General features: G+C 40.0%; 10 protein-coding genes and 2 long non-coding RNA genes across 23 annotated transcripts in view; 4 read left to right on the forward strand and 8 right to left on the reverse strand.

Moving 5' to 3' along the window:
• Window positions 1-894: 894 nt before the first annotated feature.
• On the reverse strand, window positions 895-6,683 carry rnf103 (ring finger protein 103). Its single transcript, XM_017474816.2, has 4 exons — window positions 5,896-6,683; window positions 4,685-4,830; window positions 4,308-4,423; window positions 895-4,172 (listed from the first exon to the last, which is right to left on the reverse strand). Exons 1-4 carry the CDS (start codon window positions 6,119-6,121, stop codon window positions 2,684-2,686), a joined length of 1,977 nt encoding a protein of 658 aa, XP_017330305.1. The 5' UTR covers window positions 6,122-6,683; the 3' UTR covers window positions 895-2,683.
• A 1,648-nt stretch (window positions 6,684-8,331) lies between these two features.
• Window positions 8,332-12,495, forward strand: mxd3 (MAX dimerization protein 3). Its single transcript, XM_017474934.3, has 6 exons — window positions 8,332-8,513; window positions 9,237-9,336; window positions 10,186-10,215; window positions 10,305-10,419; window positions 11,816-11,981; window positions 12,309-12,495. Exons 1-6 carry the CDS (start codon window positions 8,444-8,446, stop codon window positions 12,422-12,424), a joined length of 597 nt encoding a protein of 198 aa, XP_017330423.1. The 5' UTR covers window positions 8,332-8,443; the 3' UTR covers window positions 12,425-12,495.
• Window positions 12,496-14,731: 2,236 nt separating this feature from the next.
• Window positions 14,732-18,476, reverse strand: prelid1a (PRELI domain containing 1a). 2 transcript variants are annotated; one of them, XM_017474936.3, is made up of 6 exons: window positions 18,273-18,476; window positions 17,806-17,920; window positions 16,815-17,040; window positions 16,422-16,535; window positions 16,042-16,120; window positions 14,732-15,929 (listed from the first exon to the last, which is right to left on the reverse strand). In XM_017474936.3, the coding sequence occupies exons 2-6, from the start codon at window positions 17,895-17,897 to the stop codon at window positions 15,808-15,810; spliced, it is 633 nt and encodes a 210-aa protein (XP_017330425.1). In that variant the 5' UTR covers window positions 17,898-17,920; window positions 18,273-18,476; the 3' UTR covers window positions 14,732-15,807. The 2 variants fall into 2 exon arrangements, with proteins under 2 accessions (XP_017330425.1, XP_017330424.1); XM_017474935.3 differs by having other exon boundaries at window positions 17,806-17,941; window positions 18,273-18,471.
• A 1,242-nt stretch (window positions 18,477-19,718) lies between these two features.
• LOC108268477 (polyamine-modulated factor 1-binding protein 1) lies at window positions 19,719-24,464 on the reverse strand. Of its 5 annotated transcripts, none has more exons than XM_017473492.3 (11): window positions 23,740-24,464; window positions 22,907-23,014; window positions 22,494-22,661; window positions 22,065-22,124; window positions 21,803-21,922; window positions 21,537-21,686; window positions 21,227-21,346; window positions 20,828-20,875; window positions 20,566-20,685; window positions 20,391-20,450; window positions 19,719-19,973 (listed from the first exon to the last, which is right to left on the reverse strand). In XM_017473492.3, the coding sequence occupies exons 1-11, from the start codon at window positions 23,803-23,805 to the stop codon at window positions 19,854-19,856; spliced, it is 1,140 nt and encodes a 379-aa protein (XP_017328981.1). In that variant the 5' UTR covers window positions 23,806-24,464; the 3' UTR covers window positions 19,719-19,853. The 5 variants fall into 5 exon arrangements, with proteins under 5 accessions (XP_017328981.1, XP_017328982.1, XP_017328978.1 ...); XM_017473493.3 differs by having other exon boundaries at window positions 22,065-22,121; window positions 23,740-24,463; XM_017473489.3 differs by having other exon boundaries at window positions 21,537-21,707; window positions 23,740-24,457.
• A 4,380-nt stretch (window positions 24,465-28,844) lies between these two features.
• On the reverse strand, window positions 28,845-45,121 carry atoh8 (atonal bHLH transcription factor 8). 2 transcript variants are annotated; one of them, XR_006982913.2, is made up of 5 exons: window positions 45,049-45,121; window positions 39,377-40,119; window positions 35,486-35,677; window positions 34,924-35,056; window positions 28,845-29,375 (listed from the first exon to the last, which is right to left on the reverse strand). XR_006982913.2 is itself a non-coding variant. In XM_017474657.3 (3 exons), exons 1-3 carry the CDS (start codon window positions 40,040-40,042, stop codon window positions 29,370-29,372), a joined length of 864 nt encoding a protein of 287 aa, XP_017330146.1. In that variant the 5' UTR covers window positions 40,043-40,229; the 3' UTR covers window positions 28,845-29,369. The 2 variants fall into 2 exon arrangements, 1 of the variants encoding a protein (XP_017330146.1); XM_017474657.3 differs by lacking the exons at window positions 34,924-35,056; window positions 45,049-45,121 and having other exon boundaries at window positions 39,377-40,229.
• A 91-nt stretch (window positions 45,122-45,212) lies between these two features.
• Window positions 45,213-49,904, forward strand: LOC108269096 (uncharacterized). Its single transcript, XR_001813408.3, has 4 exons — window positions 45,213-45,456; window positions 45,976-46,079; window positions 48,537-48,622; window positions 48,867-49,904. It is a non-coding gene; the product is annotated as an uncharacterized LOC108269096 (long non-coding RNA).
• A 316-nt stretch (window positions 49,905-50,220) lies between these two features.
• Window positions 50,221-63,004, reverse strand: st3gal5 (ST3 beta-galactoside alpha-2,3-sialyltransferase 5). 2 transcript variants are annotated; one of them, XM_017474662.3, is made up of 8 exons: window positions 62,760-63,004; window positions 59,705-59,823; window positions 58,021-58,141; window positions 56,678-56,788; window positions 56,216-56,553; window positions 55,659-55,845; window positions 54,409-54,567; window positions 50,221-53,058 (listed from the first exon to the last, which is right to left on the reverse strand). In XM_017474662.3, the coding sequence occupies exons 4-8, from the start codon at window positions 56,714-56,716 to the stop codon at window positions 52,804-52,806; spliced, it is 978 nt and encodes a 325-aa protein (XP_017330151.1). In that variant the 5' UTR covers window positions 56,717-56,788; window positions 58,021-58,141; window positions 59,705-59,823; window positions 62,760-63,004; the 3' UTR covers window positions 50,221-52,803. The 2 variants fall into 2 exon arrangements, with proteins under 2 accessions (XP_017330151.1, XP_017330148.1); XM_017474659.3 differs by lacking the exon at window positions 56,678-56,788 and having other exon boundaries at window positions 62,760-62,914.
• Window positions 63,005-70,782: 7,778 nt separating this feature from the next.
• csnk1a1 (casein kinase 1, alpha 1) lies at window positions 70,783-109,900 on the reverse strand. Of its 4 annotated transcripts, none has more exons than XM_017474067.3 (11): window positions 109,159-109,900; window positions 108,676-108,782; window positions 97,198-97,324; window positions 91,494-91,592; window positions 89,151-89,234; window positions 79,979-80,118; window positions 79,096-79,174; window positions 78,536-78,610; window positions 78,216-78,322; window positions 77,830-77,942; window positions 70,783-72,747 (listed from the first exon to the last, which is right to left on the reverse strand). In XM_017474067.3, the coding sequence occupies exons 1-11, from the start codon at window positions 109,279-109,281 to the stop codon at window positions 72,740-72,742; spliced, it is 1,062 nt and encodes a 353-aa protein (XP_017329556.1). In that variant the 5' UTR covers window positions 109,282-109,900; the 3' UTR covers window positions 70,783-72,739. The 4 variants fall into 4 exon arrangements, with proteins under 4 accessions (XP_017329556.1, XP_017329554.1, XP_017329557.1 ...); XM_017474065.3 differs by having other exon boundaries at window positions 77,794-77,942; window positions 109,159-109,899; XM_017474068.3 differs by lacking the exon at window positions 89,151-89,234 and having other exon boundaries at window positions 77,794-77,942; window positions 109,159-109,896.
• A 3,939-nt stretch (window positions 109,901-113,839) lies between these two features.
• LOC108268827 (cytochrome b-c1 complex subunit 8) lies at window positions 113,840-118,318 on the reverse strand. Its single transcript, XM_017474069.3, has 3 exons — window positions 118,195-118,318; window positions 115,723-115,889; window positions 113,840-114,000 (listed from the first exon to the last, which is right to left on the reverse strand). Exons 2-3 carry the CDS (start codon window positions 115,874-115,876, stop codon window positions 113,906-113,908), a joined length of 249 nt encoding a protein of 82 aa, XP_017329558.1. The 5' UTR covers window positions 115,877-115,889; window positions 118,195-118,318; the 3' UTR covers window positions 113,840-113,905.
• Window positions 118,319-118,793: 475 nt separating this feature from the next.
• On the reverse strand, window positions 118,794-125,324 carry sil1 (SIL1 nucleotide exchange factor). 2 transcript variants are annotated; one of them, XM_017474071.3, is made up of 9 exons: window positions 124,806-125,324; window positions 122,852-122,978; window positions 122,312-122,411; window positions 121,304-121,415; window positions 120,662-120,850; window positions 120,371-120,492; window positions 120,156-120,252; window positions 119,878-120,042; window positions 118,794-119,592 (listed from the first exon to the last, which is right to left on the reverse strand). In XM_017474071.3, exons 1-9 carry the CDS (start codon window positions 124,884-124,886, stop codon window positions 119,281-119,283), a joined length of 1,305 nt encoding a protein of 434 aa, XP_017329560.1. In that variant the 5' UTR covers window positions 124,887-125,324; the 3' UTR covers window positions 118,794-119,280. The 2 variants fall into 2 exon arrangements, with proteins under 2 accessions (XP_017329560.1, XP_017329559.1); XM_017474070.3 differs by having other exon boundaries at window positions 118,794-119,637; window positions 124,806-125,323.
• A 3,680-nt stretch (window positions 125,325-129,004) lies between these two features.
• On the forward strand, window positions 129,005-130,737 carry LOC108268567 (uncharacterized). The gene is made up of 3 exons (XR_001813331.3): window positions 129,005-129,286; window positions 129,465-129,572; window positions 130,067-130,737. It is a non-coding gene; the product is annotated as an uncharacterized LOC108268567 (long non-coding RNA).
• A 3,088-nt stretch (window positions 130,738-133,825) lies between these two features.
• hdac3 (histone deacetylase 3) overlaps window positions 133,826-142,947 on the forward strand; it is a 13,768-nt gene continuing 4,646 nt past the window's right edge. Inside the window, exons 1-13 of the mRNA XM_017474433.3 lie at window positions 133,826-133,981; window positions 134,396-134,478; window positions 134,607-134,749; window positions 134,876-134,957; window positions 135,093-135,149; window positions 136,094-136,149; window positions 136,282-136,415; window positions 136,957-137,037; window positions 137,240-137,313; window positions 137,444-137,508; window positions 138,333-138,422; window positions 140,676-140,734; window positions 142,888-142,947. The exon at window positions 142,888-142,947 is cut by the window's right edge and continues 20 nt beyond it. Of these exons, the coding sequence (XP_017329922.1) occupies window positions 133,927-133,981; window positions 134,396-134,478; window positions 134,607-134,749; window positions 134,876-134,957; window positions 135,093-135,149; window positions 136,094-136,149; window positions 136,282-136,415; window positions 136,957-137,037; window positions 137,240-137,313; window positions 137,444-137,508; window positions 138,333-138,422; window positions 140,676-140,734; window positions 142,888-142,947 (1,039 nt within the window). The 5' untranslated portion in view covers window positions 133,826-133,926. The remainder of the gene's footprint in view (window positions 133,982-134,395; window positions 134,479-134,606; window positions 134,750-134,875; window positions 134,958-135,092; window positions 135,150-136,093; window positions 136,150-136,281; window positions 136,416-136,956; window positions 137,038-137,239; window positions 137,314-137,443; window positions 137,509-138,332; window positions 138,423-140,675; window positions 140,735-142,887) is intronic.

A 142,947-nucleotide genomic window follows, 5' to 3' on the forward strand; every position in this document is an offset into this window, starting at 1 on the left:
ACTAGAGAACCCACCATTTTTAAAATACAGAATATGGCCATCACACCCACACCCTGTGCATATTTAATAATAACCGGTCCCCATTTATAATAACCTCCACTCTTCTGGGAAGGCATTCCACTAGATGTGAGAGCGCGGCTGTGAGGATTTGCCCGTTCAACCTACTTCAAGAGCATTAGTGAGGTCCGGCACTGATGGTGGGCAAGGAGGCCTGGCTTCAGGGTTCAGTGGGTTTGAGGTCAAGGCTCTCGAAGTAGCAAATGGGGTTGACCTGATGTTTTTCATATTGATTATTTTGAGATTATTTAGCTGAAATACTGAAAAACAGTGCAGCCTTTTAAATTTATTACCCCGTATTACACGCAGCATTAAAAATGATCTTGACTTTGACCTAACAAAATGTACTGAAACCGTTACCAATCATAGGTAGTTCGTATAAAACAAAATGGCGCCGTTAGTTAATGCTACTTTCCCCTGTTTATTTATGTTTTTTTTTTACATCCTGTACCAAAAATGCTGTTGTATGACTATTTTGGTACATCATGTTGTTTGGTATAAAAGATGTCGGGTATTTTAGATCCAGTTCATCAATTATTCAGCTAAACATATTGTCTGTATTAAAGGGAGGTCCCCTATTAAGTTAGTGAATATAACTGGAAGTTTTTTTTCTTTTCTTCATAAGACTACTTTCGGGGCTTTAGCTTCTTCAGTACACTGAGAATGTACTGTAGCTTATCTACACATTAACACTGGTCTCAGAACATTTGGTTCCTTCCATAATTACGCAATTCTCTTTCTCTTTAACGTCAACGTACAAGCATATAACGTATGAGAAACTTTATGATTATTTATATCCTCAAAAACAGATTTGAAGTAGGCCATAAGAAGCCGTAAAACTGTGAAAGTCAACTTTAATGGATCGAACAGCACAATAAACCAATGCTCCAATGTCTGTTTTCAAATTCACACAAAACAGCTGGAGTACGTCAGTGGGGTAAGGGCATTAATCATGGTATTACAATGTATATATTCTGTTCTGGAAAAAAAACAAAACGAAACACAAGTCCCATGCTTCGCCGAAAGAAAAATGAATTCGTGATGGAGTAGCGGAATCTAGCAGGAAGGCCAAGTCGGCCATTTTACCTGGTATTCAAGCATGTTTTTCAAGTTTGTTTTCTTCTTTTGTGTGTATTAAATATAAGGTGACTGACTGGTTTCAACGGACTGGTTTGTCAAGCGTCATTGACACGACGCCGTAATTTTACACATTTCAAAAGCAGTGTCGAAAAAATAAACGCCGGTTAAGGTCAAGACATCCTTCTGTCTTAGAAATGCTTGATTGCGTAACATCGGCTCGATATAAGCAAGCTGACCTTTAACGTGGCCAGTGAGTCTTGTAGAAGGGTCGTATTTTCGTGGATGAAAACTGAGCTCGGATAAATCAAAGTAACAGTAAAACGGGTCAGCAGTATTTTGACGGATTTTACTACACAGTTGGACGTAATATCATATTTATTGCGTTTTTGTTTTCAGGATCTATTTTGATAAGACTCTGTTTTTATCCGTATGAAGAGTCAATCTGCGCATGGTCTAAATTTAACCACCTGTAAATGAACAGTTAACTGGAGATCAAACTGAACTATCACCCACATTTCTGTGGGCATGCCCATCCCCGCATAAAACTACTTGTGGACTGAGTTTGCCATTATATAACGTCACCGTAAGGTCCCTCGTATCTTGCTCCTTGCTTAAATTGAACTGCGTATGAAAGCCTGTGCGGGGATTTAATTGTTACGTGGCAATGCCTAAAGTTAGGACCATCTGTTTTCAACACTATGCCAGCTTTGCTTGATGTGACGGTACAATTTTGACTCCATGTCCTCTCAGACCGCTACTCGAAGACGATCGGGAACTAACTAAACAATCACCAACACTCTTACTCTATTAGAACCCCCCCCGAAAAAAACAAAAAAAAAAACAAACCTCCACTATATTAGATACTGGTCAGAACTGTCCACCTGAGAAAGATCTAAGGATGAAATGACTAATAAATCAGCTGAGCTGCCTAGGTTGATTTGTGTAATGTATTACACAAGTTCTGAAACTTAATTTTATATCGTAACCCGTTACATTTAGAAACCGAACACACATCGAACGTACATGGAACTCTGATTGGGATTTTTTTTTTTTTTTGTAACTTTCATCTCATCGCTAAACTTCATAAGAGCTAAGATAGAAACTTGTCTTTTCAACAATTGTGCCATTACTTTCTTTGTTACAAACAAAAGTGCCTCACTTTGCCCATTATAAAACTGTACTTTTCACACGTATTCTCCAAGTATATATTTAAATCATGTTAGCAAGATTTACGTAGCCAGTAGGCTGGTTTTTGGTATCGATTAAGCATTAGTCATGGACTAAAAAAAACAAACAAAAAAAAAAGTTAGTTCAACATTTCTAATTAATATTTAGTCCATGCCTAGGCTTAACATCTTGAAGAAGAAGAAAAAAAGAAAAGAAAAAAGCCATAACACACTAATGTGTATGTAGGTTCATACCACCAAAAATTAAAACAGGACTCATGGATAATAACATGGATCTACAGGCCTACAGACTAACAATGGGCACATCAAGAATTCATAAGTTATGTATGGTGAATCAAATTTCCAATCAGTGGAATATGCTATTCTGGTTCAGGTGGAAAATCTGCATAGGGTTGTCTTGCTGGTCTCTTCTTATAAGATGGCCACCGACACACTGGGCAGCAGTGCTGCCCACCTGCCAGCCAGACCACGATGCACTGCTGGTGAAACACGTGGCCACACGGCAGTCCCATGACAAGGCATTCCGTTTCAAAGTTCTCCAAACAAACTACACATTCTGTGCAATGAAGCATGCCACAGGGCCACTGGGACCAATCGGTGTCCCGTTCCTCTCCGGAAGACCAGGATTCTCGAGACCTCATCCCAGCTGCACTCCTTTCACCGGTATGAGCCCTCTCTGCGCTGTTGTCTTGTTCTTGCTGCTCACGACCTGGTTCCGTGAACGACGGGTGCACCATCTTGTTTGTTGGATTAACTTGGTCCATTCTGACGGTCCCCTCTGACTGTGTGCACCTGAACCTCCAGGTGGGCAGATTTTTGATGTAGTCTATGGGAACAAGTGGGTGAAGCCAGAGGTCAGGGAAGGCCAACCTGTCTAAAATGAAATTAGGATCATCATCCCAGTCTGACTCATTCTGAAAGGAAGCAATGGGATGTACCAAATAGCTGGTGTACCAATCCCAAAGGCTGGACAGCCACTCCAAGTTGTTTGCATTTTGGTCTTCATTGCTACATCTCCTCTTCTTCTCAAAGTAGTCTATGAGGAGCCCATGGGCCAGGTATGTGCTCAGGAAAAGGGCCGGGTGGGAAGAATAGAAGGTCCAATCTGCCCTGACCCAAGAGGCGAGAGCGGTGGTGTCTGCGTAGCGCAGCAGCTTAAGACTGTATTCATAGAAGTTATCCAAATATGGTAGCTGAAGGAATCCAAGAATAGGGAGCCAAGAAATGATGAGTAAAGAATTATAGGTTCCTAGCGTGCTGATCAGAACCACAAAGCGCTTAATCGTGGCTCCTTGTGTTATGAAAAGGTCCATCCAGGCCATCAGGTTGACCATGACCAAGCTTAGAACAAACAGATCATTGACCTCTGGTTGAACAGAGCGTAGGAACGTGTCCATGGCATGCAAAGAAATGTACTCCCCAGTGCTGTTGCCATATCTGTAGATACCCTCTGGTGTTTTGAGAATATACGAGGGCATCTGTCGCACCCCGATTTCCTCCAAGCAAGTGGTGTTGTCCCAGTTGCGAACGTCAACAAAGATGAACTCGATGCGCCCTGTGAATTTGATGCTGAGGGCTGAGAAGAAGGCAGGGGGCTGGAGCAGTTTGGCAAACAAGAACATCTTCACGGGCTGCTTTTCTCTCTGGTACCAGTCCTCCATTAACTGTTGTGAGAAACGGATGGTCTTGATGCGGGACGCGACGTGCGCGGTCATCCATTTGAAGATGTGCTCCGTTTCAATGCGCCTACCGTTATACTCTTTCAGTATGACCTTTCCTTTCGAGGCGTACGTCTGGGGAACTGACATGATCAGAGTGGACTTCATCCAGCCACGTTTATGGCAATATCTGATAGTTTGGGTGGATAAAAAAAGAAAAAAGACGACGACATAAATTAGTGTGAAATGCAAAAACAAATTAACAAGATAATAAATACATTTCTATGCGATTACAACTCAATCAACATGCAGTGCAATTCCTGACCTGGAGTCACTCGAGCAGTTGAAAGTGCCAGTGCGGATGCCAAAGCGAGAAACCTTCTGTACCATTTTCCCCCAGTTGGCTGTGCTCAGTAGTGGATTTCTCTCTTGGGCTATTACCTACGCACAAAAAAAAAAAAAAGACAATCGTTTTTCCGTTTTATATCTTATAAAATCCCATCATCACTATGCATCCAGAATACACAGCTGATTTGTAAGCCATGTGTTACGTTTCATTTGGCGTTTAAATATTTGCATATATTTTAAATGTCGCGTCGTATACTTCTATTTAAACACGTTCAGATCTCAAAAGATGATTAAAAAAAAACAAAAACGGAAATAGATCAAGTAAAACGTGCTAATAAGCAGGATAATATCTACCTGGACCAACCAGATGCCATCCTTCGTGTCTTCCACTAGCTCATAAAAGTGCATCTCCCCACTAAAACTGGTGCTGGAATCTGATCCTGCTTCTTCTTCTTTTTCATTTTTTAAAGCTGAATAGAGCTCCCCTTGCATCAGGTCTCCTTCAAAAACAAACAAACAATATATATATATATGATTAAAGTGGTTTACAATATTAAATTTAGACTGACGTGTTTAAAAAAAACATCATCATCATCATTCTCTGTTTAGTAGGTGTATATTTTGATTTTTAAAAATTTTATATTTAAGTGTTCTTAATCTTTTCCTAATTAAAGGTACACTGAGTATTTTTATTATCTTCAGATTGCTGATTTGAAATTCAAAACTGAAACGAATACGGCTCGGTCCTTCAGCGTTCACTCCTCCCAAAGCCACGCCCCATGCTGATGGCTTAAGGGAGGAGCTTTTTCAATTGACAAGCAATAAATGACGCCTCCTTGCCCAGATCGGTTGGATGTCGGGTTGGTCTGTACTCTTTTTCGGGTGCCAGGAGTGCGCCGGGAACTGGAGTGCATACTCTCGAGTCGATATTTTTCCCAAGAGTTGCCGGGCGTCGAGGAAAGTTTCTGACGTATACTACAAAATGTGTTCCGACATAAAAAAATAAATAAATAAAAATCGCACTTTGATTGCGCTTTTATTTGCTGCAGATGTCTGTCGCTCCAGTCGGTTGCCATTTTAATTCCTTCTGCTTTAAAAATAAATAAATAAACAAACACGTTCAGTATACACCGCGATACAACGCAATATCGTGATACTCGGTACACCATCATATCGGTGTAATAATAACTTCACGTTCTACAAGTACTAGATTTCTTTTGTTGTTGTTTTTGGTATCACTATCAAGGCTAATCCAGACCTGAAGTATTGGATCGGTACTGCATAAATCCATTTTTACATTTATTTCTGATGCGTTCCAAACTTAAACACAGGGCACGACGTGCCTTCAAGGATGATGCCACCGTGATTTCAAATTTCACCTGATTTACTAACAGAATCTTGCGCTGGATGTCAGTATCAGATCAGATCAGATCAGTTCTGCGAATGACCATATATATACACAGCGATCAATTATTGGTACTGTTTAAAAAAATCAGAAGCGTGGGATCGGTATGTCCGTACTCTCCTTCCACTGCTCGATATCTTTAGGGTTAAAACCAGTTTACCAGAGTTTTCAACCAGCTCTCTGACGTCCCTCTTCTCGGCCAGGCCGGAGTACCCCAGTCCTCTCCCCTCTAGGATGGTCTTCAGCTTTTTAAAGCTCAGTGTTACAGGATCCACCAGCTGGGTGGCAAAGATTCCCGTCTCATACCACACAATGGCTTCAAAAAATCGAGCCACGAGAAACAAAACCAAAAAGTAAAGCAGCAGGAAAAACAGTTTTAACCACATTTTACTCAATTTCTAAGAGATTCCGTGGTAGCTATATGTATGTTATGGTAATGACTGCTCTGTCTGACATTGGAGGACAACAGGTAGCCTAATATATGACAGTTATGTCTCTTGTCCTTCTTCAGCTGTTCTGTTCTAGCAAACAATCTCTAGAGCACAGTCTGTTGTATTATTATTATTATTATTATTATTATTACTATTATTATTTTAGTCACTGATCCTCTGAAGATCACTGGAAGATCTTACAGCTGTTACAATGTCCATTATTTCCACTTTTATCATTTGGTAACAGTTAATATTTGCTGCTACACCTAAACCCCAGCGCAGGCCAGTTTGTTGTGGCCCAGCCTGCACAGAACACTGACGGTCGAGTTGCTCATCTGGAGAGGGTTCTTGTTGGCTGCTAAATTAATCCTTAATCCTTAACCAAACGAACAAAGAAGCAATAAACATGAAAACAACACGAAAATAGACCGGTTTTTCTTTTTGGCATTAATTTCTAGCTTCGCTGCAACGATCGCGCTGTTGATCAGCTGGTAGACATAACAAAAAGAACGTCACTTCCGCTTCCGCCTTAGCAACCCCAAAACAAAAGCCAAGAAAACGGCGTTTATTTCCGAAAACCGTACATTTGATTATTATTATTATTATTATATACAGATTATATTCTACGGAAGTATTAAAATATTAATGTTTTGATGTGCACCGTAAACAGCAGAATGCAACAAAAAATTAAACCACACGAGTTTGAAGACAGCATGGTTCAATCTCAAACGTATTACTAGTACACTACTAGTAGTGCTACTACTGCTAACACCACTTTAGTGTGCCTATATAGTGAGCATATAAAATTATGCCATAAGCCAGAATAACGCAATGAGACATATTCCTTCAAAGTAATAATACAAAATAACAAACGTAAAATATCATCAAATAAAACAGTGCCAGAGGACAAGAACAAAATTATAATAAATAAAAGTAAAAGGGTGGCACTTTATACAACATACCTGCTTACAATGTTATAAGCTCTAATTGCCTTTTAACTCGTGCAATTACACAAAACAGAACAATAAAGCTTGAAATCGTTTTTAAAGTAAAAAAAAAAATGTTTTGGAGTCAGACCATTTCATTTTATGAATGTGAAACTTTCCCATTAATATGAACAACTGTATGGCGTATGCCTTATCTTTCTCAACTCCATGACCATTGAAGTGTATAATCATGTCACATGTTTTACTTTGTTATTAATATAAAATGTATCCACTGTTCGCCAATTCACATCTCCAAACACAGAAAGCGAGCTGGAGGAGAAACAATGTTATTGAGTATATTTCTAATGTAGTTATGAGACTATTTTGTATATTTTCTATTTTGTAAAAGATATATTTAAAATGTCAAATTAATATATATATATATATATATATATATATATATATATATATATATATATATATATATATATATATATATATATATATATTTCTCTTGTGATGTATTTCTCAAAAGGAACAATACTTTTGTAATGGATTGCATCCATTACACCAGCAAACTCCTTCCAAACTATTCCCGTCCCAAATTTCTGTTTCTTTTTGAGTTGTTTTACAAGTTTGTCATTATAAATGATACAATGGTTTTGTTTATGGAGTGTGATACTGATAATTTTAATATAATTAAAATTCTTATTTTATTTGGGAAATATCATATGCATAAAGCAAAGTATATGTTAACCGTACCAAATGGTAGACTATTTTCCACTGACTTAATGATTTTTTTTTTTTACAACTCTTTAATGTCAATACAGAACAATCGTAAAGCTGTTATGACATCTTGGCTGTTGAAAATGATACTTTATGTATTAGATGTCTGATAGATTTTTGCAGATGAGATGCAGAATTTTGATTTGACTGTTTTATAGATTCAAGAGTTTTTGTATGACTTCGTATTCTCCTACTGTTATTTCATTAATAAAAACAACAAAACAAACAAACAAACAACCCCCCCCCCCCCCCCAGCTAACTCTAATACTCTAATACTAATACATTTCCATCATTGTTTAAAAGCAGCCTAATTAATATAATATTGTTTTCAAACCAGTAATAAATAAAAAGAGAGATTTGTTTTTTTGTTTTGGAAAAATCCTCTCGGGTTTTTGTCGAGGGAACCGGTTTGAAGCTAACTTCCGGGTTCCTGTACGAAATGACGTCATCTCTGCTGACGCGTTTGACGTGGCACCTGAAGCTGCCAAATTTCCTGCACAAAAACACAGACACATAGCTTCACGGGTGTTGCCGCTTTCGGTGCTATAGCTCAATTAAAATCAGGATGGAAGTAAACACATGCAATATTCAAGTCCTCCTGCAAGCTGCTGAATATTTAGAGAGAAGAGAAAGAGGTACTGTAACATTTACTTATGTTAAGTATAATGTTGTTTCTTTGTGAGAAATCACAGAATGAGAGACCAGCCCCCGCTAAAGACAATCCAGCAGCCGCTAAGACAAAAATAGTGCTGCTTATGTACTGAAACAGATATTTTCCCCACGGACTTTAGAGATTTTATCCTTGTGTTTTGAGTTCCTGTTTGGAAATGCTGTAAAAATGTGTTTATTCGTCAGAAACATTGTGTTGGAGTGCAGCTCTTTTTCAGCTCCTCCATTGTACACAAAGGCGCGCGAACGGCGGTAAATTTGAAAAACTGTCCTCTCTGCCATTAAACATCATCTTAATTATGCAAACATAACTACGAGAAATATTCGTTATTCATTCTCGCCATTGTGCAAAAAAAACGCGTTAGATAATTAAATCGGCGGCGCAATTTTTTTTTTAAATAAATAAAAAAATAACACGAAAACATCAAAAACTTCGCTCGCGCTGATTTACTGCATTTGCTTTTTTACCTGAATGAAAACGTTTTTTTTTTTTTTTGTTAGTCTTAATTTTTTTTTATTTTTTATTTTTTTTATTTGAACTGTTTACCTCAGTCCTTTGCTTAGATATGTAGTTGCTTAGATATGTAGCATTCTAGCTAATTTAACGTTAGTTGTTACTGTGACCAGTTCTGGTCTCTGGGCGTTTACAGAGTCGTTTATTTTTCTGTTTCCTTCTTCTTTTTAAATAGAAGCCGAGCATGGCTACGCTTCAATCCTTCCTTTTTACAGCAAAACGACAGAAAAAAGAAGCAAATCGAAATCTAAAAAGAGTTCAGCGGGGAACAGCAGGTGAGTTTTTTTTTTTTTTTCGCGAGCCCTACCGCGCATGCGCAGACTCTCTGCTCTTGTTTTTCTTACCAGATTATTCATTCAGGGATATCCTGAGAGTTAAAGAAGTTTTAATCTGGGTAAATTTTATGCAGGTGAATAACTTTACAATCTACCAATTACTCGTTGATTGCAGTAAATAGTCAGTGTTAGTAATAATGCATAACTGTCTATCGAAATACAATGATGTTTATTAAGGGAATGGTTCAAATTGTAAGGAATTATACACAGGTTTTCCACAAAGGTCAATTAACCATGTCAGTTCATCTTAGTTGGAGCTATTTATTCTGGTCTTACCAGATGTCAGAACAGAAATGTCAAAGTTAAGTGCTGGTAGATGGAAAATGGTTTCAGGATCACTACTGCTTACATCATAGACACATTGCTTTTTTTGTGTGCGTTTTGATAACTGGTAGTCTATCAGCCTAGGCTGGATTTTTATGCAGGGGAGTGGAAATGGTATGACGAACCACCTCAGTTCCTCTCACTGAACTAAAGTCTAAAAAAATTTTTTTTTAAAAAAATCCCAAAATATAGTGGCAGGGATTTCCTGATTCGCCAAATATACCCAAACTGTTAATTCATATTACAATCGTAATTGGATGTGTATTACTACCCCGAAGGGATGTTCAAGCAGGTGCAGGATGACTTCAGCTTGCAGTATGCGTACTGCTTTTGGAGGTCCTGAACTGTCTGTGTTCACTACAATAGCTTTAGAAAGTTAAAGGGAGGGGGCCCAAAACATATTCTATCAACTACTAGTCTTAATTTTATGTTAGGTTAAAATGGTTTAATGTTTTTCTTTTCCAGGTCAGTTCACAATGAACTGGAAAAGCACAGGTATGATCACATCCGTATTTTAACTCCTATTTCAGCGAGTGTTTTTCGGCTTGTTACACCCAGCTAAAGTTTCCGATTTCTGCGTGCAGACGAGCTCAGTTGCGGCACTGTTTGGAACAGCTGAAAGAGCAGGTCCCGCTGTCCTCGGACTCCACGAGGAACACCACTCTGAACTTGCTGAGGCGGGCACAAATGCACATAAAGGTGAGGAAAACGTCGTTCAAGATTCTTAAACATTTAAAGGTGGGTTACAAACCTTACAGATACGGCTGTCTTTAAATGTGAACTGGGTAAAGAAATTTTAGCTTATTAATGCCGATTACTCTTTTTCTGAGTAGATTTTTCAGAAAGAACGAGCAAGGGAAAAGTGTGTGTAACGGAAAGAACTTGTATAGATGAGGTCTTGCCACCCATGCCTTTTATATACATCGATCAATCGCAACAACACACACACCTGTCTCAAATCACTTAGGTCCCTTTTGTGCCACCAAAACAGCTCTGACCCATAGAGGCACAGACTCCAGAAGACCTCTGAAGGTGTGCTGTGGTATCTGGTACCAAGACGTTAGCAGCAGATCCGTTAAATCCTGTAAGTCGCGAGGTGGGGCCTCCATGGAACGGACTTGTTCGTCCAGAACACACGTAACTGGAGACTGGTCAGAGTGTCCATGCTGACCCATGTCCAGCGTCAAAAGCACCTTCAATGGGCATGTGAGCATCAGAACTGGACGATGGAGCAATGGAAGAAGGCGGCCTGGTCTGATGAATCACGTTTTCTTTTACGTAATGTGGATGGCTGGGTGTATGTATGTCACTTATCTGGGATAGAGATGGCACCAGGATGCATTATGGGAAAAGGGCAAGCTGACAGAAGCGGTGTGATGCTCTGTTTGGATAACGTACCATCTACCTAAACATTATTGCAGACCAAGTAAACCCCTTTATGGCAACAGTATGAGAGGCCCCTTACGGTGGCGTCTTTCAGCAGGATAATGCTCCGTGCCACACTGGAAACATCGTTCAAGAACTGTTCGAGGAACATGACACCTTGAACATGTTCAAGGTGTTGACTCGGCCTCTGATTTCCCAGATCTTGAGCCGATCGAGAGTCTGTGGGACGTTCTGGACAAACAAGTCCGATCCACGGAGGCCCCACCACCATCACAACTTACAGAACTTGAAGGATCTGCTGCTAACGTCTTGGTGCCAGATCCCACTTCTCGATGGCTCAGAGCTGTTTTGGTGGCACAAGGCGAGGCGGACCTACATATTATGCAGGTGGATTAATGTTATGGATGATCAACGTAGTTCTACATGAACTGCAACTAACGCTTAGCATCATCGATTTCTTTCTTCTTCGATTAATCGGATGGTTTAAAAAAAAAAAATCCACAAACTGAGTGTTGCATATATAATGTTGCATACATTAAAACAGCTTTTTGTCCAATTATTTGTATCGATTTAGATGTCGCAGCTCTAACGTAAATGTCGGTAAAATCCTGCATAATCAGGCGGTGTATATATTTTGCAGGATGTGTGTAGTGGCAGACTTGACCACACCTACATTGGAGTCTCATTCTGTTGGTGGTTTTGTTCGCAGAAGCTGCAGGAGCAGAACGAGCGGGCCGAACTGCTGAAGGACCGGCTACGCTGGGAGCAACAGGAGCTGCGGATGCGGCTGCAGCAGCTGCAGGGTGGCACAGAGAGGATGCGCAACGACAGCCTAGGCTCGGCCATGTCCTCCGAAAGATCCGATTCGGACAGAGGTAACCGTCCAGTCGTAAGAAGTCTATAACCACTCCGCATGACATCGAGTTAAGCGGGCACGAGAGTTCGTTCCGACCGCACGATCCGATCGGTGAAAAGCATCCTAGCCGTGCTGTTACGTATAATAACAGCATGATGTCCGCTAAAAAAAAATCTCTGAAAGAAGAATGATCGAGATTGATAGTTAATTGCATATAAACATCGCTGTATTTACACGTCATAACTATTAGAAAGCAATCTATACAATAAATAGCATAGGAGTATTATTATTATTATTGTCTGGAAACATGTAGCATTAAAATGTTGTATCTGATCTGTTATTGCAGAGGATGTGGAGATTGATGTCGAGAGCATGGTGTGGACTTTGGACTCTGACGGTCTGGGCTTAACGCGCACCGGCGCGGATCATAGTTACTCCACTTCTGACCGTGCCTGGTTATGACGACCATAAATCTGCTCTCATTATAAATTGCTGAAACATTCCAAAAACTGTATCACAAGGTCGAAGGCTAAGGGGAGGGGGGGGGAAAGAAATGGGGGGGAGGAGCCTCAAACCAAAAATTTGACGGCTTGCCACAGAAACACACTGCTGCCATTTTATAACCATCAGACTCAGGCTGTTCGCAAGCACGGCTGGATTTTTTTTTTTTTTATGACCTGGTGCTGTAGATACACGGTGATTAACGGAGGTCTGACGTTTTTGTTCTTAAATGTTCTCGTCATCCTTCTTTAAGCTAATCTGACTCTGTCAGGGTCATCCTGCAGTATATACTTTTGCTTGCACTTAGACCTTTTTCACTTATTTAACAAATGTCGCTCTCTAATTTTGATATGTTGCACAAAGCAGCCGCATCAGCACTTAACTTCACATCGTTCATGCGTCGGACGTTCGTTCTCCGGATTGCTTATGGTGAGATTTGCAGATCATGTCCAAATCAGTGTTTTTTTTTTTTTGTTTTGTTTTGTTTTTTAACACAAAAAGCTTTTCTCTTTTGAAAGATCAACATCACTCATGGATGTGTATTCTGTGCAGCAAAGTGATAAAACTGTCTTCTTAAACTAGTTCTGGAGTGGATAATTTCGCTCGCCCGGTTAAATTCAAACCATAATGATCGATAACATTTTAAATTAACATTGGATGATTTCACAGACGGCCGGATATCAAGTCGATGGAGGACTCGATCCGATAATGGCATGGTCCATCTTCTATACCGCTTATCCTTTTCAGGGTCATGGGGAACCTGGAGCCTATCCCAGGAAGCAACGGGCACAAGGCGGGGTACACCCATGGTTACAAACTAAATTTAGTATTGATCAGCTGGGACAGTCTCATTCGCCTTAACGGCAGCTTAATTCATTTCGCAGGGGCATGTTTGGGTCAAGTATTTCATACTGATTTGTACGTGTTTAAGGAAAGCGGTTCATGAAATGAACACGGTATTTGTTTCCTGCACTAGTAGTTCTTGGGTACGCTAATTTTCCTAAAACGATTCCAGAACCATCCGGTGTTATTTTTAGAAGGAAATGTAGTTTAATAGAAAGCATTTCCCCCTTTTTTTTTAAAAAAAAAAAATGTAGTTGCTAGGCTTCACCTGGAAGGTGTCTCGATACGTAGGACTCTTTTTTTTTTTTTTTTGAAATGTCTATGTACAAGAAAACATGTTGAAATATCAGCAATCCTGCTGAACCAGGCATTTATGCAATGAATTAATGTTCAGTTATTCAGTGTAAATATACACAAGCTAAATAGTACACTGTATATGTGATTGTGAACACCAAAAGCCTTATGAATTATTTTTTTTTTTGTATGCATTTGGAACGCCATCACTTTTGTATTTATCTGCCCTCTGTGTATTCGTATGTAGCATTTTCTTACCAATGTAAACCTTTTTTTGTACAAATAAATATTTTATGTATTTAACTTGACTTCACGCCGAGTGTTTGGAAGTTCATTCAGTGTTTAAATTACTAACATGAATGGAGTAGCCTATACCTGCAGACGACGACGGTGCCTCTATTTATGTCCTAAATAAAACTTTGCTTAAAGGAATACTAAAGTGTCATTCACTGCATAAGGATCGGTATGTGGGATATCCACTAAATTGATCGAAAAAATGTAGGATATTGCAGAGGAGTTCATTTTTTACTAATTTAATTCAAAAAGTGGAAATTTCAAGCCTTTTTTTTTTTTGGTCGTTTTAATCCCGATGATTACGGCGCACGGAAATCAAAAATACAGTTCTCAAAATATTAGAATAAAGAACTTATAATAGAAATGTCGAGCTGAAGGCCGCTATCAAAGCAGCCTGGGCTTCCTGAACACCTGAGCAGTGCCACAGGCTGACCGCCCCCATGCCACGCCGCACTGATGCAGTAATTCCTGAAAAAAGGATTAAAACCCCGACCGAGCATCAGCGCATAAATGAACATACTTTATCAGGTCGACATTTCTGTATTTTAAGATAATTGTATTCTTGATTTCCGTGAGCTGTAAGCCGTAATCATCGGGATTAAAACGACAAAAGGCGTGAAATATTTCACTTTACGCGTAATGAATCTAGAATACATGGAAGCTCCACTTTGAATTTTTGACCCATGACGTGACGGTGCCTTGGGGCTCAGCTGAAACTTTCGGACCAAAGTTCGCACCTCTCTGGGAGTTCCATTTGTACCTCTTTCCCGCATGACGCGGTGTCTGTGTGGTCCAAAGATTTTTGCATACATCTTTCGTAAATAAAAGAACAGCTGATGTGTCTAAAAATCACAATTTTATTATGATTATTTTTATTGACAGTAAACGAATGCAGGATGTATGTCAATTAAGAGCTTTGCCGAGTCACGTGAATACTTTTAACATTACATTTCAAGATTTGTTTTCCAGTCAATATTATTTTAAACACTAAGATTCAAGCATATACACAGACATTGCCATCTGCTGCAATCCTATCTTTTGTTGTTGTTTTTTTTTTTAAAGTCGTGCAGCTCATACAGGCAATGACTGCTTGGTAATGTGGACCTCATCAACGCTCATATTACTTCAATTTGAAGCAATGAAATCATATACAGCAAAACAGAAAGGTGTTTTGTTTTTGGGGGGAAATTTTTTAAAAAAAAAATAAAAAATCCCCAAAAAAGAAGAATTAAAAAGGATTTTTTTTTTTTTTAAATACCCTGTAAAATAATAAGGGGAGACATAGTAAGATATAACAAACACGTAGGTACGTATGTTCAGACAGCAGGACAAAACTGATTTATTCCTTAAAAATTGACATTTTATACCGAGCGTCAATATTCCATAAGTAATCCTAATCAAAGTAGTAAGGAATTTGGGTCGGACACATATGACCTAAAACGTTTGCCTTTGGAAATAAATATTACAAGGATCGTGTTTTATATAACGGCGATGTCCTGTCTAATATTCAACTCGGACAGCACGAACGCAAGAACTGACCAGGGTGCTGCGCTGTTATTACTGCAACAGGCACTACAGTTATGATCCGAGCGTCTCCTTCACAGTCCGCATCGCAGGTCCCGAAATCTGTCCGCATACAAACGTGCCTCGGATCCGATTTCATAGGTTTCCTTCTCATACACCCTAATAAAATGGGATTTCTTCAGCCTGCCTGTCTGAACATAGCCATATCGTATGTAAACACAGACTACGTGGGCCACGAAAGGATGATTTTTTTTTTTTAATCCACGACGGAGTCGAATTTACTTTAACGATAAAATACTGAAGGGCTTAAGTGAGGGAATGGGTGCAAGAGTTGAAATCAGGCACAGGCTTAGAAAGATGGTGCCCCCCCCGTCGTCAATGTCTCTTCATCATACATATTGTTTCTTTTGTGCTTGAGAGGCCAGGTCTTTAGCCTTCTCTTTAGCGGCGAGTGCCGTCTCTCGAGCTTTCTCTGTTGCGGTCTCTGCCAGCGTCCTTGTAGGAGTTTCACCTGCACAGCAGGTAAGTGTAGCTTAGCAAAGAAGTGGAACTATGGAATTCAAACCCAAATAATTTAAATAAATAAATCAATCAATCAATCAATCACGACAACGGGGTCTTACCTTGCATTTTCGCCAAGACGTATTCAAATCCTTTCATGGTCTTTACTATACTGCTCTTAAATCGGGCAAGGCCAAATTCCTTTAAAAATAAAGAAATAAAGTGTAGAATGAGGATTTTTCGACAAGCGAAAACATTCACTGTTGCCATTTAAAGCTGGAGGTTAAACGCGGTAATTAAATGACCGGCTAGTCAACAGGCCACGACTGCTCAGTGACTAGGGTTGGCGGTGCTATTTTTAGTGGCTGCTGTTAACGTCGCAATTGCACCTTAGGAGTAATTCACCACTACGTCTGAGTCACTGCCGACTCGGTGTTATTTAAACCTCCATGACGTTTCATCTGGTTAGGTGGAGTCACGAGTCACCCTCTAACTCACTGACCTGAACGGCTCTGGAAAAGCCGTAGAGATTGGACGAGATCCACGCCTCTCTCTTGACCTCTGTAAGGTTGCTGTTGTCAAGGCTGCCCGTGTACACACACCGCTCCTCCACAGACTAATGAAAGACATAATAATAATAATAAAAAGGTATAATGGGCATAAAAGGAATAATAAAGGCAAAACAACGGGTTTAGTAACACTAAAATGTACGATACAAACTTGCTAGACTCAGTACAAGTAAAGTCAGACACGCGTGATGCAAATTTACCAATTCATCATTCGAACCACGAGCAAACCTACAGGAACTGGGTAAAATGCTCATTTCATCACCGAGTCCCTATAATTGTGCAGCAGTGACACCTGCAGCATCAGAAGAAGCATCTAATCGGCTCACCATGAGACGTGCATGGCTGATGTTCCAGGTGAACGTGACCATGGTCCTTTCCTGAGGATCCACTACAGAGTCCTCGATGATGTAGGCCTTGCGTGCCATGTGGCTGGGAAAAAACTTTTCCGCCCAGCGTGGCACTCGGCTGATTTTGGTCAAGAGGCGACGGGAAAGGAGGCGATTATCAGGAGTCACCTCCCGAAAGATGATGTCTTCCGTCAACACGTGATTACTACAGAGAAGAGGAAAGAGAGGAATCCCATTCAACCAGAGCCACTAAACACGACCAGAAATATTCTGATAGTTACCGTTGCGGTGTCCCAATTCACCTACTATCGTTATACATAAAAGAGTATTAGTCGTATTAGATTAGAATCAGTTGGTCCCAAAGTATAGTATGTTAAAACGAGTATCCCAAAAGGCATCCGGGACGGTCTACCATTTCTCGTAGATTTTCGGAAGTGTGGATCCGTGGACGATTTTCAGTTCGGCTAATATCGCCCACAATTCGCATGAGGGAAGAGGAGGAGGAGGAGGAGTAGTTTTGTGAATACAACCCGCAAACATGGCGGACGAGCGTAAAGTCAGAGATGCGTCTGCGGTGCGCGAGTGCAAGAACTTAAAATGTTAAACACTAAGCAAAGCAACGAACGAAGAAAAGCTGAAACGAAAGGAGGAGTGTGTTTACGGTCAAGATGTGCGTAACCAGGCAACGGCGTGTTAGTACGTCCCCATCCTTTTGGTACATACTTTTTCCTTCACCCAAAAAATTTTTTTTTTTTTTTAAAAAAACAACAACAAAAGAAATAAAAGTACATACTTTTAGTGCATCGTACAAGTAGGCGAATTGGGACACAGCACACAATGTTGAATGAGAGTTGCCACAACTGCGACATATTTCTGTTTAAAAGTGAAATGTACATTCCCAACTGGGTTATCATTTAATTTAATGATATTATTATTATTATTAAGTGTTTGTTTTTGTTGTTTTTTTTACCTGTAAGGATTTGGGTATCTTTGCCAGAATGCTTGTGAAACTTGGTCCCATGTGGCTTTAAGAGAGCCTGTGCAGTTGAAATACTTTACCATTGTTCCCAGTAAAGATGCTTTTGCTATAAAATAATAATAACAACCTGTAATGAGAAAAAATAATACATTTTTAAATGAAGTCTAGGAGAACTGAACAACAACTTACTGAATTAACCAGATGGCTTTAAAAATAAATAAATATATATATATTATACATCATGTTAAGCAACATACAAACAATGTTCGACCATTATGATATTTGATTTAATGTTCAGAAAGAAGAAAATAAAAACACCAACTATCTTAGCAATGCTACATGCTCAATGCTAACACGCTTACTGCCTGATGCTAGGCGCTAGCTAACTTTTTTTTTTTTTTGGTCAGGAATCCTAATATTCACTTAAACTACTACACAGAAAACGGTTAAATGTTTACCGCTTATCGGAGAAGATGTTTATCTTGAATACTTTGCCATCTCTTAGCCTCCGACATTTCAGGAAGCAGGAACAGCTCCAGAACACGAGACGTGCTTCACGTCAGGAAGGTCATGGACAGACACACTTCCGCAAAACCGTCCGTTATGTGCACTTGTACCCGACGTAGGACGCCTAGCTAGTGTGCAGACGTATGGCCGCCATAGGCTACGTGCCTTGTGTCACTAGTGGCATTGTTTACATCCGGCAGTACAGTGAGATAGTAGTGTCTAACGTTTGGGGTCTTTCTTTCTTTCTTTCTTTCTTTCTTTCTTTCTTTCTTTCTTAGTCTTACAATAAAAGTCATAGTGTTGGGTTAGTGTTAGTTTGTATTAATAGGTATTTTCTTACCTTTATAGATTGTGTTTGCTACGACATGGAGTATAATACCTTTCTCCAGCTTATTAAAAGGAGCTCCTTTTTTTTTTTCTTTTTTTTTCTTTTTTTTAAATGTTCTTACATGCACTCAAAAATTGTGTTCCCTGAGACTTTAATCGTGGTAGTCTACCAGATGGGTTGGTTTGAGTATTTCACAAACTGAGCTCCTGGGATTTACACACAATTGTGCAAACACAACAAAAATCCTGTGAGCGTAGAATGTCCAAACTGGTCTGAGCTGACAGGAAGTCTATAATGACTCAAATACACACTTTGTACAACCGTGGTGAGCAGGAAAGCAGCTCAGAACGCACAACACCACAATCAAAGCTTGAGGTGGATGGGCTACAATAGCCGAGGACCACATCAGGTTCCTCTCCTGTCAGCCAAGAACAGGAATCAAATTCTCCCAAGGGATCAAAAATGTTTTGTTTTTTTTGTTGTTGTTGTTGTGATTTTGCCGTTTTTTGTTTTAGAAACGCAAATTACAAGGTGATTCCCATCATTTTTTCTCCTCAACATTGAGTGAATCCATCATTTTTTTCCTCTACTTGATATGGGGAGAAAAAAAATATGCCATTAATTAAAATGATTTCAGTTAACTTGTTTGAGGTGTGTTTTAAAGCCAGAACGTTCAGCTATTAAACAAAAATAGTTTTGTGTCATATGTGTGATTTGCTTATTTGCTACAAAGTCAAAAAGCAGAGGGAATATCCTCTAAGTGTGGCCATTCCATCATTTCATTTCATCCTAACCCTAAAGTTGTATTGTACAATTCGGATTTATTGCCCACGAACGCTATACCAGACTGATTGCGGGAACAGGATTCGGATCATCGTTGCTCCGTCCGAGTCTTCTGGATATGAAGGTGGATCACGAACAGTTGTTATGGATCCATGCTTTGAGAATAAACTTTTCCTCAAATCCTGCTTTGTATTGACCAATATCACATGGTATCGTGATACTTCAGCTGGTATAGTATTGGAAGATATGTTTATGGTATCATGGCAACCCTAGTATAAACGGAACATTTCGAAATGTTTCATACAGTCATCTTTTTATTTCATTCAGGTTTCATTTCTTATTTTTTATGTTCATCATGATAAACGATGTGCAGGAATTTTGGTTGGCGATTTTTTCCACTTCTTTGGGCGTCCTGTGTGATTTAAAGCAACGTAGCACAGTCCTCTAGTGAGTACCGCAGAATTCCCAGTTGTTTCATCAGGGCGAACTTCTTATTCTCTATCTCAGCAATGGCATTCAGAGTATTCTCCTGAGCTTCACTCTGGTAGTTCAACAACGAACAGATGGAATATAAACGAATGATTAAAGAATGAACAGATACAAAGTCAGACACAAATACAGATACACATCAAAGGTGCACAATGTTTTTGATCAGTGTTTTGTGGCTTGGAGTAGATTATGAGAGTGTGTCCAGCAATCTTTCTGGAACGTAAGAAACCCAAACACTAAATTCAATTTGATCAAATATTATTAGGTGGCTATTCTTTTCCACTATGAACAAGAGTTCCCTGATTTGGAATCCATATTGTTGTTTAGAAAGACAATTAGTGGGCTTACTCAGTCGTATTAGATAGAAAGCTTGCTAAGAAAGCTCCGCAAGTCATCTGGCTGAGATGGATTATGAGCGCAAGTGATAAACAATGAGGGGAAACCCAATTTTCCCTTAAAATTTTTTTACCTTAATGGCTTCATACTTGGACAGAAGGGTAATGTATTTCTGCTGCTCTGGATCCCGCTCCTAGAAGACAACGATGGGGTTAGCAGAGGTTCAAACTTAAGAGTGCAGGCATTTTTATTTTTTACTTTCGGCCATATGAGTGGAAAAATCTCTTTTTGAGTGTTTTCTGACTTACGTTCAGTATCTCTTCATTAAACCTTTGGCTCTCATGGACTTGTCCCTCCACCGTCTCTACTGACGCTTGCGGTGTTTTCACTTCGTCCTTCAGGTCGGAGTTCTCCTGCTCCGGAGTATCCTGAGTGAATGAGATTGATAAAAGGTTTTATACACCACAAATGACCAACGTTAGAACTTTGATGCAAAGCCATTTTATCAGCGAACAGGAACCGCACAATGAACAATTCATGACGTTTAAAATTAAGAGAAGAAGAGTTTACCTTAGTCTCTTCGGATTGGTACCAAAGGACTTGGGATTTCTGGAGCTCCTAAAACACAAACACTCGCATGAGTATTCACATCTGCAATGGAGCATTATACTTTTGTTTGAAAATGCATAGTTGTAAACAGATGCAAATAGATAACCGATCAAAACCTTACACTGTCAAAGTGTGTATTGTCTCTCTTGAAAGTTTTTAAGGTACAGGTGAACTTTTATGTTATTTTCTCAAAATTTGCCATGTTGTTTGATATTCAAATGAATGTCAAAAGTTTTTTTTAAATGTTCTTCTGTCCTCCAGGAATAAATATATATATATTTTTTTACTTTTGGCCGTGCGATTGTAAAAGTCTCTTTTTATGTGTACCTCTAAATTGTTATTAAAGCTTTTCTCACTTACCTTCAATTTCTTTTCAAGCATGCGGTTAGTGTCACGGAGTTCTTCCTCCAACCTGTCCAGTGAGCAGTGCAGTGTTTTCACTTCGTCCTTCAGGTCGGAGTTGTCTTGCTCCAGAGTATCCTGAGTGAATGAGATTGATCAAAGGTCGTTAGACACGACGAATGACCGACGTTAGTACTTTTTTTTTGCAAAGCCATTGTCATCATTTAAGGCTTTCAGACACACACAATAAGAACTAATCAGCTTTGTGCAGGATTATGGTTCCCCAGATTCAGTTTCTCAGTCCATGAAATTAAAATTCGTTCCTTACCTTCAATAACTTGACACGTGTCTCATGAGTCTCACAGAGTCGTCTCTCCAACTTCTCCTCTGGGCCCTGCAGTGTTTTTAGCTGCTCCATCAGGATGGAGTTCTTGCGCTCCAGCTGAGCGTTGGACTCCAGAGCAATCTTAATTCTCTCCTCAGATTCAGCCAGAGAAGACTTTAAGTTCACCAAAAAATGTCATCAGCTTTATTTACCTGTAAAAAGTCTCTTTTCATGTGTACCTCTAAATTGTTATAGCTTTTCTCACTTACCTTCAATTTCCTTTCATGCATGAGGTGGGTCTCATGGAGTTGTCCCTCCAACGTCTCCACTGACGCTTGCAGTGTTTTCACTTCGTCCTTCAGGTCGGAGTTCTCCTGCTCCAGAGTATCCTGAGTGAATGAGATTGATAAAAGGTTTTATACGCCACAAATGACCAACATTAGAACTTTGATGCAAAGCCATTTTATCAGCTAACAGGAACCGCACAGTTAACAATTCATGACGTTTAAAATTAAGAGAAGATGAGCTTACCCTAGTCTCTTTGTAGTCGTAACAAAGGATTAGGGATTTCTGCAACTTTTGCTCCTGCTCCTCAAACACAAACATGCGAGTGTTCAATGTTCATATCTGCAATGGACCTTTTCACTTTTGTTTGAAAATGCACAGTTGTAAACAGATGCTGTGGCATAATTAAAACTGCAACGTCGGCTTGTATGATTACGATCAGTATATAACCGATCAAAACCTTACACTGTCTGGTCAAAGTGTACATAGTCTCTTTTGGAAGTTTTTAAGGTACCGGTGAACTTTTTATTTTATTTTCTCAATATCTGCCATGTTGTTTGTTAATCAAATGAATGTGAAAAGTTCTTTTTAATGCTCTTCTGTCCTCCAGGAATAAATAAATAAATAAATAAATAAATAAATAAATAAATAGATATTAAAGCGTTTCTCGCTTACCTTCAATTTCTTTTCTTCTATGTGGTCAGTCTTATGGAGTCCCTCCAACTTCTCCACTGACCCTTGCAGTGTTTTTAATTGAGTCTTCATGATGGAGTTTTCATACTCCTGCTGAGCGGTGGACGCTACAACAATCTTAACTATCTTCTTATCTTCAGCCATAAAGGACTGCAAGTTCAACAAAAAAATGATATCAGCTTTATTTACCTGTAAAAGTCTCTTTTTATCCATCCATCCATCCATCTTCTATATCGCTTATCCTTTTCAGGGTCACGGGGAAACCTGGAGCGTATCCCAGGGAGCATCGGGTACAACGCGGGGTACACCCTGGACAGGGTGCCAATCCATCGCAGGGCACGACAGTCTCTTTTTATGTGTATCTCTAAATTGCTATTAAGGCTTTTCTCACTTACCTTCAATTTCTTTTTAAACATGCGGCGAGTCTTGTGGACTTGTCCCTCCAACTTCTCCAAAGAGCCTTGCAGTATTTTTACTTGGTCCTTCAGATTGGAGGTCTCGTCCTCCAGAGTATCCCGAGTGAATGAAATTGATAAAAAGGTTGTTTGTTTTTTTAGACACCACACATTACCCACATTAGTACTTTGTTGCAAAGCCACTATTAGCAATTACAGCTTCAGGACATATACGGTAAGATCTAATAAGCTTCATGCAGGATTATGGTTCAGTTTTGTTCCCTTCCTCTCAGCATATAATCCTCAATTTCCCAACATTACGGGTGTCCATCTGACAGACTCGTCATTTTAATATCCCCCATACATTTTCAACAGGGTTCAAGTCAGTAGATCGGCCAGGCCATGCAAGCTCTTCATTTAAGATGATGACGTTTAATATGAAGCTTTTCTCACTCACCTTGCTTTATCTCTCAGACATTGTATGAACCTCAGAGAGCAGTTTCTCCAGCTACATCACTTTGTGCTCCAGGTATTCAACATAGAACTTCTCGCAGTCCGGTTGAACACCGGACACCTCATCTTTCTCATCCTTATCCTCCAGAGTCATTATGTCATTTTCTATGGATGCTGAGTAGTATTTCGCCTCACACTAGATTACCAGCACAATAAAGCCTGATATTTGGTCTGACCTGGCCACCACATTGTTACCTAAAAGGTCTGGCTAGATCCCTTACTGAAAACCGTTTGTTTAATATATATATATATATGGAGAACTGCATTTAACAGTTCATCGTTACACCAGGACCAAGAAGTACTTATGGAAATAACCCTACCTTTGTGGACAGCTGTGCCTTCAAAGGCTTTCCTACTCGGCTCCTCAACTTCACACTTTTGGACATCGTTAGCTCCAGCTACATTGGCTTCAGCTCCAGAAGCTGCGAAGCTTGTAAAACGCTTGCATTTACAAAAAAGTAAACATTATGTCTTACTCCTTAACAGGTCTGAAACACCTCGTCAATGTCGAGTTCAATGAAACAATGAGCCTCTCTGCCTTCTTATTAATCTTGTAGAAAAGAATTTGCGTTCTGTTTCCAGTGACGTCACAACCACCTCTCCATGGAAACGCCATTCTATAGAATCTCCGTTCTGCGTCTCCCCCTCCCCTCTGCTACAACTTTTATCATATGAAAATGTGATTTAGTTGATTTTCAGTTCATCATTTAATGAAATAATTATCTTATGCATTCGTATAATACGACATACCGACAAAATCTCACCCGTAGTAGTTCAGTCGTCCTACTAGGAGTCTACAACATAAAACAAAGGCAACCTGAGTAAACACACAATACAGTTTTTAAACCTATCACCAATGTGAAAAACGATTTGCCCGCCTTCAACTTAAAATCTGGTTGTGCCACCTTTAGCACCAATAACTGCAACCGAACAATCGATCACTGGAGATTAGTCTGTGGTGGAATAAACGGGTTAATATTTTCAGGGTTATTTTAACCCTTTAAAAATGTCAATTTACCACATTATAAACAAATATGTCAACATGGTATCTCGTTTATTTATACACAAGAAGGTGTTCAGAAATGTATTACTAGAGCTGCTAACGTGGTGTTTATATATATAGACTAGACTTTGAAGTAAACAACTCAAATAAGTCATATTTAACTCAATTTTATTTGTACAGCGCTTTTTACAATGGACATTGTCTCAAAGCTGCTTTACAGAAATATATAAACACGGGATACACATTTTAAATGTGTAAAATTTAAAAAAAAAAAAAAAAAAAAAGTTCACCTCTACCTCCATCTACTGGTTTTAGGTGCAATTGCAAGACATTTTAATGTTGTGTTTGTTTGTCCACCAGATGGCAGTAATCTGCGACTAAACCATGCTGCAGTCTTCATATTATTTGAATGGAGTGCAACACAGAAGTCTGTAATCTTCCCTAAAGTCTGTAACTGTCTGGGGTTTGTGGAGACTTCAAAACATTCTGAGTGTTGGCATAAACGAACAGCCTAGAAGGGTTCATTTGAGCCAAGGAGTTTGGTTGATGCATCGAGGTGGGCGAGTGGGGTGCACTGATTCGACTGTCAGTGAAAATGACCCAGCCATTAACCCAACGGTTGGGTTACACAAAATTACCCGATAACTGGGTAGAGACTCAAAAAATAATCCAATTAAATGACACAAAAGCGTTTGGCCACTCCAAAACTTTAATTTAGCTTTTTTTTGAGTCATTCAGAGGTGGGCTTACTCTTATGCTTTGGATCATTGTCTTGCTGCATAATCCAGATGTGCTTGAGTTTCAACTTCCAGAATAAAAACCAGACATTCTCCTTTAGGATTTTCTGGTAGAGAGCAGATCTCATATTTGCCAGATACTCAGAGAGAAAGTGCTTACTGAAAAGAGAAATGAAGAAAAGTGGTTCAAGTGGTCAAAAAATCTCCAAGGATCACAACTGGAGAACTGCAGGAGTTAGTTGCGTCTTGGGGTCAGGAAGTCTCCAGAACTACAATCCAAAGTCACCTACATCACCACAAGTTGTTTGGACAAACTCGAGCGTCTTCCGTGTGCCAGACACTACTGGAACTTCAAATGGGATCGGGTTCTATGGTCAGATGAAACCAAAACAGAGCTTTTTGGTAATAAACACAGAGGTGGTTTCGGTACACAGAGAGGTAGCCATATGGAAAAGTACCTCATGTCCACGGTTAAATATGGAGATGGATCTTTAATGTTTTGGGGCTGTTTTTCTGCCAGAGGACCTGGATATTTTATAAGGATACATGGCATCATGGACTCTATCAAATATCAACAGATATTAAATGAAAACCTGACTGCCTCTGCCAGAAATCTTCGAATGGGCCGTGGTTGGATCTTCCAGCAGGACAATGATCCAAAACATCATCAAAATCAACACAGAAATGGTTTACTGACCACAAAATCAAGCTCCTGCCATGACCATCCCAGTCCCCTGACCTGAACCCCATAGAAAACCTGTGGGGTGAACAGAAGAGGAGAGTCCACCAGCGTGGACCTCCAAATGTGAAGGATCTGGAGAGATTCTGTACAGAGGAACGGTCTCAGATCCCTCGCCATGTATTCTCCAACCTCATCAGGCGTTATAGGAGAAGACTCAGAGCTGTTATCTTGGCAAAGGGAGTTAGCACAAAGTATTGACTAAAAGGGTCCCAATAATTGTTGCACACCTATATTTAACAAAAAAAATTATATATATATATATATATATATATATATATATATATATATATATATATATATATATATATATATATATATATATATATATATATATAAAATAAAGCTGTGTTATGTTTGCAATTGTTTCATATCCATGAGAGCAGAGTATTTTTGTGATTTTTTTTTAAACAAAAGATCAAAAGGTTAAACAATAAAGACAATTTTTCACAGCCTTCTTTGCTCATATTTACCAAAGGGTGCCAATATTACTGGTGAGTGCTGTATCATATATTAACCATATATTAACCCCTATATTACTGTATTCATCCAAATTTATCCATATGGGATCAGTATATATATTTTTATTAACAATAATTTAATTAACCAAAAAAAAGGGGAGGGGGGGGGGTGAAGAATAGTTTGTTTTTTTTTAAATTATACCTCTTCTTACCATTTGTTCTGATGTTTTCAGCACTGTATGGAATCTAATTTTCAGACTTACCGGAACATTTTATCCATTCTCAAGCTTGATATGCTAATGAGAACCTCCTCACTGGGCATATATAGTGAACTGGAATGTGTTTTCCAGGGCCTATGAGACGGATTTACCTTTGTGCTTACTTTAGAAACCGAGGTAATATGTTTTGGGAAAGGGTTTTTTAGTATGTACACCTGTGTATGTAAATGAAGCTTCAATAAAATGATTCATCTTCTCTTCTCAGTCATCTTCTAGCTGGACAACTGCTCGTGGATTTCTTTTGCATGTCCAATTTCAGAAACGGAAATACTGGATGACAATAACGGGGCCCTTGTGGGCTAAAAAGTTCCACATTTGAGTCATCTGTCCATATAAGATTGTTCCAGAACCCGCCAGGTGCTTCTGGGCAAACCTGAGACGAATATTCATGTTGTTCTCAGTGAGAAATGGTTTTCACCTCACTACTCTGCCATGGATTCAGTTTTTGTCGAGGGTCTTTCTGATAGTAGAGTCATGAACACTGACGTCAACCTGAAGATCTTTGGACATTGCTCTAGGATTCTTTGTAAGTTCCTGGATGATTTTACACCTTGCTCTGGGAGAGATTTCGGCAAGACAACCACTCCTGGGAAGATTTTAAAGTATTCTAAAATGTTCTACATTTGGACAGTAAGGCTCTGTTTGTGGATTGGTAGAGCCCAAGAGCATTAGAAATGTATTTGGCTTTTTTGTTTGTTTGTTTTTGCAGAGGTCTTCAGGATTTGTTTCCCCTATGTAGCATATTGGGCTCGACTTGTGACCTGTATGATGTGAATCCATTGTCTGGGGGGGAAATTAGATTCAGAGTGTGTATGGCTGGCCCGAACCAGGGCTGCTGGTTAAAAATGTGCACAGATTCAGAAATTTTGACCCCAAGACCCGTAAACCCAAAACACCACTATGGAATACTGTAACATCTGAACATTTTAAAAATCACTAACATATTGTATGTGTACACTGACTAACATCTAAGGGAATATTCCTTGCACTGGCTTACCAGACTAGTGAGAAGGGTGAGCATGCATTTATACTGGACTTATAGATTTATTAATCTAGAAAGTGTGGTACCCCAACAGACCTTTCAGTAAGTTTAAGGAAACAGAGGAGTAATAGAAAATACTCTGTAATAGGGGGGGGCGGGGGGGTAGGGGGAGGCCAGTTAGTGCTACTACTCAATAATGAATAGTACATGCCATTTGAGACAAAATATAAAAATACTAAAATAGCATGAACACCCTTCATTGGAACATGGCTTGCTTGAATGTGAAACCCAGTAATGTTTCAAAATTACAAAAGTACAAGCCGTTTTCATAGTTAGAGCGACGGTTCTTATATTCACTTGTAAAATAAATCAATCCGATTAAAATTGCGATTGGGGTCACGAGAGAAACTCACATTTGTGACATCAAGTGATCAAACCACTAGGTTTGGGAACCCCCGGAAGACGCCACGTCAGGATTGACTTCCTTTGAGGTTTTAATGATCAAAATTGAATTCAATTTTTTGAATTTATTCCCGACGTATTAAATGACCAAGGTGAGGAAGGAAAAGTCCATTTAAACGTCTTGCATACCATTAAGAAAATAAAGCTGGCGCATACATCCAAGGTATCGAGGGATAGACGCACCTAAAATCAAAACACGAATCATGTGCAGCTAGGCACCGTGCACAGTTTCAGCATTACATCTACTAAGGACTGGTCTAAACCAGCGGACAACGCATCCAAACCGATCCTCAATAAATAGGATTGAGTCATATTCTACCTAACTGGGGATAATCACAAACAAATATATTTCCCCCGACTGTTTTCTAGCTGAAATTCTGAAAAAAGGCAAAGCCAGCTAGCCTAAGCATGTTGATATGATCAAAGATGGGAGAAAGTGAAAAAGTTGTGTCATTTTTGATGTATGGCGGAGACTTAAACCGTTTCCCAAGGCGATACGTGTGCAGCTACGCAGGAAATGTGCTTCCTTTATACGTGACTTAGAAGAAAATCAATTAACAATGTCAAAAATAAGGACACCAGATTTATCCCCAATATAACACCTTAGAAAAGATATTTATTCAAATTATTCTTTTATATATATATATATATATTCGAGATATCTATACTGATTTCAGGACTGATATAAGGTGAAGTGAGAGACAGCTCAGTACAGAAATGTGCTGAATATTTATTTTCGAGAGGAAGAATTCAATGCGTACTATTTCATATTGATGGAAGCGGTCTTTAATGCGTCATTAAACATTTGTTTATATTAATAATTCATATTATGAATCTGTGCTACCTAACCCATCCATGCAGTTTTACAAGCCTCAAGTTCAAATTCAAGCGTAAATTAAATCCTGCAAGCTAACTGAAATATCTGTAAAACCTGCAACGCGTCATCCGATTGACAAACATCATATGGGCATTTTACAATAATCGTTCATCGTTGCGGTGTAGAATTATAATAATAGTGTGTTCTGTATAATATTTTCGCAGTGTTAAATGTATTATATTGTAATATCTGCAGTTACCGTATTATTGTTATTATTATTATTATTATTATTATTATTATTATATATGTAATAATTCGGTGACGTTTTTTTTCTCCTCACACACTTTAGCCTACTTCGATAGAACATTCCAGGATCTCACACGTCAAGTGTAAGGATGCATCAGTGTAGAATACGCCTCGTCCTGATCGTTCCGTAGTGACGTTCTTCTTTCTTCTAAGCCAGTCTTCATTTTACTCCTATACAAACATATACACACGAGAGTTGCACAAATTCAGCTTTATTTTTGAATGACAGAGTAAATATCAATAAAGATAGTGGTATGAGTTAAGATAACTAATATATAATCATGGGCATAGTAAGGGAGAAACTGCGTAAGAAGAACCACCCCAAGTTTTTAAGCATCCATATGGAGGTCAAATCACGTCACAGGAAAAGACAAACATTTTATTCAATCCAGAGTGGATAAACTCTAATAAATAAATTAATTAATTAATAAATAAACGCTGGGTTGAGCTTTCTGTGTCATTTAATTGGGTTATTTTCTCAGTCTTGGGTAGTTTTGAGTAACCGAACCGCTGACAGGCGAATCAATGCACCCCTCCCCCACCCCAACGCATCAGCCCAGCTCCTTGGGTCAAATCAACTCAGCGAGGACTGTCTGAATTCACCTCACGTGGACGTAGCGGTTTCCACACGGACAGACTGTTAGATATATTTGGACAACCAAGGTTTGTATCGATACGTTTATCCATAAAACCATTACCGTACACTAGTTTACACGACCTCGATTAAATACACCGCTACCTTCTTCAGCTTTGCTTCCTACTTCACTACTTCAGCAATACACTCGGGAACACCTTCGTGTGTCCACGTAAACGGTCAAAGTTTCCTGTTCAACATCTCAAGTGTCCATGGACCGTTTGGGAGCACGTCACAGTTACGTCACTGCAGTTGTACGCGCATGACGGTCACAGAAAATGGTCACGGTAGTAAGTGTATCTATAATGATAACCATGCTTTGGGTTGAAAAACAAATGAACAACCCAACTCGACGGGTTAGTTTAGCACAAAATGTGCTCTGTTCTATATTTACCCAGCCGTTGGGCTAAAAATGACCCAGTTTGGGTTGCTTTTAACCCAGAGTGTAAGGGCATGTGGAGATGGGATGAGTGAATTATGTAAAAAATCAAAAATGTTATACATTACAAGACTATATTAACAACGTATGCAAAAAAAAAAACACAAAAAACAAACAAAACAAAACCCCAAATCATTTAGTTCAGTTAGAACAAGACACACATGTCTTTTTCTTCTTATGAACCCCACCCCAGACTACATGTCTGTCTCTTTCTCTCGCGCTCTCTCTCCCCAACAGATTACATTTTAGTCCTACCCTCCCCCTCTCTCATTTATAGGTGCAGAAAAAATAAAAAAAAATTCAACAGATGGCTTAGGAAGAACTGGGGATCCAGCCAGGGTAACGCACTGGGTAATGTGCCAATTCCTGCAGTGAGTGAATTCTCCGGGTTCCAACTCGCGTGCCTTCACCCTGCCCTCTGCCCTGAATGGCGCCAGCAGGACTTCCCAGCTAGCTTTGCAAACATCTGGTGTCTGGGACTGCCAGCAAGAGGGGGAGGAGCGCCTGGCTATTTTCCTTCTGACTGTGTTTTGCACATTCAACATTTGTACTTAGCACAGCAGTGGTAGCACATCATTTCACGGATGAAGAAGAAAATGCTTCTTTTTTTTTTTTTTTTTGCAGTATAATTTGAAAATACAGACAAATTATAATTAGTAAAATTATAAACCGGTACGCCCTTCAGATCTGCTTCTTCTCAATTCACTCTCGAACAATACAATCGAGAATATATAATTATATATATATTTTTATAAGTAATTTAACTAAGAATATAACTACGGACAAGTGAGGGGGCAGTACCATGAAAACTTGAGAATGCTGCTAAAGTATAAATCATGCAGAAATATGATGAACCTTAGGGGTGGAATGAATTTCCTCTGGCTGTCAGAACAGCTGAGCCACTGAAGACTAAAGACCTAGCACGTCACTAAACACTTACAGAAATGATGTCTATTCTGAAAAGGCATATAATAATAATAATAATAATAATAATAATAATAATAAGGTGAAGTTTATTTACAAACTCGTTAATACACATGGACATTCAAAGTGCTGTGAACTAAACCTGAAACAGGGAAATATAAAAATGCACACAGTGTGAGATGTACAGTGGTGCTTGAAAGTCCGCGAACGTTTGAAAGTTGAATTTTCTACATTCCTGCATAAACATGACCTACGATATCATAAGTCATAAGAGAACACGATTAAACCAATGAGACAAGATTATAATACTCGGTCATTTATTTATTGAGGAAAATGATCCAATATGACATCTGTGAGTGGCAAAAGTATGTGAACCTTTGCTTTCAGTATCTGGTGTGACCCTCTTGTGCAGCAATAACTGTAACTAAATGTTTGGGGTAACTTGTCCAGTTGGCCTTATTGTTACCCACTAATAATATCACTTCCTTTGTACTGAATGATTTTATCATGTTACAATTACCACTCAGTTTGTACTACTTGTTTGTCGTCTTGTTTTTATTTTATTGATGGACTGATCCCTTCATTACCTTGCCCATCTACTGTAATATATAATGTATGGAAAGAAACAATAAAGCAGTAGTTTAACAATACTGCTGTCCTTCCCTACAATCATCCATCATTTATCCTTCAAGGTTACTCCCCTTTACCCCTAGACACCTGAAGGGGAATGTAACACCTCTGTATGAGGTGAGGAGAAGAAAATGGACATATAATCCATTGACAATGATATTTTAAATAATAAATAAATAAATAATCAATCATAAATCATTCAGTGACTAAATGACTTTGTGGTAAGATTTTGGCATGTGCATTTAAAAATCAAACTAACAGATAATGCGTTGAAAATCATCAATATCCATAGTTTATGGCCAATGCGGGCAGGGCAGAAACAGCTGGGACACATCTGGATTAGTGATACTAGTTTTGCAAGTAGTCAAAAAAGCAAAAAAGTACATTTACACTGATCAGGCTTGACATGAACAATTGGGGCAGCTGTGGCTCAGAGCGGGTTGTCCGCTGATCAAACCGGCTGTTTGATGATCCACATGACGGTCCACATGACTCCAAGAAACCCAAGACACAGGGGCAAGACACAGAACCCCAAGTTGCTCTCAATGGCAAGCTAGCACCTTGCATGTGTGTGAGTGTGTGTGTGTGATTGGGTGAATGAGAAGCAGTGTACAACTTTAACAAGGGCTGACAAGACGACTGGGTCAGAGCATCTCCAAAACGGCAGGTCTTGGGAGTGTTCCCAGTATTTGGTGGTTAGTAATTAACAAAAGTGGTCCAAGGAAGGACAACCGGTGAATCTGCAACAGGGTCATGGATGCCCAAGGCTTACTGAGTGAAAGCTAGCCCATTTGGTCCAATCCCACTGAATTGTAGCACAAATTGCTGAAAACGTTCATGCTGGCTATGACAGAAATGTGTCAGAACACACAGTGCATCACAGCTTGTTGAGTACGGGGCTGCATAGCCACAGACCGGTCAGAGTGCCCATGCTGACCCCTGTTTCGCCAAAAGTGCCTACAACGTGCACGTGAGCATCAGCTCTGGACCATGGGGCGGCTGTGGCTCAGGTGGTAGAGCGGGCTGTCCATCAATCGTAGGGTTGGCGGTTCGATTCCCAGCCCATGTGACTCGACATGCCGAAGTATGCTTGGGCAAGACACTGAACCCCAAGTTGCTCCCGATGGCATGTTAGCACCTTGCATTGCAGCTCTGTTACCATTGGTGTGTGAATGGGTGTATGAGACAGAGCGTAAAGCACTTTGGATAAAAGCGCTACATATAAGTGCGCCATGGAGCAATGGAAATAGGTGGCATGGTCTGATGAATCATGTTTTCTTTTACATCATGTGGATGTGAGTCACTTACCTGGGGAAAAGATAGCACCAGGATGCACTATAGGAAGAAGGCAAGCCGGTAGAGGCACTGTGATGCTCTGGGGCAATGTTCTGCTGGGAAACCTTGGGTCTGGGCATTCGTGTGGATGTTACTTTAAACACACGCCTTCCTACCTAACCATTGTTGCAGACAATGTACACCCCTTCATGCCAACAGCATTCCCTAATGGCAGTGACCTATTTCAGCAGAATAATACGCCCTGCTACACTGCAAAAATTGTTCACGAATGGCTGGAGGAACATGACAAAGAGTTCAAGGTGTTGACTTGGCCTCCAAATTCCCCAGATCTCAATCTGATCAAGCATCCATGGGAGGTCCTGGACAAACAAGTCTGATCCATGGAGGCCTCACTCCACAACTTACAGGACTTAAAAGAGCCCTGCCATATCCATGCTTCAACGGTTACTGTTCCAGTAGAAAATCTGTCCTTGCCAGAGACATCATGAGGACAATTATATGACTGTGTTTGACACATGACCAGAATAAACTGGTTTTTAAAGGTGAACGAATGAATGTGCTGAACCTGTCTGGGAAAAGAGACTCATGTATTTACCCAGTTAACAAGGTGGTTCAAAATTGAACTAATTCTCCGAGTATTGAGGTTGGAAAATGGCAGCTGTCAGTAACTGGATCATTGTAAGATTCTCCAACAGAAAAGGCAATGCAAAGTTTTCCTTCAGAAACACAAAGAATGGGACAGAAATCAGTAAATAATGGTATTAGCTTATAACAGCTAAAATATTTTTAGGTGAGGTGATGAGGTGAGTCCATATGTCAGGACCAATGACTGAAAGATCAAGAAAGCTATTCAGTTGTGTACATGGGCATTAGAATTACGTTAATCATATGTTACGGCCTTTGACAGTCACCGGGGTCCAAATGCAACGGATAAAAAAAAACTTAAAACATAAACTGTATTGTGTTTACACTCAGGTCGCCTTTCTTCAGATTTCTGAGGACCTCAGAAAGAGAGTTGTTGATGCTCATGAGACTGGAAAAGGTTACAAAACAATCTTGAAAGAATCTGGACTCCACCAATCCACAGACATATCGTGTACAAATGGAGGAAATTCAAGACCATTGTAACCCACCCCAGGAGTGGTCGACCAACAAAGATCACTCCAAGAGCAAGTAACGTGTAAGATCACAAAGGAACCCAGGGTAACGTCTAAGCAACGAAAGGCCACTCTCACATTGGCTGATCTTAATGTTAATGAGTCTACCATCTAGAGAACACCGAACAACAATAGAGTGCATGGCAGGGCTGCAAGGAGATTGGCACTGCTCTCCAAACAGAACATTACCGCCCATCTGCAGTTTGCTAAAGATCACGTGGACAAGCCAGAAGGCTATTGGAAAACTTTTTGGTTTAAATCAGAAGGGGTATGTTTGGAGAAAGGAAAACACTGCATTCAAGCATAAGAACCTTGTCCCATCTTTGAAACATGCTAGTGGTAGTGTCACGGTTTGGGCCTGTTTTGATGCATCTGGGCCAGGCCGACTTGCCATCAATGATGGAACAGTGAATTCTAAAGGAAAATGTCAGGACATCTATCCGTCCATGATCTGAATCTCAAAAGAGAGTGGGACACGCAGCAAGACAACGACCCTACGCAAACGAGACGTTCTATCAAAGAACGATTAAAGAAGAATAAAGGTGATGTTTTGGAATGGCCACGTCAAAATCCTGACCTTAATCCAATAGAAATGTTGTGGAAAAACCTGAAGCGAGCAGTTCATGTGAGGGAACACACCAACATCCCAGAGTCGAAGCTGTTCTGTACTGATGAATGTGCTAAAATCCCTCCGATCCGATGTGCAGATGATCAACAGTCACCCCAGACGTTTAGTTCCAGTTATTTCTACACCAGGGGGTCACACCAGACACTGAAAGCAAAAGGTTCACATACTTTTCCCACTCACAGATATTTAACAGTGGATAATTTTCCTCAATAAATAAATGACCAAGTAAAATATTTTCTCTCATTTGTTTAATTGGGTTATCCTTATAACTTTCTAAAGACTTTTGTGAGAACCTGATCGGACCTATTTATGCAGAAATGTAGAATTTTCTAAAAGGTTTCACAAACTTTCAAGCACCACTGAAGATAATCGGTCGCTAATGAGCAAGCCAGAGGTGACGGTCTAAATTAAATATAAGCATACGCATGCATTTTTGGGGCAGAACATTTATTTTACGGAAATAGTTTTTGAACTACTCTACTCTATTAGCTTACTTTCATTATAACGATATTTGCCTAAAGAAATATCTAGTTTACATTTGAAAATCTGAAAACCCCCTGCTGCTCTATTTACCTTTCTCTTCTTGGAGCGACCCTCAGCCTGCAGGGTTCTGGTGCACTGCTCAACACACTCCCTGAAGCTCATGTTGCTGTGGTCTGGTGTATAGTCCAGATCTACAAGTTGAGCCAATGACAGGATATAGTTGCAAGCAATTCTTAATATAGCCAGCTTGGAGAGTTTCTGTCCATAGGAGTAGCAAGGCACCTAAAGAAGCAGTGATAAACACATAGTGATACATGTAAATCAAGGAACTACTAAACCATGTTGTCTTGGTCTGCTTTTATAAAACAGTAGCAGATGTTGACGTCAGTCTTCGAACAGGGCTGGCATGTATGGACATGTACAGCAGAGTAGCAGAGCTCTGCTGACAAGTAGAAGGACACAGCTATTTTTCAATGATAGTATTTAAAGGCATTATGAATGTGAGGATTTACAGCCATTTTAAAAATTAAGATCTGAATGTATAATCTGTATGTATAAGCCGACCCCTCTGAAAGTATTGGAACAGCAAGGCCAATTCTTTTGTTTTTGCTGTACCCTGAAGATATTTGGGTTTGAGATCAAAAGACGACGATAGATCGGAATTTCAGCTTTTGTTTTCCGATATTGACCTAGAGACGTGCTAAACAGCTTGGAACGTGGCACCTTTTGTTAGAACCCACCCATTTTACAAGTGATCAAAAATATCGGAACATTCGACCGACAGGTGTTTCTTGTTGCCCAGATGTGCCCTGTGAGATTGATTGTTTAAACAACGAATAGCTCGGAATGTCTACTCTTGGTTCGAGCCCCCGGTTTCGCTTGGGAAGACTGCATTTGTTAAAAATAATGAACCAACAAGAAGACCAAAGCGCTATCTATGGGAGAAAAGCAAGCCATTTTGAAGCTGAGAAAAGACGGAACATTGAGCAGAGCCATCGCTCAAGCATTAGGTATAGCTAATACAACAATGAAGCACCTCCTGAAAAAGAAAGAAAATAACAATCGTCAAACGGGTCAGCCAAGGAAAACGAGGAGTTGTGAAGAAAAAGCCGAAATCTACAGTCGGTGACATCTCCAACAACCTCCACTGGGCATGGGTGACGTTAATACAATCCACTGTTTGAAGACATAGCACAAGATGCAAACCACTCTTCAGCAGTAAGAATCGGAACGCCAGATTGGAATTTGCAAAGAAATACAGAGACGAGCCAGGAAAGTTCTTGAGCCAGGATTAACCACTACCAAAGTGTGAAGAAATAAAGGATCTGGTCACAATCCTAAACATACAAGCTGATCAGTCTAGCACAGTGGCGGTAGCGTTAGGGTCAGGGCTCACTAAATTTACTGATGATGTAACTCACGAAGGTAGCAGCAGAATGAATTGACGTCTACAGAAACATTCCGTCTGCCAACTGACGGAGAAATGCGTCCGATCTAATTGGGAGAAATTTCATCACGCAACAAGACAATGATCCAAAAACACACTGCCAACACAACTAAGGACTTCATCGGGGGAAATTGGTGGAAGGTTTTAGACTGGCCAAGTCAAACACCAGACCTTTAATCTAATCGAGCATGAAGGACGCAACAATTTGGTCACGTCAGTGCACTGTCGGCTTTTTGAACTTATTGCAAGCAAGAGATATGCCACCAAATATTAACTGTCATTTACTTTAAGACCAACTGTTCCAATATTTTTGATGACTTGAAATGGGTTTGTTCAAACAAAAGGTGCCATGTCCTAAACTGTTTAACATATCTAGATGTGAGTATCAGGAAACGAAAGCTTAAATTCCGCTCTATCGTCTCATGTACCTCTTTTGATCTCAAAACCCAAATGACTTTAGTGTATAACCAAAATAAACAAACAAACAAATAAATAAATAATTGGGCTTGCCATTCCAAAACTTTGTGAGGGGACTGTACACGGCAGAGGGAAAGCCTCAGTACTATAGCTTGCTGCTCCTGGCTCACACTTTGCGAATGACCTGTTCGTTCTGCTGGTAATGATGTAGGTGAATGATGACGACCCTTGGCGTCTCTCCTGGCGTCATTTTTGCAGTAAACCTAGAGGTCAAGGCCTAGAAACACAACAAGAAGCTCAGAAAAGAAAGCAGCAGGGTGGGACCCCTCGATACACTTCAGTAAACCCATGATCCTAATTTTATTTTGGTGTCTGCAAGGCTTCAGGTCGGTGACTTTGGCAAGTAGCTTAGCGTCGCTAGCCGTCAGCATAGCACAAGCTGTTTCCAGAACTAGTATGCACTCGTCTTGTAAGCTGGCACTGGATTCCGCCACAGCAATCCTCTGGACGTATTCTGACACCTTGGCTTGAATACAATCTAGCTTTGTTTCGAGTGTTGAGATGGCTTTGAATCCAGCGAATAGGGCTTTTCGGTTTTCCTCGATCAGGTTAGTTGCTATATTGAGTTTACTACTTAATTTCCTTGGTGGGGTCGGTTTGGACATTCAAATCCCTTTTAATTTGTTTGATTGCTTTGGCTGCCATCATTTTGTAATATATAGTATAGTCCATGGACATCATTTTGTCCACTTATGACATAAATGGTCTTTCCTGTGAGTCGTCATTTTATTAAATGCAATATGCCAGGAGTGTACATAGATCTTCTCTTGCTGAACTTGAAAGACACACAACATCTCATCTCAAACGTGTACTGGCTTTTTAACTCAATGGAATCTAGTGGTATTGATCATATCTGGCATGCTTGGGAGAAAGATCTTAGTGCTGCACACATTGATGATGTTGAATCAGTAGATGCAGTTAAATCGATCGGAAGAACATGTGCTTGTAATAGATTGGCTGAAACTCAGTACAAAATACTTCTTAGATGCTACACCAACCCCCACGTCGCCTAGTACAAAGTTTTAGGATGGGGAGGCATGCAAGACAGGCGAGGACCCTGGATTCTTCTTACTCGGCCTACCCTCCAAAACCGGAGTGCTAGTCAAAATCTGCAGGATACACTCTGGAGACTTCTCATCATGGTACCGCTTGAAGTACCATGGAAATGGTTTTGGACCTCAAGTCCACATGGACATTCTCGATGTAGTTACCGGGACTACGGTTGCTGCGATGGACTTAGGACTGCATTCACCACATACAATTTTGCACTCAAGTCTCCTTTAGAACAGACTCCACATAAAAACCATAATGAACTTTCTTTTACGCTCACACTATCCGTCGTTCCCCAGATGAGCACGGGTTCCCTTCTGAGTCCGGTTCCTCTCAAGCTTTCTTCCTCACATCATCTCAGGGGGTTTTCCCCTCACCACCGTCACCACCGTCTCGCTCGATAGGGATAAATTCATCCACTTAAAATCTCCATCCTGTGTTTATGTTTCTATAAAGCTGCTTTCAGACAATGTCCATCGTTAAAAGCGCTAAACAAATAAAATCCAACCGGATCGACTCGAACGGTCGTTTTTTTTTACTTCTTAATTCGACGGATCCACTCTAGACCCCCTCTTCACTCTGGCGCTTGTATATCTTTCGAGTTCTGCGCTTACTGAGACTACCTGCCACAGTTAGTGGAGCATGGCGCCAGGTTCGAACCGACAAGAATTCCAGCGCTGGAGCAACCAATTCAACAAGAGATCATTTCAAAAGTGAAGACGTGTGCTCGTTTAAGCGCGGTCTACGACAAAATCTCACTTCATAATTTGCCTAATTTGTTTCATTTTTTTTTTTTTTTGGTCATCCTGCTTCTGTAGGCCTGTGGATCTGGTGTATGTTACTGTTGATCAATAAGTGAAGAAGAAAGGGGGGGGACAAAAAAACAAAAAAACAAAACAAAACAAAAAAAAAATACAAAATCCTGTCCTGCTAATCTACAATAAACGCTAGAGAGGTGTCTAGTCATGACTTTTATTCAACTAGTAAATAAAAGCAGGGAAGGATACCTGCTTTCGCAGAGCCTCGAACGCTGCACTGATGGTGTGAACCCTGGTCCTCTCTCGAGCATTTGCCAGGAGTCTTCGTGTCTGCTGAATTGCTCTGATCTCCGTGACCACACCAGCAGACTGCTCTTCAGCTGGTTTCCGAACCGACTCGGTGGTTTCAGTACTGTTTTGGAGGTACGAACCCCTAGAGGTCGAGCACACAGACCTTTCAGAGCGTTTGCATAACAGGATACGCGAATGATGATGATGGTGATGATGATGAGGAGGAGGACAGTTTGCTGGAAACGCTTGCTGATGATCGAAGACCGATTCGTGTAGTGATGCTGTGTCGCTTCTGGTTCTCCCCCCAGTCTCTGAAATCGACCACAGTGGCGTTTCTGTTTCATTCCTACTCAGTGACGGCAACGTGTACACTTTCATATCGAGAGCAGTGTTCAAGACGTCCGGTTGCTGGATGTATTCTCCAGCTGGATCAAAACTCTGGAACTTGTTCTCATGGGTTTTTCCATAAACCTGCTCCAGCAGAGGTTCTACCGAGTCGAGGCTTTTCTTCGAGTCATGTGAGCTCTTTTCCTCACGTTTAACAGAATCCCGAAGCTTTCGTTTAAACTTCTTGCATTCATCTGCTGGGTTACTCCGATCCGTGTTTACATGACTGTTCTTCATTTCCGAGGTCTGAGCAGGAATGACAACAAAGTGTCCTGGTGAACTTCCTACAGCTGTTACTGTTTATCCATCCAGTGCTTGCATGAGTAAGAAAGAAAGAAAATGTTAGATTGTAGCAAGACTACGCTGGCTTTTTCTCTTCTTCCCCACAGTGCTTTCCCAGACCCGTCTGAAGTCAAGCAGGCATTGCCAGCATTCTTCATCCGCATTTACATAAAAGCCCCTGCGAGAGAGTGTTACCCCGCCTGCTGGGGGAGACTACCCAAAATAAATAGATGAGGTTTGTGTCTGATGTGGCTCATGGACGGACACACTTATAAAAGACAATATGAGTGTGGTTTGGCAAAACATAACATTCACACACACACACACACAATTTTTTCCCTCTTTCTTCAGCTGAGACATGTTTGGTGTTTGCCTTTTCAGTTTTGTATTGGAGTAAGTGTGCCATTATTTATTTATTTATTTATTTATTGGACAATATCAAACCCCCAACAAAGTTGTCAAATATATTCTAAACTAAAAAATATTTTAGACAGTAGGTCAAATGATTAATTTTTAAACAATTATTTATTTATTTATTTTTTTAAAAAGAGAAGACAAGAAAGTGTTCATATCATATCAGTGTTGAGTCTAGGATTTATAAAGAGCGTTGTTAAAAAAAATAAAATAAAATAAAAAATAATAAAAAAAAAATTTGGAGGCCCAGATAGCAAAGAGACATCGATTCAACATCTATCTATATATATATATATATATATATATATATATATATATATATATATATATATATATATATATATATATATATATATAGAGAGAGAGAGAGAGAGAGAGAGAGAGAGAGAGAGATCTCTCTCAATATCTATCTATCTAATATATATATATATATATATATATATATATATATATATATATATATATATATATATATATATATATATATATATATATATATTTATATATTTATATTAGTTGCATCTATTTATTAGTTGTTTTCAAAGTTTGGGGCGCCAGGGGGCGCCCGTCGGGAATCAACAATTTGGTGTGAAAAATAAATAAATACATGATTTTCTCTTTCTCACTCTCAGACAACCACACACACACACACACACACTTCCTAATGTAATGTAATGTAAAGATGTAATTATTAATAATAAAATAGGGGGATATATTCATAAGTCTGTATTTTTAGTGTGTTTTAAAGACATCTTGCAAAAGGGGGGCCTCGGTAAAATGTTCATGCCATTTGGGGGCCTTGACTTGGAAGAGTTTGGGAATCCCTGGTATAGGTGAGTATCACAGTCAGTGAGTATCATCCTATTTGTGCATGACCTGAACATGAGGTAAAGCAGCAGGTAGGCGAAGTCTGAGGTAAATTTTGGAACCGGTTTAATGATTTAAACTGGCAACTTCAACATGATAAACTCCGGATTTATAACTATTGTTTTCTAAACTTCAAGGTAGTAAGGTTAAAATTTTGAGTGGAAATGAGCCACAAAACTAACTCTGTTAATGTCTTTTTCAAAAGCTCCAGGACACTCGGGCAAGACTATGGCAGTGTATGTCCAGCTAACAATTTTTGGTTCTCAGAACATACATTTTGAAGGTCAAATGGCGGCGATCTGTCCAGGACTGGCCGTCCCAGCAAATTCAGTCCAAGATGTTGTCAAAAGTTATTTCTGCTAAAAGGAGCAATACTAGCTTCTGAGGCCAAGGGTGTGCTTACTTTTTCTACAGATGAATATTACATCTATTGATATTTCTGTTGAATAAATGACTGAAAAAGCTCATTTTCCTTGTGGTTTTGTTAAAGTATATCAGCTTTTTATTAACAGGCACTGTTTCAACGTCGATCAAATATGTCGAAAAAGCCAACAATTTTCATGGGGTGTACTTATTTTTTCACGACTATTGTTTCCATAAACATTCTCATCATCCTGTAATTGTTTCATTCTTAATACATGTGTTTTGTTTGAACGTTACGTAGGCTGGATTCATTCCATATCAAATACAATACTGTGCTAAAGTCTTAGGCACATGCAAGGAAATGCTGTAGAGCAAAGAGGCCTTCAAAATAATGAAATTAAATGTTTCTACATTTAAAAAAAAACAAACAAAAAAACGTATAGAGCAGTAAACAGTAATAAATTAAACAAAGTCAATATTTGGAGTCAAATAAACAAATACAAAGTGGTCTCGTACGTAATATGCTGCTTTCTTCAATGACATGCAAACATTTTTCTGTAACATTTAATTTTGTACTAGAAAACTAATGTTTTGGAATCTAAAATGTTTTTTTAGTACTGACTTGATAATATGGAAGTCATAAAATAAAATAAAAAAAAAATCAATAATAAAAAGTTTGTACTAAAAAAAAAAAAAAAAAAAAAAAAAAATTAGGTTGCCTAAGAGTTTTGCACAGTACTGTAGGCTGTCTTTGCTTACAATAAATGACAAAAATATTACCTTCATCTTTTTACAAGAAAGGACATTAAGGAAGTCGTTGTATTTATAGATAACTATATTGCTACGAAAGTCACACACACTCTCTTCCATGCACAGACAATCAGTTCTTACACTTACAGCCCCACCTAGTGGACTAGTGGACTAATGATAAAACATTTCCTCTGTTTTCTCTGGACACAGAGCCAAACATACATATTTGTATGTTTTTGATGTAACCAAATATACCAAAGCAGTTCTAAAAAAAAATAAAAATAAATATATATATATATATATATATATATATATATATATATATATATATATATATATATATATATATATATATATATATATATATAAATAACTGATCTGATTCATTTCTGAACAAACTAAGGGGAAAAATAAAATAAACTGTATTACAACATGGCAGCAAACTCCATTTTAGGGATTTGTCCAGGGAAATAACAGTATTACTTCGTCTAGCATCTTTACCCATGTTGCTCACAGCACACAATAGCAGCAATGGGGCTCAGAACAAAGGTCATGTATAAAGTTTCATTTCATTATGAAAAAAATGAAAAAAGCATCACAAAGATATAGCCTACATCCTGACCCGTAGGTGTCGCTGTCACGAACCTGACAAGGACCCTCGGGTTACGGTCTCGATGACCCATACCAAGTATAGTTTCAAACGTGTTGCCCAGATATTCCATCACATTATTTATTTATTTATTTTTTTACCAGAATGGTCTGAATATAAAAGTTCTTTCGAGTTTCATGAAAATCAGACGAATGGTCTAGGAGGAGATTGGAAAAAGTAGGTTTTCAACGTCTTCATTTCAAAATGGCAGACAGGAAGTTTGGCCAAGGTCATAATTGGGGTCATTGTTCTCCGCATAACACAAAGACTCCCGATAGAAAGATCAGTCTCATGACAATAGGCAAAAGTAATCAAAAGCTATTAGCATTAACAAAAATTTTGTGATAATTTTTGGCCATAAGGTGGCACGGTCTTGAAACTTTTTGAGAGTCTTAAGGGCATGATGATTCATATCGAATTTTTTTTTAATGATGCACCAAGTTGTTCATAAAATACAGCATTTTACGACTAAATTCTAGATGTCTGACACCCAATATAGGAAATTTTTATGACAAACTGTTCAGAAGTTCTAAGCAAAAATGTGCTTTTTTTCTCCATATCTTGTGAACACTAGGTGGCGCTATTCCATCTTTTCCATCATCTTTCCCAGAGAGCAGAGCACAGGAGGTGTTTTGCCGGTCCACTCATCTTACATAACAGCTCGGCCAGATTTTCATAGTGTCTCATCCCCGTCAGTGCCCCTATAGCATATCGCACAGATGGATAGCATGCCGTGTTTGGTCCCCACTGTTAATTTCAGCGACAGCGTAGCATTTGGTACTAAACGTACAGTCTTAGAACTAATCCCACTCATGTTGCAATTATCTGATGACAAAATTTATGATTACACACTGTAAAGTTCTCCTGTGTAAATACATTCTGATTAAGCACAACAGGTGAGTAACAGACATTTGTCAGGTGATGTGTGTGTGCAGACGCATGGAGAGTAGCCAAATATTTTATTAAAGTACAAGTAAAACTAATTATTGAAATAACAGTAAAAGTAATAACGTTAACTAGATAGATAAAGTTTGGCACGACAAACCTTTTTGACGTTGGCCAGAGCTTGCTTGAGGGTGTTCTGGGTGGTTGCTAGGCGGTTGCTAGGGTGTTCTGGGTGGTTGCTAGACAGCATCCCAATACTTTTGGAGCCAGGGAGCGTCCCAATACTTTTGGGCACCAGGCCAAAATTAGATTTATTTGACAGTTTTGCCTATTGGCTGTACTACTTTACATATAAAAAGGTTCAGACAAAGATTTTTATTTGAGGAGATTTCGAAAAAATTGTCTACACGCCGTCATGTTTGTAAACACACAAAATCTGTAAAAAAAATTATATAGAGCAGTAGTTCTCTATCGTACAGACATGAACTACTGAAAGACCTTTCTAGTAGCCTGTTAAAGACGGTGTGAATTTAATCGCCTCTGTCCTCGTTGGATAATGAGTTCATGAGGCGTAGTTCATGTCCTCACAAAGAAAAACACGAGGGAAAAGATGTTCTAAAAGGTCTGCATTCTACAGTAACGGCAAACGTTGTTAAGGGGTTAAGCTTTTCTTGAAACACGGTAATAGGTGTCTAATTATATAGAAGTGGAAAATAAAAATAAGCAATCAATAAACGAGTGTAAATTTCAGAAAAGCAATAATGAGTCATATATTGGAACTGCAGCAATTTGCTGTGATATTTATACACAGTAAACGTACACTGGTTTGCTGGTGAATCTGCTGCCGGTTCATTGGAATTACTTCACAGTGTATGTTTCTATACTGAAATGGCAACGAGAACTCTCTTAATGTTTTCCACGTGTGCTCACGGTCAGGACTGCCAAGACTCTAGCATAGGCAGAAATCTCCAAATTTAGAAGAAATATGAAAATTGTCAATTGTGCCTTCCATAGCTGGACAAAACAGACCCACCTCCAGCTTGAGTGCTCCTCCCCAGCAGCAGCAGTCTCCAGATCCTCTCCTACTCCCACACTGTTGGTCACTGCCTGGGGTCATAGAGACTCACACATATGGAGCCAATCACAGTCATCTGGAGGATTTCCTTTTTTTACATGCTATTAATGTATGCCTGCCTCTTGCCTCATATAAGGTAAAAGAAAAAGTTTTTGCTTCCCAAGTGATGCATCCTTCAAAAGAGAGGTTTTCTTGGGGGAAACTCCCTCCGCAGAGACAGTAGGGTCCATTTGAAGTAAACAGCTGCTCTTTCACATCTCTCCAGCTAATGTCACACATGTCCAGGCTGTAGCACCTTTCTGCCTAGGCTTTGTGTCGAAGACAGAGCTTTTATAAATTCCCTTCTCCGCCGCGGAACAATCAAAGGTAAGTTTAACTCATACACATCACATCGATATAACTTCTTCTTGTTGTTTTTTTTTTTAACCCAGCATGATTTATAGTGGTAAATTTTTAATTTGACTTTGAGTTTGTTAAGTTTGAATATGTGACCGATTCTTTTCGTTTTTTTTTTTCCTTCCCCCATTACGTGAACCATATCAGGTATGTCAAGCTTAGAAAAATCACTAAAACAAACCAGTAATACGCATAAAGCTGTGATTTAACACCTCGATGTCTGTTCGGTAGGTTATGGATCATTAGATGATCGGTGTATGTTTAAAACCAATTCATACAAGCAAATACATCAAAGCAGGTTACAATATTGCATTGAGCAGACGGTTCTAAATTGAAATAGGATTTATTTATTTATTTATTTATTTTTTAAAGAAATCACGGACAGAAAGACTTCATATGAATAAATAGTACAAATAAAATATTTTGCTTTTATGATGAATGGAAAAAAAAAAAAAAGTTGTATAGGCGTGTATATTCTCTCTCATCCAGTCCAGTTTCAGAAAGCAAGAGAGAGATTGAGGAGGACTAGATGATCAACAATGTCAACTGTCAACTGTGCAAAGCAAAACTTGTTTCTCTCAAAAGATAAAAAGGTACAGTATATCTGGAAACTCTATCACCCATTTGCTTCTTTAAGTGGCTGCTGTCAAACGACAGCGAATCAACGTAGTGACCGCGTCGCTCTTTATATATCAGCGATACAATACGAATTGTCGAATGAACGTGTGTGTGTATATCTGACAGATTAATAGATTAGACAGTGAGGCGGAGGAAGTTCATGAACTGGAAACTATGAAGGAGCGAGAGGAAGCACATTATTTTCCTAGAAGTCTGGGATCCATCAGAGCCAAGTGCTTTCACATGACCCAAAAGCCTCCGTTTTCCCTTACTGTCACTTGCCCCCCTTCTCAAGCCCCTTCAAATCCCTGATCCCAGGGTCACTTTCACATGAACGGAAAAGGGACTGGGGTTTTCATTTGGGATTTGGGATTGCCCAACATCTTTAAATAACACCATCCCAAAATTAAACAAAATGGCTTATGGGTGTTCTCATACTCGAGGATTAAGTTCTGTGTGAGTGTGTGTGTGTGTTTTGGAATGTTTCCACACATCCAGTCACTGCAAATCCTGATTACTTCCATTTAAGGAATGTTTTTATTTAAAAAAAAAATAATAATTAAATAAATAAAAAAAATGGTGTCATTTTGATTTTTAGAGAATGGGTTTCCTCAAAGCACAGGTCTTTTATTTTATGTTTAATGTACACCGATTAAAAAGAAAGAGAGAAGTAACGGATAAACCCTTGAAGTTGTGATTTCAACTGAAAACGAGATGGGTCTTGTTATTAGTATTAATACGTAACAGTGAAATAGAGCTTTCAGAATCCTGAGACCGGGTGTGTATGAAAGGAAACGGGCTTTTTTTTTTTTTTTTTTTTCTCTCTCTCTCTCCTCCCTGGGCCTAAAGACAACTTCACACAGAAAAAAAAAAACACACAGAAAGAGACATCAAGGTACATAAAGTAGTTATTATTGATCTGAAAAATATAAGTGAATAAGATCAGAGACTGGAGCTGTATCATGACAGTCCGTACTGTATTATCCCCTCGGATGTGATAGAGCAGGGAAAGTTTTGTAACTAAAAAAAGCTATCCCACCGCCCTGTACCCCTAGTGTTTCTCGTTGCGATTATTTGAGGAGATGAGGAGAAATGAAAAAATGACCTTAAAAGGCAATGTTTGCATGTACAAGCGCATTTGCTCGACATTATCAGCACAGTGTCTGTGACTATGTAAACACTGTTTCTCCCATGTTGGTGGAGGTGAGCACTTTGTACCAAGCCAAGTCTGAGACTTGAGGAGCAGTAAATCTTATTTACACTCTCTCTCTCTCTCACACACACACACACTCGCTCGCTCTCTCTCACACACACACATCCAATCAAATTCTTTCTATTTACAGAAGGTGTCTATACAACGTCTGCGTGAACGTGTGACATACATATCAGTTCAAATTCGTGCACTACTAGCAAGCAGAAGACATTTTGTCGTCACTTTTGTCGGCACGATCGTATATTATTAAGTAATGGAAAATAATCTAAATTACCACTATGATATTGATGAAGTAAAATACGTGGTAAGGTTTAAGCGGTTATGGAGAATCTTGGTTTTACACGACATTCTTGCGTAAAATATCCCAAGAACACACTCCGTGTCGGAGTGGGAGTTTGAGAACAGGATGTTATGTATATAACAGGGCTTAAGTATAATAAAATAAATAAATAAACGATGTCATGTCGTCATCCAACATCGTCATATATTCATGAAACTCATGTGGTTATGTCGAATAAGACATCACGGACACGGCCAGAGTTTCGGATGGAAAATCAGAACGTTCGCAGCTGCATGAGAGCCAAGGTTTGTTTATGCTTCTGGTCAAGTCAGATATGAAACTTCAGGTGCAAATGTTGTTCAGTAAAATGCCATTATATAATATTTACCCCTTTGGCAACGGTCATGACTTCATTTCTTGGCTTCTCCATCACCTTCGCTCCATTTTGCCTTTTATGTCATACTGCAGCAGACTGTGACTAGAAAAGGGAATGTATGCAGTCAGCACAAGAAGACAGAAGGGGAGGGCCAGCTCCGCTTAGCAGTGACAAACTATCTGCTTCCACAATCACTCGCCATAAGAGGTTGAAAGAGTGTTTATCACAACCACGGCTACATTTTCCATTATCCCGAAATAAGATTCCTTCAGAATTCCTTATATGGGCTCAAGGAGACTCCAGATGAGGTAGCTCGGGCAATCAAAACCTCCTGTGTCTTGGAGAACGCTCAAGAATAGCCCAGGAATTTTTGTGTTTCTTTCTTTCTATTGAGTTTTCTGCTCTTTGGGGAAATATTTCTGCTTTCTAATCTCTATTAAGGGAGACATGTTGCCCATATAATCAAATCTAGAGTATTTACAATGCTTATTTATTTATTTATTTTTTATTTTTTAAATGTCAAGTGATGGCATAAAATCATAACGAGTTCTTCTCAAATGCAGGTATGGCAAATGTTTTCTTGTGGACCAAGTCAAGATGATGGAATAATATGCTGCAACTTGTTCCCATGGTATTCCATATACCAACGGTGAGTCTGGCATGTCAGACTCACTGCTTGTCTTTCACCATCATTCTCTCTCTCTCTCTCTCTCTCTCTCTCTCACACACACACACACACACAAAACTAATAGCTAGAACTAACTAGCGGAACTTTATATTACTTTGGGACTGACTTAAAAGTGGCAAGAAGGTATAGACCAGTGCTATTCAACTACAAATTTGACTATAAACACGACTATAAATAAGACAAATCAATTTATGTTTCGTTTCAGTGGTGCTTCCTGTTACTGCTGGTGAAGGAGCCTCGCTGTTTCAACACAATGCATGCCAAGTGCTGGGAAAGTGAAGACCCTACATATGGTGTCCGCCCCCCCAACCCCCCATGGTCCAGTGAAATACAACTCACAAGTTTACTTTGGTTGTGCATGTGGAGCTGATAAGTATTTAACTTTTATTATGTCACTGCTTTTTAACTGACAAAGCTCAGAGGCCCATCACAGCTTTTAATATCCTACAAGTACACAAAAAAAACAAAACAAACCCAACAAATTCAACGAGCACAGAGAAACTGTGCCCTACAATGTGGGAAGGAGGAAGAATGAGAAATCAAACATATCGCATGTATTCAGCCTGGGTTTACTGTGCACATTCTCAAGGATGAGAGTCAAGTCCTCAGGCCCAAGGTGCAGTGCTGCATCTCTGGTCAATTGGGAGTCTGAGATGAAGCACTGTAGCACGGGAAGAGGGACACTGCTACTGTAAACACACATCGGCATTTGTTATGAACGTTTTATTAGCCAGATTTTAATAATAAAATGTAGGTTAAATACCTGAGCTACGAATCAGTTGGTTGCGATTTCAAATCCCAGCACTGCTGAATGAAAATGAGTCATTTACTGAGTCCGAGTCATTTACACTGAGTCATTTACTGAGTCCGAGTCATTTACACTGCCCATAACTTTAATCTGTTTGGTTCAGTTATTCGCTTGGATAAATGTGAAATGTTTTATAGATAGTATTTACCTGTTTTGTGGTATCCTTTTGTCTGATACAGAGCCTTTCTTCCCTGTCCCCGGGGTCCAGTTTTCCCAGGAATCCCTTGGGAATTTACAAAGGGGATTCCTGGAAATACTGTTCTTGGGGGTGGGGTTAGACATCATGAATGTTAGTTTAATTGAATCATGTGGCTATTATGGGATAAACAATCAATTTACATGCTACTGTAGCAAAGTTCTCTGTATTTTTGTTTTAAATATCTTGCGATCAAAACACTAACAGAATGTAACACTCTTAATAAAATTGTGAGACAACGTCAGAAGCGTCTTACCTGGGCTAAGGAGGAAAAGAACTGGACCGTTGATCAGTGGTGCAAAGTAATCTTTTCACATGATGTCAGTGATGATTTGGGGTGCCGTGTCATCTACTGGTGTTGGTCCACTGTGTTTTCTCAAGTCGAGAGGAGATTCTACCAGGAGATTTTAGAGCACTTCATGCTTCCATCTGCTGACGAGCTTTATGGAGGTGCCGATTTCCTTTTCAGCAGGACTCGGCACCTGCCCACGGCGCCAAAACTTCTAGTAACTGGTTTGTGACCGTGGTATTACTGTGCTCGATCGTCCAGCCGACCCGCCTGACCCGAACCCCATAGAGAATCTACGAGAGACACCAGACCCGACAATACAGACGGGCTGAAGACCGCCATCAAAGCAACCCGGGCTTCCAGAACACCTCAGCAGTGCCACAGGCTGATCGCCTCCATGCCAACCACATTCAATTTCCATTATGGAAACTGCATCCTATGCTTTCACTTTACTTTAAGCCATCGATTATGCACTGATAAAGGTTAGTAATTGTATTATAACTCACAATAAGTGTTTATAAGGCAGCACGACGTAACCGTCAACAACAATATAAAATAGTTCACTAACTGGGCCTAGAAATAATTCTGCTTTACCAATAAGTCATTACAACTATAACATAACATTATAAAAATGCAGCCTGTATTTTTATAAATACATTAATGGAACCATAAGACTGACTAATACTTATAAATTGGTGTATAATGCATTATGAGCATGGGCATTGAAAAAGCAAGTGTATCACTTTTAAGTAATTATAACAATAGTGTAAACTGTTATTATAATGAAGTATAGGTCTTTGTGTGTCGTTATAAGTGTGTTTATGGAGCAGTAATACATGCTTATAAATTATAAACGGGTCAATAGTTCATCATAAGCATGGGCCTCATAGAAAGTGTTACCTTAAATGTTGTAAAATAAATAAATAAATAAACAAACAAACCAATCAGCGTTGTTAGATCTGCAGTGTCATTACATAATTATCTTCTGCTTATCTATCTTTCTATCCATCCATCCGTCCGTCCGTCTAATTTACAGTGTCTTCCACTAATATTGGCACCCTTGGTAAATATGAAAGGCGGCTGTGTCTTTTTTGTTTAACCTTTTGATAGTGTTACTTTTTTTTTTTTTTTTTACAAAAATTCTCTGCTCTCATGGATATCGAACAGTTGCAAACAGGTTTATCAAAAAAAAAAAAAAAATTTATTTGGTAAATGTGTGCGTCATAATTATTGGCACCCTTTTAGTCAACACGTTGAGCTGTTATCTTGACAAAGGGAGGTGGCGCAGAGTCTTCTGCTATAACGCGTGATGAGGATGGAGAATACATGGTAAGGGATCTGAGACCGTTCCTCCATACAGAATTTCTCCAGATCCTTCACATCATAGTTTGATCATAGGGAGTCATAGTTTGAGTGAAAGGATGTATTCATGTTCTACTGAAAATAAACACTTGGGTTATTTAGCGATTTCAGATTCATTGACTTTTTATAATACAAGTACGTTGTAAGCACCGCTAGATTCAAAAACGGCTATTTTCAGGGTTTTCCAGTACTTATATTTCAAAAGGCCAAATTCAACCACTTCAAGTACATTGTACGAACCCGGTGAGTTGAAAACATGCCACACAGTCAGTTTTTACTGGGACTGTAATACGTTTTAATTTAGTCTCCTGAACATAAATAAACTAGCTGCGTATAACGCCATGTCCGCATATGGACCGTCCTCTTTAATAGGAACTCGTGTATATCTGCTCATTTATGCAGTTATTCAATCAGCCCATAACGTGTCAGCAACACAATGCATAAAATCAAGCAATACAGGTCTAGAGCATCGCTTAATGTTCACATCAAACATCAGAACGGGGAAAAGTGCGCTCTGTGACTTTAACCGTGGCATGGTTGTCGGTGCAAGACGGGCTGGTTTGAGTATTTCAGAAACTGCTGATCTCTGCCGAGTTTCACACACACACACAAAACAGTGTCTAGAGTTTACACAGAATGGTGCGTAAAAACAACAACAACAAAAAAACAAAAACACAGTTCTGTGGATTAAAACGCTTGTGGATTGAAACTGGCCAGATTGGTTTGAGCTGCCAGGAAGGACAGAGTAACAGTAATGACTCTTTACAACCGTGGTGAGCAGAAAAGCATCTCCGCATGCACAGAACATTGAACTTTGAAGTGGACTTGCTACAAGAGCAGACACACACATTGGGTTCCATTTCTGTCAGCCAAGAACATGAATCTGAGGCTATCGTTGGCACAGGCTCGTCGAAACTAGACAAATAAAGAGGAAAAAACAAACAAAAAAAAAAAACACAACCACCACCCACCAGGTCTTTTTCCAGTCTTCAACTGTCCAGTTTTGGTACTAAATACTAATACTCAAACCAGCCCATCTGGTACCAGCAAACATGCCACAGTAAAGGTCACAGAGATGACACTTTTTCACCGTTCTGATGTTTGATGTGAACATTCCCTGAAGCTCTTGACCTGTACGTGCATGATTTGATGAATTGTTCTGCTGGCACATAATTGGCTGATTGGATAACTGCATGAATGTGCAGGTGTACAGGTACACATTCCTATTAAAAGTGGATGGTGAGTGTAAAAGTCTGAGTAAAATATGAAAATGAAAGTACATGTACATTATTAAAAATACACAATCATTAAAATACACTGTTCAATTGGTGCAACAGAACATAAGTCAGTAACAGCTGTGAACGAGACAAACAAAATGCTTTTAACGAAGCAAAATAAATAAAATTGCAACATGTATTAATTACAATGAAACTATTATATTTTGTTTTTGGGCTGTCAAGATATCCCAGAATTAGTGCAAAATGGCTTTATGTTGAACAGAAACTGCAATGTACTCCCCCTGTAAGGTCCAGAATGCCGCCAGCAGCAACCAATCTCTGGAGAAACACTGTCTCGTGGTCCACATTGTGCATGGCTTGCTTTAGCATAACAGTCACAGGTAGGTTGTCATAGTAATGCAGTGATGTCTTCTGCCTAAGGTTGTAGCCAAAGCCTGCTAGGCTGACTTCATCACACAAGTAGGTCGCCAGGTTAACAGCAGATACCCCCAAGGTAGGAACATTCTAGACAGTAAACAAGAAAAAATAAGGACCTTATTAGTACACGAAAATCAATTTCCATCATAAACGTAAGAGGAAATCACGAGGTTTTCTGTCTGTCTCCGTTTTCTGCCTGTGACTTGTTACTCTGTTCTTATGATTGGGCAGATTTGACTGGACATTCAAGATACCAGATTTGGCAGTTTTAGTTTTAAAATGTAAAATTTAGATCACAATAAATGCCTGGGCAACACCTTTCGATCTGAAGGTAGGACTAATAATTTATATTACATTTCTTATACTGTAAATGAAATTATATACAACCGATCAGGGATTTCATGTGTTTTATTTAACAGAAATTTGGATTAGACCAAATGAGTATGGAGTTTTAAGTGAAGCTAACCCTCAGGGCCCAGTCGCCGAAGGGAGGGGATCATGCTCTGCTTCAGTTTGTCACAGTATATGTTGGCATTCATGGTTCCCTCAATGAACTGTAGCTCCCCAGTGCCGACAGCACTCATGCAGCCCCAGACCAGGACACTACCTCCACCATGCTTGACTGTAGGCAAGACACACTTGTCTTTGTACTCCTCACCTGGTTGCCGCCACACACGCTTGACACCATCTGAACCAAATAAGTTTATCTTGGTCTCAAGATAAACCTGATGACACTGAGCACGTGCACTCAACTTCTTCGGTCGACCATGGCGAGGCCTGTTCCGAGTGGAACCTGTCCTGTTAAACCTCTGTATGGTCTTCGCCACCGTGCTGCAGCTCAGTGTCAGGGTCTCGGCAATCTTCTTATAGCCTAGGACATCTGTATGTAGAGCAACAATTCTTTTTTTCAGATCCTCAGAGAGTTCTTTGCCATGAGGTGCCATGTTGAACTTCCAGTGACCAGTATGAGGGAGTGTGAGAGCGATGACACCAAATTTAACACAGCTGCTCCCCATTCACACCTGAGACCTTGTAACACTAACAAGTCACATGACACCGGGGAGGGAAAATGGCTAATTGGGCCCAATTTGGACATTTTCACTTAGGGGTGTATTCACTTTTGTTGGCAGCGGTTTAGACATTAATGTCTGTGTGTTGAGTTATTTTGAGGGGACGGCAAATTTACACTGTTACACAAGCTGTACACTCACTACTTTACACTGTAGCACAGTGTCATTTCTTCAGTGTTGTCACATGGAAAGATATCATCAAATATTTACAAAAATTTGAGGGGTGTACTCACTTTTGTGAGATACTGTAGATATAAATATACACACATACATAGACACACACTTATATATATTACCTGAGTATATAAAATTAATATTAATACTTTAGAAGGTGCAATACACCTGACCAAGTAGAGGGGACATTTACCTGATCCCAACCCCAAAGTCGAGCCTTAGGCTTTGGGTAGTGGAGCAGATCCAAGGCTGCCTCCCTGATGATTGCAGGATTTAGTATACGGAACTTTGACGGATCAACTGGAATGCTACCGGGTACCTTCTGCCAGAAAAACAGCTTGTCCCAGAGTGACTGAAACAACAAAAACAAAAACAACCAACCAACATTTTCCAGGGATTCCTCATTACCCATAGCTGCAAACTACACTCTTTACATACAGAATGGTTATTATTTTGCTAGGTAATTTAGTGTAATATTTTGTTTCTATTCATATATTGATATTCATCTCCTGTTAGGTGTGATGTGTTCAGCTGTTGGATTCAGTCATGTAATTCTAGGCGGTACTCACTGAGTGCTGAGACTGTCCTTCTGTTGCGTTCAAGTTAAGCTTATAGATTGGCAAAGTCCCTGAAATGTGTGGTTTTATTTGCTGTAGCTATGGTAACATGCTGCTCAATTTCTAGCCTTGGCACTGGGTGGGAATTTATTTATTTATTTATTTATTTATTTCAATTTGCTCAACTTGGGCTCCAAATTCCCAAGATCTCAATCTGATCGAGCAGCTGTGGAACGTGCCGGACAAACAAGTCTGATCCACGGAGGCCACACCTAGAAATTTACAGGACTGGCACATGGTGCACGAGAAGGTGGACCGACCGATATTAGGCAGGTGGTTTTAATGTTATGGCTGATCGGTGTATATATATGAAATCCTGTTAGAATTGTACTGAAATGGAAATGCCCTAATCCTAATCCATCAGATGATTGCCGATTCCAATTCCTTTCTTTCCCTCATAAACCTAATGCCCCTCCTTTGAACTTCTGGATGGAGAGTACTTTGCATATATATTCTGTTCCACTGTAAAGCCTCATATTGTGTGATATGCATGTACATATGTATCATTTACTTATTTATTGTGTAACAGCTATAGGGCAACACAGACCCTACACTTCAGATGTACAAATTAAGCACTGCCATACTTTAATGGAAAAAATCGACCCTAGCTATTAATAAATGTGGTGAAAAATGAATAAATGGTGATAAATACATGAAAAATGTGGAGGAGCATTTGTTTGGAATCATGTTGTGGCCCTGGACTGTCTTGTGCTGACAAGTGAGGACTGACCAGTAACAGGCCTGACAACGGCGTTATTAGAAAGGCATTTTCATTTCCTTCACAAGAAAAAGTGAAAACATTAACGCAAGATCTCAGACTACTCACTATCGTTGTTCCTGAGAGCATAGCATGAAGCCAGTTGAAATCAACAGCTTTGTAAATCACGGCTACAAACTGAAGCTGAGGGTCCACATCTTCCCATATCTTCGGGCTGCCTTCAGGATAACTCATCCTGATAGTAGTGCGGTTTCCCACATCTCTACTGAAGTCTCTCACTGGGCCACTGTTCAATCTGCAAAAGGGTGAACATATATTAGACATTAGATGTGACAGCACCCAAATGCAAAACCCATATGAAGCACAAGAACCTATATAGGACACTGTGTTTGCGCTGTGTATTCTTGCCTTTTACATTTGAAACCACTTGATTTTTAAGAGATTTGAAGCAAAATCTCATTTGGAATGTACACCATCAGAATCTGAACAGGAAAAGCAAAGAACGTTTCCCGTAAACTCGGCTTTTCCAACCCAGTGCAGCTTAATATTAATATAACGTGCGCTAGAAATGCTGAAACTTTCACTGACGCAAGCAATTAATAACAAGCTTTACAACTGTTATTCAACACCAGACATTATTTGCCAATGAAACTGGTTTGGCTCACCGTAAGATCACATTGAACTGGTTCAGGAGAGACCCCAGCTCCAGACCTTGAAGTATGCCTCCATTGCCAATTACAACACATCGGCGGCAATCACGCCGTCCGGTATTCTCCGACGAGGAAATAGGTATGAGATCCAGGACTTCCTGTAGCTTGTGTTGCAGGTTGTGAAATCCAAACGGTGGTGGATACTCAAATATTTTTTCTGTTATATTGCTGTTTTTTTGTAAGAAGGGCTCAGACACGTGCACAGAACTAGAATACATCCTCTCGATCTTCTTTCTTGCAAAAGACGGTCTGCATTCTTGGGCTAGCACTCTTCTGACAAAAGAATGAACACGCTAAAAAAAACAAAACAAAAGCACACACGTTACTTTAACCTTCCTGGCAGCTAGAACTCTAAAGACGGTTGTAACTCTCGAAATCAGAAGTTAGAAGTAGTGAGTAGTAACTGAAGCTCTTGACCTGTATCTGCCAAATGATTGGCTGATTGGATAACTGCATAAATGAGTATGGACGTCTTCTTCATGTCTACCTACATCAGCTTTACACAGTCCTCTACTACTAACACCTTACCTGCAATTATAAGATTGCATTACTGACAATAAACGTAATCTTTCCATAGCATTGAAAATCCCTTATGGATATATGCAAAATAAACAAACAAACAAATAAAATCATGGTCAAAGTAAACGTGTGCGCCTTGGAACATCACCGCCTTCTTGTTCCACACTGCTTTAAAGTTTTTCTTGGTGTTGAAGTTATACTTAGATTCCCAATATGTGCGAATTCTGAACCTTTAAAGATGAGAGTGAAGGGCAACAATAAGTAATATTTCTTTTTGTCAGGGTTTACGTTAAGGAGGTTGGTGTCCATCCATGATTTTATGATTTTATATTATGAATATATTCAGTTAAGGACTGCATGTTAAAAGATGGCTTCCATGGTAAGTTATTAGACAGGCTGAACGGCTGCACTCTTTTGGGCATGCCTGGCAAGAACCAACTTTCTTTGTCACAACCTGTACCTGTCCAATTTGAGGGGCTGTGATTCTGTTATATGGACTCAATATTGGGACGTTGGAGAAATTGAATGTCATTGGGCTTCTATTTCTACGGGGCCTGTCCCAAACAGCAGTGACCAGTCCTTGCTCACCTATTTTTTTTTTTTCATCATTTATTTCCTGGACTCTGGTCAACAGATTACGTTTATGGCATTTGGCAGACGCCCTTATCCATTATTATTTCATTTATACATCTGAGCAGTTGAGTGTTAAGGGCCTTGCTCAAGGACCCAACAGTGGTGCTTTAGCAGTTCTGGGGTTTGAACTCCTCTCAACCTTCTGATCAGTAGCCAAACGTCCATCACATGTCCTCCATTTCTAATAACTGCATCCTTCAATCAACCAACCAGTGATCATGTGGCTAACTGGTGAGGTTGTTGCTCTGCAGTGAGACTTTGCAGGATAAGAATGGTGGGCGTGAGACAAGGTCTTTACAGCACATGCGTCCTTTCTCATAACCTCATGTTCCTTACACCACATAACCCTAAAGTAGAGATTACAACAACTCTGGTTTGAACCAGTTTTACTCTTCACTTTTACTCATCCCCCTCCTCGTGTATGAGCTGCAGGTAATTTTGCTCCGTTTAGAATACGAAAGGATAGACCCGTTTCTCTGCACATCAAGTGCGACATGCTTGTATACATACAAGTCTTGGCTTAAACTCTGACTTGTAATGTTTATTTTAAAGTCTCTGATTTTGTCATTCAGGCTGTAAGTCACAAATAAAGAAATATGGAACGTTACCTCTCGATGATGGGGATCTACACGCATCATGACAGGTTTTGGGTTAGTAGTGAACATGGGCAGTTTCAGAATGCCGGTGGCAATCAAGCCCATGACCATAAGTGGTACAATACACCTCCTCCTGGATAAAAGAGCACATGAAAGAGGACCTATTAAAATTTTTTGCTGAACAGATCGACCAAGATTACGTTATTACGGATCACTTAAATATACGCAGTATTTTATTAGTATCCTTGTGTTCACATTTGTTTTAATGCTTTGCTGACATATATTTCTTTTCATTTACCACAACATAGCTTTTCACACTCACACAAAAGGTATTGGGACAGCGAGGCCAATCCTATTATATTTGCTACACATTGAAGACATTTGGGTTTGAGATCAAAAGATGAATATGAGACAACAGATCAGAATTTCAGCGTTCATTTCCTCATATTTACATCTAGCTGTGTTAAACAACTTAGAACATGGCACCTTTTGATTTAACCCCACCCATTTTTTTTCCCCAACGGTCCAACACAAAATACTGGAACATGTGACTGACGGGAGTTTCTTGTTGCCCAGGTGTGCCCCGTTAAACTGACTGACTGAAGAATTAATAGCTCTGAATGTCTACTCTTGGTCTCAGCTCGAGGTTTCGACTCTGAAGACGGCATTTGTTGTTAAAAAGGATAAACCAACATGAAGACCAGAGTAGCTGAAATGTTCAGAAGCTAGCATCTAGCTCAAGTCAAGATGTGCCACAGTGATAAACTCTAACCCCAAAAAAGACTGAGTGGTTTAATAAAATCAAAAAGGTGATTCAGCAAAGTATACGTTTAAGGGGAAGCACACTTACAACCAAGTTATTGTATGTTTTTTAAAATTTTTTTCCTTTTTCCCCCCACAAAAAAAAGATTCATGATTGTTTTTCCCACTTTTCGTGTATACTTTGCAATTTCACGTTAAAGGTGGGAAAAGATCTGACACGATTTATCTTAATCACATTCTTTAACTTCGCAAAATCCTACCATCTTAACAGGGGTATGTAAGACTTTATATCCATCCTAGATGTAAATATCAGGAAATTAAAGCTGAAATTCAGATCTATGGGGGCGCACGGTGACTTAGTGGTTAGCACGTTCGCCTCACACCTCCAGGGTTCGATTCCCACCGTGGCCCTGTGTGTGCGGAGTTTGCATGTTCTCCCCATGCTGCGGGGGTTTCCTCCGGGTACTCCGGTTTCCTCCCCCAGTCCAAAGACATGCACAGTAGACTGATCGGCGTGTCTAAAGTGTCCGTAGTGTATGAATGGGTGTGTGAGTGTGTGTGTGATTGTGCCCTGCGATGGATTGGCACCACGTCCAGGGTGTACCCCGCCTTGTCCCCCATGCTCCCTGGGATAGGCTCCAGTTTCCCCGTGACCCTGAAGTGGATAAGCGGTATAGAAGATGGATGGATTCAGATCTATTGTCTCGTACTTGTCTTTTGATCTCAAACAAAATGTCTTCAGTCTATAGCAAAAGAAACATGGTTCCTGTGGGTTGGGGTTTTGCATCCTATACTTATAGCAGATAAACTTTGGTATTATTTCTTATATTCTTTCATTATTCTGTTCTCTCTGCTGCATGCATGCAGTTACAAATTTACCATTCTCCCTACTGGCAGCAAAACAAATAGTCAATTAGGTTTCTCCACTGCTTACCCCGAAGGCAAATGGCATACTGGCATGACTTTCCTTAACCTCACAATGAACAACTGGACCCTTATTTCCTCACTTCTCATGAACTCAGTCAGCTGTTTCCATTCATCAGGTGGTCAGACCTATACAAAAACAAAAATAAAAGTTAGAACAAGACCATTCCAACTCTTTCCAGCGCTAAAAGTTTGAATACATCCTGATGAAGATGCGGGGTTTTCCCAGCAAATACTTTTTCTCTCCATTCAAATAAATGGAAGAAATCAAACTTACAGCAAACTTACAGCTGGCGCGTGCCAGCTCATGCACAAAACACTTGCAGCAGACACGAGAAAAGATGCCGCGAGCGCACCGTAGTTACGTTTGGGTTCATTTTACTTTAAAAATGGCGATGATGTGACTGGTAAACATTGTGTTTTAAAATACAATACAGTAACGAGCATCATGATATAACATTTGAAAAAGGCACATCCGGCAGTCTCTGTAACAGGATATGAAACTACACAACCGACAATAACTTCCGGTTTAGCTGTAACTGGAGCTCAGAAGGCTGAAGGAATAACTGAACGGCTGTGTAAAATGATAACGAATGACGTGTTGTCAGTGTCGTCAAAGGTGCTGGTTTTCAAGAGCTGATCAATGTCATTCAGCCGGACTGCAACATTCCGGCAAGAACAGATCCTGAAAAGGATTACCTTATCATTTAGCTTCTGAACATGTAATATTAATCGATCATAAAATTTTAATTACGGTCGATCATGGGAATTGGTGTAAACTGATATCCCTAATTAGATGCCATATTAACACAGCTCATTCACTGATCGTGTTAGGACTTGTAGGTACTTAATACTGGTGAAGGCCATACATTTCTTTAATATTCAGGGTTTAAGTTTTTAATAAAATTATAAAAAAAAATTTACCCATATTAATTGCCATATGTTATATTTCAATAGCTCACTGATTGAAGTGATAGGAGGAACTGAAGGTACCTAATACTTTATAATCGCAATGGCCAGCTGTTTCTTTTAGTAATCCAGTCTCACCCTGCCTTTTGTCTTCACTCACACTTTCGGTTCTTCTTCTCTTATTATCTAGTAGACTAGACGTCTTGTACTTCCTTATGTCACTCGAACATACGTAATAGATGTTCTGCTTTTATCTGTGCCCTGTTACAATTGACATTTACCAACACACGCACACTAGGCTTTCTGTATCATTATCAGTGTGACTTCTTCACGAGCTCGGACGAAAGGAAATCAGTCAGTGCAAGGTACGAATTCTGGTTCTGTGACTGGGATCGGTCAAAGAACTTAACAGGATGGCTTTCACAAAAATACTCTGCTCTCATGGAGATCAAGCAATATAGTTGTGCAACAATTACTGCCACTCCTGGCACAATGATACTGACAGACCCAGTGAACTTGAATTGCAATCATTTTAAAATTCTACTGTAAAATTAACTGATCTTTGTGGTGAGCATAGAGCAGGTCCACGTGAACAATTCTGACTGTTTACCAATTTGGAATGTGCCTTACCCCCCCCCCTTTTAAATGGATTACAAAGTGCCTAATTTCTCAATTATATTGACAGATCCAATGATTTTGGAGAGTAATTTCTTTCAAGCTTGACAGTAAAATTTGTTGTGTGAGGGATTCATTTTTACTTTGTAATCATTTTGTTCTTGCTCTGTGCATGTTCATCAGAGGATAACGCCTAAGAAGGCCGTGTGATCAGTACACGGAGATCAGTACAGAATGTTTATCTGCTTACAGAGACACAAACATGTTGTTCTGTTCAAGATTCGTCTGCACATCTTCTAAGACCCTAAAACAAAGCCTGTTCGAACTGCCTCAAACCGCTTCTTAACGGGACACAAGTGTGTAATGCTCCCTGTTTCTCATATATAGTAGTGGTTCAGCACGAGCACTTCAGAGCGCTCTCATTATTCCATCCTGCTATATTCTACCCTGTATTGACCATCTTTCTGTAATAAACCTTTTTTTTTTTTTTTACCTTCAGAGGACGAGTCTGCGAGTGTTGTCTAATTTCCAGGACAATTGTCAACATAGAGTAGGTCACTGTGAACGGATCTGATTGTCTACCAATTTGAAATGTCCATCTTAACATGGATTAAATAGTGCCTCTTGGCACAATTATATCGACATATCTTGTGACTGACAAGCAATTACTTTGAAATTCTACACTAAAATGAATTTATCTTTACTGCACATTTATTGAAATTTATTGTGAACATAGCGTCGGTCCCGATGAACTTCCAAGTGTGTTTGTTGGTCTACCAATTTGAAATGTCCCCATTACTTCAACCTTAAGATGAAGTAAAATATTAATATTTTGGGTGACAGACTTCCTCAGAAGTGAACCATCTACACGTTTTAAAAATTTATTTATGGTGAGATTTAACAATAACAACCATATAATTTCTTAAAGCATGTTTTAGTAAATGTATTTGTATTCAGCTTAATGATTTACAACGTGTACTTAAACTCAGAAATGCTGTCCATTCTTGAATTAGTTACTTATTTATTTAAAATAATCATTGTTTATTTGCTGTGTTGGAGCGCGCGCGCACGGCTTCCGGTGCTGTGACCATTAAGTGTGTAAAAAGCAGAAGGGAAGAAGCAGAAGCCACGCCCCTAAAGTGTTTATTTAGTGAGAAGCGGCACTTACCCGCAGTCACGTGACTGCACGTGACTGCATCGACCAGCAAGCAGAGCATAACAAATGGATGCGACCCTGAGGGGTGTGCGCAGACATGTTCCCCTGTGAAAATTTCCCCACAGGAATGACCAAACTATTATCCTAAACATGTCTCAAACAACACGCCGGAATAAACTAGATTAGCCTAGTACATAACACACACAGGATTGTAAATGAGATATTTAACGGGTTGTAGATCAGTCTGACTCCTACACTAAGAATGAACCGGGCCACCCGCCGTTATCTTCACGCACTTAGGAACATTTGGAGAAAAGAAGAAGCAGCAAAAAAAAAAACCCCTCTCTTATACGTCTGTAGATTGTTATTATAAAATATAACCTACTGTATAAGATCTTTACAGAATTCCAGTCTTCTTTCTTTCCTTTCTTTTTTTGGAGATAATGGCAGCTGATAACTAACTAAAGCGAATGCTAATAGATAGTCAAGTCTGAGCCTGTAGCGAGAAACCACGCCCTCCCTCCCGGCTGTGTCTCAAACCGCTGCCTATCTCCTATAAAGTGCACTACATAGGGTGTGGGCCATTTTGTAGTGGCGTCCAAAATTCTGAGAGAACAACTTCATTCCCTACATTCGTTCACTCGTTTATACCCACAATGTACTCTGATTTCGACTGTACATCACCCACACACTCGCCAAGGTACCATTCCCCATAATCCAATGGGGAATAGAACGCAGAGGAAAAATAAACATGGCGGACAGGAATGAATTAAATTACATCTGTATCAAAATATAGGCTTATTTTTATATAAAAGATCTCGTCCACCCCCCCAACAATAAAATACCGGTGAGGGGAGAAAGTGTTTAAAAATTAAATCCCATGCATGTAATATTTGTTTATGAAATTTACTTCAATTGTAAAAGATTCTAGCAATATTACAGTTACAAACCAATAATAATAATAATAATAATAATAATAATAATAATAAGGCAGAACACCTAGTTTGGAGATGTAATAATTGGGGATAAAGTTTCGGATTGAGTTTGGATTGCACAAACTGTCTAATCCGATTGACTTGAAAAATCAAGAAGGTTTAACCCCCCCATATTCACTGGTATTCACTATTACAGACTTCTTTACGTAGTGGGTTTTGTTTTTCCATCTAAAATTAAGGAGGATTTTATCGATTGGCCTCCATGTTTCATTTTTAGAGAGAGAGAGAGACACAGACATACACAGAGACGTGCAGAGAGAGACATACAGAGAGACAGAGAGAGAGACAGAGACACACAGAGAGAGAGAGAAAGACAGACAGAGACACACACACACACACACAGAGAGACAGACAGACAGAGACACACACACACACACACAGAGACAGACAGACAGAGACACACACACACAGAGAGAGAGACAGACAGAGACACACACACACACACACACACACACACACACACACACACACACACACAGAGACAGACAGACGGAGAGAGAGATAGAGGCATAAATCTAGAGATGCCCTCAACATTGAGAGGCAGAATATTGCTTGCTAAGGAGCTAAGTCTCTCTGCAAACACAATCTTCTTTGTGGCTTTCCTTTAACAAGATTAACTTGAGATTTAACTGGAATATTACAAATACAATGTGCTACACAATCTTTAACAACCATAAGTGCACATTTATTTATTTTTAAATGAAGGCCTGAAGCTTTAGAAAGCATTTTTATACGATCGGTTGCTAAATGGATTTGGGAAGCGTCTCTTAAAAATAGGATGGTGTCATTCACTAATTCAGTGGTTTTCAAAGATTGGGCCACCTGGGGGGCCTCAACAATCTGGTGTGCCCATCCCACCCACTAGTATGTTTTCTCTTTCTCACTCTCCGGCCATTTGGGGGCCTTGCCCTGGAAAAGTTTGGGGAACCCCTGCACGAACTGACGAATAATATTTTGCCTATCCGCTACACAGATACCTTGAACACGACTTTCACTTACAGACATCGAAAGCAACTCTAATGAGTCGAAGGACTTATAAAAAAAATCTAAAAAGAGAATGAAGCGGTCCTCATGGATCAATTCTGAATAATCTAATAAATCAATAACTAATCATATTGTTAGCAATATCAATGTCCCCCACCCCCATGACACCGGATTGCGTCTCTTCTATTATGGAACCAAGTACAGATTTTAATATCTTTAAAAAAAAAAAAAAAAAAAAATAATAGAGCTAGTACTTTGTAGTCATCGCTAAGCAAACACATGGGATGCCAGTTGTCAAATCTTTCTTGGGTTTTGGGATTAGATTAATTAGACCTTGGGTCAAGGGTTAGGGGAAGAGATTCATTCTGTATACTTTCTTCAAAGACCTTAAATAAAAAGGGATAGTTTCCCCCCCCCCAAAACTCTGAACCAAAAATCTCAACTTGTGTAGCACATACTTTCCATGTCCATTCTTATATTTTGAAGATTACAGAAGGATTCGTTGACATAATTTTGTATTGAAAGAAACGGCAATAAATAGAACTTTTAATAAGAGCAGATTTTTCATATATGTAAATAAGCGCATGTTTAGTAAGATTCTATCCGCATATCTAAACAGCTTATTTTCAGAAAACTTGGTAATGAAAAAAATATTTGTAATAACGTATATTAATTTATTAGTAAAAAAGTCTCATGATAATACCGTCACAATAATATTTCTCACCTATTCACCTGTAGCGTCTCGCCTCGAGTCCATCCTAGATTCCCATAGCAGGAACAGTTGGTTGGAGTACCTCATCGAGTGGGAAGGGTATGGACCAGAGCTGGCTCCATACCCAAAATTACACAGTTATTTAGATGTACACACCTCGTCAAGTCATTTGTGAAGTATTTGATGTGCCAGAATGGGCACGTTGGATCAGGGAGACAGCTAAAATACAAAAAAGTACTGTGGATTCCCAGGAGCAGGCTTGAAAAGCACTACAGTAGGCTCTTAAACACACTCCTGTTAAAGATAAATCATGTGATATCTTTTCTCAGCTTTAACGAGCAATGGCAGAGTATACAGATAAAGTGAAAAATAATCAGAAACGGTTTTTTATTGGGAGGGGAGAAATAAAACTTTACAATAATATAGTTGCAGAAGTGTGTACACTCCTAAACTAATCGTTGAAGCATGTTCTGATTTTATTACACCACTCGGTCTTTTTGGGTAAAAGTCTAACCTCGTGAGACATCTCGACTTGGCGATATTTTCCCCATTCTTTCATGCAAAAACATTCTAGATCCATCAGATTGTAAAGGGCATCTCCTGGGCACAGCCGCGCTTCAGGTCACCTCACTGAATTTACGTTCGATTCATGTCTGGGCTCTAGGTAGGCCATTCAAAAACTTTCAAGTTTCGGGTTAAGACGTTCCTTTGTATTTGTTTGGGTCACAGTCATACTGAAATGTGAAATTCCTTTTCATCTCCAGCTTACTAGCAGACATCTGAATGGATGGCTGTATTATTGGGGTCACTGCTCTCTTCACCTCTACGGCTTTAGATATGGTCGCCGTTTAGTGATGTCATCACGGGAGGGGGGTAGGCTAGGGCAGGCTGGAAACTCTGGGAGGGAGTTCGGACCTGTAGGCAAAAAACACGGCACGATACACACCAAACAAGACTTCCAACAAAGACGAAGAGAACCTAAGTACACAAATAAGACAAAAATATTACACGTATTTATTTATTGAGATTTATCTACTATTACATATCTGAGACTGGGGGGGACGACAGTGTGTGAACTGCTAGAATTAGCAATCAATTTGAAGGTGACATTAGACTCCAGTGTTTTCACTCAATGGGATGACAACCAGCTGAGAGCGAGTTTTAAAAGAAGATGGATCTATCAAAGTCTGATCTTCACACGTTTATGGAAGTGTATCATGGCATAAACAAAAAGGAGATTTCTGAGGACCTCAGAAAAAGAGATGTTGATGCTCACCAGGCTGGAAAGACCATCTCCATCGAGTTTGGACTCCACCAATCTACAGTCAAGACAGATTGTGTAGAAATGGAGGAAGTTCAAGACCGTTGTAACTCTCTCCAGGAGTGGAGACCAACAAAGATCACTCCGAGAGCAAGACGTGTAATAGTCTGCGAGCTCACAAAGCAACCCAGGGGAACTTCTAAGCAACTAAAGGCCTCTCTCACATTGGCTAACGTTAATGTAGAACAATGAACAACAACGGTAGTGTCGCAAGGAGAAAGACACAGCTCTCCAAACAGAGCATTGCTGAAGTAAGCAGTTCATGTGAAGAAACCCACCAACATCAGAGATGAAGCTGATCTACACGGAGGAACGGGCTAAAATTCCTCCAAGCACATCTCATGCATGTACGAGTTGAATTGTGACCTCATTGAAACATGTTAAATATCCACAATAGCTCGTATTACATCTAATAAAACAAAATGACACTCCAAAACTGTAGGTAATGCCACGCTATTAAGACGATATAGGCTCCGCCCTCATTTCCACCTCGTGGCTGATGCCAAGATAAAAAGGAAGGACGGTTTTTTTGGTCCAGAAAGCAAACAAACAATGTCTTCAGTGAGGAAGTTTCTAGAAGAATTTCTAGTGGGGCCCGACAGAATTGCATGGAATGCAGTCAAGAATGTTTCTGAAAATTTTCTTGGGAACTTCAGCGCACCAAACTACGCCCAGCTGGTCGAGAAGAATGCGTACGAGCATACAAATTCACATTTAGACTCGGGTGCAAATATTGGTGTAGTCGGTGATGAACCCCGGCGAAAGGTCTCGAGAGGAAGAAATAAATAAATAACGTTATAGTCATTTAAGAACCGTCATTCAACGAGAAGCATCAGTGAGAAGTACCAGGACACTAAATACGAGTGGAAATCGGCAAAGCAAGAAGAATAAGAAGAAGAAAAGAAAGTCAGTGGACCCATTTAAGTGTGCTGGCAGCATCAAACATTAATATAAAAGTCAAATTTCAATAAACGTCTAAATTATGTTACTCCAAAATCCCATGCCATGCAAACTTGAAATTATATTTGTGTTCAGTTTGAAGCGCTCCATCATGAGCACACTTTGGGTTAAAAATAAATAAATGAACAAACAAACAAAACAATAAACCCTAGCCCCTAACCCTCGGCTGTCCAGCGTTATTGAGGTTCACGCTCTCCTGAGCAGTTCGACATAAGTTCTGCGAAGATTAGCAAAAAAAAAAAAAAAAAAAAAAAAAAAAAAAAACACACACACAACAACAAAAAATACCCCAAGGACTACTTCGTAAAAGTAGGTTTCACATGCTATGCAAATTTTCACAAAACCAAGTGGGTAGAGCTAAACGCTCCAACTCGCAGAAACAACACTAGGGGAACATAAAGTGGAGCTTGTGGACGGTTAGAGATATTTGAGAACAGCAGTCAGTAGGCAATAAGTAAAAATGCGAGAGATTAAAAAGTACAGAAATTGTGGTAAATGTTTTTAATGTCAATACAAAACTGATTACATTTTTATAAAGCTTTTCATTTAGTCTGTCTTAATATTTGGTCTTGTAGTCTGATATGGCAACCCAAAAAGAGGAAGGAAGAAAAAAAAACAAAAAAACAAACAACCAAAAAAAAAATAATTAAGAGTTCAGTTGAACAGTCAGACCACCGAGTTGAACAGACATCATATCCCGACATGTTTGATAGACAGGTATTGGGAAGGGCAAAAAAAAAAATATTAGTAATCGCACCCATGCTCTTTGAACTGCTGCCATCAGGAAGAAGGTACAGACTTCCCATAGACAGGCATTGCAGACTTAAACAATCCGGTGTAATATATGCAACAAAAGTTAACTACAGAGCTTTTACTATACCATAATTTCCCCATATAGTCTTAACCCAGCATTTCATAATCCAGCTTCTATCGGTTATTTTTTAACAGACTGTCGTACGTCTTATCTACTCCGCATGTAATCCATCACTTTCAAGACATTTTTTAGAATGGTTCTTAATGGTTGTTTTAAATGGCGCCACTCGGGAAGAAAAATTCCCCTACACGGGAAAATAAATCCGATCGACTGTTGCTGTAACAGAGATTATCCCCAGCCCTCAATCTCAAACGGCAAAGGAGACGTTTCAGTACCTCGCTGGGTCGTCACCATGGTTACGACCGTTATAACGTAGTGCAAGGCATGTGCGTAGGAGCCATTATACGTCGGGACATGTCTCAAGTCTCACATTTTATTTCGCATTGCCCGCCCGTCTCCGAGGATCTTCAAATGAATCCATTGCGCAACGTTTAGAAACATAATTCAATTTTGAAAAAAAAATAAATAAATACATGAAACTTCCGCTATAATAAGCAGAGGGGTAAAACTCGAGTAGCTAGGGACTGCTGAACCAAGCTTGACGAGAGCAAAAAGTCCATCACTGCAAGATGAGAGGCACAACCTGGTATGGATTATGCAATGAAAGCGGAATGGATTCATTTGGAGATTACTAGAATATTCCGTCTGTGGGGAGGAAAAAAAAAACCCCAAAACAACAACTAGCGTCCTGAGGTGAGGGCGGTTAAGACACAGCATAGAGACGCTCTCGAGCACACTGACGTATAGATCAGGGGTGTCCGATCTTATCCGGAAAGGGCCGGTGTGGTGCGGGTTTTCATTCCAACCGAGCGGGAGAAACACCCGATTCCACCTGTTTACTCAGTTGATCTGAGCTTTCGATAGACTCAGGTGTGGCTCCTGCTCGGTTGTTATGAAAACCTGCACCCACGCCGGTTCTTTCCGGAGAAGATCGGACACCCCTGATATAGATGAAAGATTTCCCACTTTGTATTTGAGGTAGGATATCGTAGCTATTTCAGCCCACGAAATCACCGATCGTTTGCCATTTTGTCGTCGAGAAAACGATTCCGCCTACGGAACGGTCCAATAGCTACCAGTTAGCCAGCGAGTTCACGTGACACCGTGTTGGACGTTCGGGACGGGGGCGCCATCGTGTGAGGATCGCACGCACCGTTGGCGAGCTGGAGACCGAGTTTCCATTTTCCGTCGTGATTCTGGAAAACGTCCCTTATTAAATAAAGTAGATTATGCAGTTTTATTGTTATGTAGTAGTTTTCGTCCCAGTTATATTAAAGTCCGTCTCTCTGACCGCGCACCCGAGTCTTTAGTCTCCCCTCCCCAGGCTGAGTATTCTCAATCTTCCGTCACTACAAATACCCTCTCACAACCACATTAATTAGTACATTCTGTTCCCAAAAGTCATTCAAAATGAGCATTTAAGTGCTTTATTTAAAAAAAATAATAATAAAAAAATAAATAAAAATCTCACAGGGAGCACGCCCCTGAACCCCACTAGCAGCATCCCCCAGGTTCAAAAACTCCTACACCCCTAGCGCAAGATAAACACGGGCTCAATCCTCCTTTAATTCTTATATGGTACTTGAATCTAATTATATTCCAGATTAATCTGATCAATAAATGTATTATTGTTGTGTTATTTTCTTTAAAAACACCTCGACGACCGTGTAACGCAAGCAGTGAGTAATTCAGAAACTATCCTTCCTATTAGCCCTCACCACTTCACAGAGATAATCGGACAAGCTCGGCCTGTGCTTTGTTAGCTGGTGGGATTAAGATGGATTATCTAATGAGTGACGGAATGCTGGTGGAGCTATGTCTCAAATGTTCGTTTTTACCAACAGAGAAGGAGGTACAAGTTGAACGAGGCCGGCTCGTGATCTGGCAGCTGGTCAGACCCAGTTAGACAAAGCCATCAATCCTCAACACACTGTATGAACATTCATGACCAGTTTAAGATGAGAAATTTAAATCTGTTGGCTAAATCTAGCATAGCAAGCTAGTCCAGTCCATTAGGCTCTCGTATTTCCTTTACAATCGAGGCTCAGCCTGCAGTCAGTGTTTTTAAAATTCTCACATGGCTTACCATGATTTAGCCTCATCAGTCATGAACCACAAAGAAAAAGCTGCTGCACATTGTCCCACGGTGAGGTGAACGCAGGCCATTTCACACTCGTCTTCCACCCTCCAGAATAAAAACAAGATTTGAAAAAAAGCCATTAGTCGCCAATGAGTTTCATTTACAGCCGTGATCATTTTTCAGATTTGATTGCAGCCGAATGTATAGCTACCTGCTGCAATCAAAACTGTGTATCAGGAGAAGACTGTCGTCTCGCCGCCAAACAGCTGGGTCACTCCCCCAAATCTACACCTTCGCATGTTCTCCCCTTTCTTCCCATTCCCCTTTAACCATATTTAGTGACCAGTACCAGGGGCAATGAGATTCTGATGTTTTGTGTTGTGCTATAATTATGAACCAGTGCAGTCGTACTGTCGGTGTACTTGCAGTCAACACCGTGGAGACGGCCGCCAGTGCCATTTTATCGTGGGTAAGGAATTAAAAAAAAATGTTTCTTTTGATTTTTGTTTAAGGGTGGAAGGGTTTTGTCTTTTCGGCCTGGCTTACCCCAATATTATCGATCGATGGATTATATTCACATAGGCTCGGCTAATCGAATATTCAATGTTCACAGCACTTTAAAAGGGTAAAGACGTGATTCTTGGGCAATTTTTAGCACATTTTTTTTTTTTTTTTTTTTTTTTTAAAAAGACAAATATTCAAAACTGTACCTTGATGTGGTCTTTATATATACACACACAACCCCAGAATATAATGATAGGAACAAAAAATTTCATAGTTTTTTTTTTTTTAATAGCCATTTTAGATGACATCCACGGAGGTGCGTTCATATTTAACAGCTATAAAATCTTGCATTTTGTATTTAAACACAAAACACACTTGGTTTCAAAGTGGCTGCATAGAAAGAAACATAAGAGGCATTTTTTAAATTATAGTCTGGGTCAGTGTTTCTCAGAAGTCATTTATTCTGACATGCTAAAAGGGAATAAGTTACACTTCATAGAACATCCAGCAATAAAATACTTTAAGCTGGTCAGGAGTAAGGTAGAGGAGGTTGGTGAAGAAAAAAAGGAGGAGGATGCGGGGTGGGGGACAACCCTGAAAACCATATTACTGGTGCGTTGTGGCTAAAATCAGAAATTCAAGGTGATCTTCCCTCAAAAGGACCCAAACATATACAAAAAAAAAAAAAAGAAAAAAAAAAAAAGGAAAGAAACCCTACAATATACTTTCTGCAATAAAGAAGAAAGAAGGAGAGAAAAAAAGGAAGAAAAGAATACGGCGCAATAGACCACCACTAGAAAAATAAAATAAAATGCTGCTCACAGTCCCGTGGGTGTTCAACAGAATGAGCGTCACCTCAAGGAGCAACAAAAACACCTTTTCCCCCAAACCAAATGTTATTCAAAAGAAAGTTCTACAAAACATTTTCCTGATTAAAAAAAGAGCACTGTGGCTATCGATGAGTTTTTTTTTTTTTGTTGTTTTGTTTTTATGTAATGGAGGAAAAAACAAAACGAAAAACGGAAAAAAAAAAAAAAAAAAACCCTCAGATCAAATGATGCATACAATTTTTCTTCTAAGCACTTAACATATAAGTTTACTGAAGTGTCTAATTTATAATGAATATGCTTCTGTGGAGTTCATTCTTTTATTCGTTTTATATTTCTGAATATCAAGTACAATAACTGTTAATGCAGCGTTCTAGACAGAAATCTAGTAGTCACTAGAATTTTTCAGCTTCGCACGAGAAGCTCTTCTGCAACGTCAAAGCAGGCAGGACCTTACGCGTTCGTCTTTCCTTTCAAAAACAACAACAGTTGCCTGCTTAGGAATAGCCAGGATTTCTTTTTATGACCGGGTTGAATTTTAATTTTAGAAGGGAAAACAAAAAAAACAAAAAAAAAAAACCAAAACAGAACAAAACAAAAAAAAAAAACAATAAACTGTTCAATCCGACAGTTGGAGCTCAGGACAGCCAGTGATGTAAGACAAGAACGTTTTCCTGAAAGTTTTCCTGAACGAGAGAACTTGAGCGAACCTTCGATTCGCACAGTTACACCCTCAGAAAACCAAATTGTTTTCGGAGGTTTTTTTTTTGTTGTTGTTGTTGTTGTTGTTGTTGTTGAAGAATCGTTCTGGAAAAAAGGTGACGGAAGGCAGGGACAGAAAATGATTACAACTTCAAATTCCATACCAAGCCTGCCCTCTTTGTGGATATACTATATACATACGTTAGACATATATATAGATATATGCGGAGCATGTTACCTATATATACACTGATTACATACGTAGTATATGAAACCTAGTTCTTATAAGAAGAGGAAAAGAATGTCTGACGTGGAGAATTTGGTTCTAAATGCTGGGATGTGATCTGAAGGCAAATCCTGCTAAGACCTTTCTTCTCTTCTTTGCGTTATTAAACTGCCTTAATGCTTAGAAACCTGAGAGAGAGAGAGAGAGAGAGAGAGAGAGAGAGAGAGAGAGAGAGAGAGAGAGAGAGAGAGAGAGGGGGTTAAACATTTCATTTAAATCGCACCACTATAGTCATTGTAGACACTGGACCCCTTCATAAATAAATAAATAAATAAATAAATAAATAAATAAATAAATAAATAAAAGAAGTTGCTTGGCCCTCATTGGAGTGACGGAATAACTAGAAGAGCCAAAGCTAGTCTCAATATAAAGCTCCTTGTACAGCATATACTAGCGATCTAACCCCAAGATAACTCAAAAGATTTAAATGTACATTTTAAAAGCTACGTCTTACGAGCATTTATCGGTGAAATTCTATTCGGGTCACTTGCAAGGTTTTAGAAAGGGTACGTCGAGAGAAATTCTGGAGAACACTTTCTTCTTGACGTACGCTACTTTCGCGTTGAAAACACAAGCAACGTGACGAAGCGGCGTTAACGCTGCGCGTTCGGCACGAGCGACGGGTACGTCACGAGCGCTGTAATGGTCCAAAGTGTTCACAGTTTTAATATCTACTTAAAGGGGATTGGGGGTGGGGCGGGTGGAGAGAAGAAAAAAAAAAAAATCCAACAAAGTCACCCCACCCCCTTAAAATGGAAGGTGCATGAAGTAGAAGACGGGTTCCAAGCTGAACTCGCTTTTGCTTTTACGCGAGGCGTAACGTATAAATTTCCACTCTGTAGAACTCGACGATATTAACCAAGGCTGTTGTGATCAGATGGGTCACCAGGGGCAAACACATTCATTCTCATCTTGTAGAGAACTGAAGAAAATGGCCTCAAGACGCTCAGTATAGAGCTCCGATCGTTTGGTTTTTGCTGAAGCGGTTATCGTTAAGTTCGGACTGTTGGACAAAGTGCTTTGATGGGAACCACGATGTTGTATCGGAAGATAAACGTTTCTATTATTTGTGTAATGACGGTGGCTGAACAAGACATGCGGTCTGCTGTTCGCATCCACAGTGCAGACACCGACCGCTACACACCAGATCAGCAGCTCACCCACAAACTCGCACATTACCGGACGCCAATTTAACAAAACGCCAGTGTATTTCGGGGAAGGACAGAGAGGTGTTCGTTCTGCCAAACTCTAACGGAACCTAATGCTGTTCGGGACGCGAGAGACGCACCGCTCGATGTGCTGCCCTGGCCTTGAAATCCCCCAGATCCCAATCTGATCGAGCAGCTATGGGATGTGCTACAACAATAATTCCAATCCGTGGTGGCTTGACTTCACAAGTTACCGGACTCGGAGATGCTGCTAACGTCTTGGTGCTAGATACCCCAGGGTATCTACCCTTCAGAGGTCGTGTAGAGGACATGACTCGGCAGATCGGAACTGTTCTGTTGGCATATGGTCAGAATGTTTTGGCTCAACCGTTACTGTGTACACACACCTCAAAAAAGTTGAATCTCGTGGAAAAGTACTATTTTTTTCCGATTTCATTTAATCCAGAAAAGTGGAGCTTTTCATATATCCGAGATTCATTACGCATAAAAGTGAAATATTTCGAGCCTTTTTTTTGTTGTTTTAAATCTCTTACAGCTCATGGAAATAAATCTAGCATCTCAAAATATTAGAATATAAAAAGTATAATACAGAAATGGATGTTAATTTATGCGCCGATACTCGGACGGGGCTTTAATCCTTTCACATGAATCTCTGCGTCAATGCGGCGTGGCATGGAGGCAATCAGCCTGTGGCACTGCCGAGGTGGTTCGGAGCACTTTATTACGAACACTAAACTAATGGTTTAATGGGCCCAAGGAGACTCGCAGCATGTACGTGCACCTGAAAAACTAGCAAAATGCAGTCATGCTTCTAACATCTCGTGGAACCCATGTCACGAAGACTTGAGGCTGTTTTGAGAGCAATGGCTGGCCCTTCCTGGTACTAGTATAGTGTTGCTAATAAAGTGCTCAGTGTACGTACGCACGTACACACAGACAGCGAGAGAGAGACACACACAGAGGGACAGACACACAGAGAGAGAGAGAGAGGCAGACACACACACACACACACACACACACACACACACACACACACACACACACACACACACACAGAGAGAGAGAGAGAGAGAGAGAGAGAGAGAGAGAGACAGACAGACACACACCGAGAGAGACAGACAGACACACACCGAGAGAGACAGACAGACACACACCGAGAGAGACAGACAGACACACACCGAGAGACAGAGAGACAGACACACAGAGACAGACACACAGAGACAGACACAGAGAGACAGACACAGAGAGACAGACACAGACACAGAGAGAGAGAGAGACACAGACACACAGAGAGAGAGAGACACACAGACACACAGAGAGAGACACACACAGAGAGAGACACACAGACACAGAGAGAGAGACACACAGACAGAGAGAGAGACACACAGACACAGAGAGAGAGACACACAGACACAGACAGAGAGACAGAGAGAGAGAGAGAGAGAGAGAGAGAGAGAGAGAGAGAGAGAGAGAGAGAGAGAGAGAGAGAGATCTATTTCAGTTGTTTTTTGATCTATTTCAGTTGTGTTTTGGGGGGCTTGCTCTATTGTGTGACTGACTTGGCCAGTCTAAAACCTGCCAGCACCTGCCAAGACCTCCACCAAGACATTAACAGCAGATCGTTCAATTAGATGCTATCCACCCCTACTGCATGCATGTGTTCATGCCCAGAGACACTCGTCGACACTGGCCACTTGGCTAGTTTCGCTGTGATTGATAGGGCAGAGAGCATGCTGCCCCTCCCACCCAGAGAGCACCGATCATTTTCGCTCTCTTGGACTCGTGGCCACGGACTGCTGTAGCATCACTGGAATTAAAGCTCACCATCTCTGGACGATCGGCTGAATGCTTTTCTGTCTCACCAGATGTTATACTTGCACTACCCTTAAAAGGAACCCGACTATGAAGCCTTGTAGGCCTTACACACTAATTGCCCTCTCCGACTAAAATACGTTGTTAGAAACACATGAAATATGTTAGTTACTTTAAAAATCTTTAATATTTAATACATATTTTAACCTACAGAGGCCGCCATTACGTGACCTGCGCGGTGCACTGACTCGGAGTCGATGACGTAAAATGGTTGCACTTAGCTACTAGCCCCCGCAGCAGGAAAAGAACGCCACGCTGTGCTGCTTTCGGCTGTAATCTTCTAGTTCTTGTGTGCTGTGATACAGGGGATATCTGTAAATATAATCAAACCCGTAAGCATCTTGCTAGTGCCTTCTTTCTGTACATTCTCATAACGTAAGGCTCCTGTAAAATTCGCCTAAAACGCCTAGCCGAGACGTACCCAAAGTAAAATGAAAGCAGCTCTTGAACCATTTGGAGTACATGCATGCTTTTGGTCTCTTTTGAAAGCTGAACTAAATATTTTTTACATAATTGGATTGTTCCAGGATGACGCAGGACGTTACGCATCAGCGGATTACTATGGGGGGGGGTTGCCGCCGTTCCCTAAGTGTGCGTTTGTATGTTGGTGGTCTGGCAGAGACGTTGATTGTAGCTGCTGTTGTAACTGTATCTCAAAACGGTTTATATCAATTGTATCACAAGAATCTTAGCTTTCCAAAGACTACCTTCACACACACAGAAGCTGTGTAGATGGCCTAGATTTTCTCAAAACATGGCGGAATTGTAACAGGATTAAGGCGAGGTGGCTGATAAAATGATTGATCTTAGAATACGTTTCATCATAAAGCGATTAGTTTACTCTATACGCTTACCTCGAACAACAAACGCTCTCGTCGGCATAGACGTGCAACTGCTTCACAGACACCGTGGATTTTACCCTCGCCTCTCTGATCGTCTTCATTCTGATGTACATCTCGAGCAGCGTCTTCTATGTTAGCCTCCTCGCTTAAGTTACGCTCGGCTTCAAACTGAAAAGGCTACAGGTGCGTTTATATCGCTGTAGGGTTGCTGGAGAATCAAAACCGCCGCGACCATTTGACGTCACTACCCAGAATTCATTGCGACGTAAACAGCAACGGCGCCCTACGAGTGCAAGGATTTTTATTCTTTAAAAAACAAACAAACAAACAAACAAAAAAAAAAACCCTGACATCTAGAGTGTTTCTGTAGAGGGGATTTATAGAGCGGATTTCAGCGTTAATCTAATAAACCATACAAGTCTTCATATTCGGGGTTCCAACAGAAGTGATCAAGCCCCCCCCCTTTTCAGGTCACAATGGCAGTCTTAAATTAGGTGATAGTAAGCTTGTGAATTAAGGAAACAATTAAGGTTTTCATTTGACTCACCCTCATGTTTTCCACTTCATGCACCACGTAACATCACGTGTAAAGAAAACAACTATGTACAACGCTGTGATCCCAGAACCCCCACTAGAACTCTTCTGCAACCTCCAGCCTACTTATTAATCAATCAATCAATACACTGTTAAATATTGAATCAAGTTGAACAATTCAACAGAAGGTTTTAATACAGTTTCTTTGGCAAAATTAATACAGTAAACAAAAATCACTCCCACTCATGTGGTAATAGTGGTGCACTTGATCATTCCAGTAAAAAGTATTATAGAGTTAGGACTACTGATTAGGAGAAATAATGCCAACTCAAGCATGACATCTTAAAAAAAAATAAAAAATAAAAATTGTTATTTCACAGATATCATGATTATAATTGGACATTTAGAGAAAGGCAGAAGAAACCCTTAATCCCAAATAAGAGACTTTGTCAAAGTTAGTAGTCAAATTTCCCAAGGACGTCTTTGCACCTGCAAGACCTTTATTTATTTATTTATTTATTTATTTATTTATTTATTTATTTTAACCAAAAAAAAAAAAAAAAAAAAAAAAAAAACTTTTTGTGGGCCCTCCTTCAATTTACACCATTTGTTCATATTAATGAATCTTCCAAATTTAGTGTGTTTGGATTTTACATCTCCGTTTAAAAAAAAACAAAACAAATAAAACAAAAACATAATTCAAACTATTGGTGTCTTACTTTGCATTGAAAACGTCACTTGGCTGTTTGCTACTAACCTTTCATGTTACTCTTGGGTTTGTCAGTTTGCTTGCCTGTAGGGGTCTGTGCCTGTTGCCCCTGTCCTCCTGTGGATGCTGCTTGCTGTGCTGCTTTCTGCTTAAGCATGGTCCAATCGAACGTGTAGTCGTACTGGTGGTTCAAAGTCCTGAAGAAGACCCAGTGAACCGTAAACAGGCATCAAAATAAGAGCACAAAAATAGTCGGGGGGTTTTTTTGTTTTGTTTTTTTGAGGCAAAATTCAACTGCTCATGTCCAAGATTCTGGGAGAAAAACAGTACTAAAAAGGTGCATGTGCATCACAAAGTTTTAGTTGTTTTCAACGGCACTCTCAATTCGAAAACGAAGATCCGTATTTAAAAAGGTCATAGCACCTGCCCTTGAACAAAGAGCTGGTCTAATGTGTAATACTAACAAGTACCTGAAAAGAATGCGGAACAGCTGACGTAGGTACATGTAATCAGGGGCCTCCTCGAACCGTAGCCCACGACAGTAATTCAGGTACATGGCAAATTCAGCTGGAAAACCCTACACAAAACAAAAAGGGGTTTGGGCTCTTTTTCTTTTAAATAAATACACCCTTGGGGGGGGGGGGGGGGGGGGGGGGGTTTGGGGGAGAAGACTAATTTTATATATTATATGTACTAGCCAATGTACACAAACAATCCAATCTGTTCTTTGTCTGAACCCAAGCATACAACATAAATGAAAATGACAAACGCCATTTAAAGCGCCACGTACCTTACACAAGACCTCGACAGGAGTCGACATCTTTTTCTCACTAATCTTCTCATATTTCTGTTTCTTTGTGGCAGCCTGTGTAAAGAGCATGAAAAAGTATGATGTCACTCATTACTATATCCATCACATGTAAACACACTCACTGGCCACTTTATAAGGAAAACCTGTAACCTGCTCAGTTATTTAAAAATAAATAAATAAATAAAAATCCAAAATGCCAACAAGGTGGTAGTGCAATACATGAAATCACGCAGATACTAGCCAAGAGCTTCAGTTAAGGTTCCCATGAGAATTTTGGGGTGTGGGGGAGGGGTTTGTAACAAATTTGTATGTTAAGAATACCCTTAAAATATCACATCTTTCAAACAGGAAGAAAGCGAGAAAGCTAGTAGATAGAAAATGGACCTTAAGTTCCTGAACACGAACGTGTAAGTGTGACAAACTAGAAGAAAACAATCCGATATGTGATCGACACGTTTAATTTTATTATTACGTTCTGATGCATGACTTTCGGGTCGATATACGCTGCTGAGAGTTAAACGAGCGTGCCTTTAGCTTACCTTCAGTCCCTGCCAGGGCAAGCTGGTTCTGTTGAAGTACATCAACACGTAGCCTAGAGATTCCATGTCATCTCGACGACTGTTGGAGACAAAATTATTTCATTTAAAAACAGCAGACCATATTATATACTGGGACCGGCGAATCCAAAACCACTTCGGCTTTCGAGAGTTCGGATTCATCGCGATCGTGCTAATTAAAAAGCTTTACGAGGCAGACGACCCTCTGTTCCGCCTGTCTATTCGTGTCGCGTAAGAAACGTTTGAATTCTCGGCTCTCTCTACGTTAGTATCTTTTCATATGAGGTTAAAAATAAATAAATAAATAAATAAAATAAAAATCACCAATTACACCTCTGCGAGTGTTTCTGTAGGCTACGTATCGGAAAAAATGTCCGATCACAGTTTACGAACGTTAACATCTGATCACGATTTCATCAATTAAAGACTTGGAATTGCAACCATTTTGGCCGTGTACACTCCTTGACTTAAATACACATTTATCGACAAACATGAATGAACATCAGACGGTATGTTAAAAAAATAAATAAATAAAATAGAGTACTGCTTGCAGGATTTCATCATCTCTCACGTGATGACCCAATCCGTGTTTTAACCGAGGAAAGAAAAAATTTAATTGGAAAAAAAAAAGTCACAAAACATGTAGAGGGAAAAAAAAAAAAGTGACTGAAATTGAACCGAACTCTTTAAACAGAGTTCTTAATGTCAATTTGGAGAGCATGGCAAATTTTGTATAAAGTTTTTACGGAAGCAAAGCGTTTGAGAACTAATGCATAGAAAATTAAACAAACAAACAAACAAAGTTATGCAATGGTCTGTGCTAAAAATATAGGGTTGGCATGATGGTGTAATGTTGTCTTCGCACCTCTGTTCTATGCCCAAATGTGCATTGATGCTAGCATAGCGGGCTGTGCCTGTGAGATTTTTGTCTTCTCTGTAGGGTATGTGCTGTCGCGTCCTGTTGTCCCGGTATTTTTTGGCCAGACCAAAGTCAATGAGGAACAACTGCAAAGAAACAAAAATCAGAACACTGGTGTTAAACTCATTTGTCTGAAATACATCTGTATTATTTCACCTGCCACCTTAAATATAAACAAACAAGAGGAGACATTGGAGGAAGTTTCGGAATTAGCGAACCCTTAAAGACATGTTCTGGACATGCTTAAGCAAATAATAAACTGGTCGTTAAATGAATTGGGGAGGGGGGGGGGGGACAACAACAAAAAAACCCCCACAAAAACACGATAAGTCAAGTTGTATGCCACATTATTTCAAAAGGAGAAATAATCACAGAGGCTGTCCATCCTGGGTTTCAAAAGGTCTGCGGACACCACATGGTACAGCTGAAGTTCACATTCACCTTATGTATGTATTGTACCATACAATCAAACCCAGTTTTTCCGACAATTCCTGGGATTTCATCGTAGAAAACATTCCCTGACTTGGGTCAGTTAGGATCACGTCTTGATTTCCAGACTGTACAAATGTAATAATACTACAGAGAAGGATTTATTTCAGCTTTTATTTCCTTCGCCACATTCACAAGGGGGTCAGAAGTTTACAGACGCTTCGTTAGGATTTGGAAGCACGTTAAAGCCTTTACATTGTTTAACTCGGGTCGAACGTTTGGAGGAGTGGTCATCCACACGCTTCTCAGAGTAAGTTGCTGAAATGTCGGCCCATTCCTCCAGACAGAACTGGTATAACAGAGTCAGGTTTGTAAGGCCTCCATGCTCGCACACGCTTTTTCAGTTCTGCCCACACGTTTTCTCAGCTTGAGGTCAGGGCTTTGTGATTGCCAGTCCAATACGTTGACTCTGTTGTCCTTAAGCCCATTTTAGAGGTATGCTTGGAGTCATTGTCCATTTGCAGCTTCCTGGCTGATGTCTTGAGATGTTGCCTCGATATATTCACATGTAATATTCCATCCTCTTGATGCCACCTGTTTTTTGAAGTCCTGCAGCCAAGCACCCCATTCTTCACGGTTGGGAGGGTGCTCTCTGGCGTCACAATTTTTCCTCCAAACATAACGGTCATTATGGCCAAACACCTACGAAGACCAAAGGACAATTCTCCAAAAAGTACCATCTTTGTCCCCATGTGCACGTGCAAACCATTGACTGCTTTTTTTTTTTTAACGGCAATTTTCGAGCAGTGACTTCTTGGTGTTTATACTTGCGTGCTATTATTTGTACAGATGAACGTGGTACCTTCAGGCATTTGGAAATTGCTCCCAAGGATAAACCAGACCTGTGGAGGTCCACAATTCTTTTATTTCTGAGGTCTTGGATGATTTCTTTTGATCTTCCCGTCAAAGCAAAGCAGCACAGAGTTTGAAGGCAGACCTTAAAATACATCCTCACGGGTACACCACCAATAGACTCCAATTATCCCATCAGAAGATAATTGGCTCATGTTTAAAAGGCTTGACATTTTCTGGAATTTTCCAAGCTGCAAGCAACTGACCCACTGGAGTTGTGACAGTCAATTAACAGTGAAACAACAGGTTTGTAAACAACTGTCGGAAAAATTAACCTGTGCACAAAGTAGACGTCCTAATCCTATACGACCCGCCGAAACTATAGCCTGCTAATATCAAATCTGTGGATTGGTTAAAACAAACAAACAAACAAACAAACAAACAAAAAAAACCCAAACAGTTTTAATGACTTGTAACTAAGTGTATGCAAACTTCTGACTTCAACTGTATATATAAAAAGTTGAAGTAATGTCATCAAAGTGTAGACTGATGATAAAAATTTTGGAAAGAAAAGAGAGAGGCCTATACCCCATTATCTTGGTTGGGTTTACAAACAAAATAAAAAGCAAACATTCAGAGCGTCGGTGCTGAACAGCGCCCGTTCCTCTTGGCAAATCGGCATCAATGCCCCAAGCTTATGCAGGTTCCTCTGATGGACTCGAATCCCATTGTACATTTAAGAAGGATCCATCCGGAGATGCAAAGCCTTCTTGAGTCATTTCTAAGCTATGTTCAGGGTCATCGTCTTATTGCACCTCCCGTCCCCCCCCCCAGTCTCAACTTCTCCTCTAACATGTCCTGGTACATCAACCCATCCGCTGGTCTCCTTTGATCACATGTAACGCAAGCATATATGGAAACTTTATACGCAATATATTGAAACTCACAATCTCTAATATTTTGAAATGTTACTGGGAGTCCCATTGATGCAAGCCACATTTAAAGAAACAGGGTACATGTTATTTTAGGCTTCTGCACTATTCTGACACACTGCAACAGCTTAGTAATCATTTATTTCGTTATTTATCCCCCTTTTTTTTTTTTTAAACAAAAGTTCCCTGGTCCCGTTTGCCTAATAATTTAGCAGAAACCCTGAAATACTGATTTGAAAATGATCTTTATCTACAGGTGACATTCTACCACTTGAAAGCGCACATTAAAAGCATTCCACCGAGTGCACTTCGTCGCTGATTAAAGTTCAAATCTCACGAGAGTCGTAATTGCCACAAAAACGGTTAAAAGAGGCATGAGAATGAGTTTTCTGCGATTTCTTCAAGTTTGTAATAATCTGATGGTCAACACAGATATTCCAACCTTATACCGACGTATGCAACGGAGTTCAGTCTCTTGTTTATTCCCCCGACCTGATGAAAAGAATATACTCGAGTGGCCGTCCATTTCCCACCTATGTAAAGGAAATTGATTTTCTTCCTGGGTTATAAATAACTACGGTTGATCGGACAAGAACGACGTAACACGTGAGCAGATTCCCATGGAAAATAGAAACTGAGTGCTCAGTGTGTTCAACATAAAACAAAGAAAATGTGGCACTGCTAGAAATAACATTGAAATAAAAAAAATAAAAAATGAAAAAGAAGAGGAAGAGCAGAGGGAAGAAAGGTTTTGGAAAAAGCAGGTTGATTCATGGGATGTGCACAATCACTCCAGGGAAAAGCCACCGAATGACCCAATGAGAATACCCTCAATGGAAGGAAGAGCCACGTTCACCTCTTGAACAAATAGGATAACTTCAATAGCTACAATACAGTCATGTGCCTCGAGCAGCTACCCATTTTTTAAAAAATAAAACAGTTTGGCATGCATGCATACACACACACACACACACACACACACACACACGTTATATTACCATGCCTAAATGGGTATGTTGGATGCGAGATGAAATCCAGGAACAGGCTGAGTTGCGTTGCAGTGTACGTATGAGAATGTCTAAAACCAATCAACTGGGTCTTCTTAAATTTAACAAAATACCCACACTTTCCCCAAAACGTTCTCCGTTTCCACAGGTTTTCAAATGGGTGCCTTTAAAATTCGACACTTTACCACATCTGCATTCTTGGAAATTCTGTAAAATGTTGGTCCGACAGAATAAGTTCCGGATTCAATTTTGAAGCGTTCGTAAAATAAACACCACCTTACCCGCGGAACTTAAAGATAAATCTGTAGACTCCGTCCAAGACCGATAAACTTGGGGAAATTGGAAACACTTCCTCGAGCTGCCGAAACTCAGATCACGGTGTCCTGTGTGAATGTCACCGTGTTTAACACGCGTGTCCGGTTTAACGCCGAGTGACGCACACGTGCGGTCAGGTACACAAAGAGTTGGACGTTAACAAAGTTACTGATATTTTAGCGGTCTACGACGAGTTAAAACTGAGTAATGTATACGAGCTGAGTGCGCAGACTTGAAGCTTTAATGTAAGGGTATTTACGTCCAATGAACTGAACGGCACTTTTTATATATGTGGGCCCACCAAATGTAATTGGAAAAACCTAAATCATATATTAAATTGCCATGTTTAATACTTGCTTGCACATCCTTTGCAGATAATAAATGCGTCAAGTCCCACTTATACCTGGGGGTGTTTCGCCTTTGGTATGACCTTTAGCAATGTATGCTCAATTTAACCGAGGTCAGGTGATTGATTTAGCCATTGCAGAACATTGTATTTTCTTTGCCTTTAAAAAAAAAAAAAAAAAAAAAGAAAGAAAGAAAGAAAGAAAACTTTGGTTGCTTTGGAAGTATGCTTCGGGTCACCGTCCATCTGCGATGAGTTCTTACGCATTTGGCTGAATCTGAGAAGATAAAGCCCTGTACACATATATATACACACAGTTTACAACAGACGTGATACTGCACCCCTGTGCAATACCACTTGAACATCAAATGATTCAAAACTGCATCACCTATCAATAATCGCATTATTTCCAAGTTGACACGAACTATTTCCTCTTTTGAACAAACAAACAAATACAGCAAATATTTCTATATCTATATCGGAAACTCCGGCCTCAAAGTATAAACTCGACGCAACAGAAGTGAACACACCTGTGACCACGGACACGCAACGTGGAAAACCCGCCATCACTGAAACAAAATCGAGCACCCTTGTGAATTCCAATTAGCCGAACTGCATGATCATGGTTATAAAATGGCCTGTAAACACCAGAACTCTCAATTTTGGACCTATGGGCTGTGTATATCTGAATCGTGGCTCGACATGGAAAAGACTTGGTAGAGGGACTGGGGGAAAAAAAAAAAAAGATACAGGAAGATTGGGGACCAACTAAAATGATCAGTCCGAACACGGTTGCGGCAGTAATCAGGAGGTATAGAACGAGGCAGAGTACCAGTAAGCAAAGCCGCAGTGGCGGTCTTCCTAAAAATGACACCATGGACAGTGCGCTACTTGCATAATAATGCTCTGGAAAACAGACCAGAAACAGGGGTCATCAATGGCTTCAGACTTCACAAAGGGGTCATCAATGGGAACCAAAATTCCTTTGACAGCTCAGACAGAGTGAAGGACATTGCAAACCCTTTGGCAGAAATCTGCAAGATTCAACTTAATGCTAAAGAACATGAAAAGAAGCCTGAGGGAGCACGCTCGTCTGTCAGATGAGACCGAGATAAATTTGTTCAGCCCAGATGGGGTCCAGCATGTTTGGTGTGAACCTGCCCAAGACTACCACAGTGAACGCATAGAATGCAAAAAAGTGTTGGGGAGATGACGTTTATAGATGGTACCACGAACGCCCATGCATACACCAAAAATACTGGCTGACAAGTTGTCTCCCAGTCTCCAGAAGCTTGGCAGAAAAGGAATATTCCAGAATGATGACAATCCAAAGCGCAATGCCAAAATCACCAAGAAGAAAAAGAAGTGAAAACTATGACCTGGCCAAGTATCTCACCTGAACTGACTACAACAGAACAACTTCTGGGTATTTTAAAGAGAGATGTAGAACACAATCCTTCCAGAAAATAATTTCCTCTGAAGAATGGCAGAACATCTCTCCGGAAATCTGTACAACACTGCATGCCGAGGAGGGCTGAGCGCTGGGGCGGCGCTAGGGCTGATCATTTAGGGCTTGAGCTCCGAATGTTTTTTGTCTAACCCTGAATGTTTTTGCCTACGACTGCCGAGGAGTTTAGTGGAAATGTGATGGGAATAAAGTAAATGTTAGTTAAAAACAAACAAACAAACAAACAAAAAACCCACACAGTCAGTGCAGTATAGAGTGGACAGTCCATTGAGAGGTAATGGCAAGTCAAAAAAATGAATGAAACGAGTCTTCTGTCTTTTTGGCACCACACAAAGAAAGGTAACTTTTAGCTGTTTTGAAACTGTATCCAACCAGCCATTAATGTGAGCAACACACACACACACTTGGAAATTTGTGAAACATTTAGATGTCCATAAATATGACCTAAACATAATCAGATTTTCAAGCAAGTCTTAAAAGGAGATTAAGAGAACCCAGTTAAGCAAATGAGAAAAGTATTATAGCTGGTCATTTATTTATCGAGGAAAATGATGTCTGTGAGTGGCAAAAATGTGTGCACCCTTTGTTTTCAGTATCTGGTGTGACCGCCTTGTGCAGTAATAACTGGAGATAAACGTTTGGGGTGACTGTTGATCATCTGCACATCGGCGCCGAGGAGTTTTATCCCGTTCCTCAGTACAGAACAGCTTCGACTCTGGGATGTTGGTGTGTTTCCTCACGTGAACCTCTCGCTTCAGGTTCTTCCACAACGTTTCTATTGGATTAAGGTCGGGACTTTGACTCGGCCGTTCCAAAACATTAACTTCACTCTTCTTTAACCGTTCTCTGGTAGAACGACTCGTGTGTTTAGGGTCGTTATCTTGCTGCATGACCGACCTTCTCTTGACATTCAGTTCACAGACAGATGTCCTGATATTTTCCTTCAGGGATTCCTGGTATCATTCAGAATTCATTGCTTCATCAATGACGGCAAGTTGTTCTGGCCCAGATGCAGCAAAACAGACGCAAACCATGACACTACCACCACCATGTTTCACAGATGGTACAAAAGGTTCTTATCAAAGTCGGACTTGGGGCGATTAGGGCCCCTGGGCTTGAGTCAATTTCGGGCCCGACCTACTCTACAAATAACCTTAAATAGAACATTCATCATACACAAGCCCAGTCAAAAACAGAATAATTTATTTATATGTCAACGGATTGAAGCTGGAAAATCCTTTAAGCAGTAAATAAATAGGTCAAAGTCATCAAGACTTTTGTGCATTGCAATAATTTTACAACCACGCGTCGCAAAACTTCACTCCAATAATTGCATTGCGACTCGAGCTGTTTTAATTTTTTTTTAAACTTGAGTCTAGAACTCATCAGCTGCTGCTCTGTTGATGAAATTAAACACAGCCTTTCGATGACTATCGCTATTCTCGTGCTCGGCAAAAAGCCTGGTAGCATGTTTCCAGTCATCATAGCCAGACTCAGAAAGGGATTGACCGTCACCCTCGCCAAGCAAAACACCGCACAACTGGTTGAAGGTGAGTATAGCAACCATTCTCTGGGCAAGTGCTCACCATTCAAATGCTTGTGTTTGAAATGAGCTCATGGAAAACAAACAAAAACAATCTCTTCTGATGTTTGTCACGGTGTTGAGGCTTTGACATTCACATGGTTATTTTGACAGGACCTTTCCGTGCCCTAGTAAGCTCGCACACATCAAGCTGGGTCGGTTGCTAAAGAACCTGTTGGAGTTGTGGGCCTATCTGGATCAGTCACTGAAAAAGTCGCCATTTTTTCCCAACGAGCGAACGGCTTCTGACTGACGAGGTGATGATCCGTTAATGGACTGACCTGCTCCTGAAGGTCAGATCAGCTCCAGCGGTTTCCTCCAGCAGGTTGTTTTCGGTTCCTATGCTTCTCATTTAGACCAAAAATTCTATTTTGGTCTCATCAGTCTACTCGACATTTTTCCCCCAGCAGCCTTCTGGCTTGTCCGCATGATCTTCGGCATACTGCAGCTGGGCAGCGATCTCTTTCGTTCGTGCCATGATACACTACCTCAAACGTGTTGTGAAGATCAGACTCTGATAGATCCCCGTTCTTTAAATAAAACAGGGTGCTCGCTCGCTCACTCACTCACACCTGATCATCATTCCAGTGATTGAAATTAATTCACCTTCAAATTAACTGCTAATCCTAGAGGTTCGCATACTTTGGACATTCACAGATATGTAATATTGGATCATTTTCCTCAATAAATAAATGACCAAGTATAATATTTTTTTGTCTCATTTGTTTAACCAAGTTCTCTTTGCCTACTTTTAGGACTTTGCCTATGTTTTAGGTCATATTTATGCAGATATATAGAAAATTCTAAAAAGGATTCACAAACTTTCAAGCACCACCCGTACATACACGGATGCCTCATTGGCAACGTTTTCTTAATACCGCGATTCGTTGCCATTTGCCGTACTCAACGGTCAAGATCGATTATTGCAGCTGTATTTAACAGACTTAATATAGCCTGATTACTTTTAATGGAGGCGGGTTGGAATAGTAACAACACCGGGTAAACACACAATTTTATATACAACGACATTAGCCCCTGATGTTTTCAAATCCTAAAAACGCCCCTGATTGAGACGGTCATCAAAAATAAAAAGGTGGACCTACGAAGTATTGAAAAATTTTAACGATTTGAATCTCAGTAATGAAAGGTGTAGTGAGATGTTGCATCGAGTTCCTACTGTGGGGAGTGTATTTTATTACACACAGTCAATCTAAACTGCTGGTTTCTCGTTTTTACATTAGAGCAAACACCCTCCTGTTCAACTTAAGCCCTATTCGGACGGGATTCGATTTCATTCGATACATACGTCTGTAACTGTTACTCTAATATTTATCGTCAATTTACACCGGATAAGCCATTTCTGTAGAAATTGGCGAGACGGGCGTGTCTTCGTCGTCCACGTGCTGACGACCCGTGACAGCAGCCCTGTGCGTCATACAATGCAATCAAACGCTGTTTAAACAACTGCTACATACCGTCGTTTCGATCGAGAGATGTTTCGGGAACTTCGCAATAAAAAGTGGTTCGTTTGGTGACTGGAGTAAATGTCGAGAACTAATAAAAACTACCTAAATATTAATAATAATTATTTTTAAAAAAATGGTACCAAACCATGGATGGAGTTTGAAACAAAAGAAAACCATATCTTCGAGTGCCTACGTACTTGCAAAAATTCCGGGAAAACGCATATCCCACAGGCATCTACGTAATATTTACCAGAGGTTGCTTCGCACGGGATTAGTTTAACCTGGGGTTATTTTTACAGGCCGTTGTATAATATATATATATATATATATATATATATATATATATATATATATATATATATATATATATATATATATATATATATATAGACGCTGCAATCTTTACCGGAAAAAAAGTCTGGAAAAATAACTGATTTGGCCATCTTGCACGGGATTAAAATCATAGAGAAGCTCTGGTAATTACTACATTACCCGGGGACCTCCCCGTATAAAACTAGTCCCATCCGAATAGCCCTATAGAAGTAATGCAATTACTGTAAAGTGATACAATTTTCAATTTAATGATATTGCACAAGGTTCTGTTGTATACTGTACAAGTGTGTGTAAATATATTACATATATCCGCACACACCCACACGTATATATACATGTATATATACATATATAGAGGCAGCATTATTAGTCGTTTGTAGTTTCAGACCTGGTTTAATCCTGAGAAAGATGGGTCCTGAGAAGAACTAACAGCCAAGCTTCTTTTCCTCTTCCCCACTGGAGATTCTAAACACTAAACAGACAATAGAGGGTGCAGTACATCAAACAGTATTGCTGACAACCCCACATGGCCAACGCAGACAGGCAACACCAAGGCTAAGAAAAAGAACAGGTGGGGGGGGGGGGAGGGGGGGGGGGGAGCGGGAGCCTATTGCAATCCTTTATAAACCAGCAAGCCTTTTACATGAACCATTAAACTTCTTATGGGAAACCAGAGCAAGAGAAAAGCAAGGCCACACAGCAATAAAAACACATGGCCACAAGTGATTTGTTTAGATAAACAACAGATGTGCATAATATATATATATATATATGTATTTATATATGAGGCCTCTAGTGACCCAAACAAGAATTCTAGCTACCAACTACACATTCAACATAGTTTGCCCAAGTGTAACTGTTTTGCACTGACCTTGCAGAAGTTAAACTACACCAAGAATAAGTGCTGAATGACTAGGAGAAGCTCGGTGGATCTAAAGGCGAGATATAACAGATCAAGCTCAGACGACTACCACTAACATAAAGGCACCAAAAGCATTTACTGCGATGGGTCATTCTTTCCCCTGATTAGACATGGCAATATTAATAAAATAAAAATAAAAATGACACCAAAATAAAACTCAAATTATTCCCAACAACATTAAGAAAATGGAAGAAACTCTGTAAAACAATAAGACCTTCAGTAAGGAAGAGGGTAGAATACTTCTGTATTTTATATAATTCAAAACAAAAAAGGTGCAAGTGGCGTGGGTTGAGGTTTAGGAGTTTTGTCAAACGTTAATATATTATTTGTTTTGCAGGATGAGAAGTCTTCGGACCCTAGCATAAACTTCCAAGATTCAGTAAAACAGACCAGAAAAAACCAAAAAAAAAAAAAAAAAGAATAATTCAAATTAGATTATAAAACCAAGATGAGTGTGAAATAAAAACAGGCAAGCCAGAACATGGTAATTTTTTTTTTTTTTTACATATTTGTCCTACTCCTCCCAAAAACCGTGTACGCAGTTTGCAATATGTAGTAGAATTTGAGCCAAAAACCTCAAGTAGTTATTACTTAGGAATTTAGCTTTCTGCATGTTCAAACAAGTCAACTTTATTGATTGAATAAAACACGTCCTACACATAAACGTGTACAGAAACTCCAACGACTACGCTTGCTGACTCCATAACACAAGCGAGACTAGTCTCGGTCGAATCCAATAACGGACGGAGGTGTGTGCTAAAAGCAACAGAAATTGGAAGAAAACAGGAATAACTCAGGAATAGAAGAGGGGGTTGCAAAGTTGCAGATCAAATTGTCCCATCTGTTGAATTCATTGAAGATGTCTCACAATTACCCCAACAAAAAAAAAAAAAGAACCAAAAAAAAAAAAAGAAAAGAAAAAAAAGTGGGGCATAGTTACTGTTAAAGTTTTAAATTAAAGAACACGTACATGAATAAAGCTTACGGCCGACATTCATACAGACACACAATGGTAAACACATTAATTCCAAAAAAACAAACATTGTCCAAATTGGTAAAAAAAAAGGCATCACTGAATTAAAACTCAGTGAAAAGGACCATTTGATTCGTTTACTTGAAATATTTGATCTTGATCTTATACTACTATTGATTTGTTTAATCCACATCATGCTTTAAATTGGCCAAATGTTGCCTGTCTGCAAGGGCACAAAACAATTTCAAACAATAAAACAGTCAGGCAACGTTAGGTAACCTTTTATATATATATATCATAATTATATATATATATATATATATATATATATATATATATGATAGCTACATATAGATATATATAGATAGAGAGAGATATATAGATAGATGGAGAGATATAGATAGATGGAGAGATATAGATAGATAGATAGATAGATAGGTAGATACAGCCCAAATGTTCTAAAAGATGTAAGACAAACAAGATAAATAATACATATTGCGAAATTCATAATAAATTAAAAAAGCAAAAAGTATGCATGGACGTAAAATTAAATAAACTGGTCTCTGGCACTTCATGGGACTCCCAAAACCCCTTCCTTAACTGAATCCCAGGTTGCTGAACACTATTATGTCCTCAAAGATTGCACATTTCTTGGGTGACTTAACTACCATTAATTTGCATGATACATACATCAAAGGCTATCAAATATTGGTACATGCCAAAACAAGTGACAAGCACAAAATAAATAAATTAAATAAATCTATGAATATTATTCATTTGTGCGCATGACAAACAAACACAGTCCAGAAATTCAACTTAAGGTGGTAAGCACTTACCTTATTACAGTGACGGCCAATGCCCATTAAAAAGTTGTCTGGCTTGATATCTCTGTGGATGAAGTTTTTTGTGTGTACATATTCGATTCTGCTGATCATCTGCAAAGAACACAACGCTTTGATGAAGATCATTCATAAACGACATTCTGACCACTTTTGCATTCTAATTTATTTGTGACACACACAAAGACACGAGCAAGGCCTTTAACCCTATCTGCTCCTGGGGCGCCCTATGGCCGACCCTGTGCTCGGACGCCAACTTCCTAACATGATGGGATATGCGAAGAGAAGAATTTCACTGTAGTGTAATGAGATATATATATATACACACACACACACACACACACACACACACGTGTGACAAATAAAGGCTGCTGCTTCTTCTTCTAACATGGACAGAAGAGAGAGTGGCTGAATTCTGCAATCTGTGCATTGTTTTTGTATAAACATACAGCTCAGACAGTAGATACCGCTTTAACATGAGTGACGGGTTTATATCAATATACTCGCACAAATTCATTTTTTTTCTATAGTAACTGCTCCTACGCACGGATTCATACGGCATAATTTATATATACACACATACACATTGTGTTCGTGTATATTATACACACACACACACACACACACACACACACACACACACACACACACCCACCCACCCCTGCACGACTTGGGCCAAATTGTTATGGCTAGATGACAGGGTCAGAGCATCTCCAAAACTGCAGGTCTTGTGGGGCGTTCCTGGTATGCACTGGTTAGTACCTACCAAAAGAGATCCGAGGAAGGACGATCAGTGAATCTGCGACAGTGTCATGGGCGCTCTAGGCTCACTGACGCACCTGGGTTACGACGGTTAGTCCGTCTGGTCCGATCCTACAGAAGAGCTAGTGTATCACAGAAAGCTCCTGGACCATGGAACGATGGAAGAAGCTGGCCTGAATGAAGAACAATGATATTTTCTTCAACATCATGGAGATGACTTGGTGCATGTGTGTTGCTTACCTGGGGAAGAGATGGCACCAGGATGCACTATGGGAAGAAGGCAAGCTGGCACAGGCAGTGCGAAGTTCTGCTGTGAAAGCTTGTGTCCGGGCACTCGTGTGTACGTCACTTTCACATGTACCACCTACCTAAACATTGTTGCAGACCAAGTACACTCCAGTCATGGCAACGGTATCGGCAGTGGCGCTTCTCAGCAAGATAATGCTTCCTGCCACACTGCAAAACTTGTCCAGGAATGGTTTGAGCAACATGACCGCACTCAAGGCCTTGACTTCTCCTCCAAAGTGAAAGTGAAAAGCATGCTCGATTGGGTTGAGGTCATCAGACATTTAAGAACATTCCATTTCCTTGCCTTAAGAAGCTCTTGGGGTCGCTTTCGCTGTACGTTTTGAGTCGCTATTCTATCTGTACTGTGAAGCATTGTCTCATCGGTTTTGTAGCATTTGACTGAATCCAAGCAGAAAGCACAGCTCTATACACTTCAGAATTCACCCTTTTACTTCCATCAACAGTCATCAATAAACACCAGTGACCCAGTTCCACTGGAAGCCATACACGCCTATGCCGTAACATTTCCTCCACACGTCTGACAGACAATATGCTATGCTTTGGATCATGAAACTGTCGCTGTTCAAATACTTATGGACAAATACTTATGTATATGTATTTTACATATACAGTGCTGTGAAAAAGTATTTGCCCCATCCTGGTTCCTTCTTGTTGTGCATATCTCATATACTAAACCGCTTCAGAAATTAAAATCCGAGACGAAACAAAAGCACAAAATACAGTTTGTAAATGACAACGTTATTTACTGAAGCAAAAAAAAAAAAAAAAAGTTACGCCAACTGGGCCTGTGTGAAAATGTATTTGCCCCCGTAGTTACTAATTCCCCAAATTTATGAAGCTGCATTCATGATGGGGTTCAGCTGGACTAGACGAGACCAGGCCTGATTACTGCAAACCCTGTTCAATCATATCAACACTTACAGAGAACCTCTTCAGCAGCATGAGGTTGTTTAAAAAGGTCTTATTCCATAACACCCTACGCCAAAATTGAAAGAAATTCCGAGTAGTAGTACTGGTGTACTAACAACCAGGCATCAAATTAATTCACGAGTCTACAGAAACATTGACAATTTACAGAGAAATGCATCCAATCTAATTAGTAGGAACTTCATCATGCACCAAGACAATGACCCAAAACACACGGCCAACACAATAAAGGATTTAATAAAGGTTTAAAAAAAAATTTCAAACACACAATAAAGGTTTTAGACTGGCCAAGTCAGTCACCAGACCTTAACCCAATTCAGCAGCATTCCACCTCTGGCAGGACACACTGAAGGGAGAACCATCCCATCCCGCCGTGGGAAAACATGACAAAAGAAGAACGCAACAGTACTTTTTACTTCAAGCCTCTCTCTTCCTATACCTTTATACCCACCTAAAAATTGGCTGGTCTGCCACCAAAAGTGCCATGTTCCAAGTTAATTTCTTTTTAAAATACATTTGGAGTAAATATCAGGAAATGAAAGCTGAAATTCTGATCTAATCGCCTCATTCGTCTTTTGATTTCAAGCCCAAATATGTTCATTGTACAGCAAAAACAATCCCCTCTTTTTTTAAAAAGGTACCAAAAGGTAAGTAACTGGACAAGCTAACGATCGGAAACATAACCGACATCTTTTAATACTCGCTTGCAGATCCTTCGCAGTCAACGAATGCTCTCAAGTTAAAAACAGTGCGAGATGACGGCCTCGAACGTCTATTACATTGCTAACATCAGAAGCGCTCAGAAATGTGTAGATCGAGGAGGAATTGTTTCATTTATGTCCGTTTAAAAAGACAGGAAAAGCATAATCTAACTGCATGGCAACACGCTAAATAATACCTGAAAACAGTGTGTGCGCCGTGGACAAATAATAAAAATGAGACAACAATTAGCGTGTTGCTTCACAAGCTCGCGCACAAAAAAAAAAAAGCAGTATATACGCTCAACCCTTTCATTGACGAGCTCACGAGACTCAATAGACCACACGTAGCACCTGCCTAGCAACCACATCCCAGCAACCACTTGAAATACCATTGCAACCAACTGGAAAACCACAGCGATTACCTAGAACCCACCTGATATACCACAGATGAGGGCTGAGGTGTACGGTATCGTGATTGACACGCAAAGACGAAACGGACAATAAAGAGATAGAGTGAAACACACACACACACACGAGTTTGTCGATTCCATTTCTGCCTCCATTGTGTGGAACACAAACGGGAACTCGACTTGTGCGTGAATTGGATTAAAGTGAGGAAGACTTGCGCAACATCGGCCTCACTCTCACGTCCCGGTGACCGCCGTGATCCAGTGGCAAGACGACTGAAGGTGGTCCCCGGGCGCAGTGATTCATACACCCATTCATACATGCAAACTCCGCACACACAGGGCCACAGTGGGAATCGGACCCCCGACCCTGGAGGCGCGAGGCGAACGTGCTAACCGCTAAACCACCGTGCGCCCACACACGCTCTCTCTTGTTCAGATGATTGTGAGATTAAGCTTCACAATAGTTATCAGAAGGTTTTACAATATTTCAAAGCATTCGCCTGTAACACAGACGAATTTCGCAGGACGCGAGGTCGTATCCTGACGACGGCTTGATGGTAAGGCCAGGCGGTACAGTTAAAAAAAAAAAAAAATCAGATCACGATATAAATGTTTCATATCGTTCAGGATCTATAATTATCCATACATTTTTTCCAGATCTTTTTTTAAACAAAAAGCCCAGAAGGAAAAAAAAGGTTTAGGTGCATTTAAACGCTCTATTTAAAAATGTATCCCACGTTATTAATTCAAACAACACATCATTTCAACTTTAACAGTCAAAAACTAAACAGAATAGAAACAAATATCTTAAGATCTTACACGAAAATGAAATGGACGAGTGTTAAAGGAACTCGTGAACTCGAAGGTTTGCGCCAAACTTTGCGAACTTACCCCTCGAGAACGACGTGGTGAGAGACCCAATAAAGTTTCAGCTAGGTGGAGATGTAATTCGGAAAAATTTGTACAGATAAGGCAACAATAAATCTCCAATATTAATGAATAATATCAGAAGACCCCATACCGCCCCCAAGTGTGCTTTTGGGCAAGAGCACGGTGATTACGGTTGCCATGTAGAAACGCTCCGAAGTTAGAGTTTCTCCCATGGGTGATACATGAGAGAGGTTTCACTGTGTTAATACAAGGAAGGCAACTGGGAATGCTCTGCCTACTTTCACTCTACCCGCTCCCTGAAATTTGATCGATGGTTTCTAGCGTGTTTATTTGTCGCAGAGGTTCTATAGAACCCGCTCAACTATGATAGCATATGATATGCATAGCAACCACCTGAGGAACTCCCAACACTACAACACAAAGTACCAACCACTCAGCAACCATGTTGGATACCATAGCAACGCAGCTTGCAAGACACTAGTAACAACCAGGAATACCATAAGAACCACCTAGTAACACCTACACAACCTTCCGACACCCTAGCAACCAGCAGGAATACCATAAGAACCACCTAGTAACACCTACACAACCTTCCGACACCCTAGCAACCAGCAGGAATACCATAAGAACCTCCTAGTAACATCTACACAACCTTCCGACACCCTAGCAACCAGCAGGAATACCATAAGAACCTCCTAGTAACACCTACACAACCTTCCGACACCCTAGCAACCAGCAGGAATACCATAAGAACCACCTAGTAACACCTACACAACCTTCCGACACCCTAGCAACCAGCAGGAATACCATAAGAACCACCTAGTAACACCTACACAACCTTCCGACACCCTAGCAACCACCTGGAATACCATAAGAACCACCTAGTAACATCTACACAACCTTCCGACACCCTAGCAACCACCTGGAATACCATAACCACCTAGTAACACCTACACAACCTTCCGACACCCTAGCAACCACCTGGAATACCATAAGAACTACCTAGTAACACCTACACAACCTTCCGACACCCTAGCAACCACCTGGAATACCATAAGAACCACCTAGTAACACCTACACAACCTTCCGACACCCTAGCAACCACCTGGAATACCATAAGAACCACCTAGTAACATCTACACAACCTTCCGACACCCTAGCAACCAGCAGGAATACCATAAGAACTACCTAGTAACATCTACACAACCTTCCGACACCCTAGCAACCAGCAGGAATACCATAAGAACTACCTAGTAACACCTACACAACCTTCCGACACCCTAGCAACCACCTCCAATAACAACCTTTGTGACTCTCAAATTTTTCTTAGTTTTTTTTTTTTTTTTTACAGACTGAAGACTTAAATTACTCTCGTTTAGAGATACACCGTAACACAAAATTTTAAAAAAAAGTGAAAGGGGCGGAATATTCTCAGAATGCAATGTAGCCATGTTTTTTAAAAAAAACAAAAAACCTAAAAAACAAAAAAAAACGCTAATCTGTGCCTATTTTGTTACGTTTATTTAACGCAAACGCTATCTAGTAAAATGCAAATCATTCACAAACCACTAGGCCTGAAGCGATTCTAATGAGAAATCCTTTCCAGAGTTCAGAAGGAACCGCTGAATTCCACACCGATCTCTCAGCACTTGTGCACTGAAAGATCTTTTGAGAAGAAAACCTTTTCGTGTTGCACCTTACCTGGTCTGCAAGCATGAGAACGGTTTTCATTGTGAATCTGCGGGAACAGAAGTTAAAGAGGTCCTCTAGACTGGGCCCCAGAAGATCCATCACCAGGACATTATAGTCTTTTTCTTGGCCATACCACCTACAACAAACAAAACAAACAAACAAACAAACAAACATCCATCACCACACATTCACTGGGTTGAAATGCAAAATGCTTTAGAGGGATATAAAATAAAAAAAGTGGACAAAATAAAATGGTGTCAAAAACACACTGTTCGTTACTAATCAAAGTTTATAATTGTTCTGTGTGAAACTGTAATCAGAGCGCAAGCATCACACGCGTTTAACTTTATAGACTCAACGGACGCAGCCCTGCATCCAAACAACGTGTCATTTTCACAGAACAACTCCGGAAAGATAAAGACAAACAGAAAACTGCACAGAAGAGTAGGAGAAGAGATTTCTTATGATACCTAGTTAATGTCCGTATACAAGATCATATACGTTTTGTGCTCCTGTTACTTTAACAATTAGCCATGCCTATACGCATATATATCTTCGGAGAGGCACGCCTAGAAAATCCACACGCCCAGAAAATCCACAGTCACTTCATGGATAGAGGCGACACACGGCGCATGTGGCAGGGCATTCAGCAACTACAGGACATCATCACCTGCCTGTGACAGTGATGCCTCCCTTCCAGATGCACTGAACAACTTCTACGCTCGGTTCGAGGCACAGAATGACATGGCAGCGAGGAAGATCACCCTCCTCCCAATGACCAGATGCTGTGTCTAACCACGGCTGATGTGAGGAAAACTCTACGCAGAGTTAACCCACAGAACGCTGCGGGACCAGACAACATTCCTGGCAGAGGGCTCAGAGGATGTGCAGATCAGCCTGCCTCAATGACTACCGTCCCGTTGCACTCACGTCCATCATCATGAAGTGCTTCGAGAGGCTCGTCATGAGGCACATCAAGACCCTGCTGCCCCACTCACTGCTGTCCGCGTATAGCCCCAACCGCTCAACAGATGATGCCATCGCCACCACCCTACATCTGGCCCTCACCCACCTGGACAAGAAGGACACCTACATTTGAATGCTGTTCATAGACTTCAGTTCAGCATTCAAAACGATCATTCCTGCACCTGATTAGAAAGCTGAGCCTACTGGGCCCGAACACCTCCCTCTGCAACTGGATCCTGGACTTCTTGACTAGCAGACCGCAACCAGTCCGGATCAGGAACAACATCTCAGGCACCACCACGCTGAGCACCGACACCCCCCAGAGCTGTGTGCTCAGTCCACTGCCGTTCACTCTGCTGACTGACGACTGTGCAGCAACGCATGGCTCCAATCACATCAAGTTCGCCAATGACACGACCGTGGTGGGTCTCATCAGTAAGAACGTCGAAAGACGAGGTACAGCACCTAACAGACTGGTGCAGAGCCAACAACCTGTCTCTGAATGTGGACAAAACAAAAGAGATGGTTGCTGACTTCAGGAGATCATGGAGCGACCACTCTCCGCCGAACATCGATGGCTCCTCTGTGGAGATCGTCAAGAGCACCAAATTCCTTGGTGTTCACCTGACAGAGAACCTCACCTGGTCCCTCAACACCAGCTCCAGAGCCAAGAAAGCCCAGCAGCAGCTCTACTTTCTGCGAAGGCTGAAGAAAGCCCATCTCCCTCCTCACCACATTCTACAGAGGAACTATTGAGAGCATCTTGAGCAGCTGCATCACTGTCCGGTTCGGAAATTGCACCTCATCAGATCGCAAGACCCTGCAGTGGATAGCGAGAAGATCATCGGGGTCAACCCCCCCCCCGCCATCACAGACATCTACACCACACACGACATTCCCAACGCCACCAGCATTGTGGACGACCCCACACACCCTTCACACACACTTCACCCTCCTGCTGTCTGGAAAAATGTACTGAAGCATTCGGGCCCTCACGACCAGACTGTGTAACAGCTGCTTCCCCCAAGCCATCAAACTCCTCAATACTCAGAGACTGGACTGACACACACACACACAGAACACAATCCAACTCCCACTGAAATATTTGCACATTCCTGCATTGACACTGTTGAATTTTTTTGCTGCTACTGTATTATAAAAAATATAGTATCTAATTTATTGTCACTATATATAAACACACTTTATCTGGCTGTTACCAGAATTACTGTGCCCATTGTCCTGTTTTAGTACTTACTGTACTGTCCTGCGTTGTTGGCAAACGTCTGCACGTGCACCTTATGTAGAATGTTTGTAGATCTCGTTTAGTTCTGTCTCGTCTCATGTGGTTAGTGTTTTGTTTTATGTAGCACCGTGGTCATAGAGGAACGTCGTTTCGTTTCACTGTGTACTGTACCAACTGTATATGGCCGAAATGACAATAAAATCACTTGAACCTCACGGTCTTGAGGAATGACATTTAGTAACGCGTTGCTGAGGATTTGGTGAGCACGTCAGGCGATGAAGAAAACATCCTGGAGAGGGAGTCTATTTACTCAGAAAAAAAAAAGCCCCATAAGTACACACACACACACACACACACACACACACACACACACACACACACACACACACACACACACACACACACACACACACACACACACACACACACACACTTCACTGGCTGTTTATTTCTCGGCATCTCTGAAAACCACAACAGTGCAAAAAGCAAACCAAAAAAAACAAAAACATTAATAGAAGGTCTCTCATCCTCATCGAGTACACTTTTCAAGACAGACACAAAGGAAACCTTTCCCCCCGATTATTAAAAAGGAAGCATTATTAGAAGTTACCCTGGGTACCGCAGACGACTACACGTCTTGCTCTTGGAGTGAACTTTGGTCTCCACTCCTGGAGAGGGTAACACTGGTCTTAAACTTCCTCCATTTCTACACAATGTGTCTGACAGTGGATTAGTGGAGTCCAAACTCTTTAGAGATAGATCCCTGTTCTTTAAATCAAACAGGGTGCTCGTTCACATCTGACTGCCAACTAATGACTGAACACACCTGACTCTAATTTCACCGTCAAACTAACTGCTCATCCTAGACGTTCACCTACTTCTACCACGCACAGATACATAAATTGGATCAGTTTCCTCAATAAATATATGAGCAAAATATTATATTTAAATTTTTTTTAAATTTTATTTAGATAGGTTTTATAAGCCAATTGTGTGGCAGTACTGCAATGCATGAAATCATGTAGATACAGATAAAGCCAGCAGATTTGGGTATTGTTCCAATTAACTCCCAGAATGGGGGGAAACATGTGATCTCAGTGATTCTGAATGTTGGTGCCAGACAGGCTGGCCTCCTGGGATTTTCATGCACAACAGTCTCGAGAATTTACTCAGAATAGTGCCATAAAGAAAAGAAAAGAAAAGAAAAAAAAAAAGAAAAAAGACATCCAGAGAGCAGCAGGTCTGCAGACAGAACCACCTTGCTGATGTGAGAGGTCAATGGAGAATGGCCAGACCAGGTCAAGCTGACAGAGAGGCTAGAGTAACTCAAATAACCACCCTGTACAACCGTGGTGAGCAGATAAGCATCTCAGAATGCACGACACATCAAACCTTAACGCTGATCGACTACGACAGCAGACGACCACGTCGGCGTCCATTTCTTTCAGGCGGCAGTGGGCACAGGCTCACCAAAACTGGACAGCTGAAGACTGGAAAATGCAGCCGGAGACACACAGATGGTCGGGTCAGAATTTGGCATCGAAAGTATGAGTCCATGGACCAAACCTTGCTTTTGGCAACAGTCCAGGCTGGTGGAGGTCGTGTAATGATGTGGGGAATGTTTTCTTGGCACACTATGGGCCCGTTAATATCAATCAATCAATCATCGCTTGATTATCAATCACAGACTATTTGACAATTGTTGCTGAACGTTTGCGTCCCTCCATGGCCACAATTTACAAAATAGTCTGGATAATGCAGCATGTCACGAAGCAAAAGTCATCTTAAAATGGTTTCAGAACAAGACAACGAGTTCAATGTTCTTCGGTGGCCTTCCCAGTCACCAGATCTGAATCCAAAAAGAACACCGTGGCATTTGGTGGAATGGGGAAAAATCTGCATGGGTTGCGTGATGCAATCATGTCAACATGGACCAAAACCTCAAAAGGAATGTCTCTAACATTGTGGCTGTTTTGAGAGCAAAGGGAGCGCTACCCAATGCTAGTAAAGTATTCCTAATAAAGTGCTTGGGGTGTACATGCATACACACACCTATATCTATCTAGCTATGTATATATCCACAACACCATCCACTTTTCAGAGCGCGTGAGCGAGCCTGAGATGGAACAATTAAGAACATCCTCACATACATCTATCGTTTGAGACCACTCTGGTTTCCCACTAGAGTACAACAACGATGGACGACGAGTGGTGGACCGAGCAGCGACAGTGTGCCGATACTGCTCAACGTAACTATCGATACAGGTCCGAATACCTCGAACATGTCAAACCATTTGCAACAGGCATCACCCAAACGTCAGTTACCAGAGCGAGGAAAAAAAAAACAACTGCTTCACCCCAAAGCCCTACTGCGGTGTAGAGATTCCCGGATTCCGCAGTTTGCTAGGAATGCTCAAGCCGCGTTATAACAATGTCCAAAAGGTAACAGCCAAACTTCATAACGAAACCCAAGATCGGATTGTAAATTAACTAGCAGAGTTCTCTTTTCCTAACAACTAACGCACGGACATCCAGGACCAGAGAGAGCTACTTAACCGTTACTGCCCACTACTTTAGCAAAGAACGGGAGATGAAAAGCCACATGTTCCAGACTGTACGCGCGTCCTCCGTACGGGAGCCGCACCATCCGTCAGAGGGTCTGAATGAAGCAGTGTTCGGATGGAAACTAGAGACGACCCGATCCCTGTGATAATCCTTGACAATAAAAAAAAAACCCCGTAAAAGCAGTTAAAGAATCTGAACGTGGACCTCACATACCATGCTTCTCACACTGAATTTACCATCGCAGAAAGCAATAGCACTGACACAGCCACTGAGGTCCTAGAAACCGAGCAGAAGCCGATGATGTCCCCACTTTCTGGAACTCCAGTTATGACATGGCTGAGGGCGACCTTGATTCTACAACCACGTAAAGACGGCCCTACAGTCAATGTCTGCAGTCAAGCATGACCGATGTGCTTGATGAAAAAAACAGAACAGATATGCTCCTTCTAAGATGGGAACGTAAATAAATTCATGCCTCATCTGGATAACGCAAGTCAGGAGAGAACACCGTGATCTCACGAGAGAGAGAGAGAGAATCTGGGCACTGCGCAGCTTCCATTAGCACCTGTATTAATAGTCTGCTTGCTGCCTTGTTTTGCTCTCTCTCGCTCTCATTACATTAGGCAGACGGCCTTATCTAGAGCGACTTACAATTAAAGTTGAGGCTTAAGGGCCTTGCTCAAAAGGCCCAACAGAGACAGCTCGGCAGTGCTGGGATTTGAACTCTCAACCGTCCGATCAGAAGTCCAACGTCTTAACCGCTGAACTACAACTTCTCCAGAGCGCCAGTCATCATTACCACTGGGGTGCAAACATGCGCCTATACCGAAAACAACTCAACTCTCACCCTAACATTTCAAAAAGACATCACCAGTGCCGTGTTTACATTAGCCCAGCGCTACATCTGTGTCCAGCCAGGGTTGAACGGTAGATCGTTACGTGTCAACTGGCTTCAACTAACTTCACCTTCTTCGTCTAACCACGAATTTTGAGGTTTGTGGTTGGGTGCCACTCTGAGGTCACGGGGACACTGCCAGCACAGCTTCAAAGCCATTTGATTGATGATGATTCTTCTATCTCAAACATAATGGAATCATCATGTTAGGCTCCAACATCCTAAAAAAAAACATTTTAAAAAAAGGCGTTTGTGCGCATATCGGTCAGTTATCCGAATTTGGCATATTTTGCTTCTATAACGTATTATTTAACACCGATGTTTATTATTAAAAGGTTTATTTTTTAGGGATTTGTTGTTCTTGCGTCCGTCAAGCTTACATGAACCAAGTTAGCATTTTTCAGCCAGATACAGCTCCGCTCCGTGAAAACAGTGAGTGAATGGTATCACTGGAAAGCCCATGAACTCTAGCGTCTTGATAGCTGGCCTGAAGCCCTGTTAACGCACTTAGTGGATTGGTTTTAAAACTGCGTTTTAAAATGAAAACGATCCTCGTCCACGCTGGCGTTTCCGCTGTGATTCGGAAACCATCTCCGTCCACGATACACGACCGAAAACGCACGTCACATGACCATTCATGTACACTGGGCATGTGCGCACGAAGCCACGCCTTCGTTTTCGAAAGTCTTCGTTTCTGAGGGTCAGAAACACCGGAGTAGCGTAGACGACAGGCGTAACCGTAGCAAAAGTTACGCACTGGTGTAAACAGGGCCTAAATACGGTCATTTCCTTTCTAGAGTGAGAAGCAACAGGCTGATCTAAACCAGGAGACAGAGGCTGCGTCCAAAATCGTGTACTGTGGCTCGTATTGCATTCGACGCAGTAACTACTGCACAACCACTGAAACAGTACGTACTAATCTCTGTGTGTGTGTGTAGAATAAATCCCGGACATACTACATCCGCCATGTTGGCGCGGTCATGTGACCGTCACCGTCATCATAAACACATAAATCTTAAAAGGGACCACCAGATTAAAGCAACCGCATTAACGCCAAAATGCACATGAGGAAAGTTAACTGAATTAGCAGTTTAACCTGAGCAGTGAGGTAAATTGCTACCGTTAGCCTGGCCGGCTAAGACATGATATAGAGACTCCATAAAAGCTTTCAAACGCTGTGACAACTGTTTTCTTGTTTAAACCTTCGACAAATTAACAATTTATTTAGGCAATGTAAAACAAGCCCTGTTTATCCAAGGTTTAATACTTTAAAAAAAAAAATAAAAAAAAAAAAAACAAAGCGCCAACAAGAGCCGTCTTCCGAAACGCCGTGTTCCACTAGCTTCCAAACAGAGACATCCATACTACAAAAAATAAATAAATAAAAAAGAAAAGAAAAAAAAAAAGGAGAGAGAGACGGGGAAAATGCAGAAATTCCGTGCAAATGTTTGGAAAACGGATATACGCAGCTGTCCATGGCTCGAGTAAGTAAAGAGAGTACACGTAAAAAAATTTAAGAAAATAAAAACGACACTGGTCACGAGAACAAGAAAACAAACGTTGAATAACGAACGAATAACGATAGGAATATCTCCTCTATCTTATCATGCCTGTCTACGACATAATCCACACAAAAAAGTCACAATCAATATATAGTCAATAGTCAATTGTGTAGTAGAGCTTTGGGGGAAAATGATTTAAAAAAAAAAAAAAAAAAAAAAGTGTTATTTTTAATCAGTCAACATGAAATTCTGCACTTAGCAGTACATTAGGACAAATAACATGGAGAAAACGGTTTCGTTTAGGTTGAGATTTAAACTCAGAAGTGATGCTACGAATAGTCAGAGGAATCGAATTCCAGGTCTTGGGTGCTATTATTTCGAATGACCTTCCATTCAGAGGAAGGGGCAAAATTTCGGGACAGAGACGAGTCCGGACCCAGTGGACCCGAGCGAGCAGATCGGGTCGAGGCGTAAGGGAGAAAGCAATTCACTGAGCGAGGTTGAATAAGGAAAGAACGTAGCTGCGAGGGAACAGCACTTTCCAGTATTTTGGAAATAAATGGTAAGTTAGAGATAGGGCAAAAATAAATAAATAAATAAATAAATAAATAAATAAATGGAAACAACAGTAGGGTCCAAGTTAGGTTTCTTAAGAACTGCCACAGTTTTAAGGGGTAACGGGGAAACAAGCTGGTCTGGAAAGCTCTGTGTATGAAGTGTGAGATAGGTGCAGAGGGCACAATGACGGAGTTTGAGGAGAAATGTAGGAGCAAGTCTGTAAAATTACGAATTGGATTTCAGTATTAAGTCACTGATGGAAGAGGAGTAAAACTGGACAAATACCGACGAGTAGTCAGGTATAAAACGGAGATCTGAGGCCTCGTTTAAGAAGCACTGGCGGATGGCGTTCAACTTCTCCTGGAAATAATTCAGAAAAGAACAACAGAGCTCATCAGACGCATGGAAATCATGAGCTGGAGGATGAATGAGCTTATTTATGGTGTTAAACAAAACCTTAGGCCTAGTACTCGACACACAGTTAGACCGCGCAGAGTTCAGAGCAATTGTGAACGTGTTGAGGTGATCAATGAGAGAAACATGGTGAACAGTAAGACCAGTTTTCCTGTAAAGCCACTCAAGCCGTTGCCTTTTAAAGCCAGGGGGAAGTGTGGGAGGAGGGAACAGACCTAGTCTTAATAGGAGCATGCTCATGCAAAATTTCAGAAATAATGGAGTGGTACTTAGAGAATAATCAATGACGGACAGAAGATATCAAAGACGTCAGAGATTGTAGAGGAAGCAGAAAATAATGTCGCATCAACAGGAAAAGTCAGGATATCATCGTGTTACTGCAATTCTTTTGCACAGGTAGTGTTCATGATGGCTTTCATTACAGGTGCATCAGCATGGAAAGTGAACCTTACAACACCCGTGTGTTTGCTTCAGGGTATACAAAGGAGGAACTAACGGCACTTTTCCACCGCACGGTACGGCTCGACTCGCTGTTTGGGGCCTTTTTGGGGGCAGGTACTTTTTTTTTTTTTTTTAGTACCACCTCGGTAGAGGTCTCAAGCGAGCCGAGCCGATACTACATGTGAGCCACGCACCGAGGGAGTATGAATTCTCCTTAACGAGTGGTTCTGTATCGTGCCCGAATAAACGCGCATCATTTAACACGTACGTTGCGTATGGTAATATTCTATCAATTGAAAACTACGCATTATTTCCAAACATTTTATCGAAGTCGCTCCTATCGCGGATGACTCTAAAGACGCGTTTCCACCGAAATTACCCAGAACAGGACATTTTTTCCCCCCAAGGAGACCATTTGGTTCCTCCAGACCTTTGCTGTCTGCGTTTCAATCGCGGTCTAAAGTACTGCCAAGATTAGGCAAATTAGCCCAGTGACATATGACTACGCACGACAAGAGCTTGGCGTGGATATGAAGCCTCGATGTATGCTACAAAGAAACCGATTACTGACACAAATTAGGCTGATTTTAATGATGTGATAACGTAAAATGTTTGCTCGGCTCATGAAAACACGTAGCAGGCTCTGATTGGACCACTAACCTTTGAACATTAACGAGAGTTTTCTGCAAGCAAACCGGTGGTCTAACGGTTAGGATTCGGCGCTCTCTCTGCTGCGGCCCAGGTTTGATTCCCGGTCACAGAATGAAAGTTGTTTTTTTTTTTTTTTAAATCTTTGGATAAAAGGTTCATGTTTTAAAAACAGACAGTCTATTTTCTGAAATCTGATAACGACACTGCAAGAACAACCACCACGGAGGAGATTCACGCTGTGCTGGTGTTGATTGTGATGTATTGCTTTGCTAAAGAGGTAATCGAGTTGAGAAAACGCTGGAAGAGAGACTAGCAGTGGTATCACAGCGAATTCAAAACGCTCGTAACGCTGGACTTAAAGGAAGTAAACGGATTTTTATCAGCTATTGCCGGGATGACTCAGACGAACGCGCCGCACCCTGCACTGTTTTCCTGTGTGAACAAGGCCCAGCTCGCTTAACCCACTTGGTATTTTTAAGTATACTTTTTCATTTGCATTTCGTCCTCGGCATAAATACTTAAGGCCTGAACCTCTCCGTCAGTCCAGCTGTCGTATTTTTTTTTTTTAAAGAAACCCCATTGTGTTGATTTGAGTTGCAATAAACAACTGTTCCTATACAAACACCACATAAGATTTTTTTTTTTAAATGATGGTTGAAATAAATAATCATTTTTTAAAAAAGGCTGCGTGCACTCAACCAATCACGTTCAATGTCCAAGTCCCACCCCCCAAAGTTCCTGGCTTTTGAAAAAAGTACCACGTCCTGAGTAGGGACTTTGCGAGGGCTAAATATTTTACCTGGAACTTAATTAAGACCCTGGTCCCTGCTGTGGAAACACACCGAATACCTCTAACAGTCCCTAATTCCTGGTAAAAGTTCCTACAGTGGAAAAGCGTCACAACTTAATCATACAGAGCAGTACGCAGTTTCTAGAACGCAGTTATTTTACATTTAAGGAACGCCATGTATCCGTACAGGGTTCTGATAATATAACATTATTCCTGCGTGAAGGCGAGTGAAGACGGCACCCGCGTTGAAGCGGCAGTGGAAAAGCAAGCTCAGACACGTAAAGCGCGTTGAGTCGAGTCGTACCGTTGAAAAGTGTTTTAAGACAGATAACAGACTAAAAGGATAAACAGTCTGAGCTTCACCAGTTCTTTTAACTTGGGAAGAAGCAAGGGCCAATTCCCACACAGCCACGAGTTCAGCTGGTAGCGAAACAGCATCGTTGGTAATGGAAGAACCAGTTTAACAAAGACATCGAGGAAAGATGTTTAATCCACCCATTTCAATTTACTTGACAGAAATTCTGGGATTTCCTGCAGATGCCGTACTAACAAGGAAGTGACAAAGAAGAAAAACAACCCTGTAACAACATGAACAAGAAACCAGACTTAAAACAGAAAACCGGATAGTGTCTTTATAATTATAAACAATTACTCTTCCACAACTGTGTACTAATTTTTAAAAAAAAAATAAAATAAAATAAAAGTCCCAAGAACACTGAACGTCTATCCAGTGTAAGAAGCACTAGCGTCTTATGATTTTTACGTACAGGTCTACAGTGTCTAAGAGGTAAGACATATGCATAAACTTTTCTTTATTATTATTTATTTTACTATGTCCTCTTTCCAGTTATGCTACCATAATTAATTTTAACAAAAGAGTTAAACCTCTGATTAAAATAAATAAATAAATCTATTAAATAAATACATATACAAGATTGTTAAGAGATCATTCTACACCAACGTGACGGTCAGTTTGAGGATTTTAACAAAAAGCACAAATAAACATCAAAAATTACAAGTCCAACTCAAATACTCTATGACAGGATTGTGACAGACTTTTTGAGGCAAAAATATTCACCCCCCACACACACACACCTCTCGACCTTAATTTCCAACAGCAGTTTAGCTTATTACACACACACGGACATTTCTAATTGTGTATTTAAAAACGTTTATGAGTCTATAGAAGAAGAAGAAGAAGAAAAAAGTGCACACACTTTGTACATTGTTTGCGTACACGATAGACGATTCCAGTCACCGTGACAAACACTATTACTATATCCGGAAACTTGCTTTCGACCTCTTTCAGCCGCCATTTTCTAACCGAGACGGAGGACATGTTGAACAAACACAACAAAAGAGGAGCGGCCATTTGCAACTGGCGCAGATGTAGTCAGTCGTTTGAACATATGCCACACTTAAAACACACATATATACACAGCTATATACATGCATATCTTACCTGATGTGTGGAATTCCAACTCCACCTTGAAGAATTTTATACAGCTTGCTTTCATACAGAAGCTGAGGGTGTCTGGCTTTCTGCGACTCTAGTTTCACAGCGACCTCCTAAACACAAAACATACAAACAAAACAACGACGTATAAACGTCTAATGGTACTACTCCTGCCTACATGTTCCAGTGGATAGAGGTCATATAAAAATGAAGAAATCCAGTCAGGGTCGTCATTAAGTGATTGAAATGAAAAGCGTTCGATAAATATATATATATATATATAAAAAGAAGGGTGACTTAGCTACCAATGTTAAATAAAACCAGACGAATCGTTAGCCATGAAGTTATGAAAGTGAGTCAGCATATTGTAAATTCAACACACAAAAAAAACACGACAGCCTCATTCAACATTTTACACGAACGATATATCGAATTAACAGCAACGGTATTAGCACTGTTCCTGTTCAATAAAATAGGCTTCGACCTTACCTCTCCGTTTGTAATGTTGATTGCCAAGTAAATGTCACCAAATGATCCAGATCCGATTTTCCGGACAAGCTTGTATTTCCCCCCGACTATAAACTCGGCTTTAGAACCGCTGCTACTAGCCATGACTTTTTGTGCTTTCTAGAAACTACCAAATCGCTGTAAAATGGCGGCGTTTTGTATTGGAATATCTGCGTTTCTTTTATCTATCTATCTATCTATCGGTTCTTTTCACTAGCCCGAAGACTAGTTAAACTAAACCGCCTGACGTCTGTCTAGCTATCGTTCTCTCGTCCCTGGACGCTCACGAAAAAGAATATTCCATTATTACAGTCATCTCTAGGTTGCTCGTCTTGACTCGTATTCCTATAAATCCGTGTAGGTTATTGACCGGTTTTTCGACCAGCGTCGTTAAAACGCCGAAAACAACCTAGCTAAGCTAAGCTAAGCTAAGCTAACCTCTTACATAGGAAGGACGGCCCTGTGCTCGACGCTTTCTCTAAACCACCTCAAATAGAGGGGCGAATTTATACTTTTGTTGAAACTTATCCGACGGTGAAAAGCATACACAAGACAAACGAGCCGTATCTGTTGTGATATTAAAGAAAAGTAGTCGCTACTTTTTTTTCTTCTTTTTTTTTTCTTTCCTTTCTCCCCCCCCAAAGCGCAACCCACTCAGTCCGCCATTTTGTTCAGCCGTTCGTCTCAAGCTGATTAACTGGTTCTCTGGTAAAGAATGATAGCCCACTGCTGCAGGCAGGGGAGAGGTTGTGTGATGTCACGGAAACGGATGCAATGATTTCGGGAACGCATATACAAGGGACGTGGCCTTCCTTATACGTTGTGTCTGGGGAGCACATGGTTTAAACTTTTCTTTATTAAAGTATAGTAGATTGCCTGTCATATACTGTTGTGAGTTTTCCTCTCAGTGTAGATATAGTGTGTGGTTTCTGAAGTGCAGGAGGACTGGTCCACTCCTGGGCCTTGGTGTTATTTCCAGACCAGGAAGTATCCCATTTCCCAAAAGCTCAAAATACATAGGTCATAACTAATTGTTTTGCAAGTTTCAAGTGAGTAATGAGTCTTATTCTGACGCATAAAAATTCCAGATATGTTCCTTGAGAAACTTAACACCATTCATGTAATTGGAGATTACATTTATGAAAATAATAATGTGTAAGGATAGATAGACTGACATTTTGTTGTCTTGCATGCACTGTGTCCAGAGCAACCCTGACTAAAATAAGGCTGACCCATGGGCGTAACTACGCATTCTTTGGGGGGTCGTGTCCCCCATCAATGTTGAGGAAATACCAATCTGTCGTCCTCCCCGAATATACAGTACAAAAATATTTTCTATATGTCCCCCTTTAATGATCCCTGCTAACGGATCTGTCTTTTCTTCATCTATTCTATTTATTTATGTCTATTCCTTTTTAATATATTTCCATTTGTTAGGGAAAATAGGTGTGTGCCCCCCGTCCAATTGTACACTTGGTTGCACCCATACTCAACGCAAGTTCGTTGATATATTTTCTAAATATGTGAATTTTCAGCATCAAATTTTGGATGGGGGTGGGGGGGGGCAATGTGCATACCATGGTTACACCCTTGGGCTGACCGGTCCATCTCAGGGTAGAACATGCATACACATTCACACATGGGTCAGTTAGTGTAGTCGGTTCGCTTATATGCATGGTTTCAATCCTGCAACCTGAATGTTTTTGGGAGAAAACCTCCGAACACTGAGGAAACTCCGTATGAAGATGGGGAGAAGTGTTTCTTGATTGAATGGTCATTCCATCTTAAGTGGTCCAATGTAGGTTGGTGTACTTTTTTAAATTTTCCTTAAAAAATGTTTGTGATTACTTCTACGTTTTGCCACTGCAGAATCACATTTTTTTTTTTTTTACTTGGTTTATCTATGATGGCCATCTTTGTCTCATGGCACTAGACAAATTTTGGTTGTACAGCTCTTTACAGAAACCTCAGGATGGGCAAAGTTCCTTGGAACAAAAATCGATCTCTAGAGCACGTTACAAGATATGTGTATATACGGTCACGTGAAAAAACAAGTACATGCCATGGAAATTGTTGGCTTTTTTGGCATATTTGGACAAGCAAACGTTTGATCATCTTTGAAAGAGTGCCTATTAATAAAGTTGGTGTACTTTAACAAAACCACAAGGAAAATTAGCTTTTCAATCATTTATTCAACAGAAATATCAATAGATGTGATATTCCTCTGTGGAAAAAGTAAGTACACCCTTGGCCTCAAAAGCTAGTATTGCACCCTTTAGCAGAAATAACTTCTTGTAGGTGTTTCGCATAATTGTCCACCGGGCTTGCTGGAATTTCTGACCACTCTTCATGTAATATTCTTTCAATTGCAAGATGTTTGAGGGTTTGCTTGCATGTACTGCACGTTTCAAATCCCCTCACAAATTTGTGTTTCGTGCAATACTTCAGCTCTCTGTTTAATGTGTTTCTCTTCGTATATAATCAATTCACCAAAATGATCTCTAGGCCTGACGGCCAGAAAAATAAAACTTCAGGCAGCAAAGCATAACCTTTCCCCTTTCTGAACTGATTTCCTTGATATCCTTGTTGCAAAAGGAAAGAATTAATCTACTTTGGGGCTATCTGTGGCATATACTAAATCTAAATTGTCCACATCCTAGCGGTACTAACGAATGATGATCCCAATAATGCAGAACTGAAAAACAGAGTAGATGAGGGTGAGGTCTAGACATACATCTACAGTTCCTTATTCATTCTCCTGAAATGCCATTTTAATTTTCCTAATTAAAATTTTTTTTTTTTTAAATGTCTATGATGTACTCCTTTTATTCTATTTCCCCTTAAGTTCTTTGATTCTGCTGGTCTCATGGGTGTGTCCCTTTGGAAGTACAAACTTGAAATGATTTATTGGACATTGATGTGATCACCCAAATGAAATTCAAGTACTTTAAAATAGCCTCTAAACCAATTTCCCCCGTCTTCTGCTGTTCCATGCACCTTAGCTCTGATCACTACTATTCCACAAGGGTGTGTAAATTCTCTGTAATGAAGTCAAGTGAGCATGTACTCTAAAGTCTGGGCTAGGACCACCTTGTACACACACACAAAAAAAAGTTCTACAATGATCTCAACTGATCCTGCTTGATTGATCTAGGCCTTTGTTTCTTTTTATTACAATATTTCCATGGCATGAAAGATAAACCCTAAAGTCTAATAAGCAAAAGGATGATGAATTTTCAGTTTAGGGTATAAAAGTGCTGACAGCATACTTCTTTTATTCTATTCCCTGCTAATAATTTTGTCTGTGTTGCCCACATCCATCCGTATTCATTGTCTGTATTTCTCATTGGGTTAATGTCTACTACCACCCACTGTGGTTCCAGGGATGGATTTTAAATTTTGGACACACAGTTCAAAAGCTATGACCACAAAGTACTTCCAAATTAGGCTAAAATTTGACCCCATGGTGGCGGTAGAGTGTTGGCAGTGGGTGGCCTAAATTTGGTCAGAATGTTCCTGAAAACCTTTCCAATCATTGGACCAAAATTTGCAACTTTGCAACAAGAACGTTTCTCTGCACCTTTGGTGCTTGGCCCCCCCAATAATTTATACCAATTTTATAATCATGGCACTCAAACCTAAGAATGAATCTGTATGTTAGTTGATTTTTTTTTAAAAATGTGCATACACTAAGTACATAACAGGAAACCATGACCACATTTGGCTCATACAATTATAAGCAGAGTATCTTACATACAGTTGTAGAATTTTCTATATATCTGCATAATGACCTATAACATCAGATTTTCACACAAGTCCTAAAAGTAGACAAAGAGAACACAACATATTATACATGATCATTTATTTACTGAGGAAAATGATCCAATATTACATATCTGTGAGTGGCAAAAATATGTGAACCTCCAGGATTAACAATTAATTTGAAGGTGAAATTAGAGTCAGGTGCAAGTGTGCACCCTGTTTTATTTAAAAGAACAGGGATCCATCAAAGTGTGATCTACACAACACATGTTTGCAGAAATGCATCATGGCAGACTTCTGAGGAAAATATCTTAAGTCATTCTACCAAGCAGTAGTTAAAGAAGAGTAAAATGAATGTTTTGGAATGGCCAAGTCAAAATCCTGACCTTAATCCAATAGAAACATTGTAGAAGAACCTGAAGCGAGCAGTTCATGTGAGGAAACACACCAACATCCCAGAGTCGAAGCTGTTCTGTACTGAGGAACGGGCTAAAATTCCTCCGAGCCGATGTGCAGATGATCGACAGTCACCCCAAACGTTTAATCACAGTTATTACTGCACAAGGCGGTCACACCAGATACTGAAAGCAAAGGTTCACATACTTTTGCCACTAACAGACATAATTTTCCTCAATAAATAAATGATCAAGTATAATATTTTTGCTTAATTTTTGTTCTCTCTTTATCTACTTTTAGGACGTGTGTGAAAATCTGATGTTTTAGGTCACTTGTGCAGAAATACAGAAAATGCTACAGGGTTGACAAACTTTCAAGCACCACTGAAAGCCTAGGAGCTTTGATGCTACTGTTACTACACCACTATCCAGCCTTAAAAGAAGTACAATGTCGAGCTCTTATGACAAATATAATTTACATTCGATAAATGAGTCAAGAACCCTGCTTCTCACTTGATATCATCCTTTTTATTTAAAAATTACACACAGAACACAAAAGATGTTGACTTGATTCACTCGTCTTTCTCAAAGTCTGCAGCACTCTTCCTCTTGCTCTGTTCGTGAACATGATTGCCCCATGTGTACGTGAGGTACATCAAAATCATGGCTGTGACAGAAACAGAAGAAAAAAAAAATCATTATCTGTTAAACACAAGTACACTGACATGATCCTAGGAGTAATAACGTTAATTCTGTTCTACGTTATGATCCGTTCTAGTCAACATAACCGACAGCGTATGTTCATGTGGAACCTGACTGGTAAATTTTTTGGCAGCTTTTCAGTAGACATATACAAATTTGTTTACAGAAGAATCAATGTCAAACCACACTACGTATATATTTAGAGTGCAAGTGATTACATTTTCCTCAGGCTTCAAGTTAATGTATAGTCACACAGCTAACAATAGAATGATTATTATTCTTGGTTATAGCAATTACCAAAGCTTTGGAGCTGATGGTGCAGTGATTCAGACCTGCCCTCTATCATGCCTCCAATGGAATAAACGTTGTAACTCCTAATGAACATGGCAGTTTTTGTGTCTAGATACGCATGCAAAAAAATATTTAGTCATTAAAGTGCACCTATTATGGTTTCAAAAATCAAAGCCCACGACAAACATAGCTATCATCTCCCAAAAGAAGGAACCGATTCTGAACAGCTGAGTCGAGTCGTTAGTGATTCCAGACATTACTTCCTGCACTAACCTACGTAGGTTTGTAACAAAAAGCCCCGCCTCTGGTCTTAATTTTTTCCCCCAGACAGAGCTGAAAGTCTTTAGGGTAGTGAGCATCTGACCAATCAGAGCAGAGTGTGCTCTCCGAAAGGCGGAGTTTCGACTGAATCCTTTAGAACGGATCATTTAACGAGTCGCTTGTGACACTGAGGGGAACAGGTAATGCTGCAGTTTAAATTATGAGCACGTTAAAGTGTTTTTGGACCTCGGAGGCATGTAGATCTATCGTATGAGAGCTTTAAAACAAAATTAGGCACGTCTCAAAACCATAACAGGCGCTCTTTAAACTAGCTGAGAAGCACCAAGTAAAACGCATTATTAAGGTATTCTTTGTAACTTGTAAAACTAGAGATACAGTTTGCACCTCAACTTAACGCTCTTCACTAACATCACTGGAGAATTAATTGAGTCAGCCTGTTGGCTAAATTTCTTGTCATTAATGTCTTTTTATAAGGTTATTTTAACATTTTTACAACATCGTATCTGTATCATTTCTCTTCTGTCTGCTGTTGTCTGTACACCGTGTGTAAGCGCTCTTCTCTCTAACACTGGCTCCTTAAATAGAAAGTATGCTTCACTTTTTACACGCATGCTAGGAACATTGTACAGTACACGTGACGCAAATTTCTTTGCATACTTTGTATGCGCAAGTCGCACATTGTTCCACTAGGTGGCAGCAGTGACCCAGCGCCGTTGATTGTCAAAGTAGTGGAAGAACAAACGGAAAATAAACGGAACAGCCTTAGTGTATAATGATTTGTATATGGGTGCTAATCGTGGCCCAAGCATTGTCCTTTGTGTCGTCGTGATTTTTTCAGTAAATTTCAATAAAGTCAGTTTAAGATACAGGATATTATTTTACAAAAATCACATTAATACAAGAATAGCCCACCGGTGGGGTATTCCATGAAGCAAACTCGATAAGCCAAGCTTATTTCATCAAGTCCAGTTAATTTCCATCTAAACTAAGTAAAATTGACGACGTTACTAAGATGCTGGCCTGAGTAACATTCAATACTTCATTTTTTTTATAGCAATAGCAGGGTTAAAGAGTTGTACAATCAAATTTAAAATCCAGATAATAAAGTACTTACGAGGTGCGATTTTGAAGACGGACGCTGAAAATCGTCTCCAGACGTTGGGGATTCCCTTTGAAAAGTAGTTGGGGAACGCCCTCTGCTCAAAGGGTGAGATGCTGTAAGTAATTATGTGTCTTATCTTGGCCAAGTCTCCAAAGTGACGCCCCATTGTGTCAAGAGAGCTGTTTCAAGAGAAATTGCAAGCGCATCAGCTTTTTGTGACAATTTAAAAATAAACAAACAGAAAAATAATTCATTCAATATTTAGAAGTTTAGGTCTGTACAATTACTCCAGAATTACTCAGAAAAATTCACAAAAATACTCCGCTCTCATGGATCTCAAACAATTGCGATCACAACACAGGTTTATAAAATAAATATATGTTAAATACAGGTGTGTGACAATTATTGGCACTCATTAATTCATATGAGAAATATTTGAAGTATATTCCCATTGATATTTTACATTTTATTTGTACACCTGGGTGACTAGGAACAGGAAGTTGTTCAACCATGACGTCCTGTTTCACAGGGGTATAACTATGAGGTAACACACAGACCAAATTCCCTTAGTCATTCATAACAATGGTTAAGAGCGAGGAATATAGCTGTGATGTGCAGCAAAAGGTTGTTGAGCTTCACAAAATGGGAAGTGTCTATAAAAAATTAAAAAAAAAAAAAAAAAATAGCACAAGCATTGAAAATGCCCATTTCCACCATCAGGGCAATAATTAAGAAGTTCCAGTCGACTGGAAATGTTATGAATCGACCTGGAAGAGGACGTGTGTCTATATCGTCTCAACGCACTGAAGAGGACGGGTCAATTGCCCAAAAAATCTCCAAGGATCACAGCTGGAGAATTGCAGATGTTAGTTGTGTCTTGGGGTCAGAAAGTCTCCAAAACTACAATCTGAAGTCACCGACATCACCACAAGCTGTTTGGAAGGGTTTCAAGAAAAAAAGTCTCTACTCTCATCCAAAAACAAACTCGAGCGTCTTCAGATTGCCAGACACTACTGGACCTTCAAATGGGATTGGGTTTGATGGTCCAAAATAGAGCTTTTTGGTAATAAACACCAGAGGTGGTTTTGGTACACACAGAGAGGTGGAAAAGTATATGGAAAAGTACCTCATGCCCACGGTTAAATATGGAGATGGATCTTTAATGTTTTGGGGCTGTTTTTCTGCCAGAGGACCTGGACATTTTGTTAGGATACATGGCATCATGGACTCCATCAAATATCAACAGATATTAAATGAAAACCTGACCGCCTCTGCCAGAAAGCTTCCAATGGGCCGTGGTTGGATCTTCCAGCAGGACAATGATCCAAAACATCATCAAAATCAACACAAAATCAAATCCTGCAATGCCCATCCCCATCCCTGAACCCCATAGAAAACCTGTGGGGTGAACTGAAGAAGAGAGTCCACCAGCATCGACCACGAGATGTGAAGGATCTGGAGAGATTCTGTATGGAGGAACGGGTCTCGGATCCCTCACCACGTATTCTCCAACCTCATCAGGAGAATCATCGTAGGATCATTATAGGAGAAGACTGAGAGCTGTTCTCTCGGCAAAGGGAGGTAGCACAAGGTATTGCCTTAATGGGTCCCAATAATTGTTGCACATCTATATTTAACAAATGGTGTCATTTATTTATTTTTTTGGACAAACCTGTGTTTTGTTTGAAATTGTTTGATATCCATGAGGGCAGAGTATTTTTGTGAATACTCTAAAAGATCAAAAGGATAATCAATTAAGGAAATTTTTTATTTTTACCAAAGGGTGCCAATATTAGTGAAGGACACTGTGTGTGTGTGTGTGTGTGTGTGTGTGTGTGTGTGAGAGAGATATACATCTAGTTTTTCCTCTGTGTGATATGATATATTACTGGTCACGTACACGATTTTTCCCTTTGCCTATTACCGCCAGCAACAGAGCAGAGACCATATGCATTTTCAAAATGGCGGCTACACGTCTCGTTCACCATTTACCATTATAAACCAGCTGTGTTCATAGAATAACAAGGAAAAATAGATAATGATCTCCCCGTATCCGACATCGACCATAAAAGACCAAACTTTAGAAACATGTCTTTAACTATTAAGGACCTGCGAAACGCTTTAAATGTGAACCGTATCTACGTTAGAAGCAGTGGACCTACACAACACAACCGCTTGAACAGTTCGTAAAATACATTAAACTGCAGCCTACTGCAGCTAACTACAGTTAGCTTTCGGTTCAGTTCTATATCAAACACAAGATTTACTGCATTTCTTCCACAAAAAACAGCGAGCTAAACAAGCAGCACTGCAGAAGACCTTGCTTGACATTCATGTAGGTTATATAAAACATTTGATAAAATTCAGCGCCATAAAAAAAAATCATGGGTTTCATAAGCGATTCTCCTTGAGGAAACACAATGTTCGTTACTAATTGCTAGATTAAACCGGTGAGAAACGCAAGAAAAGCTTTATTACGCTCACCTTACAGCTGACCGACTACACTGCCGTGACCTGCGTCTATCCCTGGACGACTTCTTCTAGTAAGATTTTTATGGCGCTTGACAAGCTATGGAGCATTACCACCACCTACTGGACTGGAGTGTGAAGCAACACTAGGAAGGGAAATAAAAAAAACACAAAATTTGTTGTTTGTATATATATATATATGCATGTGTATATATGTATGTGTGTATATATGTGTGTATAATTATACACATACATGTGTATACACATATATACTTATATATATAAATTAGTTTGCACTTATGTTTATACATCTTGTATATACTCTTTATATCCCTGTATTGTTCTCCTTACCATCTCTTTTTACTTCACCTGTCTTGGGATTAATAAAGTATTAGCTTATCTTATCTTCTTAATGATTATTACATTAAATTTGTATGCTGTATACATACATATTAAACAGTCATGTGAAAAAATAAGTACACCCCATGGAATTAAAAAATATATATATATATATATATATATATATATATATATTTGGACAAGCAAACATTTGATCATCTTTGAAACAGTGTGTATTAATAAAATCGATACATTTGAACAAAACCACAAGGAAATTATTTTTCGTTTTCAATCATTTATTCAACAGAAATAACAATAGATCTTCTGTGGAAAAAGTAAGTACGCCTTTGTCCTCAGAAGCTTCGCTTTGCTGTCCCACATTTCTTGCCATTTATTTTCACGAGTTCTTCGATTTGACCTTTTACCTCTGCTTTGCTTAGTTTAATTTGAATGTCCACATCCAAGTGTCATTGCCTGTTTGGACAGATTATCCACTGTTTCATTGCCTTGAACTGCCACATGTGCTGGTTCCCATGGGAAGGTCAGGATTATCCCCATATTCTGGACTCATAAGGATGTCATATATTAAATCTTGTCTTGATGTTGACTGTCCATTTAATAAGCTAGTTAAAGCGGACAGTGAATCAGGCATTTCCCCTACCGCCACTTGCAATGCTGACACTGGAGAGGATCTAGACGTGTCCAATACTTATTTCCCCCACAGTGTACATACACACATACACACACACACACACAGTCCCTTTAATGAATTTTAACCATTAAAGATTCAACCAGGGCCAAAATCTCCCCAAAGTAACCATCGTCCTCTCCTAGGTTCCTTTCTCCAAGGGCTAGCTCCTGGTATTGCTTCTGCAGAACACTAAGAGATGTGCTCAGAGTAGGGTTCTGCAGACACAGCGTCCGACAGTGGGGCATCATGGCCAGGAGAGTCTGCAAAGCCTTCTCCCTCCAATCATGCTTGGGAGAGGCCAGAAGTTCTGGCACCATGCTGCACCAGCCCTGCTCCACAAGCATGGGGAACAGTGAGATGTCACCATATTGTTGCATATGTTCCTGACGGGTAGAGTGAGGATCTTTATCAGTTTGAGAGATCATCTCCTAAAACACATAATACAAATGTAAAAATCTTCCCGGTTCTGCTGATGAACCTGTTTTTTTTTTTTTTTTTTTTTTGTCTCAAAATATATCTCAACATTTGTTATGCTTGTATGTTCAAGTATAACTAGTTTGGGGGGGGAGCTGGTCAATTTCACATGGTTATACTAGGCTTATATTATAGCAATGAATTGATCAGATCACACATGAAGACCTTTCAGAGAAGATTAGACCGATACTGACCTTGTCTGTAATCAAGTCGTAGAGCAACGTGACGATCCTTACTTGTAGACTCTCGGCTTCTTGTACCTGGAATAGCTCGACCAGCACCTGCAATCCGCCGAGCTTCACAAACTGACTTTGAGCAGGAGGGAAGTGATGTAACAGACACGCCGATGCAAATAATACCTAATCAAAAAAAAAAGTCAAAAGTGATCAATTATTAATGTACTTGGAAAAACTACAGTGAAAAACGCCTCTGTACGCATGTAAAGACTGTTGCATGCAGTGCTACACTATACCTTTTTCTTAACCGCCATTGGTCGTGGGGTTGCAAGCATAGTCAATAGCTTCTGTAAGGTGCCACACTCTAAAGCCACAACTTGGACAGATGGGTTACTGAAAACAGAAAAGCATCCCCAGGCCATAACTGAATTACACATCGTCCTGTACATTAAATAAATATGAACAATATTTCATAACAGTAATAGTTATTTATACGTATTTGCTGTCGTACCTAGACACAGCTGATCCTAGTACAAACGCAGCACTTTGCTGAAGTCTAAAATCTGTATTGTTCAAGGCGTCATTTACAAGCTCCATTCCACCCATTATCACCAGATTATGCGCATTATCCACCTAAAATACAAAACAAATAAAACTGTGATGCAATTGATTTGACAAAAAAAAAAAAAAAATGCTATTATGACTAATACAGTTCTGTACTAGTAGATTTATTCTTTATTTCCAAACGTTTATAATTTTGCGATCAGCACAAATATGAAAATAAATGCAATTAAATTATCACCTGATGAACAAGGTACTCCAAGTCAAGTAGAGCAGCGACCCTTTGGTCCACGGTAGAGTTCGTGCTGTTGAATTTGGATAACAGTTTACTCATAATCTGGACGTCCGTTTCCACCAGTACGTTCGACGTAGACAAGTCTCTTCTGAGTTCATCCATTGAGCGAAACCGAGCTTGTGAAGACTCTTTGCCCTATGACCAAATAGCATTAAATAACTCACAATAAAAGCATCTATTAAGCCAGGGGTTCCCAAACTTTTCCAGGGCAAGGCTCTAGAAAATGGCATTAACATTTGGCCGAGGCCCCCCTTTTGCACGATGTCTTTAAAACACGTTAAAAATAAAGAGTTCTGAATATATCCACCTTTTTTTAAAATTAATAATAACATCTTTACATTACATTAGGAACTGATTGTGTGTGTGATTGTGTGTGTGTGTGTGTGTGTGTGTGTGTGTGTGTGTGTGTGTGTGTGTGTGTGTGTGGTTGTCTGAGAGTGAGAAAGAGAAAATCATGTATTTATTTATTTTTCACCCCAAATTGTTGAGGCACCCTGGGCGCCCCCTGGCGGCCCCCACTTTGAAAACCACTGTACTAAGCTATTATTATTATTATTATTATTATTATTATTATTATTATTAGCATACCTGCTCAGCGTCCTTTTTTGCCGAGTCATCCACTCTTTTAAACTCCTTCAGAGCCTGTTTTAGCTCCTGAGATGTGTATAGAGGGGTCTGCATGTTAAGAATTCCTCGCGTGCTTCAGGAAAAAAAAGAAACTGCAACTAATTTGTATGAAAAAAAAAGAGGTCATTATAGTCCACGTTAGGACTCTTTAAGATTCTTTCTAGAGCAATCAAACATTACTACTTCAAATGGTGCAGCCATTAATTGTTTATCATACAGTAGGGATCCTCTGCCTTGGAAAGAATATTGACAGATTTCAGCCTCATCCTCTGCAGTCAGATTTTTGAAAATTTTATGCACAAGCCATAAAGACTGGTGCATGTATTTATAAAACAGTTACTACTACAAGGTGCCAACACTGCTAAGAAAATAACAGACAATGAGGAAAAACCTGAACTTTACCACAAAAACTCCAGTGCGTACCTGTGGACTCAATGCTAACAGCATTACGTGATAAAACATACATTCTGTACTCAACCGGCTGAGTGTGCAACCTTACTTTATATAGGTGTCACAAAATTAACAATTAACATATTATTAACTGGCTGGTCTGCAGTGTTCGGTCCATGTCAGAAGTTGCACATGCTGATAAACTCTCTACATCTGTAATGAAACCCTATATACAGTCATGTGAAAAAATAAGTGGAAATCGTTGGGTTTTTTGACATGCATTTGCACTCCAAATTAGGTTCAGCACTGGGGCTGTCCAAAGCAGATACTGCTTCTCTAAGCTGGCCAATGCCAAGGCATCAGACACAGTGTACACCGGCTAGCTTGACGGCTAACGAAAATGACTCTTGCGTTACGGTGGACAAGAATACTAGGCCCAATATTCTTCAGACGATGGGGGATATGGAAGCTGAGGAATGAAATGCAGAGGGAGGGAAAAACTGTTTGGTGGAGAGAAAGTGTTGTTAGTGTGCTATCTCGCCATCCAGTCACTAGTAAAGCAATCTTATTCTCCCATACCTCTTTCTACCTGGCAGGGATTGTTCATCTCCAAGCTTGGCCTCTCTTTGCCCTGTCTGAAGATTCAACCGGACATGAGAGCCTGCTGGAACTGCTTGACCTGCAACAACGTGAATATAAAAATATTATATATATATATATTTCATATATATGGATGGATATTCATCCATCCATCCATCTTCTATACCGCTTATCCTCTTCAGGGTCACGGGGAAACCTGGAGCCTATCCCAGGGAGCATCGGGCACAAGGCGGGGTACACCCTGGACAGGGTGCCAATCCATCGCAGGGCACAATCACATACACACTCACACACCCATTCATACACTACGGACACTTTGGACATGCCAATCAGCCTACCATGCATGTCTTTGGACTGGGGGAGGAAACCGGAGTACCCGGAGGAAACCCCCGCAGCACCGGGAGAACATGCAAACTCCACACACAGGGCCACCTGGCGGGATGTGAGGCGAACGTGCTAACCACTAGGCCACCGTGCGCCTATATATAAAATTTTAAAGACAGAGAAAAGAACACTGACCTGGTTTGAGAGTCTGCCACTTGGAGCTCGGTTCAAACACATCCAGATCTTTAGGATCAGGCTCATGAGCGTCCTCTGCCTTATTAAAACCATTCAAGTCCTCTTTAATGGTGAGAGCTACAGGAAACTGCAAAAAATGCATAGGATCCACATGTTATGTGTGCACATTATATACAATATGTAAGGAATAACATGACAGTGCAGGAATATGAAAACAATTCTGGATGATGTGCATTTTAACACTTAATTCTTTAGATTTAATGCTGGGGAACTTCCAAGTTAGTTCCTGTTAAGACTTATGTTATAGCCACAATAAACAGTTGGTCCTTCGCAGCTTTTTTCCCCCCTCTCTCTCGCTGTTTCTCTCTCACGATTGATTGGTTCAATCAGATTTCTCTTTCTTTCAGATTTCTCACTCAAAAAAACACAACCTGTCTTTTGACGAAAAACCGGATAACGTTAACTCTTCTCTATCGAAGACTTTCCTGCGCTGGAAAATGTTGCAAAGCACCATGACTGGCTTGCCACAAACGATGGGACTAAATTTGCCTTTCCCAGGTATTGCTTCATCAATGTCAAATTTAAAAAAACAAACTGAATCATTGTGAGACTCTGAGAGTGCTCTCTGCCGCTAGGCTAATGGATAAATGTGCTGCTATTATAGCATAGATGAAGGCTGCAGCTTTTCATAGCTTCATTTGCTGTCTCATCCTTAATTTATAAGTTTTGTTAGCAGACCACTTGATAAAAACGTTTGAATCCGTGCATATACCCTCATAGACCCCTCCAAAAGTACTGAAATAGCTATTTGTTTTTGCTATACACTGAAGACATTTGGGCTTAACATGAAAAGATGAATGACATGATGTATCGGAATTTCTGCTTCCATTTCCTGATATTTACATCTAGACCTGTGAACTTTGTTTGAACCCACGCAAAAAAAAAAAGAAAAATATTGGAACATGTTACTGACAGGTGTTTCTTGTTGCCCAGGGTTGAGAGACCATCTCAAAAGAATTTGAAATTCATATACAGCTCATATACCACATATACCGGTTATTCCGGGCTGTATATAATAATGATAATGAGTCTTTATTGGTCACGTATACATCACAGCACGGTGAAATTCTTTTCTTCGCATACCCCAGCTTGTTAGGAAGTTGGGGTCAGAGCAGAGAGGGTTAAGCGTCTTGCTCAAGTGCCCAACAGTGGCAGCTTGGCAGTGCTGGGGCTTGAACCCCCGACCTTCCGATCAGTCACCCAGAGCCTTAACCGCTAAGACGCCTTTCAATCTTACACGGAGAAAGCGCAGGAGGAAACGTGGGAAACAGGCTGGGGTCTCGTGCAAGCTGACAGAGTTGACAAGTGCTCACAAAAACTCTTTTTATATAGTGATATAATATTATTTTTTTGAACATGGGGAATTATTCTAATGTTGTTGGGAGTATAAAAGAAAGAGAAGAGAGAAATGAAACAGAGAAGGGAGACTGAGGTGGAAGAAAAGGCTTCAAGACAAATCGTTGAATTGGATTATGGGGTATCAACATGAGACGACCACACATGGGGTCGTTTGGGGAACTCTGCTATAAACGTTGTTTTTACAAAATATTCGAAAGATTTCAGATGAAATTTGCTCGTCTTTGGTCTCAGTAAGAGCTTCAGGTTCAGGCTGGAAAGTGCACGCACAAATCATGAGACTACAACAGACTGTAATTTCTAGCTGTTCATCAGCGCAGCCCAAAATCACCAATAACCTCCTCAACTAAACCAATGACCAACATCAAATAAACAGAGTTTATTGTATGGAAAACCATACAGGCATTAGAGGACCTCAGAGACATTTTGGTTTCACTTCTGAACCCCTGTTATAACGTCCACCCCAAGTCACCATATACAGTACAGTATTATTCCCCTGTATTCCCTACAACTCACACATCTGTGACGTAGTACTCACCTTTTCAGTGTGGGCAGAGATAAGAAGCACACTTAAATACACGATGAATCCAACTATGAATATACTGAAACGATCTTTCATTGTGACTTGATATTTATTACAGTAAAGTTTAAATTATAATTGTTTTGCTGATGATTGTAGGACTAGCAAAAAGTTCCCTAACAAATCCAAACGCATCACGTGACAAACGTTACGCCAATCGTATTACCGGACGTGTCCTTTTTTTTCTTTTTTTTTTTCTTGCCCCCGCCCCCGCTCAATAAGCCATCAAGAAAAGTATCTATCGGCGTCGATTCGCCTTTTTCACATTTTCACACTTCCGGGTTTCTTGTTTCCGGCGCTCGCTATCCCGGGGTTAATTTACTTCCGGTGATAACAATGGCAGAGTCTGAGCGTAAATGTTGTTGTAGCGTGCCTCAGTGCAGCAATACTAAACAAAAACAACCGTATTTAAGTTTTCCAAGAAGTGGGTTATCGCTGTTATCGCTGCTCTCCCTCTCTCTCTCTCTCTCTCTCTCGCTGTTGTTTTAATGGCAGGTCGCAACCAACTTATTCAGGTGCATACCGCCACCTAGTGTACCGGGGTGCGCAGCTTCAAGGCTTCAAGGGCTTCAAAAATTAATTATATCCTGTGCTCTAACCCTGTGTCTTTAAAAGTGAAGGAGAGGCTTACTACATTCCCACATTTTCTCATCTGTTCTCAAAATCCCCTTCAAACTCCACTCTTGTTCCAAATCCAATTTTATATATTACACCTCATTATGATATGCTGCACATTTTCTGGAACATTCTAGGCATCACACTGATCTGATATGTAGTATCCCATTAAAAACAGGGTTGATTTTAGGCCAGTATGTCCAAGTCTTAATCTTGAAATGATCACTTCTTGTCTTCTGCATTTCCCTTTAAAATCCTCGACAGTAATCGATTTCTGAATAGGATAAATAGTGTATTCCCTTTTGTTATCTGTGTCCCCCTTTTTTCTGCCACATTTCTCTCGCTGCTGAGAGGCACTTTAGGACTATGAGAGTAAAGTTCTACAAAAAAGAAATTACAGATTGAGGATTTGATAAGGAATTAACTCAGTGTTTTAGTATGAAGGATAATGCATTAACGTTTTTTTTTTTTTTTTAACAATGTGAAAATCAATAAAACACTAAGACTCAAATATGTGTACTGTGCTTTTTTTTTTAAAAATGATTAAAAATGAATTGAAATATTGTGCTGTGATTGCATCTTTGACTGCTCTGCCAGCTGGATGGTCCAGTGTGACGGGGTCGATCCATTTTTTCACACCGAGGACGACCGAGGGACTCGTACACAGCTATTACAAAAGGTGCAAACATTCACTGATGCTCGAGACGGTAACACGATACCTTAAGAGCCGGAGGGGGGTGTAAACTTTTGAACAAGATGATCGGTGTAAATTGTTATTATTTTATTTAAAGATCTTTTTTTTTTTTCTCATTTAGTCCTGCCCCTCGGACGTTAACTAAGATAGTTACGTGTCTCCCAGAAGACAAAATACTAACGATTTACACCCGTCATCCTGTTCAAAAGTTTACACCCCCCCCACCCCCCACCCCCCTGGCTCGTAAGCTTATATTTAGTGTTTAACATTTAAGATTTTACACTTGAATAGTGAAGACACATCACTGACGTTAAACTCCTCCTCCCTCACACAAGTAGTTGTGGGGAAGATTTGCTGAGAAAGTGTCCATGGATACATACTTCGAATATCTACTGGAAATAGTAGACCATCCGGGTATCTTTGGGATACGATTTGGGACATACTATTTCTCATCTCGAATACTATTTAGGAACAGATAGTTAGGTGAATTGGCACGCAGCAACAGACTTTGTCACCGGCTTCCTAATCACGCCACAATGTATATAAAGACACCACTGTTACCTCAAGTAATGCTCAATGTACACTCACCTGAACTTTTCCAAGCCTTGATCGTGCTTCGATATTCTGGTACTTACTGAGTATCGTGTTGGATTTGTTTGCCATTGTTATTAATAAAACTACTAACTGCATCTGCATCCATCTTTGGCTCTCTCTTCTGACACATTGTCTTCCTGTGCATCCTAGGTTCTCTTTTCTTATTTTTTTTCACCCACGCGGATGATTCTGATTTGTTCTATTTGTTTAATTTATCAATAGCGACTACAATGAAAAAGTTTGCTAAATTACCACACTGATGGCAGGGCATCTCCACTACTTAGTCATTGCAAAGAAATCCCACTGAGCAGCATTTCTACTTTGCAGACAAGGGACTTTCCCTGTCTTTCTTAGAAAAAACTCATGCTACTCACCAGAGATATGGAAGATCATCGGTCCATTACTAGCATGTGGTTAAACAGTAAGAACAAACAAAATGGTCCAAGCTAAGTAAGAATTCTTCAGAATTATGCGTACATGACCATTTTCACAGGGTATGGCATTAGTGTAAAGCATTTACTGATTCTGGACTGTGTTAGAAACACATTATGAATAAACCAATTACTAAAGCAAACGTATAGCAGCCTGGGAAATCCCTTCATATGCAGAGATCTTAACATTTCTTATTTTATGACATTCTGAACTGAACTGAAATATGTTTCTCTATGCAAAGGGAGAAAATAATATTTAAACGTTCTGACCTCCACGAACATGCTGATTGGATAATAGCCACCGCTATGGATAGATTTCATTGAATATATAATAAGTAAATATATACAACAATAAAAACTGCAGGCTAAATATCATTTGTAAACTAAATATGAGATTGTTAAACCCATTCTAACATTGTTAATACATTCAGGCATGAAATTGTCTTGTTCTATTGGCAGATAATAATAATAATTGATCTGCTAATAGAAAAGAAAGAAAGAAAGAGACTTAGAAATAGGTTTAGTAATCTTATTTTTGGTTTCTTATCATCGTACAATAGGAAATACGGCATGAATATAAAATATATTCATTTTTTGCAGTGCTGCTTTGAGAACCATGAAGCAGTGTTTTGCTAAATAACGCCCTTATTTATGACGTTTTTAAATCTTTACTTTAAGAATAAATGTCTAAAATATATAATTAATACATAAAATAATGTTCAGAATAATAATAATACTTGAATGAATAATTTCCATTCATCCATCTTCTCTATCCCCTTTATCCCGGTCAGAGTGGCCGTGCATCTGGAGCCCTGATTTAACACCTGATGTGAGGTGGAAATACATCCTGGATGGGAACCTTTGACCCTGGAGATGTGAGGCACTACCATGCAATCCTAAATAATTTTCCATCTTAAATCTAAAATTCAACTGACCTATCAACTGAAAGAAGCTTCTCAGCTATTCATAAATTTCAATTCTGGTTGGCTTAATCAGACTCAGCGCAAAATCCTCCCTATATGTAATCATTCACCCACCAAAGCACTGATTAATTGTAAACATGCAATACGTGAAATGTCAAATAGATCCCCATTGGAGATGTGGAAATACTAGCATCATGATGCATCTGAAATTGCGGCTGGGTGATTCAAAGCGTAGAAGATAATAATAAGATAAGCGGTTAACAGGAGTGTGAATATTATTGTAAAAGCTTTCCTTGCCACTTTGGTAAAACTGCCTTTTTGTGGGTATATTATGAGAAATAACTATAGTGCTATAATCAGTAAAAGGAATTTCCCTCTCCCATGGAATTTCTATTTGGGAGATTTAAAAGCTGCATCACTCAGCTGATAAAACACAGGCTGAATAGAAGTCAAAGCCATTGAAGGAACAATGAATGCTGTTTCAGGTTTCATCTTGCTGTCACTGATTGCAAATTGTCAATTTCGTCCAGTGACAGAGTTTGACGTAGACTTCCAAGTCATTGAACAAATACAAGAATCATACCGGGTAAGTCGTACATTCGCTACATATATATATGAATATAATGAGAAACTTTACTATTTTAAGAAGCTTAATATTTTATGCATTTGTCCTTAACAGCACTGTCCGATTAACTGCCAGGAAGCGAATGTAAGTACTCTCAGGATATCTAAATCAGTTTGATTGAATTGTTTCAATAAAATAAGCAAAAACCAACCCAACATTTAAGAAATGTTCGAATATTTATGTCTGATTTGAAATGATGAGTCGATGCACTGTGAATGCGTTTCAAACGACTTATCTGATAATAGATTGTATCACGCTCATGCAGTGCAGTGACTTCCTTCCGATCCTGTTCACTGTAGTGTTGTGCATGATGTGCATCTAATTTCCATTGGACAAGTAGACTTTTAACTTGTAGGGTGCAAGGCTTTGGGTCAGTTTTATTTGAACTTCTACACTGACACCGTTCTGTAATAATCTGCGGATTAACATGTCATGATAATCGCGGTCAATATCGAAAGTCTGTGTGTTGAAACAACCTGGAGTAATCTAGAGTTTATGGATCTTTTCTATGATTGTAGGACTCCAAATGCCAGTGTCTGGACTTTCCTCACGCAATGGTAAGTGCTCTTCTTGTCGTCATGATGAATGACTATAGTTAGAATGTGCATTGGTTATCTCTATTTCTTTTCTAATGATATATCTTGTCATTATTGTGACTATATACATATTCCATTACGAAATAAAATGACATTTTCCCATATGTAAAATTTTGTTTTTTTAATTTTATTTTTACAGAACTGCACTGGACAGGTCATTGAACACGGACTACGCAAACTAAACTTGGTTTGCGATGTTTCTGACACAGGGACATACAAAATATGTCGAATCCTTGAAAGACTACGGGTAATGATAGATTTAGTTTGAAGAAATGTTTTTATGTTGATTAATAATTGCAGTTGTCATGAACTGAAATAATCATGTTTTAGAACCCTTTGAATTAATTTTGAATGATTAATTATAATATAATTACGGCCTTTTTAAAAAAAAAAAAAAAATGTAAATAAGTAACCCACTTTTCCTGGAGCATAAAATTGTTCAGTTGTTAATTCAAATATTTACTTCAAATAAATTCGCATGATTGATGATGAAACAACCTTCCAATAATGTTTCATTTACAGAATTAAAAACGCTAATTAGTGAAAGAGTATAAACAGTATATCTTTATATCTTTTATTTTGTTTTGTTTTTTCTATGCAGAGCACTTTGACTTGCCTCGGGCAAGGGGTGACGACGTGCTATATAAATAAGCTTGCCTTTCCTAACATATACACGTGTACCTACTGAAACTGCATCTGTGCGTCTCTCTTGACTAATTTTCATTTATTTTTTACCTCTAGAAACTAGAAAACACCGACCAAGCACTGTGTGGGAGCCTGTCTCCGAACCACATTTTGAATTACATCAGAAGAGTGTACCAAAGATCTAACAGTATTGAAACTGCAATGAGGAAAACTCAAGGGTAATCAGAAATCAGGAAAAATCGAATTATTTACTACTGAAACTTTATTTCTTTCTTTATTTAATTATGTAGGCGTAGATAAGCATTTGGGTTAACAGCCAACGTTTCACAGTGGTACAACTACTTAAGGAGGTCATTTCCTAGTTCTAGACCATGTTTGTGATTTCCAGTCAGTCCATATGTACAGTATTATGTGTTCAATCAGGAAGCAAACCTTTATATATATATATATATATATTCATTTTGCTCTGTGTTCAGGAGGCTGTGAATTTCAGTATTTGTTCTCGTTTGAAATTAGAGCAGACATTACGATATAATATTATACGCACACATATTTCTGTTACAAATCTAATCATTATAATATTTTTGATACCTTATTATCTTATTGATTGTATTGATTGCATGATCATTGCTGTATTTTGTATTACGTATTAAATTGTTTTCTTAAAACTTTACCCAACCAATCATGTTTCTGTTATGTGGTTAAAAACAAATTAGTCATAATCAGTCACTGGTCTGTAATTGTTTCTTCACATTTATGACAGCGAGTTTATGCTTGAGTCTGTTTTTTTTTTTTTTACTGAAACAGTCGAGAATGGTGTAGAAAACAAACCTTTACATTATACGATTTCAGTCATGTTAAAATTCGGGGAACTAAAACGGCCATTCACAGTGCTGATTCTGCTGATAAATTGGGTATTTTGTCATCATGAAATATTTAAACCTGACATTGTGGTGCAGCTTGTTAATCTTTTTTTTTTTTTTTTTCTACAATAAAATGATTCTAGTGATTAGCATGGTCATTGCTAGCCATCGTCTTGATGCTGACACGCTTGGTTTGCTTGTAAAGTATGCGATAGAGGGGCAGGGCAGGGAGTTCTTTAATGATTAGGGAAAAGCAGGAATGATTATAAAAGTCTATAAAAGGTTAAAAAAATTCTAGACATGAAGAAGCACAAAGAATCAAGGCTCAGAAATGCATTACGCAATCAAGAATGAAACAAAAGCGCTTAAATACGGAAACTAATCAAGGCAGGAACCGAAAAAAAGGTGAGAGTAATGATGATACATTAGAAAGACAACCAAAGACAAGACAGGGTTAAAGACGAGACATGGACCAAAACAAAATGAAACAGAGCTGCAGCATGTGCTGAGAATCTGCCCCAAAGGCACGAACTGCCACACGTGTCAACAACCCTAGGGAAAATGTCCGCAACTGTGACAAGCATTGCCCACAAGGAATGACGTCCTCGCCGGAGTCAGGAGGCAGTGCAGCGATACCCTCGCTCGAACCACTAGGTAGAGTGGCAATGTCCTCGTTGGACTCATGAGGTGGACTGTGGGCACATTCTCTCCGGCGGAGTGATGATGTCCTTGCCAGAGTTGGGAGGTAGATGGGACCGGCCATAAAATGCCTTGTTCTTGGGGATGTGCCTTGTGGGCCTCGGGATTGAGAGGCTGCCTCTGACATGGGATTCCACTATAAACACAGCTTCAGCTCTGAGTGCTTCTAAGCCATGCTACAGGATTGTGCTTGGGTAGCAGATGACTAGAGTCTCTGGAGGCTGTGGATGGACAGCAGCACTTAATCATTGGGTGGCTGTGGATCAGGTGGTAGAGCGGGTTGTCCACTAATCGTAGGGTTGGCGGTTCGATTCCTGGCCCACATGACTCCACGTGCCGAAGTGTCCTTGGGCAAGACGCTGAACCCTAAATTGCTCCCTATGGCAAGTTAGCGCCTTGCATGGCAGCTCTACTACCATTGGTGTGTGAGTGTGTGTGTGAATGGGTGAATGAGACACGGAGTAAAGCGCTTTGGATAAAAGTGCTATATAAGTGCGCCATTTACCATTTAATCAGTCATGTTGGCAGTGACTACTGTGGATCGGCCAGATGGCATCCTTGCATGGCCACAGCTTGACTTATCGGCTAGATGCCCACATATGTTCTGTCTGCCTCATATAAACTCTAAACAGACTTTGACGCTCCTAAAAGTCATCTGAGTGCTAGTGATTTAACCATGGGTGGATCTCCAGTGGACATCCATTCAAGATGGACAAAGGTTGCCAATGAGATGTTTATGGTCAAAAAGCTTTATTTAGCAATGTCAGCATCAGACAGAGATTCTGATGACCAGTTAGCATGGTGTATAAATGTCAATTCTGCAAAATTGAAAGGAGTTACCGGAAGCGTCGTGGTGGTGATGTTGAAGTCATGCGACTGTGTTGTGGTCCGTTTATAGCCAAACATTAGCTTTTTACTACTGGCGAGTGTAGCTAGGCTTCAAAACCTTATGAATCTTATCTTAATGAACGAAACATGTAAGAATCATAAACTTTTGTTGGTCACAGAGTTTATTTTCTGCAATAATGCAAAAGCTAATGGAAAAAAAAATCTTATTGGCTTTTTGTCGAAGGAACCAGGGTGATGCTAACTTCTGGGGTCACCTACAAAAAATACCTCATCCCTGCAGGATTGATGACTTCCGGATTAGTATCGGACACTTGAGAAGGGGACACACCCCCCGCTCTCTTAATGCTGAGATAAAGTCCATCTCTACAGCGGGGAATTATTACATTTATGATGGAGAAGATACCAACGTGCATGTAACACCAGTTCCATTCACAAAGCGCAAAATTTTTTCAGGATAAAATTACATCGTGAGAAAACAGTTTTTGGTTATGTCGAGATCCCGAGAAAACAACTTTTGTTATGTCGTGATCACGAAAAAACAACAGATTTTTTTAAAAAAATAATGCATGACCTCTTAGGCCTTCCATAAGTTTTGGTTTTGGCGAAATTTCTTTTTCCTGAGGAGAAGAAAAAGGCACATTTCAGAAAGAATAATAACTTTAAGGCGTGCTTTGTGAGCTCGAAGATGCCATCTATCGCTAAGAAGACATTAGACAAAATACATCCAGCTGTTAACTAAATAACTGACGACTGGATCCTTCCAACTCCTGGAACTATATTTACGGTATTTCCCCCATCCGTCCTTAATTAAAAAGTCACCAATACATTATTTTCTAATACTGTACATACATGTTTGAACTAATAAGTGTGAACAATCCATCAAATTATCATTTGATGTGTACAATTGTTAATTTAAAAGTTAAGTTAAACAGCAAACTAAGTGGCTGAAAATAATTTCATTAATTCCTGTCCGCCATGTTTATTTTTCTTGCGCGTTCTATTGCCGTCTCGCATTGGATTATGGGAAACAGTACCTCAGAGTGCATTGTGGGTATAAATGAGTGAACGAATGTAGGGAATGAAGTTGTTCGGACTATTCGAACTCAGAATTCGGACACCATTACAAAATGTCCGACACCCTATACTACATAGGAGATACGGAACGGTTTTTATTATTATTATTATTATTATTATTATTGTTTTAAATTATTATGAATGAAATAACAGTAGGGGAATAAAAAGTCATACAAAAACAATTGAATCCATACAACCGTAAAATCTAAATTTTGCATCTCATATATATATATATATATATATATATATATATATATATATATATATATATATATATATATATATAAATAAATAAATTATATATCTAATACAGGGAACGGTTTCAGCGTCCCTTTTTCAACGGCGCTGCTTCCGTCCTCTACTGATGACGTAAATCTCTCCTCGTGACGAGTTAAAGCTGCGCCGTCCAACCGGAACAAAATTGACCGAATTTGTTTTGAAATTTTGCATGCATCCAGGTTAAGTGCTAAAATGACGAACCGGACGGCGTATTTTTATGATCCAGATGTTGGAAACTTTCACTATGGTAAGGTTCTTTTTTTGTGAGTACACTAGCAAAAGCGTTATAATTAGTTAGTTACATTGCGACCTGAAACGGAATTATTGCCAGACTCAGTAATAGCTCAAGAAGACGCTGTTAAAAGACGGCATGGAACATTGTGTTTTTTATTTATTTATTTATTTATTTTTAAAAGTACGTATTACCTGAATATTTTAAATACATAAATCCATGATAAGTTAGTTGCTGTTCTATAAAATGTTCTGCACTTTGAGTTCATATGCATTATTTCATTTCAATCCAATAGACTGTGGTAGACAGCTACAATAACAATGGCTTTGTCAGTGATCAGATATGTAAGGACCTCACTGTATAGGTTGTGTAAATGATAAAATTCATTAATATGTTATTACACGAGTACGATTTCCTCCCTATAACCAGGTGCTGGACACCCCATGAAGCCCCATCGGTTGTCCCTAACTCACAGTCTTGTCTTACATTATGGCCTGTACAAGAAAATGATGGTATAGCAAATGTATTTGTACCTTTTTTATTATTATTATTATTATTATTATTATAACGATATTCTCACTGCAAAATATACCATGTACATTTATTAAGAAGTACAAATATTATAAAATTCTTTTGACAGGTTTTCAAACCGTACAAGGCGTCACAGCATGATATGTGTCGTTTTCATTCAGAAGACTACATAGATTTTTTGCAGAAGGTCAGCCCGAACAACATGCAGGGTTTCACAAAGAGCCTTAACACCTTTAATGTAGGAGATGATTGGTAGGTCTGATTCAGTTAGTCTTGTATTGTATTATGTTTGTAGCATGCGGTGAAAGTCTGCCTCAAAAGAAGTTCGTTTTGGTGTTCCGTGTCTGCGTAGATAACGTTTTGTTGTCTGGGTTGTAGTCCTGTCTTTCCAGGACTGTTTGAGTTTTGCTCCAGATACACTGGTGCGTCGTTACAAGGAGCAACTCAGTTGAACCATAAGGTTCGATTCATTTTTATTGTATATCTCACATTGATATTTAATTTTTTTTCTTTTCAAGTTATACAGGTTTTTTTTTCTTTTTTCTTCAGTTAGTCAGTCTGAAAATGAATAACGTTTTAACGAAATGATTTCTAGATTTGTGACATTGCTATCAACTGGGCTGGAGGACTACACCATGCAAAAAAGTTTGAGGTAAGGTTTTAAGGATGTAGCCAAGTATGGCCCTCTATGCGTATTCGGACATTGACATTAAATTAAGCTTTGCTGTACGAACAAGCACTGTAGCTGAAAATAAGGTAATGGTGCTTCTTTATTTTGGATTTTTTTTTTATAGGATATGTTTGCATTCACATGCTGCAAATAAAAAGCGGCATTACCTCCAACCGTACCCCCAACTGTACCGCTAATCATATCTCCAACTGTACCGCTAATCATACCTCCAACCGTACCTCCAATCATACCACTAATTGTACCTCCAACTGTACCGCTAATCGTACCTCCCACCGTACCTCCAATCGTACCGCTAATCATACCTCCCACCGTACCCCCAATCATACCCCCAACCGTACCTCCAACTGGACTGCTAATCGTAACTCGAACGGTACCCCCAATCGCACCTCCAACAGTACCCCCAATCGTACCACCAACCGTTCCGCTAATTGTACCTCCAACCGTACCTCCAATCATACCTCCAACCGTCTTGAGTGTATTCTTGTCCTATAAACACCAAGTACTTTTTCTTGTAGCAACCAACTGGATTAGCTTAGAAACCAAGCAAGTAGCTTCGACAAAGAAAAGCAGTTATTAGGAGTGTTACTTTTTGGTTAAGTTTTGATGTGTATGTTTGTTTTATTTCAATAATTAATTCATACGAGTTTATTTCCGTAATAAAGTTCAGCATTATTTTACTTTGAGTGCCATGTTTTCATTCAGTATTGATGTTAAAAACTATCGGTTGCTAGCCCGTTCCTGTATACTATATCTACAACAACTGTTGTAGAGGGTTCATTATTATGTGCAATGTACAGGACTGCAGGTTATTTTCCCCGCTGTTTGCTTATAAATCAACCCGTTTCTGCAGATTGCAGTTCCAGATCGGTTCAAGTTACTTAACTAATCGATTTCTGTCGTTTCAGGCTTCCGGATTTTGCTACGTGAACGACATTGTCATTAGTATACTTGAACTGCTTAAGTAAGTGCAGAGTTTTGTCGCCAAGTACGTTACTTCGTAAAAGGAGTTACAGAAACGGTGCCGTTGTATCTTATGCACAATTTAAAATTCTTTACGTCTGCTAATCCTAGACCTGTGCTCAAATACCAACAGGTACCATCCACGCGTGCTCTACATCGACATTGACATTCATCACGGTGACGGGGTGCAGGAAGCATTTTATCTTACAGATCGAGTCATGACCGTGTCCTTCCATAAATATGGAAACTATTTTTTTCCAGGAACAGGTGAGTGTGAAATGTAAACGAAATCGAATATGCAGACTTTTGCCGCTCCGCGTGTCCATGCAGTGTTCACGTACATCTTTTCAGTCCATCTAGGAGCTCGCAGAGGTGTTTCTGGATTGCCAGATTTGAATGAACATGATTTGAATTGGCGAAATTGCAATTGCACAGAATTGTTTCGCAGTGATGATTGTTGGCAAATGAGACGTTTTCGCTGTGTCCATGTATTGACGCGCACGAATCGGAAAGGGCTTTGGCCGAACGCGCGTCGTGATGACGTCACGTGACGCGTCCTGGCGGTAATTTTGAAAACTTCCAAGCTCCACCCCTGTAAATTGCAGCGTTTGCTTGATTTGGCTTAATTTCGTTACGTTTAATTGCATTCGTAAGCCATCTTTAGTATCCTGGATATTGTGGTGCCCCGATCAAGGCGTGAAATGAAAATTGCGTGAATATGAAAATGGCAAAAAGTATAAATGGCGCTTAATATCCTCCGCAGTAATGACTAAAATGTTGTTATTAATTCTTGTGAAATGCCATCCAGGTGACATGTATGAAGTTGGGGCTGAGAGTGGCCGCTACTACTGCCTGAATGTGCCTCTGCGTGATGGGATCGACGACCAAAGTGAGTGACACACATTTAAACTTGAAAACATTAAGCGGAACTGCACTTTCCAATGAAAATTTGGTGCACCGCCCATACAGACTAAAGGACGTCCAATTTTCTAATTGCCAGTTTTGTATATTAAGACGTAGTGTTTCTTTAGTATTTTACTGATCACATTAATATGATCTTAATTTTAAGAGTCGTCTTCTAACGTTTTTAGGTTACAGACAATTGTTTCAGCCAGTGATCAAGCAAGTGGTGGACTTCTACCAGCCAACCTGTATTGTGCTTCAGGTAAATAATAATAATAATAATAAAAATATATATATGTATGTATATTTTCCATGCTTTAAAGATGTTTGATTATTGTTTAAAGTGATATTCTTCTTTGCAAATTCTCATATACTCAGTACATTGTTTGTAGTGTGGAGCAGACTCGCTGGGCTGTGACAGACTCGGGTGCTTTAATCTCAGTATACGAGGTCATGGGTAAGAAGATAATACAGTACATTGATAAAGTCTGGTAAAAGCATAGAAAGTAGAGGCCAGTTATATTGACACCCTCCTGCCAAATAACAATAAATTCCTACGCACCAGCAAATAAAAATCAACAAATACATGCGATAGTGCAACGGACACGAGCCTAATCAGTGCAGTTTGTAATTAGATCACAAAATGCACCTGGACCAGCACACGCTGTACGGATGACAGAAGAGAGAGCTTTTAAAATGTTAAAAAGATCCTCACGGAAAGACTTTAATTAGCCAGCAGAACTCGCCGGATCAGTCGGCGATTATTTCCTCGCCTACGGACAGAGATCAGTCAAGCGACTGATCTAAACGGATAACCCTTTTAAAAAAAAAGTATATCGATGTTTCTCCATACAGTGGTTGCAAACATACAGGTAGGAAGGGCGTCTTCAGAACGGGATCTTTAAATGCCACCCCCCTCCCCGAAACCACGCCCCCACTTCACTTGTAAGGGATCAGATCTAAAGTTATATGCAGATGGGAAACATTTTCAAACGTGCGTGTTTGTGTATTATAAAATGTTACGATTTAACCACGTGAAGGATTTCCCCAGGCCGCCACACACACACACACACACGCATGCAATCGTGGCGACTCATGTCCCGCTCACAAGGAAGCTGAATGATATGACCCAAAAACAACTCTTTCTGCTGTCTGTAGCAATAAATAGCACATTAATAATAATAATAATAATAATAAGAAAGTCTGTTGTACTTTATCCACATTTAATTATCTTGTATACGCTTGTTTTTCTGTAGTAAAAGTGTTTTATTTTTCCATCAGGGAATGTGTGGAGTTTGTGAAAAGTTTCAAGATCCCTCTACTTGTGCTGGGAGGAGGAGGATACACCGTGCGCAACGTGGCTAGATGTTGGTGGGTTAAATACACTTTGTGTAAGAAACGTGTCTGTTCATACGCCACTGTTTAAACACACACCCCGCATCTTGCTGATGGGTAACGTTTAATCAGCACCATGTGACATAAGTAGCCTCGGTGACTGACTGTATGGTAGGATTAATTACACTTGAATTAAACTGATTTTGAAAATCTGAAGGAAAACAGTTTAACGCACATTTACAACTAATAAGCAATACGGATTGTGAGAAATAGACATTAGGTACTGGTATTAAAACAAACAATAGTATGTCAGTACACCTGTTTAGCTATCCTATTTTATCCTATTTATGTCAGGAGGTTGGGGTCAGAGCGCAGGGTCGGCCATGATACAGCGCCCCCTGGGGCAGAGAGGGTTAAGGGCCTTGCTCAAGGGCCCAACAGTGGCAGCGCTGGGGCTTGAACCCCCGACCCTCCGATCAGTCACCCAGAGCCTTAACCGTCAAGCCACCACTGCCCCCAGTGGTGTAGTGTAAGCCCTGAGTTGTGTCTGGGGCAGTGGTGGCTCAGTGGTTAAAGGCTCTGGGTTACTGATCAGAATGTCAGGAGTTTAAGCCCTAGCACTGCCAAGCTAGCACTGTTGGGCCCTTGGGCAAGGCCCTTAACCCTTACCCTCAATTGTTCGATTGTATAAATGAGATAAATGTGGATAAGGGCATCTGCCAAATGGCGTAAATGTAATGTAAATGTAAATGTGTTACTTGCCTCTTGTAGCTGTGACATTAATCTGCAGTAGTTATGAACGTAACTATGGCTCTATGGACACCGGATAACCACCACAGGCAATAGGTCACCTGGACACGTTCTTGTGTGTGCACATGCATGTTGAGACCTTCAAAATGGTCACAAAGTGAGCGTATGATGTATTTGAAATAATTACTACTAATAGTTCAATTTATTACTACAATAGCCTCCAAATATCCAACTTCACCATAAACACACTCTGCCGGTGAACCCTCCAGATCTGCTTCTTTACATAAGAAAAAAAAAAACTATTAACAAAAGGCTTGACTGAACAAATGTTTTCAGCCTAGACTTAAACACTGAGATCTGAACATTCTGAGTCCCCAACACTAATTGGACAGCTGTTCCATAACTCTGCGACTCATGCATCTAGAGCAGGCTCCGTGGGTCTGTGTAGTCATGGAGGGTGCTGTTTGGACCCCGGCCCACGGGATAAATGGGAGACCTGCTGGGTACATGACCACATTTCAGGCTTGCATGAGCTTGATTTATCAATTCAGACTGATCTAAATCTGCCAGGCAGCACAGGAGGCGTCCGAACTGGAGTCTGCTCATATATGCCAAGGTAGAAGACTCGACTGGTTTTCATCCTTGCCTTCCATGGAATTTAGACACTTGACTGCATGAGTCGTAAGGATCCTGAAGTATGGCTTGTTAGTCACGCAGAGCCGAAGCTGTATATACTTCGGCGGCGGCGGCGGCGGGGGGATTCCTCGGTGGCAAGAAAGGGGAGTTAATGGAGAAAACTTGTCTCCAACCCCAGTGTGTTGTTAGCAAGCACGCTTCCCAAAAGTCAGGATTCTGTAGCACTGAGGGAGACCTCACTCGGCTGAGATATGGGGAAACGGACAGAAAAGCGACTTCTACCTCACGTATACAAGTGGAGTCCAGCAAACTTTCTCAGAGTGCAGTATGGAAGGGAGAACCACTCACCCATGTTAGTGGTATTCATTTATAGGCCTGCAGGTCATAGACCGAGGTGAGAAAAACTTCATCGGTAGAACAGTTCGTCACTAGATTATCGATTATATACATTGAGATAGCTAACATGGCCAGGATGCTAATCTGGTCCCCGGCTCGAGCTCGTACCCACAGAGCTCCAAAAAGGCTCTGTGGGTACACAGATGCTGTGGGTAATTAGATGCTCACTGCGACCGCGAATTAGTGACCGTAGATAATAGGGGGTCTGTTGGCGTCTTTGAAGGAACTGTGGTCATTCTCAAATTCTCAACCTGCTATGCAGATGGCTCCAAGGTGCACATGATGTCTGACGTGCATATGAGGTGAAAAGAAACGATCTAATTTGATATTTTAAATTATATACCATCCTTTGTGACTTTGTTGAACGTCTTGCGCACAAGAAGGTATCCAGATGATTTTCACTGCCCCGGGCAATTTAGAGGGATAAAATAGAACCCGCATAATAAATGTTCTTGTTTCAGTATGGGTCACTTTTAATAATTCAGTATCTCTGTCGTTTGGCTTAAGGACATATGAAACTTCTTTGCTAGTCGAAGAGTCCATTAGTGATGAGCTGCCTTATAGTGGTAAGTGTATTTTTTAGCTGCATTTTACCTTTAAACCCTTTTGTTTTGTGTCATCGTTTTGTGTACTCCCAAGGCTGCGTAATCGATAACCGCATTATCCCTTCCAAAGGGCTTTAGAGATAATCTCTGAAGCCCATCTGAATGCATGACAAGAAATATGGTCACTGTGCAGATCACATGTTCAATAATTTCGAACATGGCATATTTGGTGGCAGACCACCCATTTTTTTTTGTAGGAGAGATCTTCAGGAGGTGAAATGCATGATGCATGGGTTAAGGTCTGAAGATCGACTTGACCAGTCTAAAACCTTTCACTTTCCCCGCCATGTTGAAGTCCTTTGTTGTATTGGCGGTGTATTTTGGGTCATCATCTTGCTGCTTGATGAAGTTCGTCCCAGTTACTGTCATGTGGGGGAGGAGTACACCCACCCCAGGGGAATTGTTGGCTTTTTTTTTTTTTTTTTTGACATATTTGGACAAGCGAACATTTGATCTTCTTTGAAACGGTGCCTATTAATAAAGTTAACACCCTCGATCAAATGACACGTAAAATTGAAATTTTGGAGGAATTTTCACAATTCAAATGAACAAGACAAATCCGATCAGTCACATGGAAAAAGTAAGTACACCCCTACATTTCACACACCTTCAAAACTATAAAATTAGGTTCAGGTGTTCGGGATCGGGTTCCAGTGATTAGAACCTGCTTAGGGAGTGCAGGTGGAACCGGTCTTATTTATACCGCTCTCCTATCTAGTGTCTGGTGTTCTCTTTACTATTGAGGTTTACAAGAGCACAGTGACGACTCATCCAGGAAGTCGCAAAAGATACAAAGATAACATCAAAAGAACTACAGGCCTCTCTTGTATCAATAAAGGTCAATAAAGGTTCATGACTCCACTATCAGAAAGACACCGGGCACAAATGGCTCCATGGAAGAGTGGCGAGGTGAAAACCACTGCTGACCCAGAAGAACATTAAGGCTCGTGTGAATTTTGCCAAAAACACACCTTGATGATCCTCAAACCTTTTGGGGGAACGTTCTGTGGACTGAGGAGCTGAAAGTGGAACTGTCTGGAAGACAGGAGTCCCGTTACATCTGGCGTAAACTAAACACAGAAAAAAAAAATCATGCCTATGGTCCAGCATGGTGGTGGAAGTGTGATGGTGTGGGGATGCTTTGGTGCTTCAAGGCCTGGGGAACTTGCAATAATTGAGGGAAACATGAATTCTGCTCTCTACCAGGAAGTCCTAAAGGAGAATGTCCGGTCTTCGTTCCGTAAATTGAAAATAGAGCGCGACTGGATTGTGCAGCAAGTCAGTGCTCCAAAGCACAGGAGTAAATCCTAGTCCTAGAAGTAAGTGAAAGCCTGATCTCCAGTTATCGGAAGCGCTTGGTTGCGGTTATTGCTGCTAAAGATGGCGCAAACAGATTTTAAGTTTAACGAGGCAATTAGTTTTTCACTTTAGTGACAGGTGTTGGATAACTTTTTTTTTTTTTGTGCTTCAATAAAATAAAGAAAATCTGTATTGTGTGTTCACTCAGGTTGCCTTTGCTTTATGTTGTATTTTTTTTGAAGATATTAAACTGTTTAGTATGAGATCTACACAAAAACAGAATAAATCAGCAAATACTTTTGTCACACCCCTGTAGGTCTCATATTCCCACTCCCTACTCAGGCAAATGAATGACCCTTACCCACCAGAAGGGGGCACTGTACTAAATCAATTTACCTTTTGGTTTATATCTTCCAAACTGTAGGGAATATAGTAAAGCTTGTTCTAACAGCCGAATCCCTGAGTCCTCCTGCATCTTTTTTTCCATATAGTTTAATTACTTTTGGCTGATATAATTTCCACCACCTTTAATTTTCTTAAAAACATATATAACTTCCAATCCATAGGCTGTTCATCCGATCAGCATCAAATATGAAATCTAGCAAGTAGAGTTTGCTGACAAAATGATACTAAAACTGTTGATTCGCCAAAACATCTGGACTCTACATCTCGATTCTAACTTGAATCCGTTACAAATCCTTTTTCACAGCACTACATTTTTTTTTTTTAAGTGTCTTTAGAAACTGAAATTTGATCAATGTATCCTATAAGCGTTTTCTAACGTTGTACCTTCCAACGGTTGTTTGTTAATACAGAATACTTTGAGTATTTCGCTCCTGATTTTACACTTCATCCAGATGTTAGCACTAGGATCG

This window comes from Ictalurus punctatus, chromosome 8 (assembly GCF_001660625.3).
Source record: "Ictalurus punctatus breed USDA103 chromosome 8, Coco_2.0, whole genome shotgun sequence".
NCBI lineage: Eukaryota > Metazoa > Chordata > Actinopteri > Siluriformes > Ictaluridae > Ictalurus > Ictalurus punctatus.

Bases quoted from the DNA above. Each gene is read 5' to 3' on its own strand.
- rnf103 (XM_017474816.2), bottom strand. From the start codon at position 6,121: ATGTGGTTAAAACTGTTTTTCCTGCTGCTTTACTTTTTGGTTTTGTTT. The intron at 4,831-5,895 runs GTAAACTGGTTT...TTGTTTTTGAAG, and splicing joins AGAGCTGGTTGAAAACTCTG to GAGACCTGATGCAAGGGGAG. The intron at 4,424-4,684 runs GTAGATATTATC...TTTTGTGCGTAG, and splicing joins ATGGCATCTGGTTGGTCCAG to GTAATAGCCCAAGAGAGAAA.
- mxd3 (XM_017474934.3), top strand. From the start codon at position 8,444: ATGGAAGTAAACACATGCAATATTCAAGTCCTCCTGCAAGCTGCTGAA. The intron at 10,216-10,304 runs GTATGATCACAT...TTCTGCGTGCAG, and splicing joins AATGAACTGGAAAAGCACAG to ACGAGCTCAGTTGCGGCACT. The intron at 10,420-11,815 runs GTGAGGAAAACG...TTTTGTTCGCAG, and splicing joins GGGCACAAATGCACATAAAG to AAGCTGCAGGAGCAGAACGA.
- prelid1a (XM_017474936.3), bottom strand. From the start codon at position 17,897: ATGGTAAAGTATTTCAACTGCACAGGCTCTCTTAAAGCCACATGGGAC. The intron at 17,041-17,805 runs GTAAAAAAAACA...TCTTCTCTGTAG, and splicing joins AGATACCCAAATCCTTACAG to TAATCACGTGTTGACGGAAG. The intron at 16,121-16,421 runs GTCAGTGAGTTA...TTATTTTTAAAG, and splicing joins GCTTTTCCAGAGCCGTTCAG to GAATTTGGCCTTGCCCGATT.
- LOC108268477 (XM_017473489.3), bottom strand. From the start codon at position 23,805: ATGTCCAAAAGTGTGAAGTTGAGGAGCCGAGTAGGAAAGCCTTTGAAG. The intron at 22,125-22,493 runs GTAAGCGAGAAA...TTTGTGTTTGAG, and splicing joins TAGAAGAAAAGAAATTGAAG to GAGCAGGAGCAAAAGTTGCA. The intron at 20,686-20,827 runs GTAAACTCTTCT...TCATTCACTCAG, and splicing joins ACCAATCCGAAGAGACTAAG to GATACTCCGGAGCAGGAGAA.
- atoh8 (XM_017474657.3), bottom strand. From the start codon at position 40,042: ATGAAGAACAGTCATGTAAACACGGATCGGAGTAACCCAGCAGATGAA. The intron at 35,678-39,376 runs GTATCCTTCCCT...CTGCTTCTTTAG, and splicing joins TCGAGGCTCTGCGAAAGCAG to GTGCCTTGCTACTCCTATGG.
- st3gal5 (XM_017474659.3), bottom strand. From the start codon at position 59,784: ATGAGAAGTGAGGAAATAAGGGTCCAGTTGTTCATTGTGAGGTTAAGG. The intron at 58,142-59,704 runs GTAAGCAGTGGA...TCTTTTATCCAG, and splicing joins GTATGCCATTTGCCTTCGGG to GAGGAGGTGTATTGTACCAC. The intron at 56,554-58,020 runs GTAACGTTCCAT...TGTTTTTTTTAG, and splicing joins TAGATCCCCATCATCGAGAG to CGTGTTCATTCTTTTGTCAG.
- csnk1a1 (XM_017474065.3), bottom strand. From the start codon at position 109,281: ATGGCTAGTAGCAGCGGTTCTAAAGCCGAGTTTATAGTCGGGGGGAAA. The intron at 91,593-97,197 runs GTAAGGTGCAAC...TGTTCTTTGCAG, and splicing joins TTCTCATGCTTGCAGACCAG to ATGATCAGCAGAATCGAATA. The intron at 80,119-89,150 runs GTCTGAAACTAC...GTTTCTTTGCAG, and splicing joins CTTTCTCAGGATTAAACCAG to TTGTTCCTCATTGACTTTGG.
- LOC108268827 (XM_017474069.3), bottom strand. From the start codon at position 115,876: ATGGGGCGTCACTTTGGAGACTTGGCCAAGATAAGACACATAATTACT. The intron at 114,001-115,722 runs GTAAGTACTTTA...TTTCTGTCACAG, and splicing joins CGTCTTCAAAATCGCACCTC to CCATGATTTTGATGTACCTC.
- sil1 (XM_017474070.3), bottom strand. From the start codon at position 124,886: ATGAAAGATCGTTTCAGTATATTCATAGTTGGATTCATCGTGTATTTA. The intron at 122,412-122,851 runs GTCAGTGTTCTT...ACGTTGTTGCAG, and splicing joins GTGGCAGACTCTCAAACCAG to GTCAAGCAGTTCCAGCAGGC. The intron at 120,493-120,661 runs GTGATAATTTAA...TTTGTATTTTAG, and splicing joins TGGAGTACCTTGTTCATCAG to GTGGATAATGCGCATAATCT.